The 110,336-nt window shown below is 41.3% G+C and overlaps 1 protein-coding gene across 2 annotated transcripts; it reads left to right on the top strand.

Moving 5' to 3' along the window:
* The first annotated feature begins 14,167 nt into the window (after positions 1-14,167).
* On the top strand, positions 14,168-82,626 carry LOC145342122 (U2 snRNP-associated SURP motif-containing protein-like). 2 transcript variants are annotated; one of them, XM_080187362.1, is made up of 26 exons: positions 14,168-14,293; positions 27,338-27,398; positions 28,994-29,074; positions 29,898-30,012; positions 31,083-31,207; positions 35,244-35,311; positions 35,442-35,563; positions 35,852-35,931; positions 36,044-36,209; positions 37,894-38,102; positions 39,937-39,980; positions 42,152-42,256; positions 42,349-42,415; positions 42,737-42,906; positions 51,656-51,818; positions 52,106-52,185; positions 52,278-52,365; positions 54,265-54,393; positions 60,394-60,559; positions 62,323-62,418; positions 66,916-66,979; positions 75,658-75,808; positions 79,284-79,394; positions 79,715-79,971; positions 81,716-81,877; positions 82,077-82,626. In XM_080187362.1, exons 3-26 carry the CDS (start codon positions 28,997-28,999, stop codon positions 82,210-82,212), a joined length of 2,952 nt encoding a protein of 983 aa, XP_080043488.1. In that variant the 5' UTR covers positions 14,168-14,293; positions 27,338-27,398; positions 28,994-28,996; the 3' UTR covers positions 82,213-82,626. The 2 variants fall into 2 exon arrangements, with proteins under 2 accessions (XP_080043488.1, XP_080043487.1); XM_080187361.1 differs by having other exon boundaries at positions 28,991-29,074.
* The last annotated feature ends 27,710 nt before the right edge of the window (positions 82,627-110,336 follow it).

Here is a 110,336-nt window from a genome sequence, read left to right as displayed (position 1 = left end):
AGTGATTGGGCAGGGTGCAGGAGGTAGGGGGCAGAGGGCCTGCAATATGGAGGTCGCGAAACTGGCCAGCGATCGAGTGTTCTGTGGAACGTGGTTTGGGTAACACTGGTTTAAAGCATTAGCTATGGATGAATTATTGTCTGTTTAAAAACAATCATAACGTGTAAAAGTTTACACGTGCTTGGATGGACTTTATTTGATTCCCAGATGGGATTCCTACATTTTGGAGTTGAATTTTTTTAATAATAAAATGTAAAATGCTTATTTAAATTTGATATGGAGATCTCTGAAGGAAGTTAGTTGAGCTGATTTTTTTTAAAATTCTTTCACAGAATGTGGACATCACTGGGTAGACCAGCATTTATTGCCAAATCCTATTTGCCCTTCAGAAAGTGTTGGTAACCTTTCTCTTGAACCATGCAGTCTGTATTGTAAGTATACCCATAGGACTGTCAGGAAGGGAGTTCCAGTATTTTGACCCAGGAACAGTGAAGGAAAGGTGATATAGTTCTAAGTCAGGCTGGTGTGTGGCTTGGAGGGGAACTTGCAGCTGGTTCCCAAACATCTGTTGCCCTTGTATTTCCAGATGGTTGAGGTCACTGTTTATGTAGTTTCAGTGAAAATTCCAATTTTACTACGAACAATAAATGGGTTAGATCAGTGTTTCCCAAATTTGGTTTCTTTGGGACCTTGGGGTTCCCTGGGACTCATCCAGAGGTTCCACAGTAATCTCATCATTTTAGATTGGAAAAAAGTTATCCTCCCAGCTTGACCAATCAAAGGTGTTTTTTAAATTTATTTGTTATTGAGAGAAACTGGGTTTTTAGTGCAGTGGGCCGAGAGATTTAAGTGGCCATAACACATGCAACGTTCTTGAGTCCCAGGCCCGTTAACCACCCGCCCCACATCAAGAGTATTTCACTCCCACTTGCAAGGAGCTAGCTGCCTGACCCTGCTGGAGTGAAAGGGGAGGGGCAGTCAGGGCCCCCAGAGGGTGGTGGAGGCATGTCTCTTGGGCATTGGCATCTTGGAAGAGCCGGGGCCTTTGGCACTGCCCAAGGCAAAGTGCCAATGACCTGGGGGCACCTTTGCACTGTTGACTGCACATAGGGCAGTGCCAAGGGGGCAATGCCTGATGGGAGGCAGGGCCTGTTGGGGGTGATTGTTGGGGATGCTGTTCATGCTGCCACTCTGCAGTCAGGGTCAATGGGGCAGTGATTGGGGCTGACCATCGGGGCGGGGGTGATGTTGGAGCAGGGAGTTGAGGCTCGTCCTGGGCATGCTGGGGGGGACCCGCAATTGAGCCGTGGGGGGCGGAATGCAGAGGGCTGGTGATGCAGAGGCTGTGAGGCTGGCTAATGATTGAGCTGGCCAGCAATTAAGAAATCAGAGGTACTGCATGTGATGCTGACAGGTCGATGCCCTCTGATTTTTAATATGATTCATGCTGGTGCATTCAGCAGTGCATGAAGAGTGGGAGATACTTCTCTAAGTTCCCACTAAAAAGAACAAGGTGATTTATTCCAGTTTTCATGCAAATTCAACTTTTCATCCTTTTTTTTAGGAGAATTGCCCCCACTGTCTTTAAAACAATCAATGATATTATATACTATGATAGTTGACAAGGCAGTTACATGTAAAAATAATTTGGGATTCGGACAAATGAAGGTTAGAAAGTGATGATATGGAGTAAAAAATATTGACAAACTGGATACAGCTTTAAAGAAAGAGAGTGGAGGATCTTAAGTTCATTTGATTTGAATGTTCGACAGGAATACTGATATGTAAATAACTTTGAATTAGCAATAACTTTCTCAGGAATTTTATTAATTGAGGTAATCTGTAGGTGGGGATAATCACTGCAGATGGGCGGTGACCAAGGATCACATTTCACCTGAAAATTTTCACTCAAATTTAAAATCTTATTGAGTGAGTTATTGGTGGAGATTACCATTACGGATGCATAGTGACCAAGGCTGTCACTTCACAGGAGATATTTTCATTCAAATGCAGAAATTATTGGAAATTTCACACAAATTTTACATCAGTCACTACCAACAGCCCAAAGTGCTATTTTCATTGAAACTGATGCAGCAGAGGTGGAGAAACTGGGAGAATGGGATGGAGACCTTACATGGAGCAGGGTGTGAGGAGCTGCAATTGAGGTAGCTGTGGAAATTGGTGTGTTTGTAATGAATGTTGGTGGTCCGTCTATCAGTAGAAATGGAGACACAGAGGTCAGGGAAGGGAAGTGTCAGAAATGGAACATGTGAAGGTGAGAGGGGGATGGAAATTGGAAGTAACACCTTAATTTGTCCAGGTCCAGACGAGAGCATGAAGCAGCATTCATGTATCATCAATGTAATAGGTGACGAGCTATGGGAGAGCGTCTGAGTAAAACTGGAATAAGGAATGTTTCACGTACTTCACAAAAATATGGGCATAACGGACCCATTTGGGTACCTATAACTATACCTTTTACTTGCAGCACAAGTTAAAGGACAGATTATTTAGTGTCAAGTTCAGCTAGGTGGAAGAAAGTGAGGGTGGATGGGGTTTGTTGGGGCCCATGCTTGAGGAAGAAGTGGAAAGCCCCAAGATTCTCCTTGTAGGGGATGTAGGTATGGAGGGATTGGACATCCATAGTGAAGAGGAAGCAGTTAAGACTGGAACACTAGAAAGTGTTGATGTAGGGTTTTGGAGGAATCACGAATGCAGGCCAAAGGACTGGATAATGGGAGTAAGAATGGGAACAAGATAGAAAGAAATTAGTTCAGCAGGCCAGGAACAGACTGATAAGATGGACCTGTGCAGTCCTAGTTGTGAAGTTTGGAAAGCAGGTAATAATAGACCTTGGAAGGCTGGGGTACTATGATGTTGGAGTTTACGGAGAGAAGATCACTGGAAGCAATGAGAACATTAACAGTTCTGGAAACAATGGCTTGATGTTCGGTGGTGGGATCGTGGTCCGGGGAGGGGGTGGGGGGAGGCGGGGGTTTGGCACTCAGACTCTAAGAGGTAAAGGTCAGTGCGCCAGACAACAACAGCATCACCCTTGTCGGAGAGTTTGATGACAAAGGGTTGAACTTGAGAGAATGGAGTGCAGCAAGTTCAGAAAGAGAGAGGCTGGAGTGAGTAGGAGGAGCAGGGAAATTGAGATGACTGAGGTTGTGCCAAATATTTCCAATGAAAAGATCAAGAGCAGGTAGGAGGCCAGATGGAGGGGTCCACGTAGATGAAGATTACTGAAGGTGGGTGAAAAGATCCATTGAACTGGAAGACGACTCCTGGCCATAGAAGTGAACAAGGAGATGAAGGTAATGGAAGAAGAGTTCTGTATCATGCCCAGCCCAAAATTAATTTTGTGAGGTCTTTTTAACTGTGTTTTTGTGTGTGTATCTATTGCACAAAGCAATCAATTCTTAATGGTCAAACTCTTCAACGCATACGACCTTTTCTTCATGGGTTCCGCAATACTCTAGTATACAAGGATGCCATTTGGCTCATCAAGTGCACACTGAACACACAATCCCATTCAGGCCCTATCCCATTACCCCATGTATTTACCCCAACTTAGCAGGGACAATTTAGCAGGGCCAATCAACTTAACCCGCACATCTTTGGAGTGTGAGAGAAAACTGGAGCACCCAGAGGAAACCCACAAAGACACGGGGAGAATATGCAAACTCTACACAGTGATTCAAGGTCAGAATTGAACCTGGGTCCCTGGTGCTTTGAGGCAACAGTGCTAACCACCATGCAGCTCTTACTAAAACTTACTGAACCAGAGTACTAAAAAGAAAGGTTCTCGTCTTTGATATCAGAACATAAGAACTTAAGAAGCAGGAATAGGTCACTTAGCCCCTCGAGCATTGGCTGATCTTTTTGTGGAATCAGCTCCGCTTCTCCGCCCGTTCACCATAACTCTTAATTCCCTTACTGTTTGAAAATCTATCTTTGCCTTAAAAACATTCAATGAGGTAGCCTCAATGGCTTCATTGGGCAGGGAATTCCATAGATTCACAACACTTTGGGTGATGAAGTTCCTCCTCAACTCAGTCCTAAATCTGCTCCCCCTTATTTTGAGGCTTTGCTCCCTAATTCTGGTTTCACACACCCACCCCCCCTCCCCCCCTCCCCCAGTGGAAACAACCTACCTGCTTCTATCTTATCTATCCCCTTCAAAATTTTATACGTTTCTATAAGATTTCCCCTCATTCTTCTAAATTGCAATGAGTGTGGTCCCAGGAATCTGTAAATAAGACATTTTGACTTCTGACCAATTACAGATTGGAGTGTTGTTCCACAGTAATGACAGCTTATAGCCTATTATAATAGTAAAACGATCTGTAGAAGGGTAAAAAGAAAGTTGTCACTGAACTTGGAAAGGAGACAAAATGCTGAAGAAGTGTCTCAGAAATCAGTAGTTAGTTGCATGTACTGAAGAAAATAGAAAATGTCAAATGAAGTTTGAAAGAATTAGTTTTGTTGCCCAAGTTTGTAGTATTTCATATGTGGACATTCAACAGATATTAAAGACTTTTGTGTAAAAGACATGCCAACCTAGCTGAACACATACTAATTCCCTATAACAAAACATTGCTGATAAGCTCTTGAAAGGGGTGAAAGTCTGTTTATTTAGGGACACAGTTAAGATCAGCTTCAACAAGGTTGCTGTGAAATAAGTTAACAGTAGTCAGAAGATTTTTAAAAATTTTAATTGTTTCTTTACAACAACCTAGGTAAATTCACAGACTGCAATTAGTGCAAGACCCCCTACCTCCCCCTTCCCCATTCTGAATTGATAACCTTGGCCAGATCTGACCAGTTGTAGAGATTTGCTTGTAGATCAAGGATTTCCCCCATTTCTTTGCAGAATGGGGATATTGCAAGATAGCGAGCACCAAAGGAGATAGCTACATCTAATGTGCTGCCTAAAACTTGTTCCACCTGGAGTCAGTTTTCTAACAGATGCCTTGGGCTGAATTTTTAGTTTTGGGGTCAAGAACTTGATGGCAGGAGCATTTCCGGGTTCTGACCTCACGTTGCATCAGCATCAGACACGCAGAAAAATAGGAGCAGGAGGAGGCCAGTCGGCCCCTCAAGCCTGCTCCATCATTCATTAGGATTATGGCTGATCCCGCCTGCCCCCATATCTATATGCGTAGTACTATTTTGAAGAAGATGGCTAATCAGCGAGCAGAGGGCGGCTTCACTCTCAGATTGAGAATGTTGGTGGGCTCCAGTATGGAGGCCCTTCCATTGGAGGGCCAACAGGAAGATCTCCAACACTGAGAGAGCAACACTCCCACTGTTAGAGCTAAGAGATGCCAATGTATGGAGAAGAAAAAAGGTGCCTCAAAATGGAGGCAACCACTCAGCACACTTTATTTTTCAAAAAAAGTAGTTGTCATATTCATTGTGGAGAGGGATGTTCTGCATGAAAGCATCTTTCGGCAATAGCTGTGACCAATTGAGTATGTCAGTATGTGGGGCATGGAGCTTGCTGAGTTTAAAATGTCACTGCAGTAAGCCGCTTGTGGTCAGGTAGCCATTAATTCCCTCTTACCTGCTCCCGCTGAACCTGCCTCTTAAAAGATAGGCTGGAGGTGTGACAATCTTGCCAAATGAGCATGACATTTTCGAATGGCAATTATTTGGCTCTGTCACCTCTGGTTGTGCCTCCAGCATAATCTGAAAATTCTTCCTTCTCGAGGACAGGCAATTGTTTGCTATTACAATCCAGCTTTGTTCTGCATAAAAATATATTTTAATCCATTCAGTCTAATGTCATCTTCCCAAAGGCTGATCCTTGCTCGTTGCCTATTGATGCTTCATTCTGAGCAGTATGATGGCACAGTGGTTAGAACTACTGCCTCACAGTGCCTCAATTCTGGCGTCGGGTGACTATGTGGAGTTTGCATATTCTCCCATGTCTCTGAGTTTCCTCCGGGTGCTCCAGTCTCCTCCCAGTCCAAAAATGTGCAGTTAGATTGGTTGGTGATGCTAAATCGCCCCTTAGTGTCAGGGGGATTAACAGGGAAATACACGGAATTACGGTAATAGGGCCTGGGTGGGATAGTTGTCAGTGCAGTCTTGATGGGCCTAAAGGCCCACGTGATTCTAAACAATTTTCTTGGTGGATTTTGATAGGATTGCCTTCCACCCTCAGGCAAACTGGAGTCAGGTGTGAAGTCTACCTCAACTGGAATGAATATTGAACACATACCGTTGGCATTTATCTGAACGAGATGTCAGTCATCTAGTTAACATGACACCTAGTGTCTGGTCCTGGTGATTTGGGCTTGTTTCTGTTGGATAGCAGATTACACTTTACAACAATTGCAGTTGTGTCTACTCACGCTGTGCCACCTCTTCAATGTTTCGCAGCTGCAGTCTTTTTCTTTTCTGTCCAGGCTGCAATTCTTCTTGTTCTTGTTCTTCTTCCTGTTGCTTGGCCTGGGAACACCTCACAGCAGATCTGGACTCCTTTACACATCTTGCTTGTTACTTCCTGAAAGAGTTCTCATAAATTAATCAAACATGATGGTGGCAATCTTATTGGCTTGTCATTGCCAGTTGATCAGCATAGCAAGCCGGTAAGATCAAGCGAGAGGTGAAAACTACGTTCATGCCTATTACTTGTCTCTCGTGATAATAAAGGCCTTGTTCTGCTGGCGTAATCAGCCTCATATCCAGAAAGGGCCCCCAAATAATCATTGGGAAATTGAGGAGCAAATATGTAAGGAGATTACAGATAGCTGCAAGAAAAATAGGGTGGTAATAGTAGGAGACTAACTTTCCCAACATTGACTAGGACAGCCATAGCATTAGGGGCTTGGAAGGAGAGAAATTTGTTGAGTGTATTCAAGAGGAATTTCTCATTCTGTATATGGATGGCCCAACGAGAGAGAGGGCAGAACTTAACTTCCTCTTGGGAAATAAGAAAGGGCAAGTGACAGAAGTGTTAGTGAGGGATCACTTTGGGACCATTGACCATAATGCCATTAGTTTTAAAATGACTATGGAGAATGATAGGTCTGGCCCAAAAGTTAAAATTCTAAATTAGGGCAAGGTCAATTTTGATGATATTAGATAGGAATTTTCAAAAGGGGAAGTCTGCTGGCAGGCAGAGGGATGGCTGATAAGTGGGAGCCTTTCAAAAGTGTGTGAACCAGTGTTCAGGGTAAGGACATTCCTTTTAGAGTGAAGGGCAGAACTGGTAGAAGTAGGGAACTCTGGATTAGTCGAGATATTGAGGCCCTGGTCAAGAAGAAGAAGGAGGCATATGACATGCATAGGCAGCTGGCATCAAGTGGATCCCTTGAAGAGTATAGAGGTTGTCAGGGTAGAGTTAGAAAAAAATCAGGAGTGCAAAATGGGGCATTAGACTTCTTTGGCAGATAAAGCAAAGGAGAATCCAAAGAGCATCTACAAATAATAAAGAGCAAAAGAGTAACCAGGTAGAGTAATGCCTCTGAAGGATCAACAAGGTCACCTATGTGCAGATCCACAAGAGATGTGTAAGATCCTATATGAATATTTCTCATCAGTGTTTATTGTTGAAAAAGGCGTGGATGTTAGGGAACTTGAGGAAATAAATAGTAATGTCTTGAGCAGTGTACATATTAAACTTAAGGCACATCAATGTAGATAAATTCCCGGGACCTAACAAAATGTATCCTAAGACATTATGGGAGGTTAGGGAGGAAATTGCGGTCCTCTAGCAGAGATATTTGAATCATCGACAACCACAAGTGAGGTGCCTCAAGATTGGAAGGTAGCAAATGTTCCTTTGTTTAAGAAGGACTGCAGGGAAAAGCCTGGGAACTACAGACTGGTGAGCCTAACGTCTGTAGTGGGTAAGTTGTTGAAAGGTATTCTGAGAGACAGGATCTACTGGCATTTAGGGAAACAAGGACTAATTAGGGACAGTCAGTGTGGCTTTGTGAGTGGAAAATCATGTCTCGTGAAGTTGATTGAGATTTTTGAAGGGGTAACCAAGAAGGCAAATGAGGGCAGTCCAGTTGGCATCGTCTACATGGATTTTAGCAAGGCCTTTGACAAGGTATCACATAGTAGGTTGCTGCATTAGGTTAAATCTCACGGGATCCAGAATGAGGTAGCCAACTGGATACAAAATTAGCTTGACGACAGAAGTCAGAGGGTGGTTATTTTTCAAACTGGAGGATTGTGACCAGCAGTGTGCCTCAGGGAAAGGTGGTGGGTCCATTGTTATTTGTATTAATGATTTGGATGAGAATTTAGGAGGCATGGTTAGTAATTTGCAGATGACACCGAGATTGGTGACATAATGGACAGTGAAGAAAATTATCTAGGATTGCAATGGGATCTTGATCAATTGGGCCAGTAGGCCGATGAATGGCAAATGGCTTTTAATTTAGATAAATGTGAGGTGATGCATTTTGGTAGATCAAATCAGAATCAGACCTACTCAGTTAATGGTAGGGCACTGGGGAGAGTTATAGAACAAAGAGAATGAGTACAGTTTCATAGCTCCTTGGAAGTGGAGTCACAGATTCATAGGGTGGTGAAGGAGCATTTGGCATGCTTGGTTTCATTGGACAGAGCATTGAATACAGGAATTAGGATGTCTTGTTGAAGTTGTACAAGACATTTGAAAGATCTCAAAGATAGGACATATACAGTTATTAGCAGAATCCTTAACAGTATTGATAGGCAGCGGGATCTAAGTGTACAGGTACACAGGTCACTGAAAGCGACAATGTAGATGGAGGATGTAGTCAACAATGCATATGGCATGCTTACCCTCATCAGCCAGGGTACCGAGTTTAAAAATTGGCAAGTCATGTTGCAGCTTTATAGAATCTTAGTGTTGGAATATAGTGTTCAATTCTAATCACCATGCTACCAGAAGGATGTGGAAGCTTTAGAGAGAGTATAGAATAGATTAACCAGGATGTTGCCTGGTGTGGGGGGCATTAGTTATGAGGAGAGATTGGAGAAACTTGGTTCATTCTCATTGGAACGACAGGTTGAGGGGCAACTTTATAGAAGTCTACAAGAGTATGAGGGACATGGATAGAGTGAATAGTCAGAAGCTTTTTCCCAGGGTGGAAGAGTCAATTAGTAGGGGGCATAAATTTAAGGTGCGAGGAACAAAAGTTTAAAGGAGATGTACGAGGCATGTTTTTTACATAGAGGATGGTGGGTGCCTGGAACTCGCTGCCGGGGAGATAGTGGAAGCAGATACAATAGTGACTTTTAATTCAGTTAGGCAGTGTGGTCGGTGCAGGCTTGGAGGGCCGAAGGGCCTGTTCCTGTGCTGTAATTTTCTTTGATCTTTATTGTGTACAATTCTGGTCACCCTTTATTGAAAGGGTATTATTAAACCGAAAAGAGGGCAGAAAAAATTTACTAGGATGCTCCCGGGACTTGATGGGTTGAATTATGAGGAGAGGTTGGATAGACTGGGACTTTTTTCCCGAGAGCGTAGAAGCCTTGGGGGTGATCTTATAGAGGTCTATAAAATAATAACAGGCATAAATCAGTTAGATAGTCAACATCTTTTCCCAGTGGTAGGGGAGTCTAAAACTAGAGGGCATAGGTTTAAAGCGAGAGGGGAGAGGTACAAAAGAGTCCAGAGGTGCAATTTTTTCACAGGGTGGTAAGTGTCTGGAATAAGCTGCCAGATTAGTAGTAGAGGCAGGTACAATTTTGTCTTTTGAAAAGCATTTAGACAGTTAGATGGGTAAGATGGATATAGAGGGATATGGCCATATGTGTGCAACTGGGACTAGCTTAGTGGTAAAGACTAGGTGGCATGGACAAGTTGGGCCAAAGGGCCTGTTTCCGTGCTGTCAACCTCTATGACTCTATTTGTCGCATTACAATCTAGGGAATTTTAGAAGATTACAACTAATGCATCCACCATCTCTGCAACCACTTCTTGAAAGGCAGGGGACTAGTCAACCTTTGGTCCCATTTGCTTTTCTAATTCTTTTTCTCTAGTCATCATAGCTATTTTAAATTCATCCCTCCCTTTTGCCTCTCGAATTTCTATTCTTGAATGCTTTTTGTTTCTCCAACTGTGAATCAGATACAAAATACGTATTCAAAGTCTCAGCTGTTTCCTGGTGTTAATTTCCCAGTCTCACCTTTTCAGTGCTACGGCACATTTCAGCTACTCTTTTACACTGTCTGTTTTTATATTTCTTGCTCATTTACTCTCATATTCTAATTTCTCTGCTTTTTTCTAGTCATCCCTTGTTGGTTTCTAAAAGCTTTCTGTCCTATCACTCATCTCCACAGCATCTTTTCTGTCAATCTGAAATCATACTTAAATTCCTTAGTGAGCACAGATGGTGCTCACTTCTTGCAGAGTCTTCCTCTCTCAATGCAAATGTCTGTTAATTTTCCCTTGTTATACCTTTTCATCTACTTTCCCAGTCTTCATAGTCATTGCCTTCATTTGAGTCTCATGTTTCAAATGCTGAAAAATCAAAGATCACGTGTTCACATTCTCTGTAGCCACCTCTTTTAATGCTGGAAGTAGGTCATCATGTTGAGGGAATTTGTTGGTGTTCAGGCATATTGATTTCTCCATTACTGCTGCTTTAACTAACATTTTCTCCAGGTTCCTCACTAATTTCTAACTCTGGCGAGTTGATAGTTTGCTTATTTCTTGCTCCAGTGTTGTCTTGCAGCCTTGGTAATTAGTGAGAAGTTGCAGGTTCTGTACCATTGTGTTTAAAGGCAGTGTGACAACAAGCATTGGAGCCTCATATTGGGCTTATTCTTCTATTGATGGTAATTTGTTTGTACGTCTACCACTCGAGGTACAGTAATAATTATCTGAAGATTTGGTTGGTCTGACCAAAGAGGAGCTTCTGTTACTTGCAAAGAAATTCAACAGACCAGTTCTGTGAAGATCGAAGTGAATTTAGAGCAGAAATCCCAGTTGAGAGTCTGTTTACTAGTGGAACTTTCAGGAATTTGCAGCTTTGTTTCGTTGTCATTACATTTACGAAGATTAAATGTAAGACAGGCACCTCTGCACAAGAAAAAGATTGGTTTAATATGATACACTAGTGGTTCGAGGATCATGTCTATGATTGGAAGTTGGATTCCTCCAGGCCCGAAAGTGGTGTGTCTGTTGTTTGTAGCCAGAGATCTCTTAGCCTGTATCCTTATCTGAGACAACTGTAACACTGACTTCCATGTCTGATTTGAAGCTGGTGAGGTGACCATTTACTGACATGTTGCATTACTAAAAGAGAATTCATGATCCCTAAACTCACTCAAGGAACATGATTCGGTCTCTTTCTAATAGGTGCCTCGATTTCAGGGATTGACTTGGGACCCTCGGCTGGACTAGGTGTCTTAATTTTCCATTACTACTGTCACTAGAGAGGGAGTGCTTGATAGACTAACGGGACTGAAGGTAGACAAGTCCCCAGGACTGGATGGAATGCATCCCAGGGTTCTGAAAGAAATGGCAGAGGTGATAGCGGATGCCTTAGTAATTATTTATCAAAATTCGCTGGACTCCGAGGAAGTGCCAGAAGATTGGAAAACAGCTAATGTTACGCCGCTGTTTAAAAAAGGTTGCAGGCAAAAGGCAGGGAATTAATTATAGGCCGGTTAGTTTAACATCAGTAGTCTGAAAAATGCTTAAATCCGTCATCAAAGAAGAAATAGCGAGGCACCTAGAAAAGAACGGTTTGATAAAGCAGACGCAGCACGGATTCATTAAGGGGAAGTCATGTTTAACGAATTTATTGGATTTATATGAAGATGTGACTAGTGCGGTAGACAGAGGGGAACCGGTGGATGTGGTGTTTTTAGATTTCCAAAAGGCATTTGATAAGGTGCCTCACAAAAGGTTGCTGCAAAAGGTTAGGGTGCACGGAGTTGGGGGTAAGGTGTTAGCATGGATAGAGGATTGGTTTTCTAGTAGGAAGCAGAGAGTTGGAATCAATGGATGCTATTCTGGTTGGCAGTTGGTGACTAGTGGAATGCTGCAGGGATCAGTGCTGGGGCCTCAACTGTTTACCATTTACATAGATGATCTGGAGGAGGGGGCTGAGTGTAGGGTAATGAAATTTTCTGATGACACGAAGATGAGCGGAAAAGCAAATTGCATGGAAGGTGTGGAAAGTCTGCAGTGAGATCTGGATAGGCTGAGTGAGTGGGCGAGGACCTGGCAGATGGAGTATAGTGTTAGCAAATGTGAGGTTATCCACTTTGGTAGAAATAATAGTAGGAGGGATTATTATTTAAAAGGCGAAAAGCTGCGGCGTGCTACAGTGCAGAGGGACCTGGGGGTCCTTGTGCACGATTCGCAAAAACCCAGTCTGCAGGTGCAGCAGGTGATCAAGAAGGCGAATGGAATGTTGGCCTTTATAGCGAGGGGGATAGAATATAAAAGTAGACAGGTCTTGCTGCAAATGTACAGGGTACTGGTGAGGCTGCAACTGGAGTACTATGTGCAGTTTTGGTTGCCGCATTTGCAGAAGGATATATTGGCCTTGGAGGGAGTGCAGAGAAGGTTCACTAGGCTGATACCGGAGATGAGGTTGTTGGACTATGAAGAGAGATTGAATAGACTGGGACTGTACTCGTTGGAGTTTAGAGACATATAAGATGATGAAGAGGCTAGATAGGGTAGAGGTAGAGAGATTCTTCCTGCTTGGAAAGGATAGCAGAACTAGAGGGCACAGCCTCAAAATAAGGGTGGGGGAGGCAGTTTAGATCGGAGTTGAGGAGGAACTTCTTCACTCAAAGGGTGGTGAGTCCCTGGAATTCTCTGCCCATTGAAGTGGTGGAGGCTATCTCGCTGGATATATTTTAAGTCACGGGTAGATAGGTTTCTGATAGACAAGGGAATTAAGGGTTATGGGGAGAAAGCGGGAAAGTGGAACTGATCCACTTCAGATCAGCCATGATCTTATTGAATGGCGGGGCAGGCTCGAAGGGCTAGATGGCCTACTCCTGCTCCTATTCCTTATGTTATGTTCTTATGTTGTTATGTTCATTGTTTTCTAAGGATTCCCAAGTGGTTGCAGTTGAAATGCTGCTCTGAGATTGCTGGACATGAATCTTGCCTGTGAAGTTGTTTGGCTTCACAGTGCTGAATGATCCATTAACTCTAACGTGGTCAGTTTGGCTATTACATTACTTGGCCTGGGGTTGCTCTGACTGACCTGGAACAATTGAAATTAATTTGTACCATTGATTTGCATTTGGTCTCCCTAAGTGCTGTTGTATCTTAGATTAAAATATGTATCAAATTATTTCAGAATTTCATCAAATTTATCTGATCATTTGTTTATTCCTTGTCTTGCAATATCGACTAGCACACCTACTGAATAAAGTAGTTTATTTACTAATACAGCTTCTGTCTTTCCATCAAATCTTGAAGCTATCATGTATCTTAATTTATTCAGCGATGTGTTTGGTCTGGTAATGTTGTCCATGGTTGCTTTAAAGCACTAAAATGCTGAGCAGGTTTTAAAGATAATGCTGCTGAAACTGTTTTTTCAGAGTCTCCCCACATTGGTCATGTTTTGGCTGGCTCCAATGGTGAAGTTAGTCCCAACCTCTTTGCTTTTTGCAGTAATTTGTTAAATAAACAATTTTGGGACATCCCTGTGATGTCGGAGGATTTTCGGGTATTTTACAGTGGCTTTCTACTTTGGCTGAAGTTTTTAAATCTTTGGCTTTGTTTTCTTCTTGCAACAGATTTGGCCACCTTGGGGTATCAGTGCCAATTCTGAACCGAGATGGATTGCGGAAATTTCAGAAACGGAACGCTCTACCTTTTATACGACTGTGAAGCTAGGCTTCGATCATGTGTCTTTTTACATCACACTGTGGGCAGTACTGTTTCCCTGTCGCACATCAACCCTTGCAATGCCAGGTACCCTTATACTACAATACCAACCACTATTGCCAACAGCGATCAAGTCAGTGAACCAAGAATGGATCGCAATGCAAGGATATCACACCCATCCCCAAATAGGATTTCTCAAAGTGTGACACTTAGATCTTTCATCGCACTGTGAATGAATGTGCTCAGGAACATTTACATCCATCCATCCATCCAACAACACACAAGACACGGTCTGAATTGCAATTAGGTTTCAGACTAGGAGAGCAGCAGAACGGCCGCGCATGTGCGCTGGCGGCGGCCGGGGCGCAGGCGCAGTGAGAGGCCGGCGCGAGCTTGCTGGCTTGGCTCGGGCGGGAGCGGCGCGGACAGCGGCATCGAGCCCGAAGATTTCAGAGCGGCTTCCCGGAGAGTGAGAGGGTGAGGCCTGTGTGTTTGTTTGTCTGTATGAGATGGGTGCTGAACGGCCAGGCATAGCGCGGTAGTCGCTCAGGCCTGGAATCGGGCCTAGGGCCCTTTCTGACGGAGGGAAACTGGACGGGGACTCAACGGCAACCAGAGTGTCTAGGCCGGGCCGCGTCTGCTGGAAGAGCCGAGGCCCCAAATCTCAGCACCGGGTGCGCGAGGTGTGATCGGAGCCGGTGGGTGGGTGTGAGGGGAGGGGGGGCGTGAGGGGAGGGGAGGGGAGGGGAGGGGGGGCGTGAGGGGAGGGGGGGGCGTGAGGGGAGGGGAAGGGCGGGGGTCGTGAGGGGAGGGGGGCGCGAGGGGGTGTTCGGGAGAGGAGGGGGAGCGAGGGGGGGTCGTGAGGGGAGGGGTCGTGAGGAGAGGGGGGGCGAGTGGGGGGTCGTGGGGGGGGCGAGTGGGGGGTCGTGAGGGGAGGGGGGGCGAGTGGGGGGTCGTGAGGGGAGGGGGGGGCGAGTGGGGGGTCGTGAGGGGAGGGGGGGGCGAGTGGGGGGTCGTGAGGGGAGGGGGGGGCGAGTGGGGGGTCGTGAGGGGAGGGGGGGCGAGTGGGGGGTCGTGAGGGGAGGGGGGGCGAGTGGGGGGTCGTGAGGGGAGGGGGGGGCGAGTGGGGGGTCGTGAGGGGAGGGGGGGCGAGTGGGGGGTCGTGAGGGGAGGGGGGGCGAGTGGGGGGTCGTGAGGGGAGGGGGGGCGAGTGGGGGGTCGTGAGGGGAGGGGGGGGGCGAGTGGGGGGTCGTGAGGGGAGGGGTGGTCGCGAGGGGGGGCCGCGAGGTGGGGGGGGTCGAGGGGGGGTGGGGGGGCTCGCCGGGGGGGGGTTCATGAGGGAGGGGGTTCACGAGGGGGGGGGGTCGCGGGGGGGATGGGGGGGCTCGCCGAGGGGGGGGGGTTTGCGAGGGGTGGGGGGGCCAAGGGGGGGGTTTGCGAGGGATGGGGGGTGTTCGCGGGGGGGGTTCGCGAGGGGGGTGAGGGGGCCGAGGGGGGGTTCACGAGGGGTGAGGGGGCCGAGGGGGGGGGGTTCGCGAGGGGTGAGGGGGCCGAGGGGGGGGGTTCGCGAGGGGTGAGGGGGCCGGGGGGGGGTTCGCGAGGGGTGAGGGGGCCGAGGGGGGGGTTCGCGAGGGGTGAGGGGGCCGAGGGGGGGGTTCGCGAGGGGTGAGGGGGCCGAGGGGGTGGGGGGGCCGAGGGGGGGGTTCGCGAGGGGTGAGGGGGCCGAGGGGGTGGGGGGGGCTGAGGGGGGGGTTCGCGAGGGGTGAGGGGGCCGAGGGGGGGGGGTTCGCGAGGGGTGAGGGGGCCGAGGGGGTGGGGGGGCTGAGGGGAGGGGGGGTTCGCGAGAGGGTGGGGCCGAGGGGGGGTTCGCGAGAGGAGGGGGGGCGAGGGGGGGTTCGCGAGAGGAGGGGGGGCGAGGGGGGTTCGCGAGAGGAGGGGGGTTCGCGAGAGGAGGGGGGGCGAGGGGGGTTCGCGAGAGGAGGGGGGGTTCGCGAGGGGAGGGGGGGCGAGGGGGGGTTCGCGAGGGGAGGGGGGGCGAGGGGGGGTTCGCGAGGGGAGGGGGGGCGAGGGGGGGTTCGCGAGGGGAGGGGGGGTTCGCGAGCGGAGGGGGGCGAGGGGGGGTTCGCGAGGGGAGGGGGGGCGAGGGGGGGTTCGCGAGGGGAAGGGGGTTCGTGAGGGGAAGGGGAGGGGGGTTCGTGAGGGGAAGGGGAGGGGGGTTGTGAGGGGAGGGGGGCGAGGGGGGGTCTTGAGGGGAGGGGGAGGGGGGCGAGGGGGGGTCTTGAGGGGAGGGGGAGGGGGGCGAGGGGGGGTCTTGAGGGGAGGGGGAGGGGGGCGAGGGGGGGTCTTGAGGGGAGGGGGAGGGGGGCGAGGGGGGGTCTTGAGGGGAGGGGGGCGAGGCGAGGGGGGGTCGTGAGGGGAGGGGGATGCACGAGGGGAGGGGGCGCGGGGGGGTGAGGGGAGTGGGGCGCGTGAGGGGAGGGGGGAGGGGTGGCATGAGGGGAGGGGTGGAAGAAGGGGGATGTGTAGATTTTTTTGCCGTGGAGATGCTGGCGTTGGACTGGGGTAGGCACAATAAGGAGTCTCAACACCAGGTTGAAATCCATCAGGTTTATTTGGTAGCACAAGCTTTTGGAATGCTGCTTCTTCATCAGGTGACTACACTGATCTGATGAAGGAGCAACACTCTGAAAGCTTGTGCTACTAAATAAACCTGCTGGACTTCAACCTGGTATTGTGCGACTTCTTACTGTGGACCAGAAATGGGGATTGTTGGGGGGAAAGTGGAGTTAATGACGGAGATCAACCGTGATTTTATTGAATGGTGGAGCAGGCTTGAACCACTTGACCCAAGCCTATTTCTTATGTTAAGGAAAGAGTTAGACTGACCTTGTTTCACAAGCTCTAAGTATCAGGAATCAGAAAATGATATAGCACAGAAAGTGGCCATTTGCCCATTGTGTCTGTGATGACTCTGATAAAGCTATGCAATTCATCCCTCTCCCTGTAACCCTACAAATTTTCTCACTTCAAATATTGATCAGTTATTATTGTTATCAGTTATTATTGTCTCTATTCTTTCAGGCAGTGCATTCCAGATTGTAACCTGCTCCATTAATAATTTATTCTTATCGTCTCTGGTTCTTTTGCCAATTCCTTAAGCTAGTGTCCTCTGGTTACTGGTCCTTCTGCCACTGAAAAGTGTAGTCTTTATCTAATCTCATCAAACCAATTCATAATTTTAAAATCTTCCTCAAACTTTTTGAAGACAAACAGTCCAAACTTCTCTGTTTCTCCATGTAACTGAAGTCTTTTATCTCTTGTACCTTTCTAGTCATCTGAAATCTATCTTATGACTTGGCATCCTTGCTAAAATATGGTGCCCAGAATTGTACACTGCTCGGGCCTGACCAGTGACTTATAACGGCTCAGTACAGCAATCTTGCTATTGTACAAAGCCAAGGATCCCATATTCCTTTTTAACAACCTTCAATATGTAAGCCCATACATTTTTCTGTTCCAAAACCAAAATTTAAATTGTACCATTTTGATACTTAGCACTCATCTTCCCATCAGAATCTTACCACTTCACACTATGATGTGTTAGAAGTTTTTCTACTCTGTTTACAGTGCAAGTCCTCCTTAAGGGTGTTACTGCTCTCTTTATCGTTTACGATGAGTTTTGTCATCTGGAAATATTGAAATTATGTAACCAAATCTGTGTCTTTACTATGTATCAGAGAATGGAGTAATACCAACACTGAGTCCTGCAAGACATTATTTTGCCGTCCAGTCTAAAAAAACGGCTGCTTCTCTTTGTGTCAGTTAGCCAATTTCATGTCTATACAGCCACTGCCCCTTTAATCCCTTGGTGGTCAATTTTGCTAACAAGACATTTCATACTTTTAACAAAAAAGTTTGTTTGTACAACATTAACCTACTTCCCTCCAACTCTGTCTGTTGGAGGGAAATTTACCAAATAACTCAATCAGACACAGGAATTAGTAAGGTTTAGTTTTTCACCACATAATACATAGCGTTAGAATGTTCTGTACAGCTCAGTAGCATGCCTGGTTAGTTTAGTTCCTGTGCTATCTGGTTTGGGCTTGATTATTATGCCCTTCATGATCGATCAGTTTTTTAGTACTCACTGTTGAGCTTCATGCATGAATAGTGACCACAGGTGTGCGACAAAGGGCATGTGATTACTGAACTAGAAAGATCTAATACAGTATGGCATTTGACTCTAAAAATAAATCTTATATCTGTAGCATTTATTTACTTACAGTGTATGTTGCAAAGATTGTTTTAGCATTAAACTGCAGTTCCTGTAAAGCTGACCCAGTTTGTTGTCTAGAAATGCTAGGTTGAACCTGTCAAATGATATGACTTGCTAGCACATATACAAAACTGAAAAACTGACACAGATCAGCAATAAACTACATTGAAAATAATGATCTGGAGGTGGGGCGGGCTGTTAACACGCAAATAAGTGCGGCGTGCAGGAATGGGACGGCAGTAGTTATGGGAGATTTCAATCTGCATATTGATTGGTCGACCCATGTTGGACGAGGTGGGCTCGAGGAGGAGTTCTTGGAATGCTGCCGGGATAATTTCCTTGAACAGTGTGTGTTGGAGCCAACGAGGGAGCAAGCTATCTTGGATCTGGTGCTATGTAATGAGGCGGGTAGAATTAGGGACCTTGCGGTGAAGGATCCTCTTGGAGAGAGTGATCATTGTATGGTGGAATTTCTGGTGCAGATGGAGGAGGAGAAAGTGGGTTCCCGGACACGCGTCCTTTGTTTGAATAGAGGGGAGTATGGTAGGATGAGAGAAGAATTGGCGAATGTGGACTGGGGGAGTGCGTTGGAAGGTAGGTCTGCTGAGGAGCAGTGGAGGATCTTTAAGGAGATCTTTCTTGGTGCTCAGCAGAAATTTATTCCGATGGTTAAAAAGGACAGTAGGAAGAGAGGTAATAAGCCGTGGATAACGAAGGAGGTGAAGGAAAGTGTTAAATTAAAAGCGGAGGAATTTAGAGTAGCTAAGAGCAGTGGGCGAGAAGAGGATTGGGAAAGGTTTAAATGTCAACAAAGATTGACAAAGAAGTTGATAAAGGAGGGTAGGAGAAGCTATGAGGCTGGGCTAGCACTTAATATAAAAAAGGATAGCAAGAGTTTTTATAAATATATAAAAAGGAAGAGGCTGGCTAGGGTGAACGTTGGTCCTTTAGAGGATGAGAAAGGGGAGCTAGTGGTAGGGGATGGGGATATGGCTAAGGTCTTGAATAACTTTTTTGTTTCTGTCTTCACGGAGGAGGACGTGAATAATTTGCCGGGTGTTAGCGATGGAAAGGTGGTAGGACTGGAGGGTCTTAATGACATTACTGTTACTAGAGAGGTGGTGCTCGACAGACTGGAGGGGCTGATTGTGGACAAGTCCCCAGGACCGGATTGAATGCATCCGAGGGTTCTGAAAGAAATGGCGGAGGTTATAGTGGATGCCTTGGTGGTTATTTTCCAGACGTCGCTGGATTCCGGGGAAGTGCCGGAAGATTGGAAAACGGCTAATGTTACGCCGTTGTTTAAGAAGGGTGCCAGGCAAAAGGCGGGGAATTATAGGCCGGTTAGTTTAACGTCTGTGGTAGGTAAAATGTTAGAATCCGTCATTAAGGAGGAAATTGTGAGGCATCTTGAAGGGAATTGCTTGATAGGGCGGACGCAACACGGTTTCATTAAAGGGAAGTCGTGTCTGACAAATTTACTGGAGTTCTATGAGGATGTGTCTAGGGCAGTGGATAGAGGAGAGCCGGTGGATGTGGTCTTTCTGGATTTTCAGAAGGCGTTTGACAAGGTACCTCACAAGAGGTTATTGCAGAAGGTCGGGGACATGGAGTTGGGGGTAGGGTGTTAGCGTGGATAGAGGATTGGTTGTCAAATAGGAGGCAGAGAGTGGGGGTCAATGGGTGCTATTCGGATTGGCGGTTGGTGACTAGTGGGGTGCCCCAGGGGTCGGTGCTGGGGCCTCAGCTATTTACCATTTATATAGATGATCTGGAGGAGGGAACCGAGTGCAGGGTGTCGAAATTTGCTGATGACACCAAGATTGGGGGAAAGGCAAATTGTGCGGAGGGTGTGGAGAGTCTGCAGAAGGATCTAGCTAGGCTGGGCGAATGGGCCAGGAAATGGCAAATGGAATTTAATGTTGGCAAGTGTGAGGTGGTCCACTTTGGTAGGAAGAATGGTAGGAAGGACTATTACTTACGTGGCGAAAAACTGCAGCAGGCGACGGTGCAGAGGGACCTCGGGGTCCTTGTGCATGAGTCGCAAAAACCCAGCTTGCAGGTGCAGCAGGTGGTCAGGAAGGCGAATGGGATGCTGGCCTTCATAGCGAGGGGGATTGAATATAAAAGTAGGGAGGTCTTGCTGCAGCTGTATAGGGCATTGGTGAGGCCGCAGCTGGAGTACTGTGTGCAGTTTTGGGCGCCGCACCTGCGCAAGGATATTTTGGCCCTGGAGGGAGTGCAGAGGAGGTTTACTAGGCTGATACCGGAGTTGAGGGGATTGAGCTATGAGGAGAGGCTGAATAAACTAGGCTTGTACTCGTTAGAGTTTAGAAGAATGAGGGGAGATCTCATTGAGACGTATAAGATGATGAATGGGATGGATAGGATAGAGGTGGAGAGACTCTTCCCGCTCAAAAAAGACAGTAGGACTAGGGGGCACAGCCTCAAGATAAAGGGGAGGCGGTTTAGAACAGAGTTGAGGAGGAACTTCTTCACTCAAAGGGTGGTGAATCTCTGGAATTCTCTGCCCGTTGAAGTGGTGGAGGCTGCCTCGCTAAATATTTTTAAGAAGCGGGTTGATGGGTTCTTGATAAGAGAGGGGATTAAGGGTTATGGGGAGAGGGCGGGAAAGTGGAACTGAGCCACAACAGATCAGCCATGATCTTATTGAATGGCGGGGCAGGCTCGAAGGGCTAGATGGCCTACTCCTGCTCCTATTTCTTATGTTCTTATGAAAAACGTCCCCTGTTACTTCCCATACAAAAAGGACATCAGGTCAAAGAAGACACCTGCCAAACAAGTGGGTTTGAGAAGGGATTAAAGGAGGTGAGGTTTTTGGGACCAAGAGTGCACGGCCTAGATGGTTAAGAGTATGAGTGGTCAATACTGGCCAAAGAGAAGGGAATACGCAAAAGACCCAAATTAGAAAAAGGAAGAGTTTGATACGTACAGTTCAAGGACTAGAGGAGAACTGCAGGTGGGGTGGTAAAACCATGAAGGAATTCAGACATTGGGTGAGATTGTTATGTCTGAGAAATTAGGGGTACCCTGATGCAAATGCAGATCAAGGTAGTAACAGACGAGTGTTGGCTGGTGCTAGATAACATACAGCCGCTAAAAATTTGGATCAATAAAAGCGAGGCCGACCAGGAGAGCAGTGGAATTCTAGGGTCTTGTGGTAACAGTGATATGGTTGAAGGTTTCAACAGGAGATCATTTAAATGAGGGCAGTGTTACAGAGATAGAAATAGGCTGCCTTTGTGATGGAGAGAATCTGGGGTTGGATGTTTTGGCTTGGGAGCAAATGGGATTGAGAATGAAAATGTTACGTGACATCTGTGCTCCTGGGAAGGAATATGCAAACATCCTCAAAGTGGATGATTGTCCTTAAATTTCAGTTAAGTGCAGTAGTTCCGGTCTGTTTGTTACCACATTTCAGCTATTAATATATTTTTCAAATTAGAATTATTGTTATGTTATTATTATTGTGGGTCTTAGCTTAGTTGGCCTTTGTTCAGATCGATACTTACTGCTGGAGGTAAGGCTGTTGGTGAACTAACTTTTATTCGCTTCGCCTGTATCTCTGTACTCTGTTATGTGATGTTAATCACTCTCGAGTTTCATTAACTCTATAAACTTTGTCTCTCTGTCTCTCCAAAGTGTGTGACTCGATTAAGTGCATTATTTACATTAACTTACCCATAATCCTGACCTCCCGGCCCCAAGGCTCTCTGTTCATCAATTGTGGTTGTTTCACCAATCTCCTCAACCTTGCTGTCAGCTTCTTTGGAGGATGTATACGATTCAAGTTCTTCATTATTTCTTTTGAAGAGTGGTATGTGAATCATCAGAGACTATTCAGGTCATATTCCTGATCATCTAGATAACTCCACTCCATTGAAGATCATAGTTTTGTAGATACAATGAGAAAAAGGGGCACCTGTATTTTCAGTCACTACAAGGTAAGACCACATGTGTAGGCTGGGATTCTCCCAGCCTTTTGCACTGCTCGAGCAGCACAGCAGGCCGAAAGGCATCAGCAGGAACTCATGACTGGCCTCTGACTGATTGAGTCTCCAAAGCCTTTCTTTTTGTAGGCAAGTAGCTGATTATGCCCCCACACCCCACCCCCCACCAGCGGGATTTACGATTGCTCTTCACCAACAGGGACCAGGCGTGATCATTCTGCAGTTGTGGACAGAAGCCGTTGAGGCCCTGTTGGATGTGCCAGCCTAGCACACTGGCACTGCCCATCAGGCACACTGGCACTGCCCATCAGGCACACTAAGAGGGTGGAACCAAAGGAGCTGGGGCATACTGGGGGGAGATTGGTAGTGGTGGAGGTGAGACTCGCTGCAACTCTGCAGTGGGATTGGTGGGGGAGAGAGGGAGCAATTAGGGCTGCAAATGGTTATGGCTGGGGTTGGCTGTGGGGGGGCAGAAAGCTTGCCATGGTGGGGGGGGAGATTGGGGCTGTCCGGGGTGTCCGGTAAGCGATCGGGGGAGGGGTATGTCGGGAAGGCTGGTGAACAGTGGGGGTGGGCAGCGATCCAGAAGGCCTGGTAAGATATTGGAGGGCCTGCGATTGGGAGGCCTGTGATTGAGGGGGTGGGGGGAGGTGGAGGTGGTTGCCGTTGAAAGATTGGCACATGGCCAATAGCCTGCTCAGCTGATTCTGGCCTCTCCTCCCAGTCCTTCCCGCTTACCACTGTGAATCTCTCTGAGGCATTCAGTGATGCACAGAATATCAGATTTGTTCAGGTAATTACTCCCAAAAACTGGGTAAGTAATTCTCCCATTTTCCCCCTCTTTGTGCACTTAGTTTTTTTGGAAGAGAATCCTGGCTGAAGAGTTCTTTTCCATAACATCGCTTTCGCAAATTTGGTCACAATGAATGTGTGACAGTGCACCTGCTGTAGATAGTTATTTTCCTTGGACATACTCAATTGTAGTATCAAATCTCATTGAGTAAAATCCCTGGACACTTGGAATCTAAATGCTAGTTCTTAAGCATTTAATAATATAAGGAAGAGGCTGGCTAGGGTGAATGTTGGACCCTTAGAGGATGAGAGGGGGGACTTAGTGGTAGGGGATGGGGAAATGGCTGAGGCCTTGAATAACTTTTTTGTTTCGGTCTTCACGGAGGAGGACGTGAATAATTTGCTGGGTGTTAGCGATGGAAAGATGGTAGGAGTAGAGGGTCTGAATGACATTATTGTTACTAGAGAGGCAGTGCTTGACAGACTGGAGGGACTGATTGTGGACAAGTCCCCAGGACCGGATGGAATGCATCCAAGGGTTCTGAAAGAAATGGTGGAGGTGATTATTTTCCAAACGTCGCTGGATTCCGGGGAAGTGCCGGAAGATTGGAAAACGGCTAATGTTACGCCGTTGTTTAAGAAGGGTGGCAGGCAAAAGGCAGGGAATTATAGGCCGGTTAGTTTAACGTCTGTTGTAGGTAAAATGTTAGAATCCGTGATCAAGGAGAAAATAGCGAGGCATCTTGAGGAGAATTGTTTGATAGAGCAGACGCAGCACGGTTTCGTTAAGGGGAAGTCGTGTCTGACGAATTTATTGGAGTTCTATGAGGATGTGTCTAGGGCGGTGGATAGAGGAGAGCCGGTGGATGTGGTGTTTCTTCATTTTCAGAAGGCGTTTGACAAGGTGCCTCACAAAAGGTTATTCCACAAAGTCGGGGGCATGGAGTTGGGGGTAGGGTGTTAGCGTGGATAGAGGATTGGCTGTCAAATAGGAGGCAGAGAGTGGGGGTCAATGGGTGCTATTCGGATTGGCGGTTGGTGACTAGTGGAGTGCCCCAGGGGTCGGTGCTGGGGCCTCAGCTATTTACCATTTATATAGATGATCTGGAGGAGGGAACCGAGTGTATGGTGTCGAAATTTGCTGATGACACCAAGATTGGTGGAACGGCAAACTGTGTGGAGAGTCTGCAGAAGGATCTAGACAGGCTGGGCGAATGGGCCAGGAACTGGCAAATGGAATTTAATGTTGGCAAATGTGAGGTTGTCCACTTTGGTAGGAATAATGTTAGGAAGGACTTACTTACATGGCAAAAAATTGCAGCAGGCGGCGGTGCAGAGGGACCTTGGGGTCCTTGTGCATGAGTCGCAAAAACCCAGCCTACAGCTGCAGCATGTGGTCAGGAAGGCAAATGGGATGGATGCTGGCCTTCATAGCGAGGGGGATTGAATGTAAAAGTAGGGAGGTCTTGCTGCAGCTGTAAAGGGCACTGGTGAGGCCGCAGCTGGAGTACTGTGTGCAGTTTTGGTCGCCGCACTTACGCAAGGATACTTTGGCCTTGGAGGGAGTGCAGAGGAGGTTTACTAGGTTGATACCGGAGTTGAGGGGGTTGAGCTATGAGGAGAGGCTGGATAAACTAGGCTTGTACTCGTTAGAGTTTAGAAGAATGAGGGGAGATCTCATTGAGACATATAAGATGATGAATGGGATGGATAGGATAGAGGTGGAGAGGCTCTTCCCGCTCAGAAAGGACAGTAGGACTAGAGGGCACAGCCTCAAGATAAAGGGGGGGCGGTTTAGAACGGAGTTGAGGAGGAACTTCTTCACTCAAAGGGTGGTGAACCTCTGGAATTCTCTGCCCGTTGAAGTGGTGGAGGCTGCCTCGCTAAATATTTTTAAGACGTAGATTGATAGGTTTTTGTTACGCAAGGGGATTAAGGGTTATGGGGAGAGGGCAGGAATGTGGAACTGAGCCACGACAGATCAGCCATGATCTTATTGAATGGCGGGGCAGGCTCGAGGGGCTAGATGGCCTACTCCTGCTCCTATTTCTTATGTTCTTATAACCAATGGCTTGTGGCCCATCTCAGTGGTAAACTTTAGGCCCTGATCTCCTTAGATCGTGGAGTTGTATAGTAATTGGCCAGACATAGTCTTGCTTTAGCTACTTCTGAGTCTGAAAGAACTGAAACTCTTGCTCCAGTGTCTAATTTGAAATTTGTTTTATATGCATTGAGCATAATGTCTGCGCTCACGTAATTCCCATTGTATTCTGTAATTTTTCCCAAGAATCTTCCTGCTTGACCATTTAGGTCATCTATATTGCTGATTGTGTCCTTAAGAAGTTTTGAAATGGTTTTGTAACCCTGCAACACCAATTCTGTCACTTCTTGGCTTAATCCATTTAGCTTGATCTTTTTAACTGTTAAAAATATTTTGGTAAGGGTAAGAGTACTTCCATTATTTTACTTTTCTCTAGTCTTTCCATGAGTTCTGTTGCTGTTTTGCTTACTGCTTTTTTAGTAATTGGGCTGTTTACTCGGTGCTTTTTCTGTTGCCTTTACTGTTGTCACTAGCTAATCATTGATGATTGTTGTGAATTTTAGCTTATGTCATCCTTGATTAGGATTGATAGAAACAGCTGGAGGTAAAGCTGTTGGTAAACTTTAATTGCACTAATTATTCTTCTAACTATTTACAGGATTAGGCTTGGAACATCAAACTATTTCTCAGCACACACTGTTACCATGTAATCTTGCGTCTGTCTAGTTATATTAACCCTTAATTGTCCCTATTTAAAATGCAGTTCCACTTCATTTTAAAAAGTGACAAACTATTGATGTAAGTTACTAATGTTAAGTGGTACTAAAAGTTCAACAGATCAGGCAATATATGCAGTGGCTTTCAAATCTGCACAAACTCAGACTGTTGCTTGGGTAGCGCCAGCTATTGTTAACCAGAAACTAACAGTGACAGGGTGACATTTGCTGAAAAATAATAACTGCATAAATGCACATGTTATTAATTGCAAATGGTACAGCAAATTCAGGGGAAGCAGAGTTACAGTAAGTTGCAAATCTCTGGAACTCCTGATTGATTTATTCTGTTTGCTTCACACAAACAGCATTTTGTTCTGAACTTTACCATTATTTTAAAGAATTTCCTATTTGCACATCAATTGCTTGTGAAAGTTGCTGCAGAAAGTTATGTTCAGAAGTTTTATAGTGCAATAGCTTTTCAATGACATGACAGTGACCTCCCTGGCCCAAAAAAATGAAAAATTTGAGCTGCAGAGTATCATTCCTTCAGGTTGTAAATTGTTGGTGATTTTAAATTGTTAAACGTTTACTGATGATTGCAGAAAATGTTCACTACCATCTGCAAATTCTCAGATACTGAAGCAATTCATGTCCATTTGCGGCAAGACCTGGACAATATTCAGGCTTGGGTAAGTGGCAAATAACATTTGCACCAGAAAAGTGCAATCCAGTGAGCACCCCCATCCACGCAAATCTAACCATCTCCCGTTGACTTCAATGGCATGGTCGTTGCAGAATCCTGATAATCAACATCCTGAAGGGTTACCATTGACCCGATGCTGAATTGGACTAGACATATAAGTACTGAGGCAAAAGAGCAGGTGAGAGGCTGGGAATTCAGTGGTCAGTAACTCCATCCAGGATAAAGCAGTTTGCTTGACTGGCACTCCATCCAACACCTTAAACATTAATTCCCTCCACTTTTAGTGAAGTGGCAGAATATCTCCAAGGCTTCTTTGACAGCACCTTCCCAACCTGTAACCCCTTCCCAACCTGTAACCCCTTCCCATCTAGCAGGACAAGGGCAGAAGATGCATGGGAATACCACTACCTGCATATCCCTCTCTAAGCTGCACATCATCCTAACCTGGAAATGTATCATGGTTTCTTCACTGCTACTGGGTCAAAGTCCTGGAACTCTCTAACAGCACAGGGTGTAGCAGATGCAGTGCAGCAGTTCCCCAGCACCTTTTTAAGGGCATTTAGAGTTGGACAACAAATGCTGGCCTTGTCGATGTCCACATTTCCATGAAAAAAATACAGAAGTACTTTTTGAAGTGCAGTCAATATTGCTTAGTGAACGTGGCAGCTAATTTGTGCACAGTAAAATCCCATAAATGGTAAGCTAGAGTAATTGTCATTACAGCACAGAAGGATGAATGATTGAGGCCAGAGGTAATCCATTGGTTGTGGTAAGAAAACTTGTCCTTCACCAGTGCCACAGGATCTTAGATCAAACTCAAACAAGTCACTTGAACAATGCGGAGCCTTCATTCAACATCTAAAAGACAGTGACAACAATTTAACATACCTTGCTACTGTTGATTTTAAAAAATATGTAACCGATGTCAATATGGCAATTTATTGGTTTGTGCCCATAAAAGTTTGAGCAACAAAAGTGGACAAATGCACTGATTTTGGTCTTCTGTTACTTTTATTCAATAGATTGTGTATTTTGAGGGTCCTCCCTGATGAAGTAATTGCTTATCTTTAGAACACTGCCAAGGTAAGGAACTCATTGTATTTTGATATGCAAAGCATTTGAAGATTCTTCAAATTAATTTTTGTAATTTATTGTTAGCTTATTTTAAGCTTAAAATATGAGGAGTTCACCAGACTCCAAAACCCAGGTATGTTCAGGAAAATTAACAAAGGTTTTACTTTGAACATTGCTGAAATGAAAGAAGCATCATCTTTGGCCAAACTTATTTGTGCAGTTCAAGAGCAGAATTTTTATGGAACGCCCCATTGTGTTTTTTTTGTTCTTTCATCACTGGCAATTCAGCATTTTTATTGCTCATCCTTAATTGCCCTCGTGAAGATATGGATCAAGAGCTCCTATATGCTGTATGTTTACATTTTAATCTAAAAGTATCTGTTTTTGTTGTCTCCAAAGACCTGCTCATTTCCATGCAGGTGCAATTGTAAAAGCTATTGGTAATTATGCCTAGCGTTACAATTGCAAACGTGGCCTTTTGTTAGCAATCCTTTGATATGCAGTCTGGGTTGGCCTTTGATTACCTCATTCTTTAGAGGACCACCAGTGTACCTGTATTATTGCATTGCTATTATTGCAGCCTAGCTAGCTAGGAATGAAAGGCTGAAGATTGCAGTATCTCTGACTTTGGATGGATCTGAGTATCTGATCTGCCGACGATTTGGACCTCTGTAGAGGATGGGGCTTAAATCGCCAGCAAGCTTGCTTTGCCAGTTGAGGGTGCTTTTGGCCATTTATAGACCTCTATGATTGCACATTCTCAGTGGCAATCAGCAGAGACCAGAGGTCTGACAGACGTCTCCTGTCCTGAATTTTAGTAAGAAAGCACTAGAATTTATTTCTCAAATTTGGGAAGATTGTTTTTTGTTTACCTGTTAACTAACCAGAAAACAAATTTGAAAATGTATACTAATCTGTTTGTTTTTCTTTTAATAATCAATAAAAGTACATTTAAATAAATAAATTGTAAATCTGTTCCTTTGGAACCTTTTTCTTGTAAGTTGTATTCCACAGGCATCCATTTTGGTCTTTGAGAGAAAGTATGGCCATGCCAGCGATCAGCCTTGAAGTTTATACGGTCACAGCTTTTGTGCCAAGTACAAGTATAAATGTGGAGGAACAAGTAGTAATGATTAACATGACATATTACTTATAAATTCTGTGTACCTAGACTTTTGAGACCATTCAGCTCATCATGCCTGTACTATTCACAAAATGAATAATTCATGAGCTGCCTATCAGGACTGCAGACTGAACTTCCTTAATTGCAATTATATGGTCTTGCACATTCAAAAAACATTAATCTGAATTTTGTTGATTTTAATATGGTTAAAAAGTTGCACTGGAAGTTTTTATTTTGCCATCTTTCAGCCTCTTCTACAACCCTCTTCCCTGCAAGCTTGATGCCCTAATAGTGAGGGCAACTGTAATAGTTTGGGTATAATAATAGTGCTATTTTGCAGCCTCTGTTTTAGCTGTGTCTAAGTATGACCTCAGCAGAAATTGAATTGGAGCACCTGATGATCTACCAGGTTTAGCTTTTTGCTAGCCTGGAGTTAAACCAGGTGTGAACCTGGTTAAATTGTGCTTTCATTCATCAGCAGAAAATGGCAGAAAACAAACTGAAGAGCTTTGCTTCAAAAAGGACCTTAAGCAAAAAAGGGCAAGAGGAACTGCGAAAGAAGGTTTGTGTTTTTGTTTCCATTTTATAATGTTTGTGTATTCTGTCTGTCTAATGGGAATTATGGTGCATTTGAATCTAATGTGCTAGAACATCTAGTAGCTATGTGCATACAAGGTTGCTTTTTGAATTAATATTACAATAACTAATGATGTGTATTTTAGTTTTTAGAAAAATTGTCAAGTTCAAATTTATAGGTTATGGAAATAAGGGGCATAGATTAAATTTAATATTGAGGAATGCAAATATGAGCTAAAGTATGATTCATGTAAATGATGACATCACACAAAAGCTTGCTTTTGATAGTTTTCAAAGTATTATTTTCATAATCTGCCAAAGGTGTTGCGCTTGATAAAGTTCTGGATGTTTTAACTGTAGAAGCAATATTTAATATTTTTTAATGGAAAACAAGTTTGATCAAGTGAAATCTTTGGTGTGCGCCCTTGTAATTCAAAGAGCAATTGAAATATATTGTCTGAAACCTCAAATGGAAAGAAAAGCTTCAGCACCAGTAAAGTACTTTATGGAACAGGTCTAAGTTGCAGAAACTCAAATTTGCATAAAGAACAGAATTTGTGAAGTGAAATTGAGTGCCATTGAAATGCATTTGCTTCAAACGTATCACTTTATGGAGCAATGCAAAGGAATGGTTGTTTATCTCTCAGCAGTAATTATCTTCAGTTCCACAAATTAGTTAGGGCAATATTTAAGCAGGGTAGCTTTAATTATGAGTTCCAGTTAGAAAACCGTTTCCCTTACTGATGTATTTCTTACTTTGAGTGGTGAAAATAATTAATAGTTGCAAAAATGTAAACCTTTTTTAACAGGAAGAGGAACTAAAGGCAGCTGAAATCTATGAAGAGTTTTTGGCCTCCTTTGACTCGGGTGGTACAGGCAATGTTAAAACCTTTGTAAGAGGTGGCATCGTAAATGCAGCTAAAGGTAACTGTTTAAATTGTACTTCATGTTGGTTGTGCCAAAGTGTAATTGTAGTTCTTTTGTTTAAAAGTGTAACTACATATATGAATATTTATAGAGTGAGCGAGACACAGGGTGGAATTGTACAGGTGAGACGGGAATTCCCGCCTGAGATCACCGGAGATTTCCATTGTCGGACACTGTGCTGATTCCATGCCGGGTGAGGTGGTAGAATTCTGGCATAGTCAAGACTTTGAAGATGCTTGATATATTCTATTTACCTTTGTCTTTTTAACTTTAATAATAAATTGAGTTTTATCTGTATTTCAGCATGATAACTGAACCTTATGTCTGGTTACGAGCATTTCAGCAACAGTAAAGAAACATGTACTGATTGGTATGGTTTCTAGTGACTGAAGTAATGTACTATACTTCTTTATAAGAATTATATTTATTTTCATTCCACAATGCCTTTTTGCTTTGGTTTTGCCAGTCATAAAAATATTTTATATTTGCACATCTCTTCATGTGATATCACAGTAAATAGCTGACTTAATTTCAGTAATAATTCATTGAGAAATTGATTATTTCCAGCCAGAAATAGACCACCTATACATTTCTTAAGTTATAGAAGAACTTGTACGCTTTTGGCTGCCTTCTAGCAAAGTTTTCTTCTAGAAGTTGGCAGTCAGTTTAACAAGACTCTTAAGTGTGCATGTTCCAAGCCATTTTTCCCAGATGAGGGAGTTGTGTGCCAAGACTTGGTCCAGGTGCTCCAGTCTAAAGGCACATCCCAGGTTTAGTGGTATCTTCAAGATAACTGTAGCATTGGACCTGAGCATCACTAGGAATTTGGTTATTAAACCTAAAGTCAGGATGCATTTGTGGAGCGAGGAAGAGTTAATATTTCAGATCAGTGACTTTTCATCAGATGTTAACTCTATTTCTCTCCCCACAGATGCTGCCTGACCTGCAGAGCACTTCCAGCATTCTCTTTTTATGTCAGATTTCCAGCATCAGCAATATTTTGCTTTTGAGTATTACATTTCTTTGGTGATTCTTCTTTGTTTGGGTTCATTTTTCAAATTTTTCAGATGAGAAAGAAAGAGACGAAAGAAAGACTAAACTATATAAACCTAAAGCTAGATTTGGTGAAATGAAAACATCACGGCAAGAAGCACCTTCTACACCACCTGCACCTTCTGAAGTGAAGAAACCTGTACGTAAGGCTATATAATGATTTATATTTACCCTCTTGAAGTGGGCTATTGTCAATTACATGATGGTCCTTGACAGAACTATAATCAGTCAAAGATTGACTCACCAGACTGAAGGAAAATATGTTTGGAGAAGTGGCTAAAACTTAATTAAATTGGTGACTTTTAAGAAGAAAGGCCGAGGATCATAGGGAGGGAATTCCAGAGGTTGGAGGTTATTTTGATGAAGGCGCAGCATCCATTAGTGAGATGAAGGGAGCAGTGGATGCACATAGGCCAATGTAGGCAAGACAGATTGTTCTCTGAGGATTGTAGGGCTGGAGAAGGTTGGAGAGATTGGGTGCAGAGAGTCTGTTATGGGCTTTGAACATATTTTACGTGAAATAGGGGCCAATGCAAGTTAATGATCATAGGACTGTGGGTGACTGAAACTTGGTTTATAGCCCCAAGTTTAGACATGCCCAAGTTTATGGAAGAATAGTCAGGCCTGAAGATAACAAAAATGTGGATGAATGTCTCAATAGGGTAAACAGATACAGGCTGAGACAGGCCATTTATGGAGACTGAATGGTCTTTGTGGTGTAGAGGATATATTTAAAAGCTTGATATACATCAAAAAAGATAACGAGGTTGTGAAATCTAGTTCAACTTGAGAGATTGGTCAGGAAAGCAGATGGGATCACGGACAAGGAAATTAACTTTTTACGGGGTAAGGGATGGGGGTGGTTGGGGTGATTGAAAATGATAATGTCAATTTTTCCAGCATTTGAACAGAAGGACCAGAGGGTGACTTTGAGGAAACAACCAGTTAAGTGGCCTCACCTTGGAGTCCCATTAAAATTAGAAGGCAGATGTCTGAAGCTGGACAGCTTATTGGATGTCCTCCAACTCTCAAATTGGCAGCCCCACAAGGAGAGCTGGGTGCTGCTAATGCAGTTTGGAGAGAGAGGAGGGTGGAGGCAGCCTCTGAAGGAATTTTTAATTACTTTTTTAACAATAAAAAAGGCTAGGGCTACAGTGGTCATCATGGATAGGTAACCTTTCTACTGGACAGCATCAATTGCAGCCACAAACCTACTGGAATTTTTTGAGGACATAACTAGCAAAATAGATAAGGGTAAATGAATTTTCAGAGAGCTTTTGATAAATTCTCACAAGATTAGTGTGTGATTGGGCATAATACATTGGCATGGATTGAGAATTGGTTAGCAGTCAGGAAACAGTAGAGATTAATTGGTCTTTTTCAGTGTGGCAGATGGTGACTAGTGGGGTCCTGTAAGGATTGTTACTTGGACCCCAGCTGGCCACAATATACATCAATGATTTGGATATGGGAACTAAATGTAACATTTCTTAGTTTCCTGACAACACAAAGTTTAGTAAGAATGTGAATGGTCAGGATGATAAAATGATTCAAGTTGTTTTGTAGAAGTTGTGAGTAGGCAAATACATTACAGATGCAGTTTAACGTGAATAAATGTGAAGGTATCCACCTCAGTTGGAAAAACACAATGGCAGAGTATTATTCATATAGAACAGAACTGAATAGGCGGTAGATTGAAAAATATTGATGCATGAAAGGACCTGAGTGTCTTTGTACACAGTCATTGAAAGCAAGCATGCAGGTGCAGCAAACAGTGAAAAGAGCAGATGGTATGTTGGCCTTCATTATAATTGAGGATGTGTTACAGCAGTGTAGAGGGCTTTGTTGAGACCACACCTGGAATATTGTGTACAGTTTTGGTCACCTTGTCTAAGAAATATATGGTTGCCATGGAGGGAATGCAGCGCAGATTCACTAGACCGATTCCTGAGGTGGCAAGATTGTCGCACATGGAGAGATTGGGCTGATTGGGCCAGTATCAGGGAGGCAATGGGCTAATGGCATTATTTTTTGACTACTAATCGCTACACTGTTAATTCAGAAACTCGACTAATGTTCTGGGGGCCCAGGTTTGAATCCCGCCAAGGCAGATGGTGGAATTTGAAATCAGTACAAGTATTTCTGGAATTAAGAATCTACTGATGACTGTGAAACCATTGTCGATTGTCAGAAAAACCCATCTGATTCATTAATGTCCTTCAGGGAAGGAAATCTACCATCCTTACCTGGTCTGGCCTACATGTGACTCCAGAGCCTCAAATTCCCCCGGGCAACCGGGAGTGGGTAATAAATGCTGGCCAGCCAGCGATGCCCATGTCCCACAAATGAATTTTAAAAATGTACTTGCTAGAATTTAGAAGGAGAGGGGCGTCACATTGCAATATGTAATTTTCTGATGAGGCTGGGTGCAGGGATGTTGTTTCCTTTGGCTGGTGGGTTCTAGAACAAATCATGATTTCATGATATGGGGTAGGCCATTTAAGAGTGAGATGAAGAGACATGTCTGCACTCAAAGGGTGGTGAACCTGTGGAATTCTCAACCACAGGCTGTGGAAGCCAAGAAGGTAATAGATTTCTAGACTTTAAAGGTGTCAAAGAGTATGGGCAGAGGGTGGGAGCATGGCATTGAAATAGAAAGAAGTCCAACAGATTTATTTGGAATAGTGAGCTTTCAGAGTGAATGATTCCAAATAAACCTGTTGGACTTTATCCTGGTGTTGTGAGACTTCTTACTGTGCCTACCCCAATCCAATGCTGGCATCTCCACCTCATTGAAATAGATCAGTCATGATCATATTGAATTGCATTGCAGGCTGGAGGGCTGAACGTCCTTTTCCTTTTTTTTGTTTCTAAACTGTTCCTGTGTAAGAAATCAATATTGCCATATTCTTCTAATGGTTTTTTGGTTGATATCTTTATGTTGATGTTTTTTTAACATTGATGCTTCTCAGTCAGCATTCAAGGCCAAACATAGGTTCCATTTCTCATGTTGTTTATGGGTTGATTTGCTGAGAGATCCATTGTTGACGTCAGCATAAAGTTTTATGGGAAATTTTGGAGTTGGAGTAGAGGAGTATTATTAAGGTGGGAAGTTACATGAAGTTTTAACCATTTCCTATAAAGTAACAAAAAGATTTTGCACCTTTTTCAAACAGAAGTAGAAAGGAAAAAACTGTTGCAAGCATTTCCTTCTCATCAGACTTTCAACCAACTTATTTGAGAACAACGAATGACCAAAATAGTATGGAGAAAACGCTGCATATTTTTAAGCAAGAGGCTAAGCTTCCATCAATGTATAACTATGAGGGTGATTCTTCCATCTGGGAGAATCTTGTGGTGGGGATTTGCGCAAGGGTTCCTGTTGCGATAGCGTCTTCCAGTGCCGGATTTCCGGTGGCATCTGCTCCGCGCCAGATAATTCCAGCTAATTTAAATGAGGTTAGCAGGCCCGGGACTGAAGTCTCTGGGTCTGCTAGCTTCTTGCACCTCGCCATTGGAGTGTTTCACTCTAGTGGGGATCACACTAGCTCCCCACTTTTGGGGAACCAGTGGTCTGACCCCACTGGAGTGAAGTGGTGGCAATCGGAGCCCCCGGGGGTCGGGTGGCAGGAGGGGTGGTGCCTCTGAGCATGGGCACCCTGGCAATGCCTGCCTGTGCCCCTGTCACTGCCCAAGGAGCAAAATGCCAATCCCCAAGAGGCACTTTCGCACTGCCCACTGGGAGTGGGGCAGTGCCGGGGGGGGGGGGGGGGGGGGGCGCTATTGGGGTGGAGCCTAGTAGTGGGATCTGATGTTGGATGATTGGTGGGGGTGGGGGGGGGTCTTGCTGTTACTCTGCATTGGGATCGATCGGGGAAGGAGGGAGGCCAGCTATTGAGGGGGGTGGGTCAGCCTTCTAGAGGATTCAAGGCTGCAGGGAGAGGGTTGGGACTGCAGTGGAGAGGGTCCTGGAGATTGTGGTGGGCGGGGAGGGAGGTTTGGGGCTGGGGCTAGATCTGGGAATGGTTTGGGGGAGACAGTGAGCAGGCTGTGGAGGTGAGTGGGGGGGATTTAAAGTGCTTCTGGCAGAAAAAAACTTTGCAGGATCGTTTTGTGTGTTTTGGCATAGTTCTGTATAGGGTAAATAACCTTTTTCCTCTCCTCATGAAAAATAGGCTGTCAAAAAAGTAAAAGATGAAAAAAAGAAGAGTAATTTGGAAATATTCAAAGAGGAGCTCAAACAGTAAGTGTGTTATGAAGTGCATATTATAGATCATGGTTTCTTAAATGGATATAGCAATGGTTTCTTATAGGAATAGAATTTGAATGCTTATTATATATTATTTAGGATGGTCTTTTTAATATTCCTATAGGATTCAGGAAGAGCGTGAAGAGAGACATAAAAATAAAAAAAAGATTAAAGAAGGAAATTTAAGACCAAGTAGATTTGAACCCATGCCTGCCGAACTGGAACAGCAGATGAACAGACGTGTCTGTGAGCATTCATTTCACCATTTTGAGTCGCAGTAAACAGTTAGAGATGCACATTGAATTGGAAGGCAGAGTGATTGGTTTGATCCTTTGCTGATTTGTGCAGTTTAAATTCTGAGCATCAAAAAGCTTTTGCTGTCTTGTTTAGCATGTGCCATGTATTTGAAGTAATGCCTAGTTAACATGAAGGATATTAGATGTGAAATGTACTTAAATTAAGATTACACTTATTTAATTACTGCAAAAATACAAATTTCTGATGGGGAAATCATTATTTTTACATTGTACCTAGTGCTTGATGATACTCCAGGATCGTATGATTCAGGGGATCCTCATACTACAAACTTGTATGTTGGAAACATAAACCCACAGGTATCTTCACGTTTTTGTTTTAACTTGTCACATTTTACCATTCTTGATATTTGAGGCATCTTACATTTTTAATGAGACAGTTTATCAGTAACAGGTTTTTCTGTACTTTTAGATGGACGAAGAGATGCTTTGCAAGGAATTTGGCAAATTTGGCCCTTTGGCGAGTGTAAAAATCATGTGGCCTAGAACAGAAGAAGAGCGAGCTAGACTCCGAAACTGTGGTTTTGTTGCCTTTATGAATAGAAAACATGCAGATAAAGCCCTTAAATCCCTCAATGGTAAGTACAGCAAAGTAGAAATGCCTTTATACTGGGTTAGATTGTAGGATGTGATATTCATGCATCTTAACTGATGCTGGGTGATATTGGCCATGTCTTGCAAACCTGCCATTAAATTCAAGGCTGTATTATGATGTGCAGTAGTTGACAGAAACATAGTTTAATTTAAATGCAAACAAAGGTTTTTCTGTTTGGCTGGTGTTAGCTTAGTTTCAAGCTTCAGAGAAAGAACTTCTTTTAAATTTCATGAGTTACAGTAAATATATTATGGCCTAGAAATTGCTGAAACACAGTATCTTGTGCTGATGGTGTGGGTTGGATTTTTTTCCCTCATCTTTCTGGTCTTGTCTTTGCAATTGGGAATTGATGACACTGGCAGATCATCAGCTGTCATGACCAATGGGCCAAGTGATTGATTTCCTTAACCAATTTAGTGGAGGGGAACAAAAAGAATGAGGAACAACAGAGGAAATAGGGTGAATTGGATGCATAAAAATAGCAGTGGAAGGAAAGATTCTTAGAATCGCTACGGTGCAGAAGAGGCCATTTTGCCCATTGAGTCTGCACCAACCCTCTGACAGAGTGTCTTACCCAGGCCCTATCCAATGGCTAATCCATTTAACCTATACATCTTGGGACATTATGGGGCAATTTAACATGGCCAATCCATCTAATTTAATCTATTGGATTAAGACTGGAAAAGAAGAGACAATAGGGATAAGTAAGGCAAAAAAGATCCGGAAACAATTTATTACCTACAAAGTTGAGACTTTAAGGTCTCAATTCTTTTTGGGCCTCCAAGATTGAATTTCACCTCAAGGCCATAAATCATGTCATTAATTGGGCCCTCACAAAAAAAAAACCCCAGTCATCTGCAATTCTCTCATATTTATGGCAGAAAGTCCAACAATTTCTTGTCACTCATGGGGAGGTTGACCATGTGTTCCTGATTTTGCAAGACTAATGATGGAGTGTAGCAAATTACCCACTAGTTTGAGGTGATTCAAAACTCATGACACTTTCTTGCTGCAACTCACTCAACTTTTTCCACTAGAGTGGCACAGTGGTTAGTACTGCTGCGTCACAATGGAGGGTTCTGGATTCAATTCTGGCCTTGGGTGACAGTGTGGAGTTTGCACATTCTCCCCATGTCTGTGTGGGTTTCCTCTGGGTGCTTCAGTTTCCTCCCACAGTCTAAAGATGTGTAGATTAGATGGATTAGCCATGGAAAATGTGTGGGGTTATGAGGATAGGATTGTATGATTCTTTTATGATTCTAATAATGGAGACATCATAAACTTGCTATTATTTTTCCAGCAGTTCCTGAGCCTTTAGTTAGAGGTGGAGACTTAGGGCAGGATTTTACGACCTCGTTCGGGCAAGATCGTAAAATCCCGCCCGAGATCAAAGAAGATTTCTGTTCTGCGAGCCTCATCTGCCCTGATTCTGGGGCAGATGAGGCTATAAGATTCTAGCCTTAGTGTTTATGCTTATGGTGTTTTAAAAAATAAATAAAAACTAATAAATTGCAAAAACTATTTGGATGTATATTTTTTCATTTTGTGTTTTGAGCATTTATGGTACTTTTTCTGTTATGTGTTTTAAACTAATTTGTTGGCTATACTTAAAAGGTCTACTAAATTATCTGATGTGCTAAAGATCTGATGTGGTATCATGTTTACAGGGAAATTTATAATGGGTTATGAAATGAAGTTGGGTTGGGGTAAGGCAGTGCCCACCCCTCCGTACCCCATATACATTCCACCAGCTATGATGGAATTGACTCTTCCCCCTCCTCCATCTGGTTTACCTTTTAATGCACAGCCTAGAGGAAGGCTGAGAAACCCTGATATGCCACTGCCACCATCGAAATCCAAGGAGGAATTTGAGAAGGTAAAAAAAGTGAATGATTTCTGTGCATGCCAGAATCAAAAATTAAATGTGAAGAGACAAATATTGTAAGCTTAGTGTTGTGAATCTTTGTTTAACTGTTTGAAGGTTGACATTTACTGCCTGTTCTTTAATTTCTTTTGGAGATATGTAGTGAGGCAATGCATACATTTTGAGGTTCTTGTAAGTAACATCTTGGCACCGAGATGTCAAAGTATAGAGAAATAAGCCTGGAGCTGGTTTTATTTTACTGGAGTGTATTTGGGACTTTGGTTTTAACAACTTAATCCCACCCAAAATTTGACGCCTCTAGAATGGAATGATAAACTGGCTAAGAATTAATTTAGTTTTTATAATTTTTTCTAATGCACACTGAAATGCATGGAACTGTCTATCTTCATGGTCTTTTGAACCCGTCATTTAGTAGCCAGTTTAAGCAGAATTCGAAGACGTGGTTAGAAAAAAAAAACTTTGATATATAAAATGTAGGAATTAAACATTTCAGGCATGCGCTGCAGTATTTTAGTCCATAATAACATTAGAAATCATACAAATCATCGAAAGCCTACAGTACAGGAAGAGGCCATTCGGCCCATCAAGTCTGCACTGACCACAATCCTACCCAAGCCCTACCTTCACACACTTACCAACTAATCCCTCTAACCTATGTATCTCAGGATGTTAAGGGCAATTTTAGCATGGCCAATCAACCTAATCCACACATCTTTGGACTGTTAGTTTCTCAGTAAGGTATCAGTCAACAGTTTGAAATCTTAATAATCATAAACTATTCATAACCACCTTTGGTGCTAACTAAATATTTAAACCACTTTCTAAAAACTTCAAATTTTCTTACTGTCAAAATTGAAGCCTGTAGTTTTACTGATGAACACTTGCACAATAAGTATGTGTATTATTTGTAATATGTAAATATTATTAGTAATATTTACACACATTATTTGTAATATGTGTAAATATTTGTTTACAATTAGTAAATAAAAATTTATTCCCATATGGAAGGGGCACAGCTTTTTCTCAATTCCGTCCTTTTTTGATTGATGCAAACCTTGGCTGTCTGTGGCACTATTAATTCAGTAACAGATTCAGCCAAATGTATCATGTACAGAACTTCCAGAACTGAGTGTTTTCAGCTCATTGTGTCCCAGTAGTAGGTAGTCATGATCTCATACTATTGTTGCAGTGGACTTAATTTTTAAAAATTTTTTTGCTTTGCTCTGGAGTGCAGACATGTTATTACCCACCTCCAAAGTCTTGAGATGTTGTAAAATAACAAGGTAACCTTAGTATTGCGGGATACTGTTAATGATAACCTCTACAACATACTGTTGCTTTAATCCAAGTTAAAGCTGAACTTGTGCTTAAATTAAGATTTTTTTGAGATTTGACATTCTGGTTCTCACAACATCAACATTATTATATTTTGCATTTTGTGATATTCTCCATACAATTATCGAGTGATACTTTAGAGCATTTCTGTACCAAGACCCAGCAACTACTGACTGAACCCAGTAGTACCCATTAGAGTAGTGAAGCTTACAGAATAATCAAGGAAGAGCAAACATATATTAAAATCCAGATGCCTATATTTTGTGTTAGACCAAATGCCCTGGTGAGTAAGCTGCTTTCAAGTATTTTGTGCTTAACGTTTGTTTTTGTAGGGTTTTTTTTATTTTCTAATTAAACACCAGCTAGGCATAGCATTAAAATACCAACTGTTGCTTTTGTTTTGTTCTTGATGCTGTATGTCCTGCAGTGTTTCACCAGCAAATACTCACATTCTTTATATTTTTACTATTTGATGTGACTTCATGTGCAGACTCTGTCCGAAGCCGTAGTCAAAGTGGTTATCCCAACAGAAAGGTACACTTTCAGTTCATTCTTACTACTACTGCTACTACGACTAAGCAGCCTATTTGCGACAAGACTTTTAGTAGACCAAAGGATTTTTTTCCACATGTGCTTACGTGCCTGAAAGGATGGACCCCATTTCTGCGAGCAACCATATAGTTCTAGAAATATTCCATTAATTTATGATCTGAAACTAGTTATCAACATTTAGTCCTAGAAGTGGCTTAAAATAAACTATCAATTTTCTGGAGTTAAGTGTTACGTCTACATTGACATAATTCTTAATCAACTATGGATAGACGTTTGTGGAGGATTTTGTAAACTAATTTTGGCAGAGTTTTTTTGTGCTTTGTTACTAAAATGTAGTTGAAGTGTTGACTTGTACTTCGCTGTTGCTTAGTAATGAACTTGGTTGAGCTTATGCTGTGATGTCTTGCTCAGAGGAATGGGGACTCTTGGTACGTAATAGCTTTAAAAAACCCAAATAAATAGATTCGTGGATAGAGTGTGCCTTAGTCACAACACAATGAACGGACCAGAGGAACAGGGGACTGAAGTGGCGACTTGCTGATGCCTCAGGACGCTGAACTGAGTGGAGCCTGATGCTGGTTTTCACTGTTCCGTGCGAATGTCCAAGGCTTCGTGGGATAACAAGGATGCGCAACTACGGTTTGAGCCTGTTAGCTCTTCACTCTTTGGTAGTTTTTGCTGTTAGTAATCAACTCGGCCACATGAATTATGGACACTTGGTACTTTCAGGTAATACTTACACTACAAATAGCTTCTATACTTACGTATACCAGCTGTAATGGATGTGAACCCAGATTATAACTTTTTGTTATTTTCAGGTATTGTTATTTTGTTGTAACAAATTGTAAAAAAGCTTGTGGATATTAGGTTGTGTTTTAAAGCCACAATACACATTCATAAAACACCAAGAACATCTAGTACACTAATAGAATATTTTGTCATAACTGCGTGTGCTAGAATTAAAATGAAATCAAAGTTAGTGAACTTCAATTTCAGAGCATTCATCCATTGCCTGTATGTTTCTCAAAGCATGTCATGTGTCTTACGACTTGTAACTATTGTAAAACAAATTGGTGCTTATCGAAGTTGGTGCATTTAGCAGGAAGTATCAGAAAGGATTTGAGGCTTCTAATGCACAATTATATTAACATTTTCAAATATTGCATTTCACTTATTCTGTAATGAAATTCCTGCAAACTAATTTAGTGTCAATGTATATTGTGGCTTTAAACGGTTATATATTTCACTATGAATTCTAATTTGATATTGATATTTGTCATTATTCCTGAATTTTTGTATGTAGTACTATTCTGGGTTTCTTCAGCTTTGCTACAAAGCAAAAATGAGTACAACTGTAGGAAAATGTACCATCCAAAATCTTGATAATGTACTAGTATGCTAGAAAAATAATTAGCTTTTACTCATCAGGAGGGGTGATTTGGATGGTGCAGTGGGTTAGAACGAGACCTGAATTTATATTTGGCCCAGTGTCGTATGTTTGCTAGTCATAGGCAAGATGAAATTGAAGTATGTTTGGGCAGTATCAATCTGTTTCTCAGTGAGCCTGGGGTTGGAAAGAAAACTGGCAACCTTACTCAAGAATTGAGAGATGGGAAATGGAAAAAATCATATTGGTCTAATAGGGGTGCTCTTTTGCACTCCTCGTTGGAGCAGAGTAGCGAGAGCTTTACTCCACATCTAACTTTTTTTTTCTTACCTGATTTTGATGCTTACTTTGGGTTCCTAAAATGGAAAGGTGTTCCATTCGCCAGTACCAACATCCTTTACACTAAAGATTACAAATTCACACAATATATTTTTTATGTTTGAACCTTTAAATGCAATTGCAAAAATATTGCCTGTAGTAGCTGATAGTAGTAAGTAATGCAGTAAAAATGTAGGTGGTTGTAGTTGTGCAAGTTTTCTGTTGGATTGGAGATCTGCTTTATATATCTTGAAACACTGCACCAATTGCTTTGAGATTGTGGATTCACTGAGAAAGGGGACAGCATCAACTTGTATTGTCTTATTTCTGTTGATTCAAATGTTGTAATGGCTTTCACTTTTGAAAGCATTTCTGTAATTTCTTACTATTTAAGATATGTTTAATTGGGCATTTTTGAACAATGTTTAATTTTCTTCTGTTCTGTTAGGAACCTGTTGTGTCTCATTCATCGAATGATCGAATTTGTGGTGCGTGAGGGACCAGTTTTTGAAGCTTTAATTATGAATCGAGAAATTAATAATCCCCAGTTTAGGTAAAAATTAATATATTGATTGTTTTGATCAACTTTTTAAATTAATGTTAATAAAATGCTGTGATGATTCTTCTCATGAACTCCTTTGCCAGATTCCTATTTGAGAACAAGAACCCAGCGCATATATACTATAGATGGAAGCTGTTTTCTATTCTGCAGGTAAATTCAAAGTTACAAATATTTCAGTTAATTTGTTCCATTTAATTATTTTGGTATTGTTGTGCTTGTTGATAAGTTAACTTTATTTGTCTGTCTTAACCTTCAGCTGAAGATGCACCATTTAGCAAAAATTATACATTCTTGCTGCTTTTATGCTACTTATTGTTCATAATTTTCTATTGCTATATTTAAGTAGAAACCAGTCAACAGTGGAAATAAATTAATTTGCTCGAAAAATACTCCCCAGTTACTTCATTGAGAAATCTAAATCAAGATAGGCTTTTCAAATCCAAATTGCTTGTGCTGTTTCTCCGTACATAGGGTGACTCTCCAACTAAATGGCGCACAGAGGATTTCCGAATATTTAAATGTGGTTCAGTGTGGCATCCGCCACCTATGAATCCCTATTTGCATGGCATGCCAGAGGATGGAGAAATAGAAGTACCTGTTGAACAAGAGGAACCAGTGAAAAAAGGGCAACTGAAGGATGAGTGAGTGCTACTGTCTGTATAAGGTGGTGAATATCTGACTTAGTGCCCGCAGGAATCTCTAAGTAACTAGTATACAACTCTTTTCAGAATCTTAACTATTACAGAACTGCTTGCAGGAATTTCTAAGATGTGGAGTTGCCGGCGTTGGACTGGGGTAGGCACAGTAAGTAACCAGGTTAAAGTCCAACAGGTTTATTTGGTAGCATGAGCTTTCGGAGCACTACTCCTTCAGTTGAGTGCAGGATTTGTTTCACAAACAGGGCATATATAGATACACACTCATAATTATATGATAATGGTTGGAGTGTGAGTCTTAACAGGTAGTCAAGTTTTTACAAGTGCAGACAATGTGAGTGGAAAATAATTTGACAATTTGATTTCAAATTTGATATCAAAAAATAATTTGATAATTATTTATCAAAATTCGCTGGACTCCGGGGAAGTGCCAGAAAATTGGAAAGTGGCAAATGTTACGCCGCTGTTTAAAAAAGGTAGTAGACAAAAGGCAGGGAATTATAGGCCGGTTCGTTTAACGTATGTAGTTTGAAGAATGCTAGAATCCGTCATCAAAGAAGAAATAGCGAGGCACCTAGAAAACAATGGTTTGATCGAGCAAACGCAGCACGGATTCGTTAAGGGGAAGTCGTGTTTGACGAATGTATTGGATTTCTATGAGGATATGATATGCGGTAGACAGAGGGGAACCGGTGGATGTGGTGTATTTAGATTTCCAAAAGGCGTTTGATAAGGTGCCTCACAAAGTGCACGGAGTTGCGGGTAAGGTGTTAGCATGGATGGAGGATTGACTGTCTAATAGGAAGCAAAGAGTTGGTATCAATGGGTGCTATTCTGGTTGGCCGTTGGTGACTAGTGGAATGCCGCAGGGATCGGTGCTGGGGCCTCAACTGTTTACCATTGACATAGATGATCTGGAGGAGGGGGCTGAGTTTAGGGTGACGAAATTTGCTGATGACACGAAGATGAGTGGGAAAGCAAATTGCGTGGAGGGTGTGGAAAGTCTGCAGAGAGATCTGGATAGGCTGAGCGAGTGGGTGAGGGCCTGGCAGATAGAGTATAATGTTAGCAAATGTGAGGTTATCCACTTTGGCAGAAATAATAGTAGGAGGGATTATTACTTAAACGGCAAAAAGCTGCAATATGCTATGGTGCAGAGGGACCTGGGGGTCCTTGTGTAAGAGTCGCAAAAACCCAGTCTGCAGGTGCAGCAGGTAATCAAGAAGGCGAACGGAATGTTGGCCTTTATCGTGAGGGGGATAGAATATAAAAGTAGGGAGGTCTTCCTGCAACTGTGCAGGGTACTGGTGAGGCCGCAGCTGGAGTACTGTGTGCAGTTTTGGTTGCCGCACTTGTGGAAGGATATATTGGCCTTAGAGGGAGTGCAGAGGAGGTTCACTAGGCTGATACTGGAGATGAGGGGGTTGGCCTATGAAGAGAGACTAAATAGACTGGGTCTGTACTCATTGGAGTTTAGAAGGATGAGGGGGGATCTTATAGAGACATATAAGATAATGAAGGGGATGGATAGGGTAGAGGTAGAGAGATTCTTCCCGCTCAGAAAGGATAGCAGGACTAGAGGACACAGCCTTAAGATAAGGCCGGGGGGGGGGGATGGCAGTTTAGATCGGAGTTGAGGAGGAACTTCTTCACTCAAAGAATGGTGAATCTCTGGAATTCTCTGCCCGTTGAAGTGGTGGAAGCTACCTCGCTAAATATATTTAAGTCACGGGTAGATAGGTTTCTGATAGACAAGGGAATTAAGGGTTATGGGGAGAAAGTGGAACTGATCCACTTCAGATCAGCCATGATCTTATTGAATGGCAGGGCAGGCTCAAAGGGCTAGATGGCCTACCCCTGCTCCTATTTCTTATGTTCTTATGAGAGAGGGTTAAGCACAGGCTAGAGGTGTGAATTGTCTCAAGCCAGGATAGTTAGTGAGATTTTGCAAGGCCTGGCAAGTCGTGGGGGTTGCAGATAGTGTGACAAGATCCCTGTTGAGGCCGTCCTCATGCATTCAGAACTTGGCTATCATTGTTAAGAATACATAACTGCTTTCATAGTCTAAATAACTATTATAGAACTGCCTGCAGGAATCTCTAAAGAACTTCCTTCAGAATAACTAGTGTGTAAGTGCCTTTAGCACAAGCATCATATTAATGAAATAGCATTAAAAAAAATCAAAAATTTTAAATACAAATGAGTTGGACTTGATTGTAACCACATAATGCTCACTTGTTTGTAATGCTTTATTCTAGCTCAGTAGTTTTTTATTCATTCAGACCAGTCCCTGCTACAAAACAGGGTTCATACCCCAGATCAGAATTGCACGTTTCTGATGATTGAACTGGGAAGGAACACATTGCACGAGAACAGGAATAGATCATGTAGCCCATTGAGCTTGCTTCATCATTCAATAGTGCCATTCAGAGATGTCCAGGTTAGGTAGATTAGCCATGGTAAATGTGCGAGGTTACGGAGTTAGGGCCAGGAGTGGTATGGATCTGGGTAAGATGATTGGAAAATAAGTGCATCCTCGATGAGCTGAATGCCCTCCTTCTACACTGTAGGGATTCTATGGTTAATATGATCGGGCCTGATATTGAACGTCACGTTCACTTTCCTGCCCATTTCTGATATCCCTTGATTCCCCGAAAGACCAAGGTATTTGTCCATCTCAGCCTTAAATGCGTTCAGCAATGGAGCATCCAAAATCTTGCTGGGCAGAGAATCCCAAAGATTCACAGCTTTTTGCGTAGGTAATTTCTCCTCATCTCATGACCAACCCCTTATCCTGAGACTGTATCCCTATGATTTTGATTCCCCGACTGGTGGAAGCAATCTCTGTGTCTGCCCTGTTGAGGCTTTTTAAAATTTTATAGATCTCAATGTGATCACTTTGGATTCTTCTGAACTCCAGAGATAGCTTTAAATTGAGGAGTGATAGATATAGGACAGGTGTCAGACGTAGGTTCTTTACTCAGAGAGTAGTAAGGGCGTGGAATGTCCCGCCAGTTTGCTTAGCAGCTGTTGGGAAAATCATGGCATCTATTAAGGTAGTCTTAACAATACACTTAGAAAAGCATTGCATGATTAAAATAAGTTAACATGGTTTTACTAAAGGGAATCCTGTTAGACAAATCTTGGATTTTTTTTGAGGATGTATCTAATAAGGCAAATGAAGGGGAATCCATATAGTAAATTTGGATTTCTAAAAGGCATTCGGTAATGTGCCACACAAAGCAAGATCTTGAGTTGGGAGTAATATATTAACATGAATAGAGGATTGGTTAACGGATAGAACACAGTAATTACCCCAGCCCAACGTTGGCATCTCCACATCATAATGGATAGAAAGCAGAGAGTAGGAACCAATGTTAAGGGCATTTAAATGTTCATTGGATAAACATATGGATGATATTGGAATAGTGTAGCTTAGATGGGCATTAGATTGGTTTCACAGATCAGTGCAACATCAAGGGCTGAAGTGCCTGTACTGCGCTGTAATATTCTATGTACTAATGTAAGCCCAGTTTACTCAGTTTCTCATCATAGGACAACCCATTCATCAGGCACCAATTTAGTGTACTTTCTCTACTGTTTCCAATGCATGTATATCCTTACTTAAATGTCGGGAAAAGAAACATACATAATATTCTCGATCTGGTCTCTGAAACCATGTAGAATTGTAGCAAAACTTTGTTGTATTCCAGTCCCCTTGCAATAAAGAACAACATGCCATTCACCTTACTGATTGCTTGCTACATCTGTATGCTGACCTTCTGTGTTCCTTGTATGAGCACATCCAATAATCTTTAAACATCAATATTTACAGGTTTCAGTTCCTTACAAGCAAAGTGAATAATTTCAAACTTCCCTGTATTTGCCAACTTGGTGCCTACTCACTTAACCTGGCTGTATCTCTTTAGCCTCTGTTTTTCCCACAGCTTAACCTTTACATATAACTTGATATTATCGGTAAGCTTAAAGACATTACTCTCTGTCTCTCCATCTAAGACACTAATATAATAGATTGTAAATAGCTTAGCCCCCCTGCCCCGACCTGCACAGTTCCTTGTGGCGTTATACTATTCACTGCCTGTCAACTTGAAAAAAGCCCCATTGACACCTACTGTCTGCTTTCTATCCATTATGATGTGGAGATGCCGAAGTTGGACTGGGGTAATTACTGTGTTCTATCCGTTAACCAATCCTCTACTCATGTTAATATATTACTCCCAACTCAAGATCTTGCTTTGTGTGGCACATTACCGAATGCCTTTTAGAAATCCGAATTTACTATATGGATTCCCCTTCATTTGCCCTATTAGATACATCCCCAAAAAAAAATCCAAGATTTGTCTAACAGGATTCCCTTTAGTAAAACCATGTTAACTTATTTTAATCATGCAATGCTTTTCTAAGTGTATTGTTAAGACTACCTCAATAGATTCCATCATTTTCCCAACAGCTGCTTAGCAAACTGGCCTGTAGTTCCCCGCCTTCTCTCTTGAAAAGCGATGTAACGTTTGCCAACTTCCAATCTGATGGTACTGTTTCTGGATCTATAGAGTTTTGGAAAATCACAGCTATTGCATCCACTATCTTTGCAGTTAGCTATTTTAGAACCCTAAGATGTAATCAATCAGGTCCCAGGAATTTGTAAGAATTTAGTCTCAAGTTTGATATTAATTTCCTCACTTTCTTTAGCCTCTACTTGTGGTACGCAACTCGTGTCTTCTGTGAGGACAGACACAAAATATTTCTACAATGCATCTGTCATTTCCTCATTCCCCATAATTTCCCCTGCCTTTACTTCTAAGGGGCCAATGTTTAGCTACTGTCTTCCTTTTTAAAATATTTGGAAATGCTCTTACAAACTATTTTTATGTTTCTGTCTCATTTACTCTATTTTTTCCTTTTTAATCAACTTTTTGGTGGCCGTTTGCTGGCTTCTAAAGCACTCCCAACCCTCAGACTTGCTATTGTTTTTGTAACATTGTAATCTCTTTTAATCTATTGCTATGCATAAGTTCCTGAACGAGCCATGGTTTGGTTTTCCTTGTTGAGTTTTGGTTTCCCAATGGAATGTATTTTTGTTGAACATTTTAGAATAGTTTCTTTCAATGTTTTCCATAGTTCATTTACTTCCATATCTGTAGTTAATTTACCCAATTAAGCTTGGACTGTTCTCTCCTCTTACCTACGTAATTGACTTTGTTTAAGTTTTAAAATTCGTGTCTGGACTGGAGTATGTCACTTTCAAACTTTAGATGGAATTCAGTGATATAATCACTATTTCCCTAAAAATCTTTTCTGTGACAATACTAATTAACACTGCTTCATTACACAATAGTTGTGGACCCGAATCTTGAGCAAGATCACCCTTAATGAAAATATCAAATGCGTAGGACATATTTTGTTACCTGGGAAGTATGTTAACATTGAACAGAAAGTACAACCAGGAAATGAGTGCAAATACTGGAATGGACAAACGTTCACTTTCAAAAAATTAACTGCTAAATGCCAAATTAGCCACAAAGCAAAGTTGGAATGCCACATTGCATCAATTTTGACATAGGGAAGTGAGTGTTGGACGATCGGTGAAACAATGCAGAGAAGAATTGAGGCTCTAGAGTTGTGATTTTTGAGGCAAATAATGAAGATATCTTGAACAAGTAACACCACCAGTGAAGGGTATCAGTAAAATCTGAGACCAAATGAACTCCGCTGATCAAGAAGAGATGGTAGGAATTTCTTGAGCTCACAAAAAAATCATAATTAAAAAGTCTGCTGCTGATATGAAAGATCACTGGTGAAAGAGATCGAGGTAGAAAAAGACCTTTTTAAAGAGCCTGAAAAATTGGATTAATGTACCACTAACGAAGATGGTCCAAATCTCTAGAGTATGATTAACATGGAAGTTCATGGTTGTCAAAGCCACTTTGGGACATGGTACCTGAAGAGAGAGATTCGTGGTGATTTTTGTGTTTGGGCATATGCTAAAGAGTTTGCATGGAAACTTGGTGTTAACTTCAAGTCATTGAATTTAGCTCAGTACTGAGTGCATTCTGGGGATAATTATCTTATTGCACCTCCAGGCTCTTGACTTCATACTGGGGTTCAGTCGCAAAGGTGTCAGTTGACTGGCAATACTTTGTACCAACACTATTTTTGATGTGTGAACCTGCACAGTTACATTAACTGGCTGCTTGGCCATGGAGATTATCAGAATTGAGCCAGCTCCTGCTTTTGGTCCATTTCCCCCCTCATTTGCTTCCAATTGGTGTCAGTAGATAGTAACTGGGAATGGAACCGCTGGTTCATTTTCTCCTTCCTAATAACAGTGTGCTGAGACCCACTCTAGCACCTTTGGCACTGTCCAAATTGTGATTGAACCTGTCATTCTTCTGTAATTATTCCATACCTTTACACTTAATAAATGGTCATTGTGGGAATACACAACTATATTCAATAGTGCAGTTAGAATAATGCAGTTATGACAAGCAAAATTTCAGCACATTCCTTCATTTAAAGGAATAAGCATGTTAGAGAATATTTGGCTCTAGTAGCACGTTTTCGGGCAGATATTTTTTGTTAGTCTCACAGTGAAAGGGTGATTCACTTACTATTAAAATATTGACTTTCTAGGCTTTTGTGAGAATGTGCCTCTAAGGGATACTGGAATTTAGCATAGTTGTTTTAGATTATCCTAGTATTCTTTTGAACTATTCAGGTATTATAAGGGAAGGAGACAGAAAGCAGGAAACTGTAGGCCAATTAGCCTAGCATTTGTCATAAGGAAAATGTTAAAAGCCATTATTAAAGATATTATGTCAGGGCTCTTGGGAAAAATGTGAGATAATTAGGCAGCATCAACATAGCTTTGTAAAAGAAAAATCATGTTTAAGCAATTTATTGGAGTTGTTTGAAGGAGTCGTGTTGTGGTTAAAGGGAGCTGATGGATATACAGAAGGCATGCAATAAGGTGCAACATGAAAGGTTACTATGGAAAATGAAAGCTCATGATGTAGGGGTGACATTGGCATGGATTGAAGATTGGCCAGCTAATAGGAAACAGTTGGCAGAATGTGGTGAGTTGTGTGCCACAGTGATCTGTGTTCTGGTCTCAACTTTTTATAATTTATGTGAATGACTTAGATGAAGGGATTGGAGGTTTGGTTGCTAAATTTGCTGATAGGTAGGAAAGTAAATTGTGAAGAGAACAAAGGGAGCTACAAAGGTTAAATGAGTAGGTAAAAATCTGGCAAACATGAAAAAAGGCTTGTTAATGAGGATCTGAGTGTCCTAGTACATGGATCACAAAAGGCTAGTATACAGGAACAGCAAGTAATTAGGAAAGCAAATAGAATGTTAGTTATTGTGAAGGGAATTGATTACAAAAGTAGGGAGGTTATGCTTCAACTGCACAGGGCATTAATGAGACCACGTCTGCTGTGTTGTGTACAGTATTAACCTCTTCATTTAAGGAAATGATGTAATTGAATGGTGGAGCAGACTCGAGGGGCTGTGTGCCTACTGCTCCTATGTTCGCATAATAGGCTGTGTCATCTAGATTCAAACTTTTTTTAATCACCATAGTGACAAGTAAAAAAAATCTAACATTTTTAAAAAGTCTTGTGTACACCTCATTGGCACATCAGAAATGTGCCCTATTTAATGTCTAAGTTTAGATTACATGTTATTTTTGTAAAACTCTTTGACAAGCTTGTGTGTTTGGGCTACTTGTTTGTGTTTACTAGACAGAATAGATGGGTGAATTCAATATCAACTCAGACACAAATTAGAGAGGAAAATAAAGATTGTATTAAGCAAGAAGAAGGGTCAAAGTAAAAGTAAGAATTTCTTTTAAATTAAGTAACATTTTTAAAATTTCTCAATCATTCATAACTTGAAGGAATTAAACACTCCAATTTAAAATTGTTTATTTTCAGGCTATGAGTGGTTATTGGCAGTCATTTGCAATCATTGCACCTGTAAAAGGGTACATATGCTGATAATTACTAAACTGTGCTTTCTGTGGTGAATTTAATGGATAATTAATGTGGATATACAGCAACTTTCACAGAGCAGATGTATGTGAGATATCATTTTCATGATGTTAATAGTGATGCAATTGAGCCAGGAACTTGTGGCAGGAATTTGCAATTCAAGGGTATTGTATTCTCGCCTTAAGTTGCTGGCAGATTTGTATATTGATAATAGCTTGAATTATTCAGGTGTTAATTTTTCAGTGAAATATATTTTAAGCTCATGTCAATTTATAGAGAGTTTTGAGTTCAGTTCCACTGAGCACAAGAATTATCGGGTGCATCTTTAACATTTAATAGATATCAAAAATTTTAGCACCCCATAGTGATAATCCTGGGGTTAAGTCCTACTTGAAACAGTAAAGTTGTCATTAATACAAATTGACTATCATTTCCTGAAATGTAAAATACCCTGTTCATTTCTGCTTTTACATCATTGTTCCAGTTTTTGATCATTTAAATCCCTTTCCCTTTTGCTAATAGAACAGCAGGCTAAGCATTTTCATTGTAGATTTTGTGACAGAGAACCCGGGATTTAGTTGATGCAAAGACTGCATTAAAGGAAATTATTTGGAAAGAGAACAATTCTGAGGATTGTTTGCATTTGTTAAAATTTCAGTTTGGGATGTGGATGTGTTAATATACAAGTTCAATATGTGACTAACTCACTGTAAAATTTACAGGCAAAGAGACAAATTGGAGAATATCTTGAGAGGCTTGGCACCACATCGAAATGATATAGGTGATGCTATGGTCTTCTGTTTGAATAATGCAGAGGCTGCTGAAGAAATTGTGGATTGCATTGCAGAATCACTGTCTATTTTACAAACTCCATTGCAGAAAAAGGTAAACTTGCAAAAGTTAAAGTTGCATATGCACATGTAACATTTGGTAATTGTTTAGTGCTGATATCAACTACCATCAATTGTATAACATGATATCTTAACCATGTTTAATTGTGTTTCATGCTATTACTAAAGTCCTCCAGCAAGCTTAATATATAGCTTTAAATATTGGATTAATAATTTGGCACATCACTGAAACTTAATGTTGATGCTTGCACCTGTTACTTAAGAGACTGTTTTTGAAAACCAAAAGCTGAGATGTATGCTTTGTTTTTTCTTTTATTGCAGATAGCAAGGCTGTACTTAGTGTCTGACATTCTGTACAATTCCTGTGCTAAAGTAGCCAATGCATCTTATTATAGGAAATAGTAAGTTTCATTCTTTTTTGGTATAAATTTTTTGAATTGATTTCAGGAACAGCATAGCTTGTGTAATTTGAAGTATTTTATTCTTTTAACAGTTTTGAAACCAGGCTCCCTCAAATATTTACTGATATGCATGAAGCCCATAAAGTGATTCAAGCGAGACTTCAAGCAGAACAATTCAAGGTATGGTTTTGCTACAGAGTTTATAATTGAATGAAAGTACAGAATGTTCTCCTTGTGTAACACATCACCATTTTTCATAGAACAACATTTTATCCAGATTTATTTGTTTTTTTAAGAAAATAATTTGTTTGATATCTTCAGCTTGTCGTGGTTTAAAATTTTGCTTTAAGATTTTGGTTTTCAATAATTAAAATTTAAGGAACATGGCATGAACTTGATTTTAAACTACCCCAAGAACTGGCTGGCCTTGGACCTTAATTTCTACAGCAGATATGCTCAGCTGCTGCTATTGGATCAGTTTAGAGCATTGCCTATTGCCTCAGAACAAGGATGTTCCTTTAAATTCACACCTTTGGAGTGGCCAAGCAGGGAAGGATAATTCTGTAGGAAAGTCTCCAAAATATATTTATAAAAAACTAAAAATTCATAAAAAATATTTAGCTCTATCAAAAATGAGTACGTTAAGGAAAATGCAGCCCTTTTTAGGCTTCCTTTCACTGAGACTGCTTGTCATGCAGTATAGGATTCCATTACTTTAAATGCAATCTCAATAGTGTAACTTTGTTGCCTACTTGAAAATCATTCTTGTGTGAACCTAATGTTCACCTTGCTAAGATCTAAGTGCTGCTTAGGTTTATATATTCTTATTCTTCTTGGCATTTATCAAAGTTGACAGCCATGTTTTTTTTTCCCCACTGCTTGTATATATTTTCAGCAATGTATATATTTTCAGCATTAAGCAATTTCAGATTAGAAATATCACTTGATGGATGCTGAAATAAAATTTCTCTAATCTGCCTCACCTCAACCATACAACCTTGTTGCAACTGTATTTAATCTTTTTCAAGTTTCCACACCAACGTTACCATCTTAAAAGCAAGAGTAGTGCCAAAATGCAACAATATCAAGAGCTGTTAGAAGCTGAGTTAATAGTCCACAAATTGATTTTACTCGCAATCCGTGCAAATATGAAAGAGGACGGCTTTTTATTCACCTACTCTTTCTCTAATTTTGAGCTGCCTGCATTTTTGATAACTTTGACTCTAGCTGGCGTCCAGCTCCACAAGTACTAATTGTCCTCTGAAAACATGTGAAACGCTCCCTTAAATGCATGACCGAAGCAGTGATTGTTGAGCCAGAATTTGATAATAGGTGACATCACTGATTAGCCTTAGCATCATTCCAAGCATGTGGAATTGACAACACTGAGGAGACACAGAGTAGGAACCTTGATTGAATTTACTAGTTTAGCAGTGTTGAGGCCATTTGTAGTATTCTGCTACTTTCACCCTGGCTATGATATACTAACTTTGCACAGACTGTGAATCAAAACTGTCACTGTCTGTTCTATATACCACTGTTACAAGCAGATTTTATTAACAGCGCCATCTGATAAGCAGAGGTAGCAAGAGGCAACGTTAATTGCTTGGTTGGATTCATGTCCAGATTTGAAGAAAGAAAACCATGCACTAATTCTCTGTGCCAATTGCCTTATCTGCATTACTTTAAAACGTTCACGTTGTTCATTATGTGTGGGATTTTGTTTAGGACAGTTGTTCTGTTCATGATGCATTTATGACACAGTATTGGTTTTAATAACCCTCAGTGATTTGTTTCTTTGATAAGAAATAACTGTTGCTTTTTCGTGCTGAATTTCTAATTTTCCTTTAAGTTGGTTTACTTTATCCTACAATAATTGTACACTGAAGATCTGTGTCAAATGCTGTTTTCAGGATATCTGGCACTTTATAAAGTACTCATTTTTGTATAGATAAGCTGTAACTTGTATGCTTCTTTACCAGTGTTTGGAATTAAAATAATGTTTAACATAAACTGATTTCACTTGTGTCCCATAACACATTTTAAAATGATAATTGTGCTTTATTTATTTCTGTTTAGCAAAGGATAATGACATGCTTTAGAGCATGGGAAGATTGGGCAGTGTATCCAGAGCCATTCCTCATTAGGCTGCAGAATATATTCCTTGGACTAATGAAACTGGATGACGATTTATCAGAAAGACCTATCGTATGTATTAGTATTGAATTATCTTTTTAATGCTACCAGATGGCGAATGAAGCTCTTCTCTTGGCTTTTTGTGGGCAGCATGGTGGCACAGTGGTTAGCACTGCCGCCTCTTAGCGCCAGGGACCCGAGTTCAATTCTGGCCTCAGTTGACTGTGTGGAGTTTGCGTGTTCTTCCTGTGTCTGTGTGGGTTTCCTCCCATAGTCCAAAGATGTGCAGGTAAAGCCATGATAAATTGTTCCTTAGTGTCGGGGGCATTAGCAGGGTAAATACGTGGGGTTACATGGATATGGCCTGGGTGGGATTGTTGTTGCTGCTGGCTTGTTGGGCCAAATGATGGCCTCCTGCACTGTAGGGATTTTATGATTTATAAGTTCATTAGATATAGGAGCAGAATTAGGCCATTCAGCCCACCGAATCTGCTCTGGCATTTGATCATGGCTGATAAGTTCCTCGGCCCCATTTTCCTGCCTTTCCCTATATCTCTTCAACCCCTTATCAATTAAAAATCTGTCTAACTCCTCCTTAAATTTACTCACTGTCCCAGCATCCACCGCACTTGGGGTAGCGAATTCCACAGATTCTCAATCCTTTGGGAGAAGTAGTTTCTCCTCAACTCTTTTTTAAATTTTGCTACCCCTTATCCTGTTGCCTGCTGCACAGTCTGTTTTAACCCTTATACGGTGGACAAATAACTACGAGTTCACGTCTTATTAGTACAGCCAATATTTATTTAAACCCACACAATCAATAATCACCCACCTAACCAACAATAAGTTATCTTACAGGAAATACTAGAATTCAAGTCCAGTACAAGATCTTGATTTAACTTTGTATGACTGGCAAGTACCCCAGCAGATTTTGGCCTTTATCTGTGCGATAGTCTCGGTCACCCTCTGCGTAATCTGGTCCATGGCCTGGTCTGCTACTCTGACGCTGGTCTTCCTTCCTTCCTTCCTTCTCAGGTGTGGTGGCTCTCCTCATGCTGGTCGCCGTTGTTGTAGCTCGTTCGTGGGGTCAGAGAGAGAGAGATTCCTGGTTGCGCAGCACCTTTTGTACCCTGTTGGGTTTCACTCCCCTTTTGGCCATTGCCAATCAATCGATCAAGACATGATCCCCTGATTGATGAGAGTCCAATCAGGTGCTGCCACACCAATCTCTGGGCGTGTTGCCAACAGTCGTGTCTGTAGGTGCTTGAGGCACATAGGTCACATACCTCCCTCCTAAATAAGGGTTCACGGGGCCCTTATGTCTGGTACACAATCCAGTGTGACCAGAAAGTCTCTTTCATCCTGGAGATGAAACAACTCAGTTTGACCATAAAGTCCCTTTCATCCTGGGGATGACCCATATCCTGTTTATTCACTCTTCAGGGTTGCAGCCTGTTTGTCTTTGTCTTTAAACTGCAGCCTTTTGTTTTAGTTCTTGCCCAATTATCCTAGAATGCTTTACACATCGCTGTTTTAGATGGCCGGTTTGGCCACAATCCTAAAACTATGATTTCTCGTCCTAGAATGCCCCACAAGAGGAAGCATCCGCTCCACATCTACTTTATCTGTACGTTTTATCATCTTGTGTACCTCAATTTGATCTCACCTCATTCTTCTAAATTCCAGAGAGCGTAGGCCTAAACTGTTCAATCTCTCTTCATATGACAAACCCCTCATCTCTGGAATCAATCTAGTGAACGTCCGCTGAACTGCCTCCAGTGCCACTACATCTTTCCTCAAATAAGGGGACCAAAACTATGCATAATACTCGGTGTGACCTCATCAATGCCTTGCATAGTTGCATCAATAATTCCTTACCTTTATATTCTATTCCTTTAGTTATAAATGTCAACATTCCATTTGTTTTCTTTATTATCTGCTGTACCTGCATGCGAGTTTTCTGTGACTCATGAATGAGTACACCCAGATCCTTCTGCACCGGAGCACCCCAAAGTGTCTTCCCATGTAGATAATAAGTCGCCTTCCCATTTTTCTGACTGAAATGCATGACCTCACACTTATCCATGTTAAACTCCATCTATCACATTCTGGCCCACTCCCCTAACCCATCTATATTCATTTGTATGATTCTTATTTCTTCATTGCAAGTTACTGTCTTGACTGTTTTTGCGTCATCTGCAAATTTGGCTATAGAACGTTCTATCCCTATATCCAAGTCATTAATATAGATTATAAACAGCTGGGGCCCAAGGACTGAACCCTGTGGCACTCCACTAGTTACTTCTTGCCGTCCTGAAAAAAAACATTTATCTCAACTCTGTCTTCTGTTCATCGGTAAGAAGTCTGACAACACCAGGTTTAAGTCCAACCAATTTATTTGATAGTAAAGTCACAAGCTTTCGGGGTTTGCCCCTTCGTCAGGTGAATGGAGAGTTCTGGCCTCAGACAGAGCATATAACAGCACAGACAGTTTACAGTTTAAACCTGGTGTTGTCAGACTTCTTCCTGTGTTTACCCCAGTCCAACGCTGGCATTTCCACATCATGACTTCTGTTCATCAGCCAGTCCAAGCTAATAAATTACCCTTAATTTCATGTGATATCTAACCTTGTGAATTAATCTTTTGTGCAGCGCGTTATTGAACGCCTTCCAGAAGTCCAGGTATATTACATCTCCAGGAACCCCATGATCTACTTTGCTTGTTACATCCTCAAAGAACTCTAGCAAATTAGTCAAACATTATTTGTTCTTCATAAAACCATGCTAACTGATGGATAGCATTTTGACTTTCCAAATGTCCTAATATTGCTTCCTTGATAATTGATTCGAATACTTACCCAAGAACAGATGTTAAACTAACTAGTCTGTAATTTCCCACACTTTGCCTTCCTCCCTTCTTGAATAAGGGCATTTCATTAGCATTTTTCCAGTCCACTGGAACCTTTCCCATGTCCAGGAAATTTTGGAATATTACAACCAATGGATCCATTATCTCTGCCACAACTTCGTTTAATATCCTAGGATGTAGGCCATCAGGACCAGGGGACTTACCTGCCCTCAATCCCAATAATTTGCTGAGTTGTTGATTGTTCCAAGTTCTGCATTTTCTATTACCTCTGACTTGCCCGTTCCTATAAGAATGGCGCTAGTGTCCTCCATTGTGAAAACTGGGGCAAGGTATTGATTTAATATCTCTGCCATTTCAGCGTTCCCCACTGTTAACTCTTTGGTTTCATCTTCCAAGAGACCAACATTCACCCTAGCGACTCTCTTTCCTTTTATATACCTGCAGAAACTTTTGCTATCCTTCTTGATACTTTTCACTAGTTTTCTTTTGTAATTTATCTTCGCTCTTTTGATTGTTTTTTAGTATCCTTTGTTTGTGTTTAAAAGTTTCCCAATCTTCCAGCCTGCCACTGGCCTTTGCAATATGGTATACCTTATTATGATGTTTTTTACCCCCTTTACCATCTTTCTTCCTCGCTGGGATACATTTTAGTTGTGAGGACTTGAGTATCTCCTTAAACAACTGCTGTCCTACCTTTTAGCCTTCCTGACCACTCTACTTGGGTCACATCTGTTCTCATGCCTACGTAATTTCTTTTATTTAATTCCAGGATGCTAGTGTGGGACTCCACTTTCTCACCCCCAAACTGAATTTTGAAGTCTATCATACTATGTTCACTACTCCCTGGAGGATCCTTACCTATGAGGTCATCAATTAATTCCTCCTCATTACACAATACCAAATCCAGAGTAGCCCGCTCCCTTTTGGTTCCACAACATTCTGTTCCAAGAAACAATCTCTAATGCATTCAATAAACTCTGCCGCCAGGCTACCCTTGCCGATTTGATTCTTCCAATCTATGTGCATATTAAAATCACCCATGATTATTACGGTACCTTTCTTGCAAGCCTCCAGTATTTCCTGGCTTATCCTGCGGAACTACTGCTTGGGGACCCATAGATTACTCATACCAAGTACTTCTACTTTTGTTTTTTTTTACTTCTACCCAGACTGATTCAACATCTTGATCTCTCGTGCTTAAGTCATTTCTTATTGCAGCACTGATCCTTTCTTCATCAGCAAAGCTATACCACCACCTCTACTGCCTTTGAATTTGCTTTCTCGGTTCTGGAGATGTTGGTTGCTGTCAGAAGCACTGGCTCTTGAGATATAGCTTTAGTTAGTGTTCTGTTGCCACTCCCTAAAGCCTCCCTTCACAGTTTTCAAAACCTTTAACCAGCCTCCTCCCATCATTACCAAGCCACATGAATCCAATAAATAACTGTAAAGTTTTAGTTTATTTATTAATGGCACAAGTAAGCTTACATTAACATTGCGATGAAGTTACTGTGAAAATCCCCTAGACGGCACACTTTGGCACCTGTTCGGGTACATTGAGGGAGAATTTAGCATGGTCAATGCACCTAACCAGCATGCCTTTTGGACTGTGGGAGGAATCCAGAGCACCTGGAGGAAACCCACGCAGATGTGGGGAGAATGTGCAAACTCTACATAAACAGTGACCCAAGCAGGGAATCAAAACCGGTTTACTGCTGCAGTGAGGCAGAAATGCTAACCACTGTGCCACCATGCTGCCCTTTTTAACCAACCAGGGAATTTATTTTCTACTATCAGATTCAGCCCACTCAACATTAAATGGAAGTTTTTTTTGCAAGTAGCTGTGTAGTAACAATATGATTTTATTGTTGTGCTTTCTGTGATGGGAAAAGCTTGGCAAGATTGTTGGTAAAAGAAAATAATGAAAAACTAACTAAAATGACTGTAACATAATATAAGTAACTTACCAAAAATTGCCATTTGACTCACTGAAATGCACCCTGCTATTATGTTCTCTCCCATTGTGACATTATTTATATTTACAACATTCCAGTATTTTTACCTCTATTGTCTTAATGACGGTTGAGCAAAGAAGCCATTCCTGAAACAATGCCCTTTGGTTCTATTTGTTTTTTAGTGTAGTTTTCAAATATTAGTCTTGAATCTGATTTGCAGCTGCCATAATTTGAATTGCCATGTATGAAATTGTCAGAACCTCACACACTTTCTTCACAGTACTTCACAATATAATTATTCATAACCCTGCTACCTTATCAGTAGTTACAGACAATAACATGCCCTATGAAGCTATCCTCTACGCTACTGCTAAACCCCACCATCCAAATCGTGTTAGTTCCTTCACTCTTGTTTGTGTCAATTTCCAAAACTCCAGTTCCATTATTAATTTGTCAGATTGACTATCAAATAGTCTCACATCCAATAATCCCTTTTCCAGTGCTCTTGTACCCTGCCAAGGTTAACCTATCAGTATGCACTTTGGCACCCTATCATCATCATTTTTGTGTTCCTCAATACTAGAACTCCTCACTCCCAACATTTCATTCTGCTGCCACTCCCAAAAACCTCCCTTCACAGTTCTCAGCCTTTAACAGCCTCCTCCCATTATTACCAAGCCACATGAATCCAATAACTACTTGTAAATTTTAACCAAACAGGAATTTATTCTCTACTGCCAGGTTCTAATTCTGAGCTTCTAAATAAAGTTAACATACAAAACTAATTAAATACACCTGTAATAGTTAAAACTACTGATTTAAAATGTTAATGTAGTATAATAATGTAATTTCATCTGGAAAATACTATTAAATGTGTGTATATTTTAATATAGATATAATTTCACTTTTGCATAAATTAGTGGCTGTCAACATTCTACAGTAGACTCAGGCAAGCCCAAAGGGAGCCCCCACCCCAGTACTGGAAATCTTTGGCAATCAGAGGCACAAAGTCACCTGTTCCTGCCAAATGTATTCATACCTTAGGTCTCAAATTACTTAATGTATTTTCTGAGTGAAATCTACCTAATTTGCATTTGAATGAATTGATCATTTCTACCACCTCTTGTTCACCTAAACCAACATATCTACTGACTTACTTGTGAGCACCAGCCAGGATATTCAATATATGATTTATCAATATTAAAATTTAATTAACTCCTCCTTGTATTCTGATAATGTGTATTTATTCAGGTGATTGATGATGTGGATGGTACACCAATTGACAGTGACCAAATTGCTCCATTAGATGATGTTGATGGATTACCAATTGATGGAATCCCACTAGATGGAGCACCATTAGATGATATTGATGGGATTCCTTTGAAATCAGTTGAAGATGACCTTGATGGAATGCCAAGTAAGCACATTAACAATATTGATAAGGCAGATTTACAGTGGTGAGTGACTGACGATTATAGATTTATTTTTGAGAATAGGAGTGATAACTTTTTAGTCACTGTTGGATACTCATCTATCCCTATAACTTTCTAAATGCTTTTTAAAAGACAAAATTATATCTGCCTCTACTACTACCTCTGGCACCTTGTTCCAGACACTTGCCATCCTCTGGACCCTTTTGTATCTCTCCCCTCTCACCTTAACTCTATGCTGTCTAATTTTAGATTCCCCTATTTTAATATTTATTGACCCTTCCTTATTTTGTTAGACCTCTACAAGATCTAAGCCTCCTAAGTCCCAGTCTATCCTGTCTCTCCTTATAATCCAAACCAACAAGTCCTGGTAGCATCCTAATACTCTTTCTAGTTTAATAATATCCTCCCTAAAATAGAACGACCAGGAGTGCACACAGTATTCCAAATGTGGCCTTACTAATGTCTTGTACAATTTCAACAGGATGCCCCTACACCTGTATTTAATGTTCTGACCAATGAAACCAAGCATGCCTTCTTCACCACTCTGTCCACCTGTGACTCCACTTTCAAGGAGCCATGAACCTTACCCCTAGATCTTTGTTCTACACTCTCCCCAACACCCTTCCATTAATTGAGAAGCCCTACCATGGTTCGATTTACCAAAATTTATCTAAATTAAACTCCATCTGCCGTTCATCAGCCCCCTGGTGCAATTGATCAAGATCCTGTTGCAATTCTAGGTAACCTTGTAGCCATCGAGCCAGTATTAGTGAAGGAATGTTTCTGAAGTATGTTACGATTGCTTTTATGTGTAGCTAAGTTCAAATAGAAATGAAACCTGTGCACGTTTTTGACGTATTCAGGGACATTTGCAGTCCCATGTTATTGATGAGCTTCATTAAGGGGTGGTTCAGTAATACTTGGAGTTTCAGTTTTTATATTCCAGCTCATATTTTGTCATTTCAAGGAATATACATATTCGCATTCAAAAATTTACTTCATCTCTGATTGTTTTCATAAAATAAATAACTTGTTTTTAGATTGCAGCTTTCTCAGATTGTCTCAATTGGCTGTAAAGTATTTTAAGTGCTTTAGAGGTGTAATTGCTGTTGTCATTCCAGGAAGCATCACAACCAATATTTACACAGCCTTGTCCCACAGATAGGAATGAGGTAACCATCAAGTAATAGGCCATAAGGCAAGTGCCAATAAGGATATCATATACAGAACAAATGCACAAGGCTGGTATTTATGTAGCACCTTGGGGACATCCCAAGGTGTTTGACAACAAATTAAATACTTTTGAACTGTAGTCACTATTATATAGGAAACATGGTAGTCAATTTGCATGCAGTATATTCCCACAAACAGCAATGTGAAAGTGACTAGATAAATTACCTTTGTGATGTTGTTTGAGGGCTGATTTTGATCAAGATACTGAGATAACTTCGAAATATTGCATTTGAGAGAATAAATGGGACATCATCTGAAAGAAGATATCTTTGTCCAAGTAGTACTCTAAAGTATTTCAATGAAATGTGAACTTTGATTTTTGTGTTGTAATCCTGTAGTGGGACTTTCTGACTCAGGCTAGAGTGCTACCAGTTTCATCACAAATGTCAGAGAAACCTTACGATGATCCACCTCATGACAGTCTCTTAGCAAAATTACATTGATAAGCTTGTGCATAAATGATAATCTGCTTGTGACAGTTTTTTAAAAATATGTATTTTGTTTTGCTTCTAAGTGGAGGAACTGGTGGTTGTTAAAAAGGAAGAACCACTGTTAAAGATTGCACCTTCAAAATGGGAAACCGTGGATGAATCTGAGTTGGAATCTCATGGTATGAATTTTCAATTCACTTCAATTTTTATGTTTACTACAAACTATTGTGCCCTATTTCGACCAATCCTGATGTTTGTTAGCACTTTGATTATCCATTGTCCAATTAGAAATTTAGCTTTTTGAATAAAATTCACCATTTGTATTTCTTTTAAGATCCTGAAATAAGTGTATTTTGAGTAATCCTCAACACCTTGTTGAGTAACTTAAAAAAAATTCTCAAATTTCAGAATTTGTAGATGATGGTACAAAGTTAACAGCTCAGTGAAAGTTTGTAATTAACGAATTAAGGATAGTATAGTTGTTACCAAGTAGCTGCAGAAATGAAGTATTTGTTCTGTGAAAATGGTGTTAAGCTTAATTTATAAATTTTAAAAATACATCAAAATAACCAGTTGGTTCATAAAACAAATTAGTCTTCAGCTCAGGAGAGATGAAATTAATATTGTTGCAGACAGGAGAGGGTTTAACTTCCAGCCCCTAATTTTTCCTCTTACCATCCACCTATAAACAGAAAGTTATTTTTGATTTCCCCCTTTATAAGCAGTGGTGTATTTCTCAACCCCTCGGTTTTGGTATGATCCGATTTTCTATTAATCCTGCAGCTAAATTGAGATTGGATAAATTTAGAGGATTAGTTTATCTTGCATTCAAAATGTGGGAAGAGAGCCTACAATATGTTTCCTCCACCTATCCCACCTTTTTTGATTTCGTATAGCAAAAGAGGGATGAAGAAAAGAAATATACAAGGTAAAGACCACAGGACAAATAAGAATTATTGTTTCACATGAGTCTAGAGTTGAGAATCAGAAGTCTAATGGTATATTCCTTGACAGAGATCAGGCTGAGACTGATGCTGGGTAATAATTTTCATGACTTCCATGATTGTATGGGCTGGAAAAGTGTTGGTACAGAGATTCCAGTAGAAATTGCATTGATTGGATCAAGCATTCAGAGATGGACAGAATCCTTTTTCTGAGCTGTTTTTGATTGATGGAAAATGGCTGATTCATTTAGCAGTATAGCAAGACAGGGTAATTGGTTCTGCCAGCTGGGAGGGTCATGTGATACGACTCCCACTTCTCCATTTGGCTTTGACAAAAGGTGCATATTTCTTTGTCTGGATTATTGAGAGTAAGGTTTCAATCATTAAGAATTTTGAGGTTTCTGGGTCCTTTGTCCTAACAGACTGGCAGACTCTGTTGACCAGACCTGGCTTAAATGTATATAGCTTATGTTTAATTCCTTTGAGAGTTGGTCTTCTGCATCTCACTGGGTCGTCAGTGTAATTTCAGAGATAACAAGCTGTCAGCCCCTCTGAATGCTAGAAAGTTCCTTTTGTTTGAGTCATAGCCAGCCGTGACTTCAATCATTAAAAAAAGTCTGTCAGTTTTTAAAACTTTAGTATGCTGGCCATGTGGTACATAGAATATTACAGCGCAGTACAGGCACTTCAGCCCTTGATGTTGCGCTGATCTATGAAACCAATCTAATGCCCATCTAAGCTACACTATTCCAATATCATCCATATGTTTATCCAATGAACATTTAAATGCCCTTAATATTGGCTCCTACTCTCTGCTTTCCATCCATCATGATGTGGAGATGCCGACGCTGGACCGGGGCAACCACTGTGTTCCATCCGTCAACCAATCCTCCACCCATGCCAGTACACCACTCCCAACTCAAGATCCTGCACCGTGCGGCACACCACCGAATGCCCTCCAGAAATCCGAATCCACCACATGGATTCCCCTTCACTTGCCCCACTGGATACATCCTCAAAAAAAATCCAAGATTTGTCTAACAGGACTCCCTTCAGTAAAACCATGCCAACCTATTCCAATCATGCAATGCCCCTCCAAGTGTATTGCCCATGATCTTCCCAACAGCTGCTAAGCAAACTGGCAGGACGTTCCATGCCCTTACTACTCTCTGAGTAAAGAACCTATGTCTGACACCTGTCCTATATCTATCACTCCTCAATTTAAAGCTATCTCTGGAGTTTAGAAGAATCCAAAGTGATCACATTGAGATCTATGGTGAAACCACTTGTTATACCCAGGTGGCTTCCCTGCAAGCTGAAGGTCGGGGTCTTGCTGGTTAATTCTCCAAACAATGACAGCATCTCTCTCTGCTTGCTTGTTCTGTGATCAGCCCTGATAACCCCTGACTGCACTTACCTTTTTCTGAGTGAAGCATCCGTGCTGCTTCTCCCCAAAAGGGTGCAGGTTCAGCAATGCCCACAGCTCCCAGTAATGCTGTTGGGACTAAACAGTTGCCAATTCTCCAATTGACTGATAGCTTTTGAGACAGAATTTCAGTCCTTGAAAGGATGGGAGCACAGACAACAATTCACTAGCTCCCTGGTGGACATAAAATTCAGTTGGGACTTCCTGGACAGGCTGAGACGGGGTTGCTCCCCAACTTTCTGACCTGTGGGTAGGGCCACTCGAATAGAGTCATAGACGTTTACAGCATGGAAATAGGCCCTTTGGCCTAACTTGTCCATGCTGCCCTTTTTTTAAACCCCTAAGCTAGTCCCAATTGTCGGCGTTTGGCCCACATCCCTCTATAAGCCATCTTATCCATGTAACTGTAGCAGACAGAAATAAAATAATATACTCATAAATCCATGAAGGAACTTGGAAGAAAAGTCTTCATCCAAAGAGGGATGAGAAAGTGGAATTTGCTGCACGAGGGAGAATAGCATAGATCCAGATCCAAGGAAGGAGAAAGAAATAGAAAGCTCTGCTGATAGGGTGTGATGGGGTAGGATGGGAACAGGCTCACCTGGAGCATAAAGGTGAGGGGCCAAATGGCCTGTTGCTGTACAGGACGTTGGGTTGTACTGTTCTGTGGTGAGTCAGTATATTAAATGGGCAGAGCAACTAATTGAGATCAATAGTTTGCTCTGTTTAAATATTTCAAGTCAGCATCTTAATGATTTCTGAGAGTTGGAGTCTTGAAGTTGTCACAATTGCCTTAGATTTGGAATCACAGAGTGAATGTTGGGTCCATAATTCCACAATCGGATAAAGGAGATTGTTCACAAATGACAAACAATGTAAATGTCCTTAACATGGGAAACAATTCCAAGGAGCTTACCAACAGTGGTTAGCCACACAGGGAGACATTGTCAAAGAGGTAGGTATTAACAAGAGTATCTTAGAGAACAGGTGAGGTATAGGGAGGGAGTTTCAGAGTTTAGGGCCCACGTGGCATAATGGAGGGGTTGGAATTCTCCAGCTATTCATCTTGCGGAATCCTCCAGCACCACTGACAGCGCATCTGTTGCTGTGGCATTCCCAGCGACATGGAGGGTAAAATCAGTGGGAAATCCCATTGACAGCGGCAGGACCAGAAAATCCCACAGGCAGTAAATGGTTCACCAACTCCCGTCTCTGGGAAACATGGGGCTGGGAGGCCAGAGAATCCCATCCAATAGACACTACGGAGTAACTAAAATCAGGATAATCAAGAAGTGGGAACTGGAAAAATCATAGCTATCCCAGAGGGCTGTGGGGTTGGAGGAGGTTATAGAGATAGGGAGGGGTGTAGGGGCTAGAGGAGGTTACGGAGGAGACTACAGAGATAGGGAGGTGATGTAGGGGGCTGAAGGAGGTTATAGAGATAGGGAAGGGTGTAGGGGCTGGAGGAGGTTAGATGGGGATGGGTGTAGGCTGGAGGAGGTTACAGAAATGGGGAGAGATGTAGGGGTTGGAGGAGGTTACAGAGATAGGAAGGGTTGGAGGAGTTGGAGGAGTTTACAGAGATAGGGAGGGGTGTGAGAGCTGTGGAGGAGGTTACAGAGGTAGGGAGGGGTGTAGGGGGCTGGAGGAGGTTACACAGATAGGAAGGGATATAGGAGCTGGAGGAGGTTCTAGAGATGGGGATGGGAGTAGGGGTTGGAGGAGGTTACAGAGATACGGAGAGATGTAGGGGCTGGAGGAGGTTACAGAGATAGGGAGGGGTGTAGGGGCTGGAGAAGGTTACAGAGATGGGGAAGGTTGTAGGGATTGGAAAAGGTTATTGGGATAGGGAGGGGGTGTAGGGGCTGGAAGTGGTTACTGGGATGGGGAGGGGTGAAGTCATGGGGGGGAATTTCAAAACAAGGATGAGAATTTTTTAAATCACAAGACAGTGGTTGTGAAGAATAGAATGAGGTTGAAAATTTGTGATTTAAAAATCTCCTTTCCGATCAAGGTCAGACAAAAGGACAAAATGTCAAATGTTTTATGAAAGAAGGCATAATACGCAGCGAGGGACACCACACACACGCACAGAAGGAGGGACACAGAACACATACACACATCTGCATGGATAGATAGCTGTGGAATAATTGGTATTATTTCTGCAGATCTCGTTTGTTCTTCTAAAGTGAAATGTTTTAAAATGCACACGTTGCTATGTTCCCAGTAACTGAGGGATTTAATACTTTCACTCAATTCGGGGTTTTTGCTAATGAAGTATTGAAATATAAATTTTAATTTTACAGCAATTACCATGTCGAAATGGGATCTTCTTGATCACCCAGGATCAGAAGAAAAGATTGAAATTAAGTGAGTTGCTTCAAACTACCTTTGTGGGTTAATAATCATTTTTCTTTAAGAGTGTGCTGTGCCATATTGCTCAATAACAAAATAAGTGCCCGTGAAGGCAAACTTACATGACTGATCATTTATAATGAATCAGTTGGTTTCCTTCACAGCTGTAAACAAGTTGAATAATTACCATGTATCCGCATTTATAGTAGAAGAAGAGGTCAGCATGTTGGATACCCCCAAAAATTAATAATGAATCAAAGACAGGGATCAATAAAATTAATACATCAAAGCAGCAATAATGAAGGAATCCATGATACTAAAGAGTGACAAAAACCCCAGGCCAAGTTGGTTTACATTCTAGGGTTTTAAGTAACGAAGAACATTGCAGATAGCCTAACTATAAATTTCAAATGTCATTTTGATCTGGAAACTGTCCCTTTTTGACTGGAAAACTATGAACTCCCCTAATGAAGAAAGATAAGAGAGAGAAACCAGGGAATTATTGACCATTTTGTTATTGGGAAATTATCGGAGTCTGGAATTAAAAATAGGGTGACAGCATCTTGAAAATTTTCAGTTAACTGGAATGTGAACCAGTGTGAACTTGCAAACAGTTGGTCATGCCTGACAGTCAATTGAATTTTTTGAAGATGTCACTAATGAAGAGGACAAGGCAATATCTATATGTATTATTTATATGAATTTCCTGAAGGCATTTGATAAACTCCCTCATAAGAGACTTAGCTCAAATTGAAGCTTGAGATATTGAGGATAATGTAGGAAATCAGCTTAGTGAAAGGAGACAGAAAGTAGATATTATGAACAAGAACTCTAACTGGCAGGGTGTGAGTGGTAATGTCACAGAAGCATTTGTGTTGGAGCCACAGTTTTTCATAATTTTATTATTGACTGATGATGAAACCAGATATAGAAAACCACATTTCCAGGTTTACCAGTGATGCTCATATGGGCCACATTCCATGTTGTGCGGATAGAAACATAAAATTAAAACAGCATTACTAAATTAAAGAGAAGTTCAAAAAGAAAATGCAAAAGTGACAATGAGAAGATGATATTATCAGCTAACATAAGAGGGAATTCAAAAATCTTCTCTTAGCATGTAAATGGTAAAAGGGTTAAAAAGTAAGAGACGGGATGATTAGGGACCATAAAGGGACTTTATTCAAGGAGGCAGAGGGCATTGCTGAGTACGAGTTGCATAGTTTTGTATTTGTCTTTACCAAGAAAGAGCGTACCGCAATTGATATTGTAAAGCAGGAAGTCGTTCAGATACTTGATGGGTAAACTGTTAATTGAGATATTAGGAAGATCGGATGTACCTAAAATTGTAAGTCACTAGGACCAGATGGGATACATCTGAGGATGCTGAGAGAAAGTGGAAATTAGGTTGTGGCCATAATCTTGCAATTCTTTTCAGATACATGGATGGCACCAGAGGATTGGAGATTCACAAATGCCCACACCCTTCATAAATGGTGTAAAGATAAACATAGCAATTACAAGCCAGTCAGTTTAACCTCAGTTCTTTTAGAAAGTATAAATCTAGGACTACAGTAACAGCCATTGGACAAGTGTTAGTTAATAAAGGAAAGTGGTCCCCAGTTTTGTTAAAAGCAGATCATGTTTAGCTACCTTAATTGAGTTTTTTGATTCGATGGTGGAGAAGGTTTATGAAGGTAATACAGTTCACATAGGTCAAATGTCAGGCATTTTCAGCACTGCATCTGCGATTGTGTCCTCCTATACCTGATCACTAACCAGACTGGCACTCCTTGCAAACCTAAGGGGTGTGACTTTGTTCTGGATCAAGGTTTGGTACTTTCTTCTGCAAATTGCAATTGAAGCTAGATCAAATTTTTATTTTAGATTTGAGATTGATACAATCTTGTCATCCAAAGCTATTAAGGGTTGTAGGCAACAGTAGATATGTGAAGTTGATTCACAGAACAGCCATGATATCATTGAATTATAGAATGAGATTGATAGGCTAAACAGCCTACTCCTATGTTTCTAAATTGCATTACAGGTTATTTATTTAATTTTGAAAAGATACATACTTTCTGCATTAATTAAAAACCCTTGGTTCTTAATTTCATATTTTCATGTGCTTTTCATGTTACCTACATTGTTACTTTGACATAACTTAGATTAAGTTGTATGTGGTAATTAATGTTTCAGATTTGAATTTGCAGATGTGTTTGAATTAGGAAAATAAAACACCAGTTTTCTAAATTTGGCATTCAAAACTAGGACCAGATTACATTGTTGGTGAGATTAGTACACACCACTATAACATGTTTGAATACTCACTTGTTAATAGTCCCTGTAGTGATTTCTATTTTAGCCTTGACAATCTCCAAGAATGGTGGGGATTAATTATTTTGTTCCATGGAAGGTCACAAGGTCAAAAGCTGTTTACACATTTGTTAGAGATGGCCTAAGTCCTTTTTCAGCACCAAATAGTGTTTCCTATACGTTATTGGTACAGTTGTAGTGTGGGGAGGTTAAGGCATAATGATAATGTTTCCGCGCTAGTAATTCAGAGCCCAGGCTAACACTTTGGGGACAAAGGTTCAAATTCTACCATTGAAGATGTTGGAATTTAAATTAAAAAATGTCTGAATAATAGTAACCATGAAATCATAGCTGATTGTTGTAACCCATCTGGTTCATTAATGTCCTTTAGGTCCTTACCTGGTCTGGCTTGTATGTGACTCCAACCCCGCTATGGGGTATATGCAGTCTGATTGACTCTTAACTGCCCTCTGAAATGGCCTAGCAAGCCATTCGGTTGTATCAAACCTCACAAAATCAAAAATGAATGAAACTGGATGGACCATCCAATATTAATCTAGGCACTGAAAATGACAACAGCACACCCAGTTCTGTCAGATATCCTTACTGAAGGGAATTTGTTCTAAAATTGGGAGAGCTGTCCCACAAGCTAGTCAAGCAGCAGCCTGACAGCCATTTGTGCTGAATCATCCCTGGGTATGGGTATACATCAGGTCAGAACCAGCAGAGGTGGCAGCACAATGGTATACCATCAGGAGAGGGTTGCCCTGAGTCCTTAAATTCACTCAACACCCCATGAAATCTTAACGCAGCAGGTAAAACAGGCAATGACGCAAGGATACCTCTGGTTGATCACCACTTAAAGCAACCCCACCACCACCCCATCAGCTGTTGAATCAGCACTTCACTTTGGACACTAATTGCAAGAAACATTGTGGCAAGGGCACAGGTGTACTCCAAGTGAGGACTGCAATATTCATCACCAAGAGTGGCTCTATACTGAATAAATCGGCCTGTCCTCAAAGGAGAATGCTGCCAGATTGCCTGGAAAAGCACCAGGCATACCTGAAAACATGTCAACCTGGTGCAGTTGCAACACCAGATTACTTAGTTGCTAATCAGCATAAACAGCATGCAATAGAGCTAAGCAATCCCACAACCAATGGATAAGATCTAAACTCTGCAATTCTGCCCCACCTTCTTGTTAAATGTACCAGATAATTAAATAACTGGAGGAAGAATATTTAGCATTCTCAGTGCTGGAGGGCCTACCACATCAGGGCAAAAGACAAGGCTGAAGCATTTGCAACCATCTTGACCCAGCAGTGTTGAGTGTATGCTTCATCTCTGCCTCCTGTGATCGTTAGCATCATAGGTGTCAGTCTTCAGTCAGTTCTATTCACTCCATGTAATACTAAGAAACGGCTGAAGGCACTGAATACTGCAAAGGCTATGAGCCCTGACAGCATTCCGGCAATAATATGAATGCTTGTGCTCCAAAACTGGCAATACCCGTGGAATTACCTGTTCTGGTGTGTTGTCTTGAAATTTTAGACACATCGATCCGTGTACTGTAACTTTTAGCAAGATGCCCTTCTGTGACAAACAGGAGATAGGAGAGTCGACTCATGATTGTATATAAATAAACTTCATCTTTGTTACAATACTTTTGGTACCAAACTTTGTCAAAGCACCTTTATTTGATGAAACAACTTAAACAAAAATTATTGCAGCGTATGAGACCTGAATACTACCCTGAGGTTAAACTGGCCATGCTCACTCCACTGGGTACGAATCTTGGTCTTGGGTCTTTGTGAATTTCCGAAATCAGGGTCTTCCATATGGCAAAAGTTGGATTCAGGTCTTTGCTGATTCTTCTCTAGATAGCCATAAAGATATATAGCACGGAAACAGGCCATTAGGCCCAACTCATCTGTGCCAACCAGGTTTCCTAAACCGAACTAGTCCCATTTATCTGTGCTTGGCGCATATCCCTCTGAATCTTTCCTATCCATGTACCTGTCCAAATGTATTTTAAATGTTGTAATCGTATCTGTCTCTTCACCTCCTCTGGCAGCTCATTCCATATGTACACCAGCCTCTGTCTGAAAAAGTTGTCCCTCAGATCCCTTCTAAATCTTTCCTTTCTCATGATAAACCGATGCTCTCCAGTTTTGGACTCCTTGACCCTGGGGAAAAGACCTTGGCCATTCACCTTATCTATCCCCCTCATGATGTTATATACCTCAAGTCATCCCTCCTCCTCCTATGCTTCAGGGAATAAAGTCCCAGCCTATCCTGCCTCTCCTAATTGAAATGGTCCTTGTTGGGTCTTCGCTGGCGGCGGTTCTATGATTTTCTATGGTTTCTTGGTGGCAAGACAATGGGATTACATATTCCAAATTTGAAAGATGTCAGGAGTACCTGTGGATGTGTATTCCCAGGTGTATGGAGTGCACATAATTCTTCCATATTTGGAAATGTATGATGCTGGTGTGTATGGTAACCATCCGTAACATTGTCCTTATTTGGTCAAAGCGAGAGCCTTAGGTAATAGCTCACAGGACTTGCCCACCTTGCCTTGACCTGTGTCAGTTCACCTTGGCTTGTCCTAATTCCCATCAGGCTCTGGCTCTTGGCCTCCAGGAAACAAGTGCAACCTGCAACACTGCCTGCTACCTGGTAAAGTGGAAAATTGTGCACAAGATGCAAGATAAATCCAACCTGGCCAATTACCACTTCATCAGTCTATGTTTACATATCAGCAAAGTGATGGAAGGTGTCATTGGCAATGCTATTAGCACTTGCATAGTAAAAACCTGTTCACTAACACTTTGGATTTGAGTTCTGCCAGAGCCACTCAATTCCTGACTTCATTACAGCTGTCGTCCAGATGTGGATACGAGAGTTGACCTCAAGATGAGGTCAGTGTCACTGTCCTTGATGTCAGAGCAGCATTTGACCAAGTGTGGCATCAAGGATTCCCAACAAAACTAAAGTCATTGGGAATTGGGGAAAACTCTCCATGGGTTGGAATAATATCTAACACAAAGGAAAATGGTTGCGATAGTTGGATGATAGTCATCTCAGTCCCAGGATATTGTTGCAGGAGTTACTTAAGGCAGTGTCCTAGGCCCAACCAACTTCAGTTGTTTTTCCATCAGGTCAGAAGTAGAGATGTTAGTTGATTGCATAAGATTTGAAACTTCTCAAATATTGAAGCAGTCCATATTTATATGTCAAAACTGAGACAGTCTTGGTTGATAATTGGCAAATAACATTCGTAACACGTAAGTGTCAGAGCAAGAGATAGAATCAGTTTTGGAAAAGTTAAGAAAATACTATCCTGGAGTTTTCTGTATTTTTAAGAGTTAAATCAACTCCATGTTCCACGCAAACCAAATTAGGGTGTGATTTTTATTTTTATTATCTATTACCAATGTTCACATTCTCTGCTGCTTAAGCCACCTTTTGGACTTGGATTTCAGTGAAGTCACTTTAGTGAAAGTATTTTGCTGGGAAAATGTCCGTTCAGTCTTCTGCTTGTCTTTGCTGTGGCACAGTTAATGTCAATCTGTAAAACTCACCCAAGCTAAAGTAAATCACCCGATTTTAGAAGTACAGTTCTATTACTGAGATATTACTTGTGAGTTGATACACCTGTCTCTTTATTCCATTCTCAGCATTGCTGAATGCCAGAATGCATGAAAATCCACTTTAATACCAGTAGGTGTTTTGATAATGTTATATTCTAGTTAGGGGGCGCTATTAGTCTATTTAGTAGCTGGACCTATTGTAGTTATTTTGTGCCTCAAGACTGAGAAGCACAGTTATTTAAATTGGAGGGCTGATAAAATATTTCCATTTTGATTTTGAACTGGCTGATTCAGAGAAATAGTCCATGTGGGGACTCTGCACTGATGCTTTGTCAGTTCACCGATGGACTTCGCTCAGCAGAGGAAGGAAATTCTGGCGGGTCAAGAAAGGATTGTATTCCTGTCTTTCCTTGTTCCAACTTTATCACAGAGTCCTTAACGGTGCAGAAGGAGGCCATTGGGCTTATCGACAATAATCCCACCGGGGCCTTAATCCTATGACCCACGCACCTTTGGACTATGGGAGGAAACCAGAGCACCCACAGGAAACCTATGCAGACACAGGGAAAAGGTGTGGCCATTTATGAACCTGGGTCCCTGGTGCTGTGAGGCAGCAGTGCTAGTCACTGTGTCAGCATGCTGTCCAGCGATACTTTGTAGATTTGCAATCATTGGATTAAGTTCATGAAAAGAAATGCTGCTCAACTTCGTTGTATAATTGCCTACGACATTAACTACTTGTGATGGGCCCTTTGTATTGATACTAGACGGAAGTTGTGATGGCTCAACTATTTTAAATACAGCAATCTGTTTTGCTGATAAGCTTTGATAGATTTCTCCTGGCAAGCTTGTTCTTGATTGTTTGGATAGAGTTCCAACTATTCATAGATTTATTACTCTGAATATAAACGCCACTGATATAACAGGAAGCTTTCCGTTAGCAAAGGTCTAAAATGTTAAGTGAAAGAAAATTGTTCTCTGGTGCTCATCCAGACATCTGTGTTGAGTTATTTGTGGAGTTCCTCCCAGCTTGTGTTGAATCTGAAATCAAACTCCTAAATGTATAATTCATTTTCCAAAAGATTCATTTGGAAATATTTTTTGTATCATGTGTAGTAATCCACGTGATTGTTATTGGGCCCTGAATTTAATTTTTCATAACATGGATATCATTGTTTTAAACTTACATATTCTAAAGATATAAAATTATTTTCACAAAAATTATTGACGCAATAGCACTAGTCTCATTTGAAATATCCCAGGTAAGGAAAGTCTTGTTATGACAAGCTGACCAAGTAGCAACCATTTCTCCAGGTTGCAGTCAATTTCAGGTTCAACTAGGAAAGATTCCTCTTTCTATTTATTGCTACATAAATTTGCACATCTTAATATATAGATGACAAATTAGTATATCTTACTAGAACAGAAATAATAGTAGTTGTATCATATGGACAGTTTTTGACTCTGATGTGTTATACCATTAGCACCAGCATTTCAAAACATGGAAGCAGATTGGTTTGTTTAATGTATTCTACATTGTATCCTGGAAAATAAATTCTCATCAAAAGTCAAGATTTCTCTTATGATAAGCCCAATATGTAGAAGGGAATGTCTGGAGAGATATTTTCTGTACTTTGACCATGTGCTATTTTGTTTCCAAAAATAAACTTTATTTGTAAAATTCATAAAAATACATAACAGTTCAAAAGTTGATATTGTTTAAGTTGCATAGGTTTCCTCCAATACTTAATGTTACTCACTGCATTTACAATTGCAGTTAATATTTACAAGATTTGTTGCATGTCAAAAGACAGACTAAATTGTTTTACACAGTTTCCAGTGCCTGAGTATACTATGCCTCAAGTGTTATTTGAGTTTGATATCCATAACTCAGCTTTTGGCAGATTTACTCATACTGTGTAGGCCTTTTGCCTGATCAGCTCAATTATTCTTCTTAATTAGTGCTAGTTCAGACCTTTATAATTTGTAGGAGATTGTAGCAATGAAAACTAAAATTAGGTTTCTTGTGCAGTTAGGATCTTCATAGGAAATTTGTCAACATGCCAGGTTCTTTCAGATCAGTTCATCTCTCCCATTCTTCAAAGATGGACATCCTTCTTTTCAGTTACTTAGTTATAATAGTTTGAATATTATTGATTTCTGTGGTTTAAAGAGGGAACTGAACAACATACAAAGGATGCATCTGCTACAGTGCATGAGATAAGTTGGGGCCAGACTAGGTAAGGCCCCAATTTTAGGTAACCTTAAATGGTCAAAATCTTTGGGTGGCTGCATTATTTGTATTTTTCCTGGTTGGCTTCTAAGTCGAGTAGTTTGTGCAGGCTCCTGTTGAATGAAGACCCAGCAAAACAAGTTATCCAACTTTGCTTAAAGGTCACAACTGAAAATTTAGTTTAAACATAAATGGTAAAAGAAAGCTCAACTGAATGATGCTATTTAAACTGCTATAGTTGTCTGGAAAATTGTGTTATGTTGCTGTACATTTCAAATCATTGAATTACATTAAGTGCTTTAAATGTGAATTACATTAAGTGCTTTAAAGCTATCAGTGTATTAACAGTACATTAATTAACAGTACATTAATGATTACAGCATTTTCCTACATTTCTAGTGTGTGCTAGTCAGTACTGTAGAAAATATGCATGCAAATGTCACCCAGTCTAATGCTAGTAGTTAAATCTTTTAAGATCTTTTTGCATTATGTGCATTGTGGCAATTAACTTTGATAAAAGATTAATTCTGAGTGTTTCTGGTTTGCAGGGAGGAAATAAAAGAGGAATCAGAGGAAGAGGAGGAGGATGGTATTGAGTCTGAAGAGTCATTAGGACAAAAAGAAGAGACTTATGATTCAAAATCTCAAAAAATGTTAGAAATGTCTGAAGAGAAACGTGCCAAACTGCGAGAAATTGAGGTAGTACTAACTGTGCTTGTGCCAAATCTTGGGTGTGTTTTAATAAATGTTTCTTTTGCAGAAAATCCATTAAAAATGGTTTGAAGAATCAGAATAGCAATGGCATTGTTGTATTCATGTCTTTGTCCTCTTGTGTAAAAGTTGTCTCTTCTTTAGGTATGGAATGATGAACGGAGCGATGCAAAGACTATGGAAGTGTCTGAATATCGAAACTAATATTTCAATAGTTAAAATTATCAAATAGTTCTAACTGTTGCAGAGTTGAAAATTTGCTTTGAAGTGAGATAGTTGTTTACTCTTCTGAACAGCATAGAACTGCATACAGATGTAATGTAGCTAACCCCATATTTAAATACCATTTATTAATGGCATTATTTAGCAATACCTTTCACATTTTTGGTGGCATGGTTACAAATGACAACTTTTGAATAAATAATAGGTGACCATGACATCAGTTGTTATCCATCGTTCCTGCTTGCTGGCTCCCATTCTTTCTACTTCATATATCTATAATTCAACATGTGTGTCCTTTTACTCAGAAAGTGAGCAACTTGGAAGATGTTTCTGTAGTCACAACATTCCTAGCTCTTTGCATACTGTGAAATAACCTTGTAGCTCTGTGTCCTAGCTGCATCTTGCAGTGTACCATGCTGTAGCAGAATTGGTGGTGGAGAAGAGGAGTAAGAGACATAGATTTGTTTGGGTGTCTCATGCTGCAGCTGTCTGGCAACTCTGTGCTAGTGTAAGATGTATTGACGACATTAGAACTAGGTGTTCTGGATAACACATCCTGCCTGATTACATTTTTATTGGGAATTGCATTTACGTATAAAGAAATTGGAATATTACAATTTCTCAGTGTGATTTCAGCCAGTTGAGAATATTGAAGACATAACATATTAAGAAAGAAAGAAATATGAGCTGGAATAGGCTTTTTAATCCTCAGAACCTATTCTGCCTTTTAGTAAGATCATGGCTGATCTACCTCAATGCTACCTCACCTACATTCCTTAATTCCCTTACTATTGAAAAATCTGTCATAAAACATATAAAGTAGGAGCAGTAGAACATGTAGCCTTTTGAGCCAACTCTGCCAATCAGTATAATCATGGCTGATTTTGATTTTAACTTCACTTTCCTGCCTGTTCCCCATACCTCTTAATTCCACGAGGGACCAAAAATCTATCTATGTCAGCCTTAAATATATTCAGTGTTGGAGCATCCACAGCCCCCAAATAGAGGATTCCAAAAATGCAACACACCTGCGTGAATTAATTTCTCTTCATATCAGTCCTAAATGATCAGTCCCTTATCCTGAGACTGTGTTCCCTTGCTATAGAACACTTCAGTGGTCACGGGCATTCAGCCTCTGACCTTCGGGTAAGCATTCTCCAAGGCAGCCTTCACAACACACGACAGCGCAGAGTCGCTGAACAGAGACTGATAGCCAAGTTCCGCACACATGAGGACGGTCTCAACAGGGATCTTGGGTTCATGTCGCACTATCTGTAACCCCCGTGACTTGCCTGGGTTTGCAAAACCTCACTTACTGTACTGTCTGGAGACAATACACATCTCTTTAAACTGTGATCAGTGCTCCTTCCACTCACATTATCAGCCACTTCAGGTCTTGAACAGCAGGTTAGGTGTAAGGATTCGCATTCTAATCAGTAATCTCTAAACTGTCTGTGCTTTATATGCTCTGTCTGAGGCCAGAACTCTCCATTCACCTGACGAAGGGGCTAACCCGAAAGCTTGCGAGTATATTATCAAATAAATAGGTTGGACTAAAACCTGGTGTTGTCAGACTTTTTACTGTGTTTACACCAGTCCAACGCTGGCATACCCACATCATAGATTCTCCTGCCAGGGAAACAGCCTCTCGGTGTCTTGTGTTCTGAATCTTGCATTAATCAATGAGATCACCTTTCATTTTTCTAAACTCCGGAAAATATAGTCTCAGTTAACTTGGGCTTTCATCGCAGGACAAGCTCTTATACCAGGTATCTAGCAAACCCTTCCAAGGCAAGCATATGCTTCCTTAAATATGGATATCAAAATTGAGCACCATACTGCGGTGTGGTCTCAGCCAAGCCTGTGTTATTGCAGCAAGACATTTCCATAGTTTTTTAGTGCAATCCCCATGCAATAAAGGCTAGCATGCAATTTGCCTATCTGATTACTTGCTGTTCCTGAATGCTGACTTTGTGCTCCTTATTATAAGTAAACCCAAGTCCTCTTGAGTTTCAACATTTACCCAAGTTTCACTTTTTAAAATATATCCTGCTTTTCTATTTGTGTAATCATAATAAATAACCTTACACTTCTCCACATTATATTCCATCTGCCATCTTGTCGCTCACTCATTTCATGTGTTTGTAACTCTTTGCAACCTACCTTTGTCCTCACAGCCTAAATTTCCACCTAGCTTTGAATCATTAGGAAAATCAGATACATTCTCTCTTTCTTGTTCCAGATAAGTTAATATAGACTATAAGTAGCTGAGGCCCCAGCACTGATCCTTGCAGCATATTCCACAAATCGTAGCTTGCCAACTTGAAAATGCCCCATTTAAACCTACAGTTGATTCCTGTCATTAATGAATCCTCTGTCCTTGCTGATATATTATTGCCAACTTGGAGCCTTAGCTTGCATATTAATTTTTCGTGTGACACCTTAGCAAATGCATTTTGGAAATTGAAGTATACTACAAATACTAGTTCCCCTTTATTTGCCCTACTAGTTACATTCTCAAATCTCAAATAAATTTATCAAACAGAATTCCCTTTTGTGACATGAAGTGGACTGTATGAAGTTGCTCTTGATTGCACAGTGATTAAGCATCAGTAGTCATATGGGTAGAGAATTTCACAGTTTCACAGCTTATGAGTGAAGAAATTTCTCCTCATTGCAGTCCTACATGGCTCATATCCTTCTGATTCTATGACCCCCTAGTTCCGAACTCTCCAGTCAAGGGAAACATGCTCCTAGCACATACCGTGCCAATCCCCTGAAGAGGTTTACAGTTTTCAATTTGATTGCCTCTCATTTTTCTAAGTTTTAAAGAATATAGGCTTATTCTATTCTTTCTCTTGTTATATGCAATCCCTTTGTCCAGGAATCAGACTGGTGAACCTTTGTTGTATCCCTCTAAGGCAAGTGTATCCTCCCGAGGCCAGGATTGCACACATTTCTCCTGGTGTGATCCAGCCAAGGCCTGTGTATCGTAGTAAGACTTCTTACCCTTTTTATTCCAACCTTCTATAAAATATTAAAGCTAACCCCTTCTGATTGTTGTATATGCAAGTTAATTAACTTTGATTCATGTTTAAGGACCTATAGGTTCTTCTGGGTATCGACATTTTCCAGTTTCTCATCATACAAAAAATATTCTGCTTTATCCATGAACGTACTTATTTTCCATTTTTTAATGACAATTTTGTTTTAAATTGATAGATTTTCATTTCTTTCTTAGCTAAAAGTAATGAAATTTCAAGATGAATTGGAATCGGGTAAAAGAACTAAGAAAGCGGGAATGACTTTTCAACAACAGGTTGAGCACTATAGAAGTAAACTATTACAAAAGGTAAGACAGTTAACTATAGCTGGCTGGTTTCCTGAGCTTGAACACAGAATCACAACGGGCTTTCTGCACAGTAAATCAATTGTAACACCATAAAGGTATGAGCAAGTGTAAATGACTCAAAGATAGAGGACAGAGACAATGTAAAAGCAATTGTTCCTGCCATTTCACTGATCTTTTTAAATATCAAGTTTTGCATAATTGTATTAATATAAAATTTGGTAGCCTGGAATAAAAGTCATTGCAGTTCAAAGTTTATATTTTATATAAAGCCTAAATATTTACATAAATGTGAGACCAAAAGAAACCTTTTCTTTCTGTAGGAAAAGGAAAAAGACCAGGATAAAGAGTTAGAAAAAGAACTTGGGGATCCTGAGAGAATAAAAGATGCAAACAAAGAGAAAGATAAAAAGGAAAAAGATAGAACTGAAGAGCGGAGCAAAGACAGAGATAGAGATAAAGTCAAGAGCAAAGATAAAGACAAGAATAAGATGAAGAACAAGGAAAAGGAACGCAGTAAAGATCGAGCACGGACTAAAGAGAAACACAAGGAAAAAGGGAATTCCTTGTCACCTTCCAGGTGAGCAATTATAGGAAGTAATAAAATGAAAGAAACCACTGGAATTCTAGTGATGCCTGAAACTCAACTGGTATTGAAATCATTCATAAACCATCTCACCCTCCAATTTCATATGTTGCCCATAATCCTGCAGCTGCATTCTACAGTGGCCCTTTTATTTCAACACCCTAGTTTGTCACGCCACTTTAGTCAAATAATCAAGAAAGTTTTATGGTACTTTTGACTTGTGGAGCAAGTTGCATGAAAAATATGTACTTTCAATCCTATCTCTGCAATCCCTATTCCTGTTTAGCTGCTGCTATGAAATTGCAGTTACTCTAGATCTTAATTCTTATGATGAGACTTTGCCTTGCATTAAAAATGTCAGTGTGGACATCTCAATTTTCTTACATGACTTAGCATTCAGAATTTAGACTGATTAAGTGTGAACTTCTCGCTAATTTGGAGCATTGTTCTTTCATATGTGGAACCTGAACTGGGATTTAGACCAAATGGAATAAAGTTTTGCTGCCTTCTGTTCTGTTGTAAGTTTGTTCTGTGAAAAAAATTGGGCAGTCTCAATTTAGTCTCTGATGAGCATAAGGTTAATATAGAAGCATTAAATACTTACTTATCAGAATATTTATCTTCCTTTAGCAGAAGATGTATTTGTCTCACTAGTTGCATTTAGACTGGTGAAGACATAGAATTAGGCAGGTCCTTGCATTTTGTGTGGAAGAAGCTCTCCTTTGTCTCAAATAATGCACCTTCTGATCAAGGCTTCCAGCAATTGATAGGCACAACAAATAAATACTTTGCTATAACTGTTGTTTCTTGGAGTACAGTGTATAGTATTCGTCTCCTTATTTAGAGAAGGATGTAAATCTGTTGGAAACAGTTCAAAGAAGGTTTATCAGACTAATACCTGGAATGTGTGGGTTGTCTTATGGGAAGAGTTGGATGGGCTAGGCTTGTACCTGCTGGTATTTAGGAGCACAAAAGGTGACTTGATTGGAACATGTAAGATCCTGATGGGTCTTGACAGGGTGGATGTGGAGAGGACGTTTCCCCTTGAAAGAATCTAGAATGGGGTGGGGGGGGGGGTCATTGTTTAAAAATAAGGGTGTGCCTATTTAAGACATAGTTGAGGAAAATTTTTTTCTCAGCTCTTGGAACTTTTCCTCAAAAAATGCTGGACAAAGAGTCTTTAAATATTTTTAAGGTAAAGGTAGATAGATTCTGTTATGTAAGGGGATAAAAGGTTTTTGGAGGTAGTTGCAAGTGTGAAGTTGAGGTTACAATCTGTTAGTTATGATCTCATTGAATAGCAGAACAGGCTTGAAGGGCATAGTGGGCTACCCCTGCTCCTAGTACACTTGTATGTTCATAAGTCCATACAAATGTGACCTACGCTTGAATACTGAGAGTATAATATGAACACTATTCCACTGGGGGTCTTACATTAGTAGTTTGTAATTTAGCACTGTTTCACTCCCACATTAAACCAAACACTTAAGCTTTTCAACAAAAGCAGGGTGAGTGCGGAAGCCTTAGCCCAGGAAGTTTATCCACAGCTCAGAAAATAATGTGAAGAGAGATTTGTTTAAAATCAAATTTGTTTTGTTAGTAGAATATAAAGCATTGTCAAATATTAACATGTTTTTCTAAAGATTGAAAAACAAATTTTGCCATGCCATTGGTATAGGTATAAGTTTTAACTAATCTATCTGGAAGTATTAATATTTACATTTGCATTGTATTTCAGAAAAAGGTGTACAAGCTCCCCAAGTCCTTCAAGAAGCATCAGATGTGAAATATCTGTCTCTCCTTGGTCTGAGAGGTCCCAGCTAAAAGAAAATACCTTGTCGAGGTCTCCATCCCCCACGTATAGAGATTCCCCAAGACAGAGCAGCAAACGAAAAAAAAGGTGGGTATATTTACCAATGAAGAAAATATAAGAAGATGCATTATACAATTGGTTGGATGACCTACCATGAAGTATATAGAATTTAGTTAGCATGTAAGTTAATTAGTTTTCAAATGTATCTATCAATTTACAGGATTCTAATTTAAATTCTGTTGGATCAGTTTATGGTTTCACTTATTTATCTCAATTATTTTGGTAGATCTTGGTCTAGATCCAAATCACCTAAAAAGTCGAAGCATTCTCGTTCAAGTTCTCCGAAGAAATCAAGGCGATCAAGGTCACGCTCAAGGACTCCTCACCGGTCTCACAAAAAGTCAAAGAAGAGCAAACGCTGACAAATCATTGGCTTTGCTTTTGCGCTATTATGTACATAAAAGATGATGCAGCATTTTTTGTACTTTGTTTTGCCCCTTTGTTACTCTCTTCCATTTGTTTTATAGATGGAATAAATATTTGCTTTTGTATTTGGATAACTGCAACTCATGTTTAAAATGGGAATGTGATTCAGATCTGAAAATGGTAATCAGTTAGAAATAATCTGTGTAATTGTTGTTCTTGCCAATGTAAAGAATTCACTTCTGCACTCCTACCTAGTTTTGCTTTTGCTTCAATACAAGTGTTGTGGTTTTTTATTTACACGGGTGAAGAGCTGCAGGGCCAGTATTTTTGTTTTGTTTTGTGACCCATAAGCATCTCTGTTCATTTTCTGTAATTATCACAACGTTTAAATAAAGTTTTGTGGCTCCTTTCTTGATGATATTGATTATTTTTTGTATGGAAGAATATATTTTTGAATGAAATGGATCCAAATAATTTTATCACTGTGAATATTTGCTTTCCCTAGCTAGCTTTTTGTGAGGGTGTAGGCAAGGCTTGGGAAAGGGGCTGCACAATGTGCAAGACATTGGTGCCTGTTCCTTTGGGGGAGACCTAGGCAACTTTTGTCTTTACCTGCAGGCAACACTTCCCTCTCTTTCAAGTGGCACATCATGCCTCGATGTGGTTGTACACAAATGCTCAGTGTGTGTTACACACTGGAACAACACTCCAGGGCTCCAGATCTGATTGTCCTCAAATGAGAACCCAAGTTTGTTGGCCATTTGTTTTGCCAGCCAGTCCATTCTGGGTGAAATAGTACATGCTTGGCTGCACTAGCACGCTCATGCGCAGACATCATCCCACTAATGGACTACAAGATTTGTTCTCACATCAAGATGGTAGAGTGGGCCAGGGAGGCCAAGAGGAGTAGCGACAATGGGGCCCAGGGCAATGGGAGTGAGGGGGCAGAAGCAGGTAGTACATCTTGCCACGTTTATGTCAAACCCATTTTCAGCAATATTAATCATCCAGCCACCCTGGCTTCGTGGGGTGTGATTAAAGAGTGTGTGTGAAAACCCTGATACACATGGGTAGTAGTGTAAGGATTCTCTCTCACGTGCACAAGAACACACTCCCGTTACCTTCCCTTCCCAAAATGCAATCTACACACAGTTGGGAGAAGAGGAAGCATAAGGCTGCAAGGTAACCCTGTTTCATTCCCAATTTCCTATGAATTCTACTGAGGTTAATTTGGAGTTGCACCATCAGAAGACAAGGCAAAGTTGATGTTAGTTAAACCAAACTCCTTTGTTCAGCACTTGTTCCTCCCCCTTCGCTGGTAACCAGGATGTGGCGAATCTGGTCTGTCTCTTGTTCTGAAGCGAAAAAAGAAAAAAGGTTTTATTTTAGTTTGACACTTTTTAATCTTTTTAAATTTCAGCTTATTCCCTTGATTTTGTTTTTGCTCAATATCTTTTCAATATTTTTTAAGTTCATGTTTAATATTGTGCAAACCAGATCTCGGGCAGCTGCTGATGGGTTTCTTGCTAAAGAGGAATGAAAGGCTCAAGGAGTCAAATTGTTTTTTTAGAAAGTTGGCAAAAGGGATTGTTTGTTCCAATTGAAACAAAATGTTGGAAATGCATAGGACATCTGGCTGTATTTATGCTGAGAGAAATGGAGGTCAGTGACCCTTTGTCAGAAGTAGTGTATACTCTGTTCCTCTCCACAGATGCTGCCTGGACTGCTGAGTATTTCCATCATTTACTGTTTATATTTCAGATCTGCAGTATCTTATGCTCCATGCTGGATATTTGAAAATATGGTTAGTTTCAGTTTAAAATAAAATAGTTACCACCCAAAATAAAGCGATCTGTTAAAGTCCAATTGTGTGATAGAAATAGCGCACTAGGTGAATTGGTTAGAAATAATTTACTGGAATATTTTTAAACGTGGAAGTGAAATTCAAAGTTGCACCAAGAAAGTGAGGTGTGAGTCTTTTGGAAGTTCCTGTTAAGAAATTGTGTAGAGTCAGGTTCAAATAAGCTCCTTTAGTAATATGAATGATCAAGTTGTGTAATTTTCTGACAATGCTGTGGTTGTGGGGTGTATAATATTGAAACATCAGCATTCAATGGCTTTATAAATAGAGGCACAAAATACAAAAACCAACAAGTTTTGCTAAACTTGTATAAAACAGACCCCACTCAGACCATGGTTTCCAATTCTGGGCTCTGGAAGGAAATAAGGTAGAGTGTCAAGGGATGGGGTTTGGTGGGAAACAGAAGAAGCATCAAGGCTTAATGATTTATCTCCCTCCCTTGGGTATTGAGAAAGTAGAATATAAATAAAGGGTTAACTCAGAAAATATGGTTTAGCATGATTTGACAGGTTAGGATGGCATGACTTGAATAAAATGAAGGCATAAAAATAATAAAATGCTCTAGGAAATAAAAGCTAAAACCATAAATGATTTAATTTCGTGTAGTTATTTTGGTAAAGATGTATTGGGTAAACAAGGTAGGAAATCAATTATATTGAGGAATGTGATTAGATCTGTACAGAAATGAGTACACTCGTATGATTGGATATGTATAAAAGAGGCCTGTAACAGAACGAGGAGCAGATCCTTCTGATCACTCCCATTGGCCATTGTAAGCGCAAAATGTTGTGTGGATTTGTGATGTAGGTTCTTTTAAAATTCTCTCTAACAGTATGCACCAGCTATGACCAAAAATAAGGCAGATGATCCATGATGATTCTGCCAAGGAGGGTCTCTGTTCTCCACCCCCCAATATCAGCACAACTGCTGTGGCAGCTTAGAGTGAAAAATTGAACTGATGTTTTCCCATTGTAATCCATCCCATGTTACAGATGCCCATATTTGTCATATTAGAATTGTCATTTTCAAAGTTATAACTATGTAAACACATGATTCACGCATTCTGGCTTTTCACTTAACATGCATCTTTTCACTCTCTGTTGGAACATGCTTCTGTAGTTTTATATAGAGTCATAGAGATTACAACATGGAACCAGGATCTTCGGCTCAACTTGTCCAATGTGCCCCTTTTTTAAAAACACCTAAACTAATCCCAATTGCCCACATTTGGACCATATTCCTCTATACCCATTGTACCCACATAACTATCTAAACGCTTTTTAAAAGGCAAAATTGTGCCTGCCTCTACTATCTCTGGCAGCTTGTTCCAGACACTCATCACCCTCTGTGTGAAAAATTTGCCCCTCTGGACATTTTTGTATCTCTCCCCTCACCTTAAACCTATGCCCTCTAGTTTTAGATTACCCTACCTTTGGGAAAAGATATTGAGTAGCTGATCTGTGCCCCTCATTATTTTATAAACCTCTATAAGATCAACCCCCAACCTCCTACGCTCCAGAGAAAAAAGTCCCAGTCTCTCCAGCCTCTCCTTATAACTCAATCCATCAAGTCCTGGTAGCATCCTAGTAAATCTTTTCTGCACTCTTTCTAGTTTAATAATATCCTTTCTATAATAGGGTGACCAGAATTGAACATAGCATTCCAAGTGTGACCTTACCAACATCTTGTACAATTTTAACAAGACATTCCAACTCTTGTGTTCAATGTTCTGACTGATGAAACCAAGCATGCCAAATGCCGCCTTCAAGGAGCTCCCCTTTCAAGGAGCTATGAACACGTACCCTAGATCTCTTTGTTCTGTAACTCTCCCCAACGCCCTATCATTAACTAAGTCCTGCCCTGGTTTAATCTACCAAAATGCAACACCTCGCATTTGTCTAAATTTAACTCCATCTGCCATTTGTCAGCCCACTGGCCCAATTGATCAAGATCCTGTTGCAATTGGAGATAACTTTTTTCATTGTCCACTATGCCACCAATCTTAGTGTCATCTGCAAACTTACTAACGATGCCTCCTATATTCTCATCCAAATCCTTAATATAAATGACAAATAACAGTGGACCCAGCACTGATTCCTGAGGCACACCACTGGTCACAAGCCTCCAGTTTGAAAAACAATTCTCTACAACCACCCTTGACAGAAGCCAATTTTGAATCCACTTAGATACCTCACCCTGGATCCTGTGAGGTTTAACCCTATCAACAACCTACTAAGTGGTGCCTTGCTAAAGTCCATATAGACAACATCAAATTCATTGCCCTCATCTACCTTTTTGGTTACCCCTTCAAAAAACTCAATCAAATTTGTGAGACACGATTTTCCACTCACAAAGCCATGCTGACTGTTCGTAATCAGTACTTGCGTCCCTAAATGCCTGTAGATCCTGTCTCTCAAAATACCTTCCAACAATTTACCCACCACAGATGTGAGGCTTACTGGCCTGTAGTTCCCATGCTTTTCCCTGCAGCCCTTTTTAAACAAGATATGACAGTTTTCACTCCAATCTTCAGGCATCTCACCCGTGACAATCAATGATTCAAATATCTCCGTTAGGGGACTTGCAATTTCCTGCCTAGCCCCCCACAATGTCCTGGGATACACTTCATCAGGTCCTTGGGATTTATCTACCTTGATGCGCTTTAAGACTTCCAGCACCTCCTCCCCTGAGATATGTACACTCCTCAAGACATCACTATTTATTTCCCCAAGTTCCTTAACATCCATGTTTTTCTCAACAGTAAATACCGATGAGAAATATTCATTTAGGATCTCATCCATCTCTTGTGGATTGGCACATAGATGACCTTGTTGATCCTTAAGAGGCCCTACTCTCTCCTTGTTACTCTTTTGCCCTTTATGTATTTGTAGAAGCTCTTTGGATTCTCCTTTGCCTTATCTGCCAAAATGATCTTGTGTCCCCTTTTTGTCCTCCTGATTTCTGTCTTAACTCTACTTCTACACTCCCTATAGTCTTTAAGGGATTCACTTGATCCCAGCTGCCTATGCATGTCATATGCTTCTTTCTTCTTCTTGACCAGGGCCTCAATATCCCGAGTCATCCAAGGTTCTCTACTCCTGCCAGCCTTGCCCTTCACTCTAAGAGGAATGTGTTTACTCTGAACCCTGGTTAACACACTTTTGAAAGCGTGCCACTTATCAGATGTCCCTTTTCCTTCCCACAGACTCCCCCAATTAACTTTTGAATGTTCTGTCTGATACCATCAAAATTGGCCTTGCCCCAATTAAGAATTTTAACTTTTGGGCCAGACCTATCATTCTCCATAGCTATCTTAAAACCAATAGGATTATGGTCACTGGTCTCAAAGTGACCCCTCACTAGCACTTCTGTCACCTGCCCTTCCTTATTTCCCAAGAGGAGGTCAAGTATTGCCCTCTCTCTAGTCGGGCTATCCACATACTGAATGAGAAATTCCTCCTGAATACACTCAACAAATTTCTCTCCATCCAAACCTCTAATATTATGGCTGTCCCAATCAGTGTTGGGAAAGTTAAAATCTCTATTACCACCCTATTTTTTCTTGGAGCTATCTGTAATCTCCTTACATATTTGCTCCTCAATTTCCCTATGACTATTTGGGGGCCTATAGTACAACCATATCAAAGTGGTTTCCCCCTTCTTATTTCTCAGTTCTACCCATATAGACTCAATGGCTGAACCCTGGGATATATCCCCTCTCAGTACCACTTCCCCTAATCAAAAGTACAACTCTCCCCTCCTCTCTTACCTCCTATCTTTCCTATAACATCTGTACCCTAGAATATTGAGCTGCCAGTCCGATCCCTCCCTTAGATGTAAACAAGGTTTCCATATAGGGGAGAGAGAATCTGAAATCCCCAATTCTCTTTCCCTTTTGTCCTTAATCAGTGTAGTTTAATTTTGATATGGCTGATGTGTATCCCAAACCCCTATTGTGAGGTCAATTTCAAAGTCATCAGCAGACATTCATGGATTTAAATAAGGAATATTACTTATTCATGCATTCATCCAGGAATGTCCATCACTATAAATGGCTGTAAATCACATATCATGTAACCAATAAGGAAAGATAGTGCACTTAAGGTTTTTAAAAACAAACAGAATAATAAACAGTTCACATGTCTGAGAGTTTAGTGAAGGAAGGAGCTTTTCCCACTCTGGAATTGAAGATCCAGCAAATTCAAATGGCTGGGGTCAAACTATTCAGCAGGTTCAACTATTCAACAGGTAGTTTAAACAAGCCCTGATAGTTGTTACGGCTGGAGGTCCAATCTCACAGGTGAAATCAGAACTACTCAAATATTTGGTGGGGAATTTTCAGCTCCACTGAACTTTTTTTGAGAGAAAAATTAATTTATGCATGTTGCAAAATAGTAGGTAACTTTTAAGAATTCTTATCCACTGCTAGCCCAATCCTTGTCTATTTTAGACAATTGTCAATTATATCTTGGAGAGATTCTTCAGTCTGATTTGGTACATTATCAGGTTGAATGTCCTGTTTGCAAACTAGAGAGGCTAGTGGGGCCTTAGGCAATAATCAAAATCCTGTCAGTGCTGCATTGTGCTGTGTGAGGTTCTCTGGGGTCAGTTTGAATCCCATTTGCAGCCATGTATAGGAGTGCTAAATGCTTTATGTAATATCCAGATGCAAAGATTTATGAGGCAACTGAGCCATATGAGAATATTGTCCCATTGAGATGGATTAGCCATGTCCCCCTACTAATTTTATTTCTGACTCTATACAAAGTCAGTTATTTTTCTCCATGAGTAACAGTTCACTTGGTACATGTGGTAAATGTCCAATATGACAGCTAATTCCTCCCTCAACCCCTGGTTAATGCCAGCTATCATTTTGTACTTCCAAATTTATTTCTGAAGTTATTAATTAAATTCTGTCTTTTTAAAATCATCTCAGCTTATGTAAGTCAGTGAAAATTGCTGGCTTTTCAATTTGACTTTTGTCTATTACTGACAGGAGGGCTTATCTTTATGTTAAGCAGATGTTAGTCCCAACTCCAGAAATGGGCACTTGGCTGATTAGCAATGCCCTGAAATGTTTCCTAACATTTCAAAATTTCCAGCAACTAGCACCTACTCCAGGTTAAAATACTGCTGTGAACCATAAGTTAACAGAGTGAACAAACTGAATGAAAGAATACGTTCAACAAACACTTTGTGTATGTGAACATTGAATAATAGCTTAGCAAAAAAGGAATCATCAACAGAATAACTGTTTGTTTGGAAAGTGTCAAGAAGCTCTCCGTCACACCTCATGCAGCATGCATAATGTCCTGTGCCTTCATAAATTTATAGATTGGTCTCTCTCACATGCATGTTATGTGGTTGAATGCATATTTGTTGAACGTGGAAACAGCTTAACTGGATGCTTTGTGGAGAGGTTATTTTATGATGTCATTCTTTAAGAGGAAAGTCTATCAGGCACCCAGAAAATTGACCATCGTCTCTTTCAACTTTAAAGTTAAGTAAAGCTTATATCTGCTGGAATTCAGTGACTCAAAGACTTGAGTTTGCAGTCAGCCTCTCACTTTGAATGTATAACCCACAAAGACCTAGTTAAATCTGCTGTGGATTTAATCTTTGTCAATGTTAGTTTCATTCTGGCACCAGTGAGACGTATCTCTGGCATCCAGTAACAGTAGTATATTAAATAGGGAGAGGTGGTGGTGTAGTGGTATTGTCTCTAGACCAGTAATCTGGTAACCCAGGGTAATGCCAGTTCAAATCCCAACATAGGTGATGGTGTTTTGAAATTTTGAATTCAGTAAAAAATTGGAATTAAAAGAGACCATGAAACCATTGTCAATTGTTGTGAAAAACCTCTCAACTTCACCACCAGCAATGCCCACGTCCCATGAATGAATAAAAAAAACAGGCTCGGCAGCGAATCATATTGAAGGATTCTTACAGACAGCAAACTAAAGAAGAATTTTATCATTCACGTTGTATAATTTTACAGAATGCAAAATAAAAATTGGAACACAGAATTAAGGAAGAAGCTGAAAGATCATAAACTTCAAATTTTTTTTTTAATATACTGAATCTTTATTATGTAGAGGATTATACAATTTAGGTTTTGACACTTCAGCACAGTGCTGGGGAAATGTTACACTGTCAGATGTGCTGTCTTTGAGATGAAATTGTAAACTGAAGCCCCCTCAAAACCCATAATGCAACTGGTAAAAGAACTGGTGAGTTCCCCTCAGTGAAAAATTAAAGCAATGGCAAAGTGTTTTACAACAAATAAATACTTTTACAATGTGGCTGCTGTTGAAGTGTAGGTAGCAGAGCAGTTATTTAGCACACCCAAGCTCCCACAAACTGCAAAGAGACAACAACATGGTAATCTGCTTTGATGTTAATTAACGGATAAATATGGATCTGAATGGAGCTGGTTGGCTCAGTTGGTTGGATGGCTAACATGGTTCCGAACAATGCCAATAACTCAGATTTCATCCCTGCTCCAGGTGAGATAGACTTTGGGACCTGCCTCTTACCCTGCCTGAGAGTACAAGGCAATGGCAAATCACACTGACAAAAATACAACCAAGAAAGGGCACTGGATGAAACATCAACAGACAGTAAAGTCAAAGACTTGCCTGAATGAATTAGTAGTCAAGAATTTGGGGGGTACCCTCTTTTTTTTAAAAGAGTGTTGTGGGCTCTTTGGTACTGTAATGTTAGTGTACCTTTAAGAATTTTTTTATCATGATTTCTGCAGCTGTCACAACTTTAGTGTTTTCTTAGCTCACAGCCTCCTCAGCAGGTTTGTCTGGAGATGTCCTTTCATTTTTACTTAAGCAGGAGTTTGTTTATTTTTACTGGGATGTTTATAACCTTGCATTGTTAAGAAGGAAACTGGTTGGCAGGTCAGGTGACAGGAGTTCTTTCATTTTCAGTTCTGAGCTGCAGGTTTTGGTTTTAGAAGGGACAGCAAGCTAGAAAGAGTCCTCTCTCTCTCTCTCTCTCTCTCCCTGGTTTTGAGAATTCTGCTGGCCGTTTGAAAGCAAGGTCTTGTCTTTTTAAAGGGGGAGTCTGCCATTGGTGGCTTGTCAAGTGTCCCTTGTGTTTTAGGAAACTGTTCTAACTTCTAAGTCTGTCCAGAGAACTACAGACTTCATCCAAAGGACTCAGTTCCAGTATCAGGTGAGCAATAGTCTATTCTGTGTTGAACCTGTTTAAAGGGTCTTGTCTATGGAAAGGGTTTAGTTTGATTGGGAACAGCTCCTATATTTGTTAAGGATTATACATTATTGTGGTTATTTTATATTGTTTGTAACTGATAGGTGTTATTTCTAATATTCTTACTATACATGTTAACTATATTCTTAAATAAACTTGTTTGATAAAAGCTCCCTAGTAGGTCATTTGAATCATACCTGGTGAAACCTATCATGCTTACCCTGGACAAATTCGAGATGCAAAACGTATGATCCAGGCAGGCTCCATAGAACACTTTGGAGTTTCTGACCTAAACCATAACATCCAGCCACATCTGGGGTAGGTGGAGACCCAGCTTAATGCCTTATCTGACAACACAGCATTACTTTAGTGTTGTACTGAAGTGTCAGCCTAGATTTTGGGCTTGTATTTCTGGAGTAGAATTTGAACTCTCAGCCTTCTGATCCAGAGCTGAGACCATTGCATTTGTGTAAGACATCTCATTAATTTCCATTAAGTTAGGCCAAACAGTAAGGTAAAAAAAAACTTGAGACTTATTTCTGAGGAGGAGGCCAGCTGATATGTAGCCAGGAACTGCAAGAGGAGCCATGTTCTTTTATTTTTTGAAAATATAAATTATATTACAGATGCTCTGTAATCTGGATTTAATGTTAAATGGGAAGGTCAGTGAATTTTAATATCTTCTAAACTAATGTTATACTCAAGAAATTCATTAATGTAAAATCAACCATACTGACTTTCTGCTATTTAATTGTCACTTTATTTCTACTCCAATAAACTTGATTGAATGTCCCACATCCTGATGTAATACCACAGCAACTTATATTTATATTGCACCTTTAACAGAATACAATATCCCAAGACAACTCACAGGAGCATTATAAAGCAAAATATGATATCATACCACATCAGGAGATAATAGAACATATGATCAAAAGCTTAGTCAAAGAAGCAGGTTTTAAGAAAGTTGTAAAGAAGGAAAGTTGGTAGAAATTGAGGAGTGTGGGAAAGGATTCCCATTGTTTAGGGGCTGCACAACTGAAAACATTGGCCACCAGTGATTAAAATGCTCAAAAATAGAGACTAGAATTAAAGGAGCGTAGATATTGTGGAGAGTTGTGGACTTGGAAGAAATGATGGAAATAGGGAGGTGGGGTGGCTGGCCACGGTAGGATTTGAAAACGGGGAGGGGATTTTTTACATCAAGACCTTAGTTAATCAAGAGCCAATAGAATTCAGTGAGCAGAAGGTTGATAGGTGAACCAGACTTGGTTTTGGATGACCTCAAGTTTACAGAGGGAGACCAACCCAGGAATGCATCAGAGTAGTTTAGTTTAAAGGTAACAAAGGTTTGGATGAGGGTTTCAGCAGCAGATGAGCTGAGACAGATGGATGATATTCTGGAGGTGGAAATAGGCAATTTTAGTCATGGCATGAATGTAAGGTTGGAAGCTTGTTGTGAATAAATAGGCTTAATCTTAGATAGTTACTAGAGTTGATGATAGGCAATGGAGTTTGGAGCAGGGAATGAAACATTGGATTCAGTCTTCCTAATGGTTAATTGGACAAAATCTTTGCTCTTTCAGTACTGGGTGTTGGATAAGCAGTTTATAATTTGGCATCAATGAAGAAATCATGAGACGTGGTGGTGAGACAGAGCAGGATGTCATCAGCATAAGTGTGAAAGCTAACACTGTGTTTTCGGAAATCATTGTCAATTAGCAGCATGTAGATGAGAGATAGGATGGGGCCAAATTGACCGTTGGGGGATACCAGAGATCACGGTATTGGAGCAAATAAAATTGTGTCTATGATTAGAAAGACAAGAATGGAACCAAGTGAGAACAGATTCACCCAGTGTTTCGACAATAGACAGGTGTTGGAGGAGGATGGTAAGGTCAATCTTGTCAAATGTCACAGGCAGGACAAAAAGGATGAGAAGGGAATGTTTCCCTTTTGTCACAGCCACATAGGGTGTGATTTATGACTGATAAGATGCTGCAATAGGGGCAGAAATCTGATTAGGGGTAAATTCAAACTTGGAGTTTCAGGAAAGATGAAAGCAGATTTGTTTGACAACATGTTGAATAAATTTGAAGAGGAAAGGGACTTTGAAGATGAGATTGTAATTTGCAAAGATGATGGGATCAAAGATTGTGTTTTGAAGAGAGCCAGCCATGACAGCAGATTTAACAGAGAGAGGGTCAAGACCCGGAGAGAAACAGTGGTGGCTTTTTTATCATTTAACAAAGAGAATGAGAGAGATCCTGCTGTTTCCAGTGAACTAATGGCTGTAACAAGGGCAATGCAATATCACTAGATATTGTGGATGGAAGGTCACAGAATGTTTGATGCTTCACTTTGAATTGCTTCCTGACACGAAACATCCATGGAATATTCAATGAAATTGCAAAAATGCAATATATCATATATATTGTACAACCTTAAGACTAAAATATTAATGTGGTGTGAATCTTCCATCTCATAAGATGTTTCCTCATGTCAGAGAATTTAGAACTAGGGATCACTAAGAGGTCACATAAGAGATCATCAATTTAAGAAAAAAATGAGGAGAAATCTTTTCTTTCAGAGGGTGTTGAGTCTCTGGAACTCTCTTCCTCAAAAGGCAGAGCTAGATAGATGTCCTGCCACAACATCTATGGTGGTCAATTCTGTGTTCAGCATCACCTGATGTGACTTATAAGCCCCACACTGGCATTACAATCTGTGCTGCAATTGCTGCAGAGGAAGACATTGGGCTGAGAAGGTGACATTTTCTTTTTGTTTATTTGCCCGAGGCAATGATTCTATCCAATAGTTGAGCAGAGGATCTAAGCTCCAAGGACCCAGATGGACCTGTGGTGGTCAGGGGTTGCCTGACTTGAGGAGGGGGCTGGCAGACAATGACCCGTAGATCTCTGATATGAAGAAATGTCTTCTTCGCATCCATCCTTTTGATCAAGTCGAGCTGCACACTCATAGCTGGGAGTTTGGTTCATAACTGCTCGGGTGTGTCTGCATGTCGGTGAGCCTGGGGGACAAACTCCGAGGTCTCTGAAGCTTTAACCCAGGGCTGTGAGGGACCTAGTTTTGTGTGTGTATAAGTGGTTAATCAGAGCTGCCTTGAGAGATGGTGCAAACGCCAATCAACTGTTAGTGAAGATTGTGGGAAAATGGAAAACTTGCTGACCTACAAAATGCTTACATCAGTGCACTAAATTAGAAGTAACGAGGACAGTAAGTGTGTTGCACTCAAGGTAAAGTCATCATTATTTCAGCGGACATTTGATTGAGTTGGTTGGCTTGGATTATGCCAATGCAAGTTTTGACAACAAGGTTCACTGTGAACTTTCTCAAGCAGGTTTATTATATTTATATTCAATATAAAAATAACCGGCTGCTGCATATGAAGGCAGCATACTGTACTTTCTGGAATTTTTCCTGAATTAAGCTTTCCCATGCATTATGTCAACTTTGCATGACCCCACTCAAAGTTTTTTTGGCTGTTTGCCTCTTTCCCAATTGGAACTGGTTCCCGGTTCCCACATCTTCAGAATTTACTTGATATGTAAACACTCAGCTGTAGACCAGTTCAAACTTATCTGTAAATAGTGATTTGATTTTGCATGTGTTATACCATGTAACGTGCAATATGGTACTATGCTTTGCTAAGGTGGATGTCTGATTCGCCTGTATCTTCAATGCTGCCAGAACTAATTGTTTTTAAAAAGGGTGCAACCTGATGTCAAAAAGAGCCTTAGGCAAATCGTGACGATAAATAAATTTGTTGCTGGAGCAGTGATCTGTGAACCTTGCAATTCTTTGGAACAACTGAAAAGTCAGAGATATCATGGAAAAGAATCATTTTTTTCTGTACTTTTATGTACTAATACTGATATGGCACGTGTGACAGAGTGTGACACCTGACGTATGATGCCTGACATGTGACAGAAACCTGGGTAAAGAACCCAGCAGGTCAGCTGTGACATTGTTTTCTTTGTGAATTGGAATTGAAGCTTATATATGATGCTTGAAGATATGAATATTCTTGCAAAAAATATTGCATGGATTCTAGTCCCTTTATCTCAAAGAGATATTTGATTTCTTGATAGCTGAGACAAAGTATGGAAGTTTGTTTCTAACTCAATGGTGCCACATTACCTTTGAGTTCAGGTCATGAGTCTAAGTCCCTCTCCAAAACTGTAGGCTATTGATTTAGCTGAAACACTGAGGAGGGAGCTGTGACATTCTGATGAGCACTAATGTGATGGGAATTATATATTTGTAACATAATAAACAACCATCCATTTACAAATACAAATCCAAAAGTTCTGCCATGAGTACAGAAAGGTTTCTAAAGGGGACTGGAATCATGTACATTCATGCAAGATGTATTTCTACAGCAATTTTAGCTGCAATGCGCAAAAATTTAAATTCTATTGTGTTAAAGTTGCCATAAATCCCCAAGGTTCCAGTCAGATCTAATTCTGGAGGTAAATAGTGTACAGATTAATGAAGGAGCCCATTGCTATTTGCCTTTGAGAAGTGCTGGTCCCTCTCCTAGTAGTCTGTGTAGCGATGGTGCTCCATATTCCAGGACTGTTATGGTATGCCTATGGTATGTTGCCTTCATAGGAAGGGGTATAGAATATAAGAACTGGAGTCTAATGTTGCAGTTGTATAGAACGTTGGTTAGGCCGCATTTAGAGTACTGCGTCCAGCTTTGGTCGCATTACTACCGGAAGGATGTGGAGATTTACCAGGATGTTGCCTGGTATGGAAGGACTGGGTTATGAGGAAAGATTGAGCAAACTGGGGCTGTTTTCCCTTGAAAGACGACGACTGAGGGGGGATCTAATAGAGGTATATAAGATTATGAAGGGTATAGATAGAGTAAACAGAGGTAAGCTATTTCCTATGTTAGAGACGCACAGTACGAGGGGCTTAGGGTGAGGGGGGAGAGGTATAACACAGATATTAGAGGGAGGTTTTTCACACAGAGGGTAGTGGGGGTATGGAATGCTCTGCCAAGTAAGGTGGTGGAGGCAGGCACGCTAGAGTTGTTTAAGAGTAACTTAGACAGGTACATGAGTGGATTGGAGATGGGAGGATATAGGAGATTGTTTTAAATAAGGTTAATTTAGCACTGGGACGTCCCTGGTAATGTAAAAGGATGTGGTATGATAATAATGTTTTTCTCTTTTAAGTCATAGGTTTTAAGTCGGTCTGCCTTGTTGTCCAACGAGGGGCATACACGCGATGGGTCGTACTTGGGCTGCTGTTGAATGTTCGAGAGTAGCCTAGTGCTTCATGTCATTAGTGTATGCTTAAACTGGACCAGATGCTGGGCAACACGACAGCTCAGTGACTATCACTGTTTGCTGTGTAGACACATGGATTTGGGCCAGTGTCTGTGGGAGTTTGCACATTCTCACCGTGCTTGCGTGGGTTTTCTCCGGGTGCTCCAGTTTCCTCCCACACCCCAAAGATGTGCTATTAGGCTGATTGGAGGTAATAAATTGTCCCTAAATTAGTTTCCCTCAATGTGGAATGCCATAATCATAGATAAGGGTCATGGGTGGAGGGGGGGACTGTTAATGTTAAAATGGCGGCGTGGGCTCATTGGGCCGAAGGGCCTGTTTCCCGGGCTGTTTTTGTTCTTTGTTCTTTGACAGTTATTCACTAACAATTTTCCTTTTGAAATCTCAAATATTCAGCACCACTTTTCAGCAGCTCTGATTTACAAAACTACAAACACCTGCTTGGATCTTGCAAGGATCTTGCAAAACTGATTTGATCAATGGCCCCATCACCTCCACAATAACTGTTACACTCTCACCCTGACCTTTCTCCAGGGTACTGCCGTTGTACAATCCAAGTGATGCAGACTTGAATGGATTTGGTCCATAACTGGCTTATCCATCTGGTTTGACCAGATCTGGTTGGACAATTATCATGTCCTGTTCTCATCTGCTAAAGTTGTTCACTAGTCCAATATCAAATATTCTCAAATGCAAAGATGATCACTGGCTTCTTTTTCCCACTGCGAGCCATCTTTTTACACTCCTTTTCCCTCGCTCCTCCATCTCCAACAATAAATATGAAGAGCACATTGATTTGTCACTAAGATTGAGAACACTCAATGCTTCAGCCACTTGCTTCGCTCCATCCAATCCCATCGGTCCAAATGTCTTCTTACATCCCTCCCGGCCCTAGCTCTGAACTCCTTTCTTTCTTGGATTTCCCTCCCATCTCTCCATATGCCCTCACTGAGCTCAACTTGTTTATGAGACTCTAGACCTTATTCCAACTAAACTGCTGATCACCAACTTCATGTCCTGCTCCCCCCCCCCCCCCCCCCACCCCCCCCATCACACCACACACAGTGTTCAAGAAAAAAGTAGATATAGTTTTTGGGCTAAAGAGTTCAAGGAATAAGAGGAGGGAAATGGGATCAGGATATTGAATTTGATGATCAACCATGATCAAAGTGAATGGTGAAACAGACTTGAAGATCCAAAGAGCCTGTTCCTGCTTCTATATGTTTGTTAGCTGATATTCTAAAAGCTTCTCTCTCTTCAAGTGTTTTCCATCTCTCTCTTAAAATCTGCTACCATCGTCCTTCTCATCAAAAAATACACCTTGATTCCTTTGGCTATGCAAACCTCCATCCCATCTCCAACCATCTTTTCCTTTCTAAAGTTTGCGAAAATGTTGTTTCCTCCCAAATCTGTGTCCATCTTTCCTGGAACCCCATGCTTGATGACCTCCAATCAGGTCTCTTCCATGAGTTGGCACAGTGTCAAACCAACTTTTTTTATTTCATAAATTGGCACAGTATCAAACCAACTCTTATCAAAGTACAAATGACAAAAGGGCATTGGAGAGAGATATAGAACAAAGAATCTAGGGGTACAGGTTTATAGCTCCTTGAAAGTGGAGTCACAGGTGGACGGAGTAGCGAAGATGGCATTCAGCATGGAGTGCATTGAATATAGGAGCTGGGACGTCTTGTTGAAGTTGTACAAGACATTGGTAAAGCCAGGCATACTTAGAATACTGTGTACAGTTCTGGTCATCCTATTATAGAAAATATATTACTAAAGTAGAAAGAGTGCAGAAAAGATTTATTAGGTTGCTACCAGGACTTGATTGTTTGAGTTATAAGGAGAGGCTGGATAAACTGGGACTTTTTTCTCTGGAGTGTAGAAGGCTGAGAAGTGATCTTATAGAGGTCTATAAAATAATGAGGGGCACCGATCAGCTAGATAGTCAATATCTTTTCCCAACTAGAGGGCATAGGTTTAAGGTGAGAGGGGAGAGATACAAAAGGATTCAGAGGGTCAATTTTTTCACAGAGGGTGGTGAGTGTCTGGAACAAGCTGCCAGGGGTAGTAGGAGAGGCAGGTGCAATTTTGTCTTTTAAAAAAATTTAAACAGTTACATGGGTAAATGGGTATAGATGGATATGGGCCAAATGCAGGCAATTGGGGTTAGCTTCGGGGTTTGAAAAAAAAGTGTGGCATGGACAAGTTGCGCTGAAGGGCCTGTTTCCACTGATGCCCTCCAATAGAAGGGAGATGCTATCCTCATCTCCCTTCTATTTCTCATCTACATTCTGCCCCTTGGTGACATTCTCTGAAAACTGTGTGTTTTCACACGTGTATGCTGACACCACCCAGCTCTATTGTATGAGCAGAAATTTCTTTCAATTGGGAAGACATTTTTTTCCAGCCTCTGATGCAAACTCACTCCCTAGCTACTGGCTCCCTTTGCCATTGCCAGCTGACTGAGGCTGAACTAGATTCTTCACAACCCGATGCAATATATGATCCAGACATGAACTTCCAACCACATATCCACACAGTATCTCAGATCACCTTGTCAACATTGCTCACTCTAATACTACCCCAGCTCATCTGCTGCTGAAACTCTCTTTAACCTTTGTTATATCGAGACGAGACAATTCAAATACACTCTTGGCTGGCCTCCCATACTTATTCATTTTTAAAATTAATTTACATGATGTGAGTGTCGCTGGCTGGGCCTGCATTTATTGCCCACTCTTACCTGCCATTCAGGAAGTCCTACTATGTGTGTTCTTACTCAAACCATGTCCTATTCTTCGAACACACCTATGCTTATTGATGAGGTTGGCTCCTTGTTGATTTTAACATTTGTATACTTTTTTTATTTCATGGGATGTGGGCATCACTGACCAGGCTAACATTTGCTGCCCATCCCTAATTGCCCTTGAACTAACCGGCCTGTTGGCTCGTTTCAGAGGGCAGTTAAGCATCAACCAGTCTTGAAGATGAAGTGAATGGAAGTGTCTATCCAAACCCACAAGCTGTATGATTTGCAGGGCTAATTGGTGGTGATTGTAGAGCATCATGTCTAGGTCTGTTATGAACAAATTGAATGGGAATGGTCATTGTCATTGGTCAACAACTCCATTATCATTGTCAATGGGAAATTGAAAAGCAAATATGTGCAGAACTTGTGGAGATGTATATAAACAATTTCATTCGGGTAGTTATATTTGGTGATTTCAACTTTCCCGGTATTAATTGGGATATACATAGTGTTAAGGGCTTAGATGGAACGGATCTTGAAATGTGTACAGGAGAACCCATTAAGTCAATATGTAGAGAGTCCAACAAGGGAAGGGGCAGTGCTGGGCCTAATTCTGGGGATTGAAACTGGACAGGTGGTTGGGGTGCTGGTGGGGGAGCATTTCAGCGATAGTGATCACAACATGGTATAATTAAGTTTATTCTAGACAAAATAGTTTTTTAAAAAAAGTTTCAGATTGGGGAGAGCTAATTTTAATTAGGTAAAATAAGGCAGGGTAGACTAGGAATAGTAACTTGTGAGAAAATCGACAGAAGAGCAGTGGTGGGCATTCAAAAAGGAAATGGGGAGGGTATAAGGTCAATGTGTTCCCTCTAGGGTAGCAGGAAGGAGTAACAAGCTCAGAGAACCATTGGTGACTAGAGATATTCAGGATATGATGAGAAGGAAATTAGCAGAGGCATTAGTGGAGTACAGAAAGTGCAGGGATGAAGCTAAAGAAAGCAATTAGGAAAGCAAAGAGGGGATATGAGAAAGCTCTGGTTGGTAACAGTAGGGAAAATCCCAAGATATTCTATAAGTATATCAATGGGAAGAGGATAACCAGGGAAAGAGTAGGGCCCATTTGGGACCAAGGCAGGTGGGTGAAGCCAGAGGGGATCAACCTCAAACAGACCATTGTCCTCGGCAAACTACCCAGCCATCTGGTGAACAGTGACCATGACATTACACAACCCTGCCAAAGCAACCTCTGCAAGATGTGCTGGATCATCAACATGGATGCCATCATCCACCATCCACCAGGTACACAGTACATAGTCTTGCAGCTCGGCCAATGTTGTCTACCTGATATGCTGCAGGAAAGGATGGCCTGAGGCATTGTACATTGGGGAGACAATGCAGATGCTACGACAACGGATGAATGAAAACCACTCGATAATCACCAGGCAAGACTGTTCTCTTCCTGTTAGGGAACATTTCAGCAGTCACGGGCATTCGATCTCTGATCTTTGGGTAAACGTTCTCCAAGGCAGCCTTCATGACACACGACAGTGCAGAGTCGTTGAGCAAAGACTGATAGCCAAGTTCCGCACACATGAGGACAGCGTCAACCGGGGTCTTGGGTTCATGTCACACTATCTGTAACCCCCATGACTTGCCTGGGCTTGCAACGTCTCACTAACTGTCCTGTATGGAGACAATTCACACCTCTTTAATCTATGCTTAATGCTCCCTCCATTCACATTGTCTGTATCTTTAAGACTTGATTAGCTGTAAAGACTCGCAATCCAACCATTATTCAGTAAATTGAGTTTGTGATCAGAACTTCCCGCTCACCTGACGAAGGAGCAGTGCTCTGAAAACTAGTGGCGTTTACTACCAAATAAATCTATTGGACTTTAACCTGACTGTTGTGAGACTTCTTACTGTGTTTACCATAGTCCAACAGCAACATCTTCACATCATGGGGAAGATGCCAGAGGACTGGAGAATAGCTAATATGGTTCCGCTATTTAAGAAAGTTTGTAGAGATAAGCCAGAGAACTACAGACCAGTGAGTTTCACATGAGTAGTAGGAAAACTATTAGAATAAGTTCTGCAGGAGAGAATCTATTTTCACTTGGCAAGGCAAGGTTTGATTAGGGACAGTCAGCATGGCTTTGTCAGAAGGAACCCTGAAAAGTGTGAGGTGATAGACTTTGGAAGGTTTCATTTGACAAGGAAATATTCAATGAACAGCAGGACACTAGGATGTTCTGAGGAACCAAGGGACCTTGGGTGTGTTTGTCCACAGATCTCTGAAGGCGGAAGGGCATGCCAATGGGGTGGTGAAAGGGCTATATGGGACACTTGCCTTTATTAATTGAGGCAAGGTTGAATAGTTGTATAGAACTTTGGTGAGGCCACAGCTAGAATATTGTGTGCAGTTCAGATCGCCATATTATTGGAAGGGTCCGATTGCGCTGGAGGAGGGCCGATTCATCAGGATGTTGCCTGGGATGGAACATATTAAGTTATAATGAGAGGTTGGATAGGATTGCGTTGTTTTCATTTAAGTAGAAAAGGAGGAGTGACTTGATAGGGTTGTACAAGATTATGAGAGACATGGACAGGGTGGATAGGGATCAGCTGCTCCCCTTGGTTGAAGGATCAGTCACAAGAGGATGCATGTTCAAGGTGAGGGGCAGGAGCTTTAGAGGGGATGTGAGGAAATACTTTTTTACCCAGAGGTGACAGACTGGAATGTGCTGCCTGGGAGGATGGTGGAGATAGGTTGCCTTACATCCTTGATAAAGTACCTGGATGAGAACTTGGCATGTCATAACACTCAAGGCTATGGGTCAAGTGCTGACAATGGGATTAGGCAGGTAGGTTAAATGTACTTCGCACGTTGGAGCAGACTCACTGAGACACAGGGCGTCTTCTGCATTATGATTTTGTGATGATCCCCATAGAGCCGATATTTAAAAGAAATGAGGCCAACAGAATGGAAACTGAACAAGACCTCACTTTATTGAACTTTTCCTTTATATTCAAAACAAAATCAGCAGAAAGTAAATAATAATTAGCTGTGGCGACACTGGAGTGAAGCTTTGCATAGATGCAGCCATCATTTCCAGAAGGACACCCTCTGAGTTCAAGTGAAAACAAGTGTCCAGCAGAGGGCAGCAGAGTGGTGCTGCTGATTGGCTGACGGGGTGAAGATTTGCATCGGCGCAGTCACTGCTTCCAGACGGTGGTTTGTGGAAGAGTTGTTGTCAAGAAACAATTAAACTTCAAATGCTACTTCAGTGTTTCCCTCCCTACCTCCTCCTTCTTTAACCAAAAAAAAGTTACTGTGAGGACCACAAGCAAGAATTGAGATTCTGTTATCCTTTCAAGTGTAAAAGGGCAGTATAGCAGTTAGGGAAATGGTATGCTCCTCCTGTCAGATGTGGGAAATCAGGGAGCAATTTAGTCTCCCTGACAACTTTGTCTGCAAGAAATGTGTCCAGCTGCAGCTTCTCACAGATTTCATTGTTCAGTTGGAGCAGCAGCTGGATGCATTGTGGATCATACAGGGGGCAAAGTGTGCGCTAGGCACTTGTTACAGAGACATTGTCACACCATATGTTCAGTCAAATAGATGGGTGACTATGAAGTGAGGCAGGCAGGTAGTGCAGGAGTCTCCTGTGGCTATTCCTCTTCCAAACAACTATACCATTTTGGATTTGTTGAGGGGGATAGCCTGTCGGGGCAACTACCAGCAGCAGCCAGGCCTAAAGCACCACAGCTGGTTGTGCTGTCGAGCAGGGTCGGGTAAAGAGCAAGCGAGCAGTAGTAATAGGGGACTCGCTAGTTAGAGGTATAGACAGGCATTTCAGAGGCCACGATTGAGACTCCAGGATGGTGTGTTGCCTCCCTGGTGCCAGGGTCAAGGATGTCTTTGAGCAGTTGCAGGACATTCTTAAGGATGAGGGTGAGCAGCCAGAAGTCGTTGCACACATTTGTACATAGGTAGAAAAAGGGATGAGGTCTTGAAGTTTGAATATAGAGAGTTAGGCAGAAGACTAAAGTACAGGACCTCGAGGATAGTAATTTCTGGACTACTGCTGGTGCCAGGTGCTAGTGAGAGTAGGAATAGGAAGATTAGGCAGGTGAATACATGGCTTGAGAGCTGGTGCAGAGGGCAAAGATTTAGATTTGTGGATCATTCGGATCTCTTCTAGGGCAGGGGCGAGCTGTTCAAGAGGGACAGGTTACCGTTGAACTGGAGGGGGACTGATATCCCGGCAGGGGGATTAGATGAAACCACTTGGGAGGGTTTAAACTAGTTTGGAAGCGGGGCAGTGGGACCCAAATAAATAGAGAGACAGAAGTTAAAGAGAGCGTGTTAAATAGTAAAAGCAGTGTCAGTAATCCTGGTATGAGACAGATCAGGCAAGAGCAGGGCAGAGATCAAGGGAAGTCTAGATTTAACTGGTTTTATTTAAATGTAAGAGGCATAATGGACAAGGCAGATGAATTCAGGGTTTGGATGCGTACATGGGACTGGAATATTATAGTTTTTACTGAAACATTGCTAAAGGAGGGACAGGACTGACAGCTCAATATTCCAAGGTACAGATGCTAAAGGAAAGACAGAACAGGAGGTAAGAGAAGAGGAAGAGTTGTGTTTTTGATTAGGAAGAACATCACAACAGTACTGAGAGGGGACATTTCTGAGAGTTCACCCATTGAGTCTGTATGGGTAGAACTGAGAAATAAGAGGGGGGCAATCACTTTGATGGGATTGTACAATAGGCTTCCAAATAGTCATTGGGAAACTGAGGAGCAAATATGCAAAGAGATTACAGATAGCTGCAAGAAAAATAGGGTGGTAATAGTAGGGGATTTTAATTTTCCAAGCATTGATTGGGACAGCCATATTATTGGGGCCTTGGATGGAGAGAAATTTGTTGAGTGTATTCAGGAGGAATTTCTCAGTATGTGGATGGCCCAACTAGAGAGCGGGCAATACTTGATCTCCTCTTGGGAAATAAGGAAGGGCAGGTGACAGAAGTGTTAGTGAGGGATCACTTTGGGACCAGTGACCATAATCCTATTAGTTTTCAGATAGCTATGGAGAATGATAAGTCTGGCCCAAACGTCAAAATTCTAAATTGGGGCAAGGTCAATTTTGATGGTATCAGACAGGAACTTTCAAAGGTTGACTGGGAGAGTCTTTGGCAAGTGAAGGGACATCAGGTAAGAGGGTGAATTTCAGAAATATGTTAACCAGGTTTCTGGGTAAGCACACTCCTCTTAGAATGAAGGGCAAGCTGGTAGAAATAGGGAACCCCGGATACTCGTGATATTGAGGTCCTGGTTAAGAAGAAGGATGTGATGTGCATAGGCAGCTGGGATCAAATGGACCCCTTGAAGAGTATAAAGGGTATGGAATAGAGTTAAAAGAGGAATCAGGAAGCCAAAAAGGGGACATGAGATTTCTTTGGCAGATAAGGCAAGGGAGAATCCAGAAAGCAACTACAAATACATAAAGGGAAAAAGAGTAATGAAGGGAGAATAGTGCCTCTTAAAGATCATCTATGTGTGGATTCACAAGAGATGGGTGAGATCCTAAATGAATATTTCTCATCAGTATTTACTGTTGAGAAAGACATGGATGTTAGAGATCTTGACGAAATAAATCATGATGTTTTGAAGGGTATACATATGACAGAGAAGGAGGTGCTGGAAGTCTTAAAGCGTATCAAGGTAGATAAATCCCTGTGACCTGATTAAATGTATCACTGCTCATTGTGCTGGGGAGAAATTACGGACCCCCTAGCAGACACATTTGGATCATCGACAGCCACATGTGAGGTGCCTGACGATTCGAGGGTGACAAATGTTGTGCCTTTGTTTAAGAAGGGCTGCAGAGAACAGCCTGGGAACCACAGGCCTGTTAGCCTAACATCTGTAGTGGATACATTGTCAGAAGGTATTCTGAGAGACAGGATCTACAGGCATTTAGCAAGGCAAGGGCAGACTAGGGACAGTCAGCATGGTTTTGTGAGTGGCAAATCATGTCTCACAAATTTGATTGAGTTTCTTTGAAGGGCTAACCAAGAAATTAGATGAAGGCAGTGCAGTCGACGTTGTCTACATGGACTTTAGCAAGGCCTTTGACAAGGTACCACATGGTAGGTTGTTGCATAAGGTTAAATCTTGCAGGATCCAGGGTGAGGTAGCCAATTGGATACAAAATTGCCTTGATGACAGAAGGTGGTTATACAGGGTTGTTTTTCAAACTGGAGGCATGTGGCCAGTGATGTGCCTTAGGGAACAGTGCTGGTCCACTGTCATTTGTATTATAATTTGGTTGAGAATTTAGGAGGCATTCATAGAATCCCTACAGTGCAGGAGGCCATTCGGCCCATTGGATCTGTACTGACCACAATCCCACTGAGGCCCTATTCCCAGAACTCCACGCATTTACCCTAGCTAATCCCCCCTGACACTAGGGTCAATTTAGCATGGCCAATCAACCTAACCCACACATCTTTGGACTGTGGGAGGAAACCGGAGCACCCGGAGGAAACAAATACAGACATGGGGAGAGCTGCAAACTCCACATAGGCAGTGACCCAAGGCCAGAATTGAACCTGGGACCTTGGCACTGTGAGGCAGTAGTGCTAATCATTGTGCCACTGTGTTGTCCCTATGTTTAGTAAGTTTATAGATGATACCAAGATTGGTGGCACAGTGGACAGTGAAAAAGGTTATCAAGGATTGCAATGGGATCTTTATCAATTGGACCAGTGCACTGATGAATGGAGTTTAATTTAGATAAATACAAGGCAATGTATTTTGGTAGATTGAACCAGGACAGGTCTTTGTTAATGGTAAGGTGTTGGGATGAATTATAGGAAAAAGAGATCTGGGAGTACAGGTTCATAGCTCCTTGAAAGTGGAGTTACAGGTGGATAGGGTGGTGAAGAAGGCATTCTGCATGCTTGGTTCCATTGGTCAGAACATTGAATACAGGAATTGAAATGTCTTGTTGAAGTTGTACAAGATATTGGTAAGGCCACACTTGGAATGTTGTGTACAGTTCTGGTCACCCTATTATAGAAAGGACTTTATTAAACTAGAAAGAGTGCAGAAAAAAAGTACTAGGGTGCTACTGGGACTTCATGGATTGAGTTGTAAGGAGAGGCTGGATCGACTGGGACTTTTCCCTGGAGCGTAGAAGCTTAGGAGTGATCTTATATAGGTCTATAAAATAATGAGGGGCATAGATAAGGTAGATAGTCAACATCTTTTCCCAAAGATAGGGGAGTCTAAAACTAGAGGGCATAGATTTAAGGTGAAAAGGTCCAGAGGAGCAATTCTTTCACATAAAGGGAGCTGAGTGTCTGGAGCAAGCTGCCAGAGGTAGTAGTTGAGGTGGGTTGATCTAGCAAGGAACTATAATAGGTTGTGAATGTAACCCAATCCCTCATGCAAACCAGCTTCCAATCCATTGAATCATAGAACCCTACAGTGCAGAAAGAGGCCCTTCGGCCCATCGAGTCTGCACCGACCACAATCCCACCCACACCCTACCCCCATATCCCTACATATTTTACCTGCTAATCCCTCTAACCTAAGCACCGTAGTACTCTAAGGGGAAATTTAAGCATGGCCAATCAACCTAACCCGCACATCTTTGGACTGTGGGAGGAAACCAGAGCACTCGGAGGAAACCCACGCAGACATGAGGAAAATGTGCAAACTCCACACAGACAGTGACCTGAGCCAGGAATCAAACCCAGGTCCCTGGAGCTCTGAAGCAGCAGTGCTAACCACTGTGCTAACTTGCTGCCCGAAATTGACCCTATCTACACTTACTGCTGCCTTGGCAAAGCAGCCAGCGTAATTAAGGACCCAATGCATCCTGGACATTCTCTCTTCCACCTTCTTCCATCGGTAGATGGATGAGAGGGGTGTGGAGTGATATGGTCCAAGTGCAGGTCAGTGGGACTAGGCAAAAAATGATTCAGCACAGGTAAGAAGGGCCAAAAGGCCTGTTTCTGAGCTGTAATTTTCTATGGGTTCTATGGTACCAACCGACTCAAGAACAGCTTCTTCCCTGCTGCTGTCAGACTTTTGAATGGACTTACCTTGCATTAAGTTGATCTTTCTCTACACCCTAGTTATGACTGTAACACTACATTCTGCACTCTCTCGTTTCCTTCTCTATGAATGGTATGCTTTGTCTGTATAGCGCGCAAGAAACAATACTTTATATGATATGTTAATACATGTGACAATAATAAACCAAACCAAACCAAACTTTTCTTATTGTCAAGGATGTGATGTGGCAGAATATATATACATGTATTTATTCACCAACTGAACGATTTTATAAAGTCATTCTTTCTGTGCTGTTAAAAATGAAGAATTGCTGAGCTAACAAATGTTTCAGCCAATCACTGAAGCTGTGCAGCAATTTCAAGGTAACAATGACCAAGGCAATGGGGTGTCTGGACAAGCTAGCTCTGCACAAAGGAGAACCTTCACATGATATAGTCTCCTATAATGGTACTAATGGTCACAACCTTATCAGGCCGTACACTCAGATTCAACAATTGGGAGAGACAGTTTGTTAACCTGAAATCAATATCTCCAAAAACAAAGGAATCCCAACTTCAACTGAATACTAATCACATGAGCTCCCTCGTCCCAAACTGCACTGAGATAATGTCTGTTGGAACTCAACACAGCAGTGCCCGGTGAACAGAACTTCAGGCAACAGCCTTTGCACCATCCAGCCAGCAGAAAGAACTTGGATCCTCGTCAAACCTGGCAACTGCTGAAAACATGTCTCCAAACTACCTCATTCTATGTCTCTTCTCCTATTGTGAAAATCTCATTCCTAAAAAAAAAGTGAAGCCTTCAAGAATCAGCCAACCTCTCCTTGGAAGGAATATTTCAATTGACTCATGATTGACTCTGGACACATGTAAAACAGATACTTGTATTTTATTGTGGTCATGTCCTGAACTCTTCATTTTTCCTTATTCCCCCATTTACAGTGTGAAAAAGAGGTTGAGATTGCTAAACCTCTCTCGTGTGTGTTAAATAAACCATATCTTTTAGTTTCATTTTATTTTGAGTTTGCTGTGCAAATCATTAATAGAGGATTGGAGAATTTTCAAAGTTAAGGATTGGGGAAAGTGCACTACCATCTATAAATTGGAACATGAAAACACATTTCTGTTTACGGACAGGTAAAGAATGGGGAAATCAGGGTAGTTTGAATTGACACTATTGCTTCCTATCATTTCCCACAGAACAGAGAAGACTTGTTCTTGGGAATATTTCAATCCTCTATTTGCTGCTTCTCAGCCTTTCCTCTGTTCTGCAAGTTTTTTTTAACGAGAGATGCTATTCAACCCCTCAGGGTTTCTGAAATAAAAACAGAAAATGCTGGATAAACTTAGGTCTGGCAGTGTCAGTGGAGAAAAACGAAGTTAACATTTTGGATCTAAATGACCATTTGAACTGAAGCAAAGTAGAAACGTACAGAATGATCAAGTAGGAAAGTGGGAAAGTGGAGCAGACTAGAAGAACAGGGATCCGCTGGAACAAAGGAGATATGGACACATTTGTCTTGGATATAAGACTAAGGTGAGTGTTAATGGTGCCATTGAGGGATAGTAAGTGCTAATAGCAGCAAAAGGTGAGCTAGCAGCATGTTTTAATGGGAGCAACTGAACAGCCAGAGACAGGTAGTCAAGTGGGGGAGGGGTGGGTTATATTGGGGAGCTAACTAATAGCAAACTTCAAAAAGGAAAGGGGGAGGGTTAAGATGTAGGGGGAAGTTTACTATCTGAAGATGTTGAACTCAGTGTTGAGTCCAGAAGACTGAAAGGTGCCTAATCGAAAGGTGTTCTTCCAGTTTTTGCTGGGTATCACTGGAGCATTAGAGAGTTTCTATTCTATCTCTTCTCAACTTTAATTTCCATGGCAACCTGAAGTCATAGCTTTCCAAACTTAGCTGCTTACCAGGAATTCCCATTCTCACCTTTCCAGAATTCCCTTTCACTTTGAAATGTCCTTCAAGGGACAGATTAAAAAATAGTTACCTTGCGAAGTGTACCGTTAATGACATTGTGCAATTATCCTTAAGTAGAGGTGATTTAGATAGAATTTGATCTTTTTCAACCAGCAATATCAAAATCCCTCTGCTCCTTGAGGAATCCTTGTTTCAGTAACCTGGAAACTTGCTTTACTTTTTAAATAACAAAATAAAATCAGAATACTGTGGCTACTGGAAATCTGAAGTAAAATAATAAAGTGCTGGACATATTCACCAAGACTGGCTGTATCTGTAGTTTCTCTCTCAACAGATGCAGCCTGGCCTAATACTTCCTGTTTTCATTACATCCTAAAAAAAACCCTTTCTTTAAAAGCTCCAAATTAGTAAACATCAGTTGTCTAAAGATCAACAGGTGTCCCTGGGATGGTGAGGAGGTAAGTAGGATCTCTTCAGGGTCCCCACAAGATGACATCCATCAATAAAAATTTGCAATCAATTCACTTCCCTGCAACAGATAAAATAATTTGCTGATTGAACTAGGCAAGAACGCAATAACCCAAGACACTGGGCATGTGTCTTAGAGGAGATTTACTAGGCTGATTCTGGAGTTGAGGGGGTTGAGCTATGAGGAGAGGCTGAATAAACTAGGCTTGTACTCGTTTAGAAGAATGAGGGGAGATCTCATTGAGACATATAAGATGATGAATGGGATGGATAGGATAGAGGTGGAGAGGTTCTTCCCGCTCAGAAAGGACAGTAGGACGAGAGGGCACAGCCTCAAGATAAAGGGGGGGGGGGGGCAGTTTAGAACGGAGTTGAGGAGGAACTTCTTCACTCAAAGGGTGGTGAATCTCTGGAATTCTCTGCCCGTTGAGGTGGTGGAGGCTGCCTCGCTCAATATTTTTAAGACGCGG

Source organism: Carcharhinus amblyrhynchos, chromosome 4 (genome assembly GCF_965287045.1).
Source record: "Carcharhinus amblyrhynchos chromosome 4, sCarAmb.v2.hapA, whole genome shotgun sequence".
In the NCBI taxonomy this organism is placed as follows: domain Eukaryota; kingdom Metazoa; phylum Chordata; class Chondrichthyes; order Carcharhiniformes; family Carcharhinidae; genus Carcharhinus; species Carcharhinus amblyrhynchos.
This window is presented reverse-complemented; position numbering and strand designations above follow the sequence as displayed.

Coding starts and splice junctions, on each gene's coding strand:
- LOC145342122 (XM_080187362.1), top strand. CDS start 28,997: ATGGCAGAAAACAAACTGAAGAGCTTTGCTTCAAAAAGGACCTTAAGC. Junction 35,564..35,851: donor GCAGATGAACAGACGTGTCT/GTGAGCATTCAT, acceptor CATTGTACCTAG/TGCTTGATGATACTCCAGGA. Junction 52,366..54,264: donor TTCAAGCAGAACAATTCAAG/GTATGGTTTTGC, acceptor ATTTCTGTTTAG/CAAAGGATAATGACATGCTT.